Source organism: Castanea sativa, chromosome 10 (assembly GCF_040712315.1).
Source record: "Castanea sativa cultivar Marrone di Chiusa Pesio chromosome 10, ASM4071231v1".
Lineage (NCBI taxonomy): Eukaryota > Viridiplantae > Streptophyta > Magnoliopsida > Fagales > Fagaceae > Castanea > Castanea sativa.
Genome location: NC_134022.1, coordinates 27,712,125 through 27,856,303, shown reverse-complemented (window position 1 = coordinate 27,856,303; position 144,179 = coordinate 27,712,125). Strand labels below are relative to the sequence as shown.

The 144,179-nt window shown below is 35.2% G+C and overlaps 8 protein-coding genes, 2 long non-coding RNA genes and 2 pseudogenes across 11 annotated transcripts; 9 read left to right on the top strand and 3 right to left on the bottom strand.

Annotated features, from left to right (window-relative positions):
- Positions 1-2,578: 2,578 nt before the first annotated feature.
- LOC142612584 (uncharacterized) lies at positions 2,579-8,675 on the bottom strand. 2 transcript variants are annotated; one of them, XM_075784684.1, is made up of 4 exons: positions 8,547-8,675; positions 8,341-8,429; positions 6,166-6,942; positions 2,579-4,745 (listed from the first exon to the last, which is right to left on the bottom strand). In XM_075784684.1, exons 2-4 carry the CDS (start codon positions 8,344-8,346, stop codon positions 2,877-2,879), a joined length of 2,652 nt encoding a protein of 883 aa, XP_075640799.1. In that variant the 5' UTR covers positions 8,347-8,429; positions 8,547-8,675; the 3' UTR covers positions 2,579-2,876. The 2 variants fall into 2 exon arrangements, with proteins under 2 accessions (XP_075640799.1, XP_075640800.1); XM_075784685.1 differs by having other exon boundaries at positions 8,341-8,432; positions 8,547-8,635.
- Positions 8,676-19,328: 10,653 nt separating this feature from the next.
- On the top strand, positions 19,329-20,143 carry LOC142614213 (nuclear transcription factor Y subunit B-4-like). Its single transcript, XM_075786778.1, has one exon. The coding sequence runs from the start codon at positions 19,350-19,352 to the stop codon at positions 19,878-19,880; it is 531 nt and encodes a 176-aa protein (XP_075642893.1). The 5' UTR covers positions 19,329-19,349; the 3' UTR covers positions 19,881-20,143.
- Positions 20,144-28,875: 8,732 nt separating this feature from the next.
- On the top strand, positions 28,876-29,763 carry LOC142612338 (uncharacterized). The gene has a single exon (XM_075784441.1). It carries the CDS (start codon positions 28,876-28,878, stop codon positions 29,761-29,763), a length of 888 nt encoding a protein of 295 aa, XP_075640556.1.
- Positions 29,764-31,192: 1,429 nt separating this feature from the next.
- On the top strand, positions 31,193-32,281 carry LOC142612337 (uncharacterized). The gene is made up of 3 exons (XM_075784440.1): positions 31,193-31,695; positions 31,738-31,808; positions 31,860-32,281. Exons 1-3 carry the CDS (start codon positions 31,193-31,195, stop codon positions 32,279-32,281), a joined length of 996 nt encoding a protein of 331 aa, XP_075640555.1.
- Positions 32,282-34,054: 1,773 nt separating this feature from the next.
- Positions 34,055-34,955, top strand: LOC142612336 (uncharacterized). Its single transcript, XM_075784439.1, has 2 exons — positions 34,055-34,684; positions 34,788-34,955. The coding sequence occupies exons 1-2, from the start codon at positions 34,055-34,057 to the stop codon at positions 34,953-34,955; spliced, it is 798 nt and encodes a 265-aa protein (XP_075640554.1).
- Positions 34,956-45,885: 10,930 nt separating this feature from the next.
- LOC142612697 (uncharacterized) lies at positions 45,886-52,028 on the top strand. Its single transcript, XM_075784839.1, has 8 exons — positions 45,886-46,038; positions 46,276-46,373; positions 47,018-47,085; positions 49,831-49,946; positions 50,746-50,852; positions 51,181-51,230; positions 51,344-51,426; positions 51,546-52,028. Exons 2-8 carry the CDS (start codon positions 46,316-46,318, stop codon positions 51,658-51,660), a joined length of 597 nt encoding a protein of 198 aa, XP_075640954.1. The 5' UTR covers positions 45,886-46,038; positions 46,276-46,315; the 3' UTR covers positions 51,661-52,028.
- A 765-nt stretch (positions 52,029-52,793) lies between these two features.
- Positions 52,794-99,039, bottom strand: LOC142612335 (potassium transporter 5-like; annotated as a pseudogene).
- LOC142611710 (uncharacterized) lies at positions 61,538-64,312 on the top strand. Its single transcript, XM_075783822.1, has 5 exons — positions 61,538-61,988; positions 62,074-62,158; positions 62,698-62,953; positions 63,271-63,357; positions 64,257-64,312. The coding sequence occupies exons 1-2, from the start codon at positions 61,643-61,645 to the stop codon at positions 62,121-62,123; spliced, it is 396 nt and encodes a 131-aa protein (XP_075639937.1). The 5' UTR covers positions 61,538-61,642; the 3' UTR covers positions 62,124-62,158; positions 62,698-62,953; positions 63,271-63,357; positions 64,257-64,312.
- Positions 64,670-68,731, top strand: LOC142614208 (FRIGIDA-like protein 3). Its single transcript, XM_075786772.1, has 4 exons — positions 64,670-64,784; positions 66,099-66,268; positions 67,023-67,195; positions 67,912-68,731. Exons 2-4 carry the CDS (start codon positions 66,157-66,159, stop codon positions 68,047-68,049), a joined length of 423 nt encoding a protein of 140 aa, XP_075642887.1. The 5' UTR covers positions 64,670-64,784; positions 66,099-66,156; the 3' UTR covers positions 68,050-68,731.
- On the top strand, positions 71,498-72,354 carry LOC142612575 (uncharacterized). The gene is made up of 3 exons (XR_012840151.1): positions 71,498-71,570; positions 71,927-72,085; positions 72,276-72,354. It is a non-coding gene; the product is annotated as an uncharacterized LOC142612575 (long non-coding RNA).
- A 2,329-nt stretch (positions 99,040-101,368) lies between the features above and the next one.
- LOC142612334 (potassium transporter 5-like) lies at positions 101,369-123,189 on the bottom strand (annotated as a pseudogene).
- Positions 118,639-119,612, top strand: LOC142614179 (uncharacterized). Its single transcript, XR_012840370.1, has 3 exons — positions 118,639-118,766; positions 118,874-118,945; positions 119,095-119,612. It is a non-coding gene; the product is annotated as an uncharacterized LOC142614179 (long non-coding RNA).
- Positions 123,190-144,179: the final 20,990 nt, after the last annotated feature.

The following is a 144,179-nucleotide window of genomic DNA, read 5'->3' as shown; positions in this document are numbered from 1 at the left end:
CAAGGAATGTATATAACCAACATTGTACTAATAGGTTGGATGTCTTTATTTTTTTTTATTAATTATTTAAAGTGATGCAAAATGTCATTTTTCTAAGATTTATATGAGAAATAATTGATTTGAAATATGGTATTTTTGCTCAAATTTAGTTGCTTTTACAACGATTGAAATGAAGTCTAACAAAAGAAAAAAAAAAAAAACACAATCAAGAATGCAAAATAATAATTGAAGGATATTTGCATTTTCATTTAATCAAAATAAGATTTGCATTCTTGAATCATTTATTTTGTTTTATTAATTATTTTAAGTGATGCATTAATTATTTAAGTATAGTGAAATTTTGATGTCATTTTTCTAATATTTATATGAGAAATAATTTATTTGAAATATGTTATTTTTGCTCAAATTTAGTTGCTTTTGCAACAATTGAAACGAAGTCCAACAAAATAATTTTTTTTAATAAAACACAATCAAGAATGCAAAATAATAATTGAATGATATTTGCATTTTTATTTTATTAAAATAATATTTGCATTCTTGAATAGGTAAAAAACATGTGCATCTATATTAGTCTTTTTATCATGCAATTTCAAATTTGTAACACATATACTATGACCAAATCATTACACCACTTTGTCATTTTATTTTAATATTACAATTTTTTATAAGGAAAATTATTGAAATATTTTTTATGATACATTGATAGTTGGGGTGGGGTAATTTTTGGTAGAAACATCAGAAGTACCAATCAATTAAGTTACAAATCACTTAGCAACAAAAATGATTAAAATATTAGAAAAAATTAATAATAAGTGACACCGCACATTATGCAAGAACTCAGCTAGTATACCATTAAAATACAGAAAGATCACAGCAATAACTTGTTATAGCACCTAGGGGCTAAGGCTGAGTACTCATTCTGTTATAAACACTATAGCTTCTATCTTGTGATTCTTAGGATTTAATGGCCGCACTAATGAATAAATTTACATGCTACTGAAATAATGAACAAATTTATATGTTAGATTTTCAAAATCACTAATACAAGCATTCAATTTTTTTTCTTTCAAAGAAGCTTAAAAATGGAGGTATCAATTGTGACTGAAGTTGTCTCAATTGATGGAAGAAATGATTCTGTGAGTCGTTTAAAGAATTCAAAGTAGAGTGCATAAAGGAATTATTAAAGAACGGAAAAAATGCAATTACTCACTGAATTGGTTATAAAAGATTTTATTTTATTCAGCGTTACTAGTGGTAGCTCCATAATTTTCTTTTAGGGGGTCAGTAGCAGTAAAGTTAAGAATTTGTCATGAGAGCGAGTAAAAAATAAAATGATTAATTTTTTTTTTCTGTATGTACAACTTTCCTAATATATACAATAATCTAAAATAGTATTTTAAATACAATTTAGTATATAATACAATTATATTGCATAATAGTTTTAAAAAGTTATTAAAGATCGATAAAACAATAACCATTAAATGCATAAACAAATATAATTAAATAACTACGCATACCTTTCTTTTTATTAAATTAATAATAAATTATTATATTTATATGTAATATCAATTAAATAAAAATATATATGGTAAAGAAGAATAGTAACAGTAACACACCTAGGAGTGGGATTGAAAGTAAATATGAAATTAAGAAGAAAAAAATAGTGACTAATATAAGTTTTTGCATTTGAAGTGTATGACTGTTTAAACATATATGTGGTCACTCTTTCGAAATTAGAGTAAGTACTAAAAGACTTTTTAGACTTGAAAATCTATAGAGTAATTATCAAACTAATTGATCTTTCAAAATTAGAGTAAGTACTAAAAGACTTCTTAGACTTGAAAATCTATAGAGTATTTATCAAACTAATTGATCAAATAGAGAGAAAAGCTAAGAAAACATAAACTGAGAAAGAGAGATAGAGAGAATGAGGAAAGAATCACAAAGATAGATGCAGATATGTTGCTTGTAACAATGATTTTTTTTTTTTCCGGTCTAAATAGTCTAAACCCATCCTCACCCCACCTCGTGGTGCAGGGCTAAAATCTTGCCTCATCCCTGCTCCATCACCTTTGTGGGGCGGGAAAAACCCACGCAGAGCAAAGCTGGGAGGGGCAGGTTAAGCGGGGTGGAGCAAAATTGCCATCCCTAATTATTATTAATATTATTCCAAATAAAAATTGCTTCTTATATAGAATTTATAAAAAATAATCATATAAATTCATTTAATATAAATAATTGATGCACAATTATAGATAATTAATATATGCATTTTGTTAAAATCTCTCTCTCTCTCTCCATTGCTTGTTTTCCACGTGGGTGACTTGCCACCCAGCAACCCTAGTTCCCTAGTGGAGACAATATCTCTTGCTCAAAATGAGGAGGGATTTTATCCCTCAAGTTCCAAGCCATCCATCTTTTACTTTCCCCACTATAGATATGTGCTTCAACTCTCATTGGAATATATAGATTGAAACAAAGAAACATTGCGAATAAGAAAGTAAAAAGAGATATGTATTTAGTGTTAGAAATAATATGATGCGGTGGATGACCACTAGAGAGAATAGGTAATTCAGATATATAATTTGACTTTAATATTTCTTTCTCTGGTCCTTTTATTTCCTTTATTTTACAACACATTTACTCTATTGGCTAATTCAATGAACTCATACTTATAAAGAGAATTTTAAGGCATGCTTCGCATGACAGAATCTCATGCTCTCCTACGTGAGGTCACTGCTATATATATATATATATATTGATTTGAAACAACAAAGATCTTCAAACTAGTGACAAACATTAGAAGAGACCAACATTTTAAAGCTGAGAGGGGTTCTGTAACCTCTTAGAAACAAGCCAGCCCCTTTCTTTGTGCGTTAAACCTGAAAATCATCAATCACATTGACTTTACTACTGCACACCTCAACCATATTCTCCTCTATCCTGGTCTCTAGAATGCCATTACCAGCACTATCATCCAAAGTTGAACTAAGAGCAGTCCTGCCACGGACTTGTCGGGAAGGCCTTGACATTGAGTTATTTTGTGAAGCTTCCCCACGCTTTCTCTTCTTCTTTGTATCGAAGAAACCATATTCAAGAGCTTCCCATGCTTTTGTGGTCAATGCTCGGCTCCTCATACTCTGCCTCTGGCTGTTCATGGTAGGCTGTTGTTCCGTACTAGTCCCATCATCAGATATGTTTGATGGCTCAGGCTGCTGACTTGTTTTCAATAGAGACGTACTCTGCCTCTGGCTGTTCATGGTAGGCTGTTGTTCCGTACTAGTCCCATCATCAGATATGTTTGATGGCTCAGGCTGCTGACTTGTTTTCAATAGAGACGCTGACTTATTTGCACTTGAGTTGTCAATATTTTGCACCATGTCCATGGTGAAGGGTTCTTGAGTTCCTATATCTGGTGAAACATGAGGAAAGTTCAAGTCAATTAATGTCCGAGGTTGAGGATTTCCTGGAGACTCTTCTCTACCTAAGAAATTCTCAGTGACGCTCACTGCATTGCTCCCTTCTGGACTGCTTTTGGCCAGAGAACTGTCGGATGATAAATTTTGTGGACCCATTAGAAAAGCCATCTCAGGAAATGCACAAGGCAAAGTTGACTGGCAATGGGACTGATCGTCATTTTGTATCCTTTCTGCAGAGATATTTTCAATGCTATGGTTTGATTCTCCATAGTTATAAACATTAAAGTCCTGCTGTTTCTGGGCGGGGGCTAAATTTTCTGAACAGCTAGAATTAATCTTCTGGCTGAAGTGATAATTCATAGACTTCCCCTGGTGATTCTCATTAAACAGAATTGTGTTTGAACTTTCATGATTTTGCATTACTGCAATGGTCGGATCACGGGTATCAAGCACACTAGCACGATCTGATGAGTCAACAGATGTTTCCCTCTCAATCATATCTGCTGCCGGGTTTGAGGTATTAATTTCTTCTGCTTCATTCTCTGACTCTTCTGATGTATCTTGTTCAGTTTCACTGGAAGGACTCGAGGCGGGAGATAAACTATTAGTTTGAACAGGTAAACTTCTCAGCTCTCTAACGTTAGGCTGTTCTATTCCATGAATCATACTGGTATCCACAATAGTAAACTTCAAGAGATCTCGATTGCAGTTTGAATTTCGTGGCTGGAGGTAACAATGGCACTGTTTATTTGACAAACCATCAAAATCCTGTTTTCCAGTTGGTTCCCATTTGTCTTCGTTGTGCCCACTGCTTTCAGCTACTTCAATTTCAACCTCAAGAAGCCCAGGGTCTGATGCCACTTTGTACAATACATCACTAACAGAATCAAAGTAGTGATTACCTTTCACAAGTCTTCTTCTGGAAAACTTCTTAACGCCGGGAATAAGAAACACCAAAGAAGGCTTCAAACCACAAACACCAAGATCATCAGGCTGCTCAGAGTGCCATCCTTTTGCTAAAAGACGGGGCCAAACAGCTTCCCAAAAGAGATCACTGGATCGGGCTTTACTCAACCTGAAATCTCCTTTTAGAAACTTGATTATGTCTGAAGTTGAAAGAGAGGAGCAAGCTTTGCCAATTGGTATCTCAGGACGCGAAGAGAAAACACGATTGGTCTTTATTGGCTCCATAGCTTTGCCAGTGAGGTCCTGCTTCCCTTTGCCAATACCCACTGCTTCTATAAAAATCTTGATACCAACAGTATTCTTTAAAGTGAATATATATTCTTCAAATGAAATTTTTTCCTCTTCAAAAGTCCTAGAAACCTACAATGCAGTACAGTTTGTGCGAAATCAGGACATAACACATTTGTTGTTAGCAAATATGTAGTAAATTTAGCTGCAGAAGTTCAGTCACAGTAGCTACTACAGTGAGGTAACCCAGTGCAATTTCAGCAACTATTTTTAGTTAAAACATTAAAAGCAGCCCAATAGGTGACCACTGGACAATCATCAAAGCAAGAGAAACTAATGAATGTGAACCTAAGATTCTTTCATCTTGAAAATTTGGTTAATAATTGGCTTGAAATATTAGGAGTCAAACCACATCACTAAAATATAAAAATTCTTCAAGAAGTAATAAGAAAGACCATCGGGTAGACTTAAAGTGCACCCAAAAGATGAAGGGGCCTATAAATCAGATGACAAAGATAAGGAGCTCCAATAAAATTACACCCTCCTATTGAGGCAAATTTGTAGGAGCTAATGAATCCTATCCCCAGTTGAACCAAGGGCATGCAGTCTCCAAAACCTAAGCAATCTTTATGTATAACTCTCTTCCTTGTGCCATTTCTGTTTCCACATTGACAGCACCAACCATTTGGATTCAGAAATCGAAATTTCAGTTCACAATTGTCTCCTTTGAAGGCATATCTTCACCTACGTCTAGTCTACAAGGACATCATTTGCCTTCCTATCGCCCTAGTAAAGAGTTACACCAATGCTCTAACTGGTTCATTATAGGTTTCTGAATATTACTAGACCGTCAACACTACCTCCTAAACACAAATGAATCACCTACAAGAGATACTTACAAAATGTCTTGACATTGTTCAGAAACTAACAATAGATTCTTTAAGGGGGGAAACACTTTAATTTTGGACAATAATATTTTAGATAGAAACAGGAAGGCAACTCAGGCAGATAAGGAGCAACAGAATCAAGGATTTTTTTTTAATTTTTTTTTTTTAATTATCTTAAAAGAAAGAAATAAAGAAAAAAAGTTTAGTGTGGACCTGTTTCTTTTGTTACATAACGAATAAAATGGTTGGAAAAGCATTTGAAATTGAATTAAGTACTCCCAAGTATCTTGCTAGTCCAAGTAAAAACCGTAAAGAATTTCAAGCTTGTGACAAGGACCATCTGACCTCTAGGAATTAGAAAGTTATACCACTCACATTCAAAGAATTATTTAAACTAAAGAATAGATAAGAAATTTAAGTCACTCAAGAAACTTAAAATGGGGTCGATGCCAGGAGCATAAACAGAATTCCAAAACCATATATCTAAAGAACAGTGGGTATGTCCATAAAACTATATGACACGGGTTGGTCAACAAAATTAATATATGCAACCCTTTTATAAGATCAATCTCAGATCATTGATACAAATACTAATTTCTATAAGAGCATTGTGAACCAGCAATTGAACATATGATAAGTTGTGTACAATAATGTTAGAAAGATACCTCCAGCAATTTATTTTGACATTCCTCTGACACATGGGAGAACATTCGTGATAATAGTTCCTGTTGCCTCCAACCTGTAAATATCTTTTGCCCACATATATATCGTTTACTTCTTAACTTTTGGCATTCGGACCACCTGTGATATCTATCAGACCTATAAAACTTTCCATAATAGAAAGACAATATATCTTCCATCTTTTTACTCTCAACAAATCTCTTAACAAGGATAAGATTCTTCCCAAAGATATATAGACTGAGGAGAAAACTGTCACATTCAATATCCCTCCAAGATTCACCAAAAGAGCCAGGAAGAGGACACAAACCTCTCTCTTCCTGATCCATGCAATCACTTTTAACTGTTGTTTGAAGAACTGAAAGTTTTTCCACAAATTTATCGTTGCCCAAAACTGTAGCCAGAGATTCCATGTCCAGTTTTGAATCTTCATTGTTTGAAGTAATCTGGATATTTTTTCTGTTTTCACATTCTGCAGTTCTATTGAAGTTTTCAAATTGACAATTTTCCCACATAAGTGGAATGGGTAGTCCTAATGGAAAAGACATTTGCAGACTCGCCACAACTTCTGAATCAGCCAGTTCATTTATAAGTTGCAACCGATCACACTCTGCAATTAGTGAGGGGATCTCTGCCTGATACTGTTCTCCAATGCGAGGAGGCTCAAGTGGCTCTCCAAAAATATCACCTACAGGTGATAACTCTGTCGTAGCAGATTTGTCTTCAATGCCTTCCAAACTAGTGTCCTTCTGAATACATAGCATCTGCAAGAAATGCAGGAAAAATTGAATTGAGAAAATCACAACGTACATGAATCACATACTTTTAAGTATAGTTCTGTGTCAGACGAAATTTTAATTCGGTAAAAAAAAAAAAGCCAATATCTTAGATCCTAATATTTCATTATTCGATTGAAATGTAAGAAACCATGTTTGAGCACTTTGAAAATGATAACTTCAAATTAAATAAGATGGAAATACACTAATTTTATTCCAAGCATGTTTTGTGTTCTAACCTTTAGCAGTGGGCAGTTACAGATGCCTTGGTCAGAACAATAAATTACTCAAATGCCAACCATGTAAAGATAAATTCCATTTCTCAAAACCATATATATATATATATATATATATATAATGTCCACCATATGCCTATTTATTTATTAAAACTTATATATGATACCCTGTTAAGGAAGAACACACAAAAGCACTTTCTAACCTCGTCTGCTTTAAAAGTCTATAACTGAAAAAGAAGAGCTAGTTCATCTATCCTGATGATAACTACATTTTCAAAAATGATACATGATGAATTACTGCTCTGGTACAATAAAATTGATACTGGGAGCTTTGGCCCAACAATTTGGTTGCTATACATTGCATTTGCTCCTCATGAATCTATGAGGACAGGACCAAACCCTCTAACTAGTGGTAGCAAACTCTTGAAATGCTATAAACCAAGTTATATACTCCTCAAACAAAATATTTACTAATTCAAACTTCAAAATAATTGAACAAGATTAATATACTGCCATTTGTCCGACAATAGCTTGTCCAGATTAAAAATAATCGATTCCCAACATCTACAAGAAATCCCAGTATAATAGAACACAATATCAACAAGAAAAATTCCAGTATAATTCTTAATCTATAACAGATGGAATACCCCAGCTAAATCTCATATGTAATGTAGATATTTTTACATAACACCAATACAGAAATAACGATTATATATTCTTCATAAAAAAAAATATTGCAATTAAATTATCAACAGAAATAACCATATCTATATCCATTTCGAAACCCAGCATCAACACTTCACCCATATTCAATAATCAAAATAACACTATTAATAATACAAGAATACAAGATTAAAGAAACCTAACTACTCCTATATATATATATAATATAATTATCTATACCACCATCACATTATATATCAACCAAATTAACTGACAGTATTGAAGTAAAAATAAAACCAACCAAACATCGAGTTCTCATTGTTTAGTAATAATTCTCAAATAATCCCATCAAAATCAACATAATAAACACTGCCCAAGTGTCCAAGTACTAAGATAAATACATGAAATACATTGGATAAAAGCATAAGCAAAAGCATGCAAGAAATGATTGGGAAAGAAAGAAAGCATGTGTGACAGTAGTGATAACCTCCATGGAAGAACTTGAACGTTGAAACCCACGTGCAAAAATGGAACTTGGGTAAATGGGTCTTTCTTATTGACCTCGATTGTCAACTTCTACTTTGTAAAAAAAAAAAAAAATTAAAAAAAAAGTAATGAAAACATTAAAAACAAATAAAACAAAGAAAAATATAGATATAGAGAGAGAAAGAGAGTTCTTTTAAAAAATTTTACCTGGTGTCAGAGAGTAGAGAGAGCTTTCATAGGTACGAGAAGTTGAATTGTGAATGACTTGCCAAGAAGAAAGACAGAGAGGAATAAAAATAAAAAGGAAAAATGAGTTTAAATAAGAAAGAAAGAAAAAAAATAAAAAAGCAGAGAGACAAAAAGAGAGAAAAGAAAAGAGATTAACTACGCTTCTTTCTTATTCGGTTTGATTAATGACTGTGAGAGTGAGACCACACGCGTTCGTAGGTGGGTGTTCATGGATTCTCAATTTTACCAAATTGCCCATGTTGCTCTCATGTTCTCTACGTGTTTTCTTTCTCTGTTGTACGACTTTTTTGGAATTTTGGTTTTATTTTTTATAATATCAATAAGCTGTTGGTTGCAAAACTTGGAGTTGATGTGGGTTTCAATTATTAAAAAATTAATAAATAAAGATCACTGTGATCAAATAAGTTAACTTAGTTTTGATGTATATAAGAATAAAAAAAAGAATTTGGGCACCAAAAAAATTAATGAAATGTTTTGGTATGGTGATAATAAAAAATAATTATTACAGAACGGATGTGAAATTCAAATTTATCAATAAAAATAATGGAGTTAAAAATTATATACTATGAGCAATTCTAAATACATTTTTTTTTTCACAAAAATCTTTTATTAGTGTAAAAAATGAAAATAATCCTAAATTTTTTTTTTTTTTTTAGAATCAAAAAATAATCCTAAACTTTAAGTACAATAAATGTAGTTTAGTTTTGCATCCCAAAACTTCAAAACAATCATTTTATTGGAGCTCAACAACATCATAACACCCAATTTTTTTTTTTTCATAATAGTTAAAATGAAGGAGAGAGAAGATTTGAACAGTAGTTCTCTTTAAGCAATTAATGGACAACCCCGTATTCTAAAGTCATTTTTTTTTAAACTTCAGTTCCGAAACATTAGTTTCTTAAAAAAAAAAAAAAAGTTCCGAAACAGTAAATAGTCAAAGTGTGATGCCAAACAGGCAAACATAGAGTTTTTGTATATTGGGGAAAAAAAAATTTAACACAATGTGACATAAACACAATCATTTGAATAGGAAAATGCTAAATAATGTAAAACACACAGCTGTTGATATCTCATAAGTCATAAGTCATAACTACATGCTCACAGTCACAAATAGTGCTGAGTCAGTTTTTTATTTTGGAAGTCAGATATTTTTTTTAAACCCCCGAAATAGCCAAATTCGTACAATTAATTATTTTGGTGGACATTTCATCACATATCTTGTTCTGATTTTAACAAAAGAATATGGAAGTGTAGAATTTTTAGTGTGTACTGCTAACGTATATATAATATAAGTGGTACAATCAAATTATAACATGTAACAATAATAATTTTTTATTTATGAAATAGTAATAATTTGTTGAGAAAATGATGCAATAATAAGTTGTACAATGAAATTGCAACACATAGCTGTAGCAATAATATTGAATTTTGTTTGGTTAAAAAGTAGAAACCGAGGAGCGACTTTCTTGTTACGTAAGGTATCATTTTGTTTCGTTTCAAGTCATTCTTTTGGGAAAATGGACTGAAATTCTCGTCCAACATGTCCTTTTGTACTCATGTTGGCATGTTACTTAACATTTTTTTAAAAATGTTTATTCTCATGATCCAATAATAATAGTTAAAGATTTTTTTTTTCTTTTACTTAATAACAATTTTATTGAGGATAAACATCGGACAAGGAGTAACTTACCCATTTGTATCAAAGAGATCAACGTCAAAGAGTTCAAAAAGAGATAGAGTTGATGAATTGGGATCTCCAAAGTCTAACAAAAAGAAATCCAACGAGCCAAATTATGGGTTAAATAATTGTTAGCGTTGGGACAAAAAAAAGCAATTAAAAAAAATTACAAATAATGCTTTTAATATTTGATCCAACAAAGTCAAGACTTATATCATGGTCATTTTGGAGGTTTCATGAGCTAATTTCCTGATTTAAATGATTGGTGGAAGGGATGATTTTTCATTTTGGTGGTTTTATAGTTATTCAGTTATATTGGAGGTTTTGAATGTATTTTCGCATTTTGAAAGTGTTGGTACTTGGTAGTATTTTGGTTATTTTGTAGTTTCATGAGCATTTCGGTAATTTCTTAATATTTAGGGGTATTTTACTATTTTATCACTTTAGAGGTTTAAGAGTATTTTAGTCATTTTAAAAGTTTTTGGAAATATTTTTGTTATTTTATAGATTTCAAAGGTATTTAGATTGTTTTGAAGGTTTTAACGGCATTTGGAGATTTTTGAGGGTGTTTTGATGATTTTGGGAAAGCTTGACTTTGGATTATAAGTTGACTTTTTATTTATTCTTATTTTATATACTATTTGTAGGCCTCATATTACTTCTTTTCTCAACTTTGTTTTAAATAATATAACTTTTAATTTTTTTTTATAGAAATGAGCTAGCTTTTAACTTTTTGTTTCATATTATGCAAATAAGCTACTAGAAATAAGCAATTTTCAAACTAACGGTGTGTTTGAGACTAACTTCCATGGTAAATAAATGTTAAATGGAGCATTTAGTCATTTTGGAGGTTTTAATAGTATTTTGGTAAATTTCAGAAATTTTAAAAATATTTTTATTATTTTGGAGTAAGATAAGAGGGTTATGTTCTATTGAGCCTAAAAACGGTTTATGCTCTTTTTAAGGTGTAAAACATTTTCAGCCCAAAAGACTTTTACTTATCAGCAGCAAATGATTTTGGTTTGACTAATCCAAATACCCAAAAATAAGAAAAATATTTTACGTCAAAATAAATATAACGTTAAAAAGCAAAAGATGGAACCTAGTCCTTTATTGACTACCCCTTTCTTTTTCATGTTTTTTCTTCTTCCATTTACATCCTTTCTTAAGATTTAAGACTAATAAAAGTGAAAATGGTAAACAATGGTTTAACTGGATTGGAGCAGTACAATACCTATAATATCCACTTTGGTCATTGACCTATCTGGAATCTGGATCATGGGGTCCCCTGTCTAGCGTGAGTTTTCCAAAGCCATCCCAATGTGGTTGCTAATGCTAGCAGACCCTGGATGGTACATCTCCCGTATCTATATATCTAATCTACCGTAATTGTATATTTTTATTTATTTATTTTTATACAAGATTGAATTTATACTTTAATTTAATCTAATAGTATATGTGTGTGAAATTCTTTCTTAGAGATTTGAATCCCGACCCTTGCCCCTCACTTCCTACAAACATTTATACTTGTAGAGTGACCACCACATTAAGGGTGCGCATTGATAATTGTATATTCTTAAATGTATCTATATACATAGAGAGAGAGGAAGAGATCTGTATTTATGAGTAGCTGAATGCCACGTATCATTTATTTTCACATCTTCCAAATTTTAATGCAGAAGAAGAACAAAGGATATTATTTTATGTTTTCTCCGGAATCCTTAGATGGATATTCAGGATCCTTAAAAAAAAAAAACCATTAGGATATGCTTTCTGTTATATGATCTATTAATTTATGTGATTTTTTTTTGGTTAATGATTACATAGACTAGGTCAGGTAATTTTTTAATTGGTGACGCTATTAAAAAGTACATTTGGAATTACAAAATAATTTTTTCTATAAAAAAAAAAGAAAGAAAAAGAATTACTATATAAGACTTTTATAGAGTAATTTGGAGGAAATTCCCTTAAATAAGTTAAAAAAATATAAATTACGAAAACCTAACCTAGTTACATGCAATTTTTTTGGTGACAATATTTTTACTTTCGTTGAGAAATTATATCACATATACTTGGAAAAAATGATTAATTATGAGTAGCCAACAAATGCATCATGCTTTTTCATTAGTAGAAAATAAAACAGAGAAGTTGTCCTACTTGGTATACCAAAAGAGGCCTAGAAGTGTATCAATTTACAATTTTGGCATATAAAAACCTTATAGCTTTTTAAAATTTTTTTATAGGATGTTGGGGGGGATATTTAGTGGCACATACACCTGGTAAGGGTGTATGTGCCATTAATTAACACAGTAATGATTTTAGTTCTACATAAAATTTATGGGTAAATTCGGTTAAAAAAATTATGGGTAAATACTAAATAGTATTCATAAATTCATGGAAAAAAGGGGGAAAATTTATAAAATGACTTAAAATAAAAAAATTAGTAAAATCTTTAAAGTGACATCCAGCCTTTCTCTCGTGAACCAATGGAGAATATAAGAGGCCCCCATCCCAATCCATTTGAGGAGGGCTATAAATAAGGCCCAGGGAAAGTATTGGATACTTTAGAAAGGACTTAGCCCAACATAGCCAAGGGCCTCCATAAAAGTTTTCTCTCAGTTCAGTAGGATAATAATGGTCCGAAAGGCACAAAGCATCTCTTTTTCATGACTGGCAAGAGATCAAAAAGGCTTATCTTACGCAAGTCCATGATATTGTGATATATTTCTAACGTCATAATCCTTCACGTCTTTACGAGTTCTTCTAGGCCTAGCTAATATGACAGAAATTGCAGTTTAGCTTTGTTGCTTATAGTTTCCAAGTCAAGCTCCTGGCTGCTGAGGATATGGTTTAGTGTCCACTGCACATAACATATATGCTGCCTTCATCAAGAAACGGAATGTTATGGGGCTCATTGTTTGAACTGACAGAAAGTTCTATGAAATCCAGAAAGTCATTGTTGAGCTGGATGATTTCTGGCCAAGCAACAAAACAAGGGCTTTGAGGGAGGAGGTGTTATATTAATACTCTCAGAGTATAATGACACGGTATTTTCTCTTCTCACATAAATGATGAATCTTATTATAAGCCCATCAATATTCATATGTGAGAGGAGGGAGTTTTATATTGCTTTACTCCGAGAGAATTGAACACTTTTTCATAATATCAAAATACTTGGAAGAAATTAAAGATATATTAGAAGACTGATCACTCTTTAAAATGTTATCTGTATTAAATCACGTTAATAATTTAATCACATATATTGTCCCATTGAAAAACCATTGGTTCTCAATAATCACATTGGTCATCAAATGAGTTGTGGAACATATTTTTTGGGGTATATTAAAAATTAAATTCATAATTTTTAATTCTACAGGGATTAGCATATATGCAAACCATATTCATCGTGTAATTTGGAGTTTTCTAGTGGAGGTTAAGGTTATTTAACTATAAAGTGTTTATGTTGGTCGAAAGCACTCCTAAAATGACTAATTTTGAATTCTCTTACTTCTAGTTTTGCTAATTTATTTTTAATAATGTATTTTCTAATTTATAAAGCTAGTAATGGGTCTTTTTAGCTATGTTTAAATATTTGACCAAATCTTTGGTTTTATTAATAATTTGTTTTGAAAATGAAAGTTGTTAGTACCGATGTTTGATTGTTTTGTTTTGTTTTTGTTTTTGTTTTTTTTGAATTGGTTATATTTTAAGTTCTAGCTAGGTCATGTATGGATGTTTCTCAAAAAAAGAAAAAGAAAAAAGAAAAAAGAGTTAGGTCATGTATGGATTTGGAGAAGAGTGATATTTTGAATGAGAATCTACCTTTGGCTTATTGGGAAGAAAGATTTATTATTGTTTAACTCTTGTATCATCTCTTGTATCTTTCGATGAATTCTAACAAGTGACAAGTTTATTGTTTGTAGAAAAAAAATGACAATGTAAATTAAGGAGATATAAATAAGTTGTTAGTTCTGATGTTTGATTGTTTTGTTTTGTGTGTTTTTTTTTTTTTTTTTGAATTGGTTATATTTTAAGTTCTAGCTAGGTCATGTATGGATGTTTCTCCAAAAAAGAAAAAGAAAAAAGAAAAAAGAGTTAGGTCATGTATGGATTTGGAGAAGAGTGATATTTTGAATGAGAATCTACCTTTGGCTTATTGGGAAGAAAGATTTATTATTGTTTAACTCTTGTATCATCTCTTGTATCTTTTGATGAATTCTGACAAGTGACAAGTTTATTATTTGTAGAAAAAAATGTAAATTAAGGAGATATAAATAATGTTATAGACCCTACATGATCTGACTATAGCGATATGTACCTACTCATTAAGAAATCAATACTTGAAAGGTCTCCACGATGAATGAAACGCATCAAACACTTTCTTATATTAAATCCTCACTTGGAGACTCCCATATATATACATTATCTCCCCCAAAATATGCATCATCCAGTAATATTTGTTCAGATGGAAATGTGGCATAACAAATAACAAAAAGGATGTACTCAAAAAGTAGGCAAATTGGTATAGAAATATAAAAGTAAGCAAATTTACTTTTGTTATGCTAAATAGGGGTTAAAAAACACTGAAAAAAGTGAAACATAAGATAGTATATGTTGATTTTAATTATTTACTTGTTAGCTTTTAAGGATTGGTAAAAAATAAACCACTTTACCAAAGTCCTAGATCATAAGATTAGAATAGATCAGCTGAGATGCCCACTAGAGCAAGAAATAGTGGGATGGAGAGGGAATCTTGACAAAAGTAGGAAGGTGAGCTCCGAAAGAGAAAAGAAACAGAATGTAAAATGTTCTTAAGGATTTTTTTTTTTTTCAAATTTCTTTCAGTGACTAAGTGCCCACATCCAATTGGTAATTGACAATTTTTTTTATTACCATAGTTGTGTTGGAGAGAATCCGAAAATTAAGTCAACCCCAGATGGTAACTTTGGCAGAATCACATTATCTCTAATTGTTCCAATCACAAAGGCACAACACATTATTAGTCACCATTTATAAGAATGACCTATCTTTCTTTTGAAAGGGCTAAACAGTCTTATATGATTGATACCACAGGTAGACTTTGCCGGTTAATGCACCATTTTCAGCTCATATATATATATATATATATATAGCATAAATCTAAAGGCTAAAATAGGAAATATGAGCTTAAAGCATCTCAAATTAGATTTTTTAAATCAACAAAGTTCTCTATAAACCTTCTTTAAGTAGACAAAAGCTTTAAAAGGGAGGTTATGAGATCTATATTTATGTCTTTTTAATTGTTTTTTCTCTACTTTTGTTCATCATCTACTTGATGAACAAACTTTCCATTTAATTACTAAACATTGGACCACATCTATCATGTTCTTTAAACAATGGTTCCATGCTAAGAAGTACGGTAAGATGTAGAAGATTGGCTAATGCAGCTTTTGGTGACTAGCAATAATCTTGGAACATATATCAAGATGTGGTTTAATATAAAATTGGAGATGGGATATATTCCATTTTTTTGGGGGTGAAGTTGGGAATATGTAAAGGTGTCTATATGAAATTTCAGGAATATTATTTCACTATCTTTTCTGATTTTCTCACTATTCATTATTTTTTTTTATGGATTATTTGCCTTGGAGTTTGTTTGATAGTTTGCTATATCAACAGAGTTAGGTAACCAAAAAAAAGTGCATCAAAAGTTCAGTTTTCATTTGTGCAACTGTGCAAGTATATGCAAGTTTTGTCTATATCGTGAGGAGGAAAGACAGTCTCTTATTTCATTTCTGTTTATTTATTGGTTTTTAAATTCACTTTCCCTTCTTTGCATAAATAATAATTGTAAGTGCACAATTACACCTGGTCCCAAGAACAGTTATGGGCTCAGGCCCAATGAGCCTTAAACAATATGAATTTGTAGAGTGTGGGCTTGAAACCCAGGTTAGAAGTGTGTAGGGATTAAATGACAAACTAAAGATTGCAAATATTTGGAAACAACAAGGAATATTGTTGATAGGCCTCCTCGGATGTAAGCCGAGAGCTGTTCTTATATTATATCTTTCTCTTAGCCTTTTTTCTTTTTAGGTTACAAAAAGTCCGTCCCCCTTTCTCTTTCAGGTTCCCCCTTAAATACTCCTCTTTTTAATACTTTGTACACGTGTTGCCCCAACTCCTCCCTTAGCCTAGATATTTCTTTTCTTAGTGCCTTTGAACAGTAACTAGAAGTTTCCCTTCCACTGTTCAGGTGTCACTTCCCCATAAATGCGGCCAGGGTGGTAGGTGCAGGGTTTTTAATGTGGAGGCAGCAGCCTTTATCTTTGACATTTCTTCAACACCGGTGCTTCTGGAGCGTTCTAGGGTTCACCCCTCTTAACCATTGGCCTTAACCGTGTCATCCCCTAATCTTTACCATGAAATCCCGAGTTCTTCGATGTTCATCCGAGGGTAAGCTCACCCTCGGCTGGATCCTCGGATCCTCGGCGTATGGGCCGACCCATAGTACTAACAGATTCTAAACCCAGGAGCAGGTCGGCCTTCCTTAACACGGCCCAAAAGGCCCACATTCCCATCAGGATCTTTTTACCCCCCACAATAATAATATAAATTGTCTAATTTAGCATCTTAATTGTCGGTTTTTATCTTCACTTCATCAAATTATTGAGTTTTCTCATGCCTTTGATACTAATTTTGGCAACTTTACATCTGTCTTTGGCTAATAATTAAGCTATGCTCCTATCCTTAGGTCAATTGATATAAATGAAAGCAAGTGCATAGGTTAAGATAAACTAGGTTAGCGATTATCAAAAAGAAAAAAGAAAAAAGAAAAAAGAAAAAAGAAAAAGATAAACTAGGTTAGCTAATTAGCCTAATTTAAACCATCACAAATGACTTTTCCTTTTAACAAGTGTTCTTGTTGTTTGCTGCACATGCTTTGCCGTTCAAAGGCCGCAATCAAATCATAGCTTAGGTGACATCCATCAACATATATAAGTACTAAATTACACTAATGTATTTCATGTTTCTTGCTTTGGATTTGTCTAGAGTAATTAAATAAATTCATAAAATAAAAATAAAATTAACGTTGTCGATCTCCTTTTAAACCCTTGATAATTTTTTAAGTGACCAATCAAACTTCTTTATTAGAATGGTAACAAATAATTCACCTATTTCTTTTTATTTCTATCATAGTTCCTTTTACGAATCTTCCTTTTACGAGATTATGATAATTTGACTTAAACTTATGAGCATCTAATAATTACGGTTGGTGTACATAAACAAAACAACAATTTCAATAGATAAATTAAAGTATTAAACCTTCAAATAGATGCTTTAATTTAGTGCCCTACCTTAAAACAAATCACAAAGTCACATCCATAGTATAGAGTGTGGGGGATGATGTAACAAGCATAATGATCAAGATTATGACCCCTAAACAAATTTGAACCAGATAAGAAAGTTTGCCCTATTCACATTGCCACATGTCACCACTGTGTAACATGTAAATCACGCTCTAAGTTCAATTGGTTCTTAATGGGCATTATATAAAACTAAGTCCACAGTTCAAAGACCCGACCAAGACAATTACAAATATTGACAAGAAGTTAAAATGAGTTGTTGTTGTATACTATAGAGTGACATATAATCTCATGTTATACTCTAAGTAGTAGGTAATCCAACATGGGTCTTTAAATTATAGTTAATCACCTCTTTTTAGGTCCTAGTTGGTTGCATTTGGATTGTAACCACAACATGTGCATATATATCATCCACAAATTCAAATTGAATACCATTATTTTAAACATACTTATTTGAAACTTATTGGGAACATTGAAGAGATTTAGGACCAAAATTTGGGTGGGGAAAGGGGGTAGGGGACCAGTTAATCTATAATTGATGAGTTTGAGTCTCTTTTCTTAATGACCTTATAATGTAGATTGCTCCCAAGACCCATACGTATACACATACATCAAGTATAAGTGTGGAGAATTGCAATTAGATTATTTTTTGTTTAGTTACTTATGAACAATACCTTCATTAATTTTTATTTTATTTTATATTTTTACTTAGAACTATCTTACTAGTTACTTCAAAGAATTTGGGTTGGTATTATTTCATAGGGTTGCTTGTGGGAAGTGGGATTTTACTTCTTATTGCAACCATTGTCCATAATCTAAGTATAATGCATGTGCACCTATGCTTCATGGCATTAAACAATGTGAATTCCCATGACCCAAAATTTCTAATCTATCAATGACGTGAGATAGATACACACATGGGTTAATCTCACGTTTGATCAAAATGTATATTTCTCTTTACTTTGATGAATGTGTCCAATCAAATGTGATTTGCATCTTTGAGAGTTATAGTATTTTTTGAATAGTCATTGAGAAATGATCTAAGAATTGATCAAGAAAACTTATTTTCATTAGTTTATAATGTTTATTTGACTTTGATAAAAAAAGAAATAAGCTAGCAAAGTGTCCAATCAAATGTGATTTGCATCTTTGAGAATTTCAGTACTTTCAGAACACTCTCGAGAAACGATCTAAGAGTTGGTTCAAAATGCTTATTTTTATTAGTTTATTTGACTTAAAAAAAGAAGAAGAAAAAGCTAGCAAAAAGTACAATTGTACTAGATTTTTTTCCCCTTAAAAAAAAATAACAATTATTCAAATAAATAGAATAGAATAGTAATCAAACAAGCTCTAAAAGTTAAATCTCAAAACACTTCATATATATTAAAAAGTTGCAGCCCTCAAATTAATCCATCATAAATAAATTTCTAATTATAGGGGCGGTAAGATTTAGTTTAGAATACCAAATAACCTTGTAAATATTTTGTTTAAGCTCAAATTATTGAGATGCCCTTAGAGTAATCTCTCTTCATAATAAGTTGTAAAATATTTTATTTAGTTTAGAGAACCAAATAATTAAACTTATTCACTTGGAGAGTACCTTTCTCATGAGGTCCACCTTTACCATCTACATATATGGTGCACATACACATAGACTTTCACAGGTGCCTCTATATAACAAGCAGAGTGAGGGAATTACGTGTCTGCGTTTGACAGGATCAAAGTCCCATCTTTATAGAGATGGTTGATAACATGGGCAATAATTCAGAGAGGGAAGGGTTTAAGTACCATTTTGCTAGTGCTAGTACTTCCTCAGGTGAAGATGGTGTCCTTAAAGAGCAAGATCGGCTGCTGCCTATAGCTAATGTAGGGCGGATCATGAAGCAAATCCTGCCTTCTAATGCAAAAATCTCCAAAGAAGCCAAAGAAACCATGCAAGAATGTGTGTCTGAGTTCATAAGCTTTGTTACTGGAGAAGCTTCAGACAAGTGTCATAAGGAGAAGCGCAAGACTGTGAATGGGGATGATATTTGTTGGGCTTTGGCAACTCTAGGTTTTGATGACTATGCTGAGCCTTTGAGAAGGTATTTGCAAAGGTATAGAGAGTTGGAAGGAGAGAGAGCTCAGCAAAGTAAGGGAAGCAACAATGAAGAAAAGAATGAAACATCAGACTATGGAGTTGAAACACCAAGGAAAGCAGCGGATCCAACTACTCCCTTGAAGTTCAATGTGATTGATAGGAGTAATAGCTCTTTGTCGAGGCGATTTTGAAATATATGAAGCATGGTAATAATTTCTAGTCTTGTATTAATTAAGATTTTGATGGTGATGATGTTGTATACATGATCATATAGTTGGAGGGGAGGGTTTGAGAGGGTTGGTTTTAGGTTTTTTAATTTCTTTTTCTTTTTTTCCACTTGTGTGCGGTACTAAATCTTAGATCTTGTCTTTAATTCACCACTTTAACTTAAGAATTATGTGAATAAAGCTAATCCTCATATCTTTTTTTTTTTTCTAGAAATAATGAGTTTTGATGCTGGAAATGTTATAAGAAAATACATATGTCAACAATATATTTATCAGTTTGTAATCTGGGAATATATGTAGGATTTAGGGTTTGTTGGATTGCTTACTTGAAATTGTTGATTTGTTTCATATGATTTTGTTCTTAATAAAAACTTAAGAAGAAGCTTTATGATGAATGGTACAATTTGAGAGGAGTGTTGTTCATGATTAATGCATGGAGAAGTGTTAGGCCATTTTCCCCAAATAACAACAACTGGAACATTGAAAGACTTATTGGATTAAATTTCAGTTGTAATTGATTCAAGTAGATTATTAAGGTCTTTGGCACTTTTGTTTGTAAAATCATCATTGATATGATTCTCTTTTCAATTTTGAAGTTTATAAATGCTCTAGTTGCATCTTTCTAGTATAATTTAGATATGATATGATTCCAGAATAGTAGTAACCAAAGCCTTAATGTCAAAATTTTGGGATTAGTTATGGATTCTAAACAAATTAGTCAGATTTTAAACAAACTAGTTAGGATTGGTTATGATTCCATGAGTGATTAAATGTTTGGGGTGCCACTAACCATTTATCTTAGAATAGTAATTAATATTTTATTGTTTTCTCATTTCATTCTTTTTTTTTTCCTTTTCTTTTGGTTGATCATGCAGTCTAATTGATGATACTTAATAATATGGAATACAATTTCCGATCTTTGCAATTTTAGTCTGATTTACTTGTCTTGAACTATAATACTAATCATTGAATGAATTGGAAATTATACTCAGTTTTAGACCAAAAGTAGAACTAAGGACCTAACCTATAGCTTCTGTCATCTAGACCAAGTTATCAACAACAAAGATGCTAACTAATGCAGAGAAGTTTAGTCATCATCCTAGCTTAATTAAGTGAATCAACATCCAATACTCCTATAGTTAAGAAATGCTAATTCCAGGTTTACCCCAAAGGATGTATTTACCAAAAGCTAGGGTTTACTTTGAACACCCCAAATCTAAGGATCTCTGTCAATTTTTCGTTAATAATCCCATGATGGATAGGCCGTACCGAAGTTTTTCCACATATTCCCAATAGTGTGGAGGTATTAAATTAATGTCAAGCTCTGTTGAAAGTTTTAAACATGGGTTTTTTGTCATATAGAGGACAAGGAAGAGAGAATGTAAGGTAAAACTAATTTTAGGCTTTCTAGCTAGGGTTTTTGTCCTATTAAACTCTACTACTTTATCTTTGTCATCATGACTGCAAAAGATGAGAGAAGGATAGAAATTTTTATACAGGAAAGTAACAATGAACAAAAAAGAAAGATGCCATTGAACAAGTTATACTTTAATGCTGTACTTCGTAGTAATAAAAATGTTAGAATTCCTTGGATCTTTTATAATAACAAGGATCTAAGATTTGTACTGGCCAGTGCCTTGGAATTCCACAGTAGGAATGTTATTATTGGTGAATGATTAAACATAATAAACAAGTTAAACCGCACTTCATGCTATTGAACCAAACAACATTTAATGTGATAGAGAGCACATGGTAGTGATGAGTTCTCCATGTGACATCTAGCAGGTAGGCGTGACTAGAAAATGTTCCAATGCACCTGATCGGACACGTGCTGGATCCAGAGTTGATGCATTGCATCAAACACTCTCTTATATTAAATCCTCACTTGGAGACTCCCATATACATACATTATCTCCCCCAAAATATGCATCATCTAATAATATTTGTTCAGATGGAAATTTGGCATAAAAAATAACAAAAAGGATGTACTAAAAAAGTAGGCAAATTGGTATAGAAATATAAAAGTAAGCAAATTTACTTCTGTTATGCTAAATTAGGGTTAAAAACACTGAAAAAAGTGAAACATATAATAGTATAGGTTGATTTTAATTATGTACTTCTTAGCTTTTAAGAATTGGTAAAAAATAAACCACTTTACCAAAGTCCTAGATCATAAGATTAGAATAGACCAGCTAAAATGCCCACTAGAGCAAGAAATAATGGGATGGAGAGGGAATCTTGACAAAAGTAGGAAGGTGAGCTCCAAAAGAGAAAAGAAACAGAATGTAAAATGTTCTTAAGGATTTTTTTTTTCTAGTTTCTTTCAGTGACTAAGTGTCCACATCCAATTGGTAATTGACAAATTTTTTTATTACCATAGTTGTGTTGGAGAGAATCCAAAAATTAAGTCAACCCTAGATGGTAACTTTGCCAGAATCACATTATCTCTAATTGTAACAGTCACAATGGCACATCACATTATTAGTCACCATTTATAAGAATGACCTATCTTTATTTTGAAAGGGCTAAACAGCCCTATATGATTGATACCATAGGTAGACTTTGCTGGTTAATGCATCATTATTAAAATTGTGACTAAGAAAAAGGAAAAAATAAAAACCATTTTCAGCTTTTATATATATATATATATATATATATATATATATATATATATATATATATATATATATATATATATAGCGTAACTCTAAAGGCTGAAACAGATAATATGAGCTTAAAGCATCTCAAATTAGATTTTTTAAATCAACAAAGTTCTCTATAAACCTGCTTTAAGTAGACAAAAGCTTTAAAAGGGAGGTTATGAGATCCATATTTATGTCTTTTTAATTGTTTTTCTCTACTTTTGTTCATCATCTGCTTGATGAACAAACTTTCCATTTATTTATTGAACATTGGACCACATATATCATGTTCTTTAAATAGTGGTCCCATGCTAAGAAGTACGGTAAAATGTAGAAGATTGGCTAATGCAAAAAAAGATTGGCTAATGCAACTTTTGGTGACTAGCAATAATCTTGGAACATATATCAAGATGTGGTTTAATATAAAATTGGAGATGGGATATATTCCATTTTTTTGGGGGTGAAGTTGGGAATATGTAAAGGCGTCTATATGAAATTTTAGGAATATTAGTTCACTATCTTTTCTGATTTTCTCACTATTCATTATTTTTTATTATGGATTATTTGCCTAGGAGTTTGTTTGATAGTTTGCTATATCAACAAAGTTAGGTAACCAAAAAAAAGTGCATCAAAAGTTCAATTTTCATTTGTGCAACTGTGCAAGTATATGCAAGTTTTGTCTATATTGTGAGAAGGAAAGACAGCCTCTTATTTCATTTCTATTTATTTATTGGTTTTTAAATTCACTTTCCCTTCTCTGCATAAATAATAATAAAATAAATTGTCTAATTTAGCGTCTTAATTGTCGGTTTTTATCTTCACTTCATCAAATTATTGAGTTTTCTCATGCCTTTGATACTAATTTTGGCAACTTTACATCTGTCTTTGGCTAATAATTAAGCTATGCTCCTATCCTTAGGGAAATTGATATAAATGAAAGCAAGTGCATAGGTTAAGATAAACTAGGTTAGCGATTATCCAAAAAAGAAAAAAAGAAAAAAAAAAAGGAAAACTAGGTTAGCTAATTAGCCTAATTTAAACCATCTCAGATGACTTTTCCTTTCAACAAGTGTTCTTGTTGTTTACTGCACATGCTTTGCCATTCAAAGGCCATGTCGCAATCAAATCATAGCTTAGGTGACGTCCATCAACATATATAAGTACTAAATTATGACCGTCCATCATCCCAAAATTCGTGGTCACCACGTTGGCCAATACACAGGCAATGCATATCATAAGTAGTGGCCTTATTAGTTAATAGTTTATACATCACACTTCATACAGTGTTAGTTTATCTTTTGATTTTGGATATCAAATCCAACTTGGAGTCTATGAGACAGTGCAACGAAACACCCCTTTGCAAAAATTCAAGCACTTGTAAATATCTTATCAAGAAAAGTACATCATCTTGGGCCTTGATATTACAAAGTGAGGAAATTTGCCAACTTAAATCTTAACACAATATTCATAATTAAATACATCAAGAAAAGCACATACAAGTTACAACTATACTAAATTGAATTTGTGTTTGTAAAACAATGATTTATTGATAACTGTATTTTTTTTCTTTTCAAAAGGTGTGCATTACAAAAGGTGTCAGTTACAAGTTACAACTTAGAGTTACATATTTCTTATTCTTTAACATATGCCCTTACGACATTAATTAACAATTTTTTTTAAAAGGCTTTTGTGAATGAATGTTCTAGGGAAGGTGCATTTATATTCTATTAACTTATTCTTAATATCATATGTTCAAGTCAAAATATATATGAGTATTAAAAAAATCACATATATACAACCACAATAAATTTGTATGTGCAAACTAATGAATATATTCTGGACAAGTGTATTGAAGTTTGCCCAAAAGATCCTTTTTAAAAATATATAAAAATATAATTTAGTGAGATATTAAATCTATATTAACTTTAGTCTTTGAAGCACTTGTTAAAAAGGTTTTTTAGTTTTTGGGTTCCAATGGTTAGCTCAGTGGTATCAGCACCTTACTTAGTGTTTGTTGTCTGTTTGAACCCCCAATTCACCCTATTTACCTAACAAAAATAAAAAGAATAACATAGCTTTTTTCGATTCCTAGGTTACATCTTGAAAGAAGTCAATATACTTTTTTTACAAGTCAGGGACCCCAAGAAACAAGAGAAAAGTTAATAGTCAATACACTTCATTTATTCGGTCATGTTGACTCACAGAGTAGGTTTCTCCTTAGTTATTTCCTGATCCTCCATGGTGGTTACTTTATTCATTGCCTACACACAAATGATCCATTAATTGGACAACATTTTTCTACTAGCCAGACAGGGAAAAGAATTTTAGACCCTTTGAATGATGCTCAGCATTTTCTAGTTCCTAGTTAGATAACATGGTAGTGTTCAAATTCGGCCGTAATTGAAGTCTTAGTGGGTAATTAAATTTGGATTCACACATGCAAGCACCCAATGAATTTGGGATGAAATTGATGTTGCATAATTTGGCTGAATTTTGGAGATTTCTGAAGAAAAGTTTTGGAACTTTTGAGTGCTTGAAGTCGTATAATAATTCCTAGTTGACCAAAGGCCAATCCAAACATTGGCCATTACAAAGCTTCTGCAATCTGTATCATAGATAGCCACTTGAACATGTTAATAGAAAAAGTTTTAACTAATACCATGTATAATTTGAGAAATGAGAAACCGGTACATATTTTAGAAATGTATGGTTTTAAAAAAGTATAAACTAATACCATGTGTAGGGGTATTGGGCCCAGTAATTTATGAAGGACGGCCCAACGAGGTCTTTTGGGCTAGAAACCCAAATCCAAAAACATCAAAATGATCGTGGAGTATTTAAGTGTTCCATACCGTCCGAGGAGTAGATTTGTTCTCGGAATGTTAAGCCGAGGATACACAGTATACGTGGAGAACAGTAGAAAGAGCGGTGGAATGTCTAAAGTAAAGCTGCTACCACCGCTCATATATTAAAGACTCTGTAATTGATACGCTGACAGTATAGATGGAAGGATGGGACCTGAGCATAGAGCTTGGAACTTGGTCCCAAATCCCAGCGGGCTTTAGGGAAGAATGGATGGGACAAGTATCCAAAAATCAGGTTTGCAACCATAAAGTGGAAGATGATGAAGAGAAGAGGAGGAGTATAAATAGGAGGGAAGGCATACGAAGCAAGGGGAGGCTTTTTGAGAAAGAAAAAGTGTATGATAATCAATATTTGTATCCAAACTTGAGAAATACTATTAGAAACTATCCTCGGAAACAGTCCGAGGAGGAATTCTCAGTCTTACTCTTTGCAAACGATTCTTTGTTTTTGTTCCATTGGGCCCAAAGCCCGTTCTTTTTGTAATTGTCTAAGCCATCCTTGAAATCTAAATTACAAACCCATCCTCTACAAATTCATTGTGAAGAAAGGCCTTTCAAGCCCATTTTCCTCCCAGTCGTGGTTTGGGAATTTGAATTGTGTCCTTACACCATGTATAATTTGAACCTCTCAGAAAAAGTTTAATTTAAATCATATAATTTTAATTTATTTTAATTGTACCCGTGTATATGCATGGGACTACATACTAGTACAATTGAAAGAGTAAGATCATACTTCATAATGTACACTTAAAGGAAAAAAAAAAAAAAAATCCTAATGTACTTTTATTACCAGCAAGGCAGCAACAAAAATGTTTATAAATCACATTACAGCATTTGATCACTCTTAATTTTTACAAGAGATTGTGTTATTAGGTACTAATAAGCATTTACTAATTTTATGGATGTAGCTTAAAGAGTACTTTTTTTTTTTGAGGGGGAAGCTCAAAGAGTACTAGAGCACCAATTTTGCATGTATTTGGTAGAATTGATAGAAAAAAAGAATACAAAAAAAAAAAGAATATAAATTTCTTTTATTTAATTGAAAAGAAAAATTGAAGAATAACAAACGTAATTTATTTAAATTTGCTAATTGATATGTTTTATTACATAAGACATCGTCATCTTTCCTCAGTTTTATAAAAGAAATCATTAACGCATCTCTTAACTAAATTAGTAAAGATGAAACATTATAAAGTGAATACATTATTTATTTATTATATTAGTTTCTATTTTTATATCCATTCATTTCGTACAAGAAAAAAAAAAAAAAAGAGTTGCTAGATTAACAACACGCTGGCGATCTCAATTCCTACTACACAACTTATCCAATTTTCTCTATGAAACAAGAGCAATGCTTATGATTTAATTTTTTTTGGCTAATATATATATATCACAAAGTTTCAAGTTCATCCCAAAATATTTTATTACCAAGTTGGTATCGCTTTTGTTTAATTAAACGGGTCAATACATGGTCCCAATTGGCATAACATAGGGACTTTGTTAAAAATTTCATTCCTCAAATTCTAAGAGGTTGGCTTAATAGGTAATTCTCTCTCTCTCTCTCTCTCTCTCTCGTTATTACGAGATATCCCTCCCTTAGGTTTCCTAAGGATTTGCTTTTTCATTTATTTTCTTAATTCGGCTATCATGGTAGAAGACGTTATGAGTATATTGGAGAACATGAAGTTGACTTCGGAGGAAGAAAAGATTATTAAGACTCCGGACGAAGGACGCAAAGAAGGGATGGAGAGTTGTGCACTTAGTCTGATTGGGAAGTTTCTTACTTGTCGCCCTTTCAATAGGAAGGCAGCCATAAGTACGCTGAAAAGGGCATGGGGTTTGGAGGAAGGTGTCCAGATAATTGAGGTGGGAACAAATCTATTTCAACTCAAATTTCAATCTGAATTTGAGATGAATCTTGTGTTTAAGGGTGGGCCGTGGTCTTTTGATAACCAGGTTTTGATGTTAATTCGATGGAACGCAGGGATGACGGCAGACAATGTTAAGTTTGATTCGGTTTCTCTTTGGGTGCAAATCTGGGGCACTCCGTTTGATTTGGTGTCACCTACAATTGTAGAGATAGTGGGAAGTAGATTGGGCTCGGTGGTTGAGGTTGAGAAAAAAATAGAAACTTGAGGGACAGAGTTACTTTATGAGGGTCAAAGTTGCTATTCCAATAGCAAAGCCGATCTGAAGAGGTGCTTTTTTGGCTGGTTCAGATGGTACGAGTCACTGGGTTACTTTTAAATACGAGCAACTTCCCTTGTTTTGCCATTATTGCGGTTTACTGGGACATGATTTAAAGCATTGTGCTTCATACTTTGCTCTAACCAAGAATGAGGCGGAGGTAGTTTGTCAATATGGGGACTGGTTGAAGGCTACGGGTGGCCGGAATTGATCACCTCCTCTCAGGAATTATGATAGGGAAGAGGTAGTAGCGGAGGTTAAATGGAGGGAGGATCAGACTAGTCAGGTTAGTCATAGAGCAGAGGCGGTGGACGGCGGAGCAATTGATCAGAACCCTAGGGAGCAGGATGAGAGGCGTAAGGGAGGAAACTATGAAAACCAGGGAACGTATTTGGAAGGGAAACACGTGGCAACCGAAATTAATGGGATTGAGGAGACCGATAAGGAAGGAGTGGGATTTGGTGTATCTGATACTATAAACACGGCGCCAAATTCAAATGTAGAGGATAGTGTTGAAGTGGAAGACCTTATGCACGTGGTGATCACGGATTCAGGATTTGGGCCTCGAAGCCTAAAATAAAAGGCAACTTGGACTAGGCTTAGACGCATGGAAATTGGGCCTGTGGAATTTATTAAAGAGGGGGCCAAGGCTGCCTTGGGGAAAAGAGTTACAAGCAGAGAGGGGAGCAACACGGCTGGAGATGAGTAACATGCAGTGGTGAAACGGGTTAAAAGCAGTACTGATACTAATTCAGAGGAAATGGCGGGGGTGCCTATGCACCCTTGCCGAGCACAATGAAGCTTTTAAGTTGGAATTGCTAAGGGCTTGTGAACTCTTGGACGGTTCGAAGCCTTCACAAGTTAGTGAGGGATCAAGCTCCCATAATCTGCTTCTTAATGGAGACAAGACTGGATAAAGAAGGTTTTGAAAAACATGGTAGAGAGTTGCCTTTTTTGAATAAGTTCATTATAAAGAAGCCTTATTTTGGGGGAGGCTTAGCATTGATATGGAAATCCGAGGTTCAACTAGATGTTATTAATTTTACAGAGAATCATATATTGGCAAAGGTGGTCTAGGAGGATGGGTTTACTTGGTTTCTCACAAGTTTCTATGGGTGGCTGGAAGCAAGTGAAAAAAAGAAATCCTGGGCGCTATTATCACATATTTCTTCATTTGTGGATGGGCCATGGTGTTGTGTAGGAGATTTCAATGCAATTCTTCATCAGTCAGAAAAGCAAAGCAGACATCCACCTCAGTACAAATAGATGGAAGAGTTTCAAGAAGCATTGGAGTCTTGTAATTTATTTGATTTGGGCTTTCAAGGGTATAAATTTACGTGGAACAATAAAAGACCTGGTGCAGCAAATACTAGAGAACGAATGGATCGAGCCGTTGCAAACCGTGAGTGGAAGGACAAATTTTCTGCTAGCACTTTAAGCCACGGGTTCAACCATGCTTCTGATCATGTCCCGATCTTTCTTCAGACCAAAACAGACCGTGATTTCAGGGGAGGAGGGCCACGCGGATTCAGATTTGAAGAATCTTGGCTGATGTGGGATGAGTGCGAAGAAGTGGTCATAGACTCTTGGGTCAATTCAGGTGGAGATGTAGTTGGTTTATGTGCAACAGTGGACAAGATTAAGAGTTGTGGGGTGGAATTGTTGACCTGGGGTTCATCTAAAACAACTCCTAATACGGATGAGATAAAACACTTAACTAAAAAGATTGAAAGAATGAATGAAGAAGAGTTAACGGAGGAGAGCAGAGAGGAAGTCCTGGCAGCAAGCAAAAAAATTGATGATCTTCTCTTTAAGCAGGAAATATTTTGGGCACAAAGGTCTCGAGTATCCTGGTTAAAGCATGGAGATAGGAATACAAAGTTTTTCCACTTAAAAGCTTCCCAAAGGCACAAACAGAATTTCATTCATGGCATTAAAAATCAACATGGTAATTGGGTGGAGGACATTAGAGATGTGGCGGAGGTGGCTGTTAATTATTTTGAGACTATATTTCATTTAGGCACATGTGAAAGGATGGAGGAATGTCTCAACACTGTTCCTCAAAGGATGACTACAGATATAAGGGAAGAGTTGTCCAGACCGTATAGTGTGGAGGAAGTAAAAGCAGCATTATTTCAAATGGGAACTACTTAAAGTCCGGGACCCAATGGTATGAATGCTTTTTTTTATCAAAAGTTTTGGCATATTGTTGGTAATGATGTTAGTTCTATTGTGTTGGAATTTCTGAATTTTGGCATTATGCTACCTGAGATAAATTATACTCATCTTGTTCTTATCCCAAAAATTAAGTCTCTGGAGAAGATGGCAGATTTTAGACCCATTAGTTTGTGCAATGCTATTTACAAAATAATTTCAAAAGTGTTAGCCAATAAACTGAAGATTATATTACCTCAGTTGATCTCGGTTCGTATTAATGGTAAAGCATATGGAAATATTGTCCCATCGAGAAGGCTTCGTCAAGCAGACCCTCTATCACCTTACTTGTTTCTTTTATGTGCAAAGGGGTTCACTTCTTTGCTATCCAAAGCTGAATATGAGGGGAGGCTTCATGGTGTCCAGATTTGCAGAATGGTGCCTAGTATTTCTAATTTGCTTTTTGCAGGCGATTCTTTGATTTTTTGCCAGGCAACTTAGGAAGAAGTGCAGGCGATTTTTGATACGTTGCAATTGTATGCTGAAGCTTCTGGTTAATGCATTAATTTTGAGAAGTCATCAGTATATTTTAGTGGTGATATGTCTGAGAGACAGAAGCAATGGATTAAACAAGCCTTGGGAGTAAAGGAAGTGGATAGGTTTGATTTTTATTTGGGTTTACCGACTTTGGTTGGTAGAGCCAAGTACCAAACATTTGCATATCTTAAGGAGCGGGTGTGGAAAAAACTTCAGGGTTGGAAGGGTAGGATGCTTTCTTGAGTAGGAAAAGAAGTTTTGATCAAAGCAGTGGCCCAATCAATTCCAACGTAGACTATGGGAGTGTTCTTGTTGCCAACAAAGCTTTGCAATGAAATTAGATGATTTCTGTGCACGATTTTGGTGGGGGCAGACTGGCGACAAATGGAAAATTCATTGGAAGAGTTGGAGTTTTTTGAAGAAATCTAAGAAGGTGGGTGGTATGGGATTTCGAGATCTCAGGAGCTTTAACTTAGCTATGTTGACCAAGCAAGGTTGGCGGATGTTATAAGACCAAAATTCACTTTCATCCGGGTGTTTCAAGGCCAAGTATTTTTCGAGATGTAGCTTTATGGAGGCCGCAGATTGTCCTAACAGCTCCTATGTTTGGAAGAGTGTGTTGGCTGCTCAACAAATATTGAAAAAGGGGTGCTACTGGAGGGTGGGAACGGGTTCTTCAATCCAAGTGATCGAAGATAAGTGGATACCGAATCATCCTGCTAATAAAATTTTGTTTCCTACTAAATATGATGAATGAGAATGGAGAGTCTCGGATTTGATTGATTAGAGAGTGCATCAATGGGATAGGGAAAGAATTTATATGATATTCAATCAGTTTGATGTGGAGGCAATCCTTAGAATTCCTTTGAGCATAAGGTAGGTGCAAGATAAGATGGTGTGGATGTATTGTCACAATGGAAAGTATGTAGTTAAATCAAGGTATCATGTTGCTCGCATGCTAGCTGAAGATACTAATGGAAGAGAAGAGAGCTTTGAACAAAGGACAGATCATCAAGTTTGGACTCAGCTTTGGCAGCTCCGGGTTCCTAGCAAAATTAAAATTTTTGGATGGCGGGCTTGCCTTAATATTTTGCCATCAAAGGTGAACTTAGTCCGAAGACAAATTCTGACAAAGGATAGATGTGGATTGTGTCAACGATGTCCAGAATCTGTGATCCATGCAATATGGGAATGCAGCGCTGCTAAAGATGTTTGGGCTGGGTCTACTGCTCGAATACAGAAGTGTGGTGGAGAGAAGGATGATTTTCTGCAACTGTTTCAGTTCATGATGATCAAATTGTCGATGGAGGAACTTAAGGCATTTCTAGTCCATTGCTGGCTTGTTTGGGACTGTCGGAATTCTTTGTTACATGGAGGAATAATGCAACATCCAGGGTAACTAAATCAGAGAGCCACACAATTTTTGAGTGAGTATAGAGATGCTCAAAGTTCACTTGCAGCAGGTTCGGTCTCACCTGTACTTATGCAGAATTGGAAGCCTCCATTGGGTTAGTTGTACAAGCTGAATTTTGATGCGACTACATTTGCAAACGGATCAGGGGTAGGAGCAGTGATTTGCGATGCAGCTGGGGATGTAATGACAACTTTATCGGCAAGGGGGGCAGCAACGGTTGACAGTGAGGAGGCGGAGGCTTTGGCATGCCAAAAAGCAATGGAGTTTGCTATAGATGCGGGGTTCTTGGAATTGATTGTTGAAAGGGATAATGCGATGGTAATGAGTGCGATTTCCTCCACGTCTCCAAATTGGTCTTGCTTGGGTTTGATTTATGATGATATTGGCTGCCTAGCAGCAGGACTTCGCTATGTGGCTTTTAGTTGTATTAGGCGTAGTGCCAATTCTGTGGCCCATTCTTTAGCACGTTATGCCAATGTCTTAGATGAGGAAGTTGTGTGGTTGGAAGATTCGCCACCACTAGCCCGTGATACTTTGTATTTTGATTCTTCTTTTTTAAATGAATGAAGTTTGATTGGGCTTTCCAAAAATAGAGATTGGCTTAGTAGTTCTTAATACTTCATGAGATCCTGAATTTGAAGTTTTTTGCCAGTATCTTGAGGCCACCCATATGAGATTCCTTCTTATAATAATTAGATATGTGTGGAATGAGGGGATTGCATACACCTGAGAGAATAATAAAAAACTCAAACAGATCTAGACACCTTTGTTTGTCATAAAAAAAAAAAAAAACTCCATTCCTCTTTTATTATAGACCTCCAAATTACTTTAAGAGCCTTATAATTTATTTAAAACTTTTTAATATTTTTAATGAAGATATTTAGAGTTCAAATTTCTCTTTCTCCAATTGTTGAATAAAAAAAAATAAAGACCTCTAAAGTACGCCATATTCACATATAGTTTACCTGGAAAGATTATAATCTGATCAATTTTTGGCTAAAAAGGGGCATTAGGAGCATCTATTTTGCTTTGCAACAGCTAATTTCCATTTTATGGTATATATTTTTTCAAAAGGTAAATCTAAAATGATATCATAATATTTGAAATCAATTATTATTTCTAATACAATAGATTGTAATTGTATATCTTTGATGCCTAAGTTTCCTTCTGATGCTAGGTAAGTGTTGGGGGTAGAACCTTGGTGCAAGACCATAAAGAGGGCATAAAGGCAATTAGCTTTCTAATGCAAGGCTTAGATAATACTTTTCTTTGAAATAAATTTAGATTATTTACTAGTCTTTAGTGTGTTCTTTTTGTTGTGAAATAAAATTATATTTTACATTAAACCTTGAAGGTATATTACTACGAATTATTATCTTATTGTTAGGCAATTTTAAGATTGCGATATTGAAATAACAATCATATTAGGTGAGAATATTGAAACACAATTATTAGCCTCTTTATTTAGGTTAACTAGACTAGGGAGTTCATTTGAGATAGCACTTATTTAGATACTCATGTAAATATAACATAAATTGTGATAGGCCCAATAAATATCAGTCCAGACGAGCCCATCAAGTACCATCGTCCATCCCACCTCAGCATGGACAATGGTACAAGCGCCATAAAGAGGAGCATTCAATGCCTTGAACGGTTACCAATCAGCCTAGAAGACCGTTGGAGACCCATTAAAGCCCATATTGAAGGAGCCTAGAGGCCTTACAAAAGAAGCAATTATACCACCATGAATAGGGTACAACGGCTAGAAAGAATAAGAATATATATAAGACACATCTCAGAGCCAAAGAAGGTACATACATACACACTCGCTGAAACACTTTATTCGCTCTAGTTCTTATAAGCCCTATCTATCATTTCTAGTCTCTGACTTTACCTTCAGAGACTCCGTGGCTGGCACCATACCGGTGGCCACTTAGAGAGGATTCCATTCTTATTCTTGCAGGTATAGAGACGAAGTCCGTGCTGACCTATCTGGACGAACCTACTTAACTGATGATCTTAGCATCATCAATTTGGTTCCATTTGTGGGAACGACAATTTCGCACTTAGGTTCGAGAGCTTAGTTCCATTCAACTTTAGAGTCCAAATGGAGTCTAACACGCCGCAAGATTCTGCAGCATTAGCCTTGCAAATCCAAACACTCATAGTCAGTATGGCAGAGCTCACGAGACAGAACTAGGAGATGAGGTTGCAGCTTTAGTAAGGAGACAACCGTTCGAGGACCAACAGGAATGACGAGGGAGAAGAGGGAACGACCACCGGCAATGAATTACTCCTGAGAGAGAGAACTCATACCTCCTCAAGGAAATGATAAAGGAAATGGACGAGTTGAGAAGTGCAATAAGGGAAAAAACGGATTGGAGCCTGGAGAGGATGGTCAGGAGGATGGACTCGCCCTTTACAATAGTGAACCTGGAGTGCCCAATGCCTTCAAAGTTTTGTCTCTCACAGCTCGAGCAGTTTGATGGTATGAAATACCCTTTAGACCACCTTAACATCTTCAAGACAACTCTCAAAGGAGAAGCACGAGAGTGGTTCACTAAGCTACCAATGTCATCCATTGACAACTTCAAGCAATTGGGTAATTCCTTTTTACGCCATTTTGTCGGTGGACAGCGCCTGAAAAGGCCGGTAGACCACCTGCTCACCATTAGGCAAAGGGAGAAGGAGACCTTGAGATCATATGTGAAGTGTTTTACCAAAGAAACCTTAGAGGTAGATGAAGCAGACGATAAAGTGCATCTGACGACCTTCAAAGCCAGATTAAAGTCTAGAGAGTTCGTGGTTGCACTTGCAAAGAGCCCGTCTCGGACAATGGCAGAAATGCTATTGAAAGCGCAGAAGTATATAAACGTCGAAGATGCCCTGGCAGCGATAAGGGATGAAGAGAAGCATAGGGAAAGGGAAAAAAAGGGAGAGGACCAAAGAGGACGAAAAAGAGAACGGGGGGTATCGTCAAGGCACTAACGGGAACAAGCGAAAAGACGATAAAACCCCTCAGACGATAAAATTTACCCTTTTAATTATGCCCGTTGACAAAATCTTGACGTAGATTAAGGACGAACATTACCTTAAATGGCCAAAGTCGTTGCACTCATCCCTTAATGTGTGTGATAAGAAGAAGTATTGCCGTTTCCACAAGGATCACGACCATTACACAGAAGATTGCAGAGACTTGAAGGAGCAGATAGAAGAGCTTATTCGGAGAGGGAAGCTGTAGAAGTTTGTGAAGAAGAGGGACTCTAGTAGATCCAAGAATGATAATAAGGATAGACACGAAGCTGTTCCGAGGGACGAAAACAACTCGTTCAACCGTCCACAAAGCGTAATAGAAGAAATAAAGACGATCATAGGAGGACCATCCACAGGTGGGTTTTTCAGATTCCTCAAGAAGGCGCAACAGAAGCAGATAAATAGCATCCATAGGATACCACCCCTGAAACAAAGAAGGATGGACAAGGACATCCTATTCTCAAAAGAAGATGCTAGAGGGGTAAAACAACTGCATGATGACCCCTTAGTCATAATGCTCATGATAGAGAGGTTTAATACCAGGAGGATCCTCATAGACAACAGTAGCTTTGTGGACATCATCTACCTCTCTACTTTCCAATAGCTAAAGGTAGATCCCGAAAGATTGCGACCTTTTGAGTCCCCCCCTCATTAGCTTTAGTGGAGATAGATTGTATCCCAAAGGCATAGTGACACTGACGGTCACAGTGGGATCTTACCCCTGACAGTTGACTCGTTAGCTCGACTTCCTGGTGGTAGACTGTCATTCCTCGTACAATGTGATAATTGGAAGGCCCACACTTAACTCCTGGAAGGCAGCCACGTCCACCTATTGCTTAAAGGTAAAGTTCCCAACAGAGAATGGCGTGGGCAAAGTCAAGGGAGGTTAAGTGCTGGCTAGGGAATGCTACCAAGCAGTGTTAACTACAAAAGAGAACCATATATGGATGATTGAAGAGAAAGGTGAAGAAAAAGTGGAAGCCCTGGAAACCGTGGAGTTGGTAGACGGGGAACCAGCAAAGACTACAAGGATAGGGACTACTTTGAGCGAAGAGATGAAGAAGAAATTAGTCCAATTCCTTAAGGGTAATTTGAGGTCATCTAACACCAACTGAATGTAAATCCAGAGAAGAATCCTGTCCAATAGAGGCAACGAGTCTTTGCTCCTGAATGAAACAAGGTCATCATGGATGAGGTAAACAAATTGCTAGCAGTAGACTTCATTCGTGAGGTCTATTTACCAGACTGGCTAGCTAACGTCATCCTGGTAAAGAAGACTAATGGGAAGTGGAGGATGTGCGTAAACTTCACAGATCTGAACAAGGCTTGCTCGAAAGACGGCTTGCCCGAAAGATAGCTTCCCCCTGCCAAGAATAGATCAGCTGGTGAATTCCACGATTGGATACAAGCTCCTTACATTCATGGAATGTGTTCTCGGGATACAACCAGATCAAGATGTCAAAAGAAGACCAGGATAAAACTGCCTTCATCACAAGCTAAAGGCTCCACTGCTACAAGGTAATGCCCTTCAGAATAAAAAATGCAAGAGTAACTTACCAGAGATTAGTGAACAAGATGTTCAGTAAGTAAATTGGGAGAAACATGGAGGTATACTTTGATGACATGCTCATCAAGAGCAAGGAAGAATCTGCACACTTGGATGACCTCGAGGAGACATTCACTATCCTCAGACAATATCAGATGAAGTTGAACCCCAGCAAGTGCACCTTTGGGGTGGTGTTGGGGAAGTTTCTGGGGTTCATGGTGTCTCAGAAGGGGATAGAAGCAAACCCATAAAAGATGCGAGCCATATTAGAGATGGCATTCCCAAAGACGGTGAAGGAAGTCCAAAAACTAACAGGAAGGATAGTAGCACTCAATAGGTTCGTCTCTAGGGCGACAGACAAATGCCTGCCTTTCTTCAAAACTCTGAAGCAAGCATTCACCTGGACGGAGGAATGTGAGAAGGCTTTCTAGGATCTTAAACACTACTTGAGCAATCCACCTCTCTTGAGCCCGTCCAAAGAAGGGGAAGACCTATACTTATATTTAGCAGTATTGGCTACAGCTGTGAGTGCAACCTTGATTCGGGAAGAGAATGGAACACAACTCCCGGTTTACTATGCCAGTCAAGCCTTCCAAGGAGTTGAAGCAAAATACCCACGGATCGAGAAGATTGCATTCGCCTTGATTATAGCCTTATGAAAGATGCGCCCCTATTTCCAGGCGAATCCTATCTTGGTGATGAGAGATTAACCCATGAAGAAGTCAATGAGCAAGCCTGAAGCCACAGGAAGAATGGTTCAATGGGCAATCAAATTTAGCTAGTTTGACATTGAATACCACCCTAGAAAAGCTATCAAGGCATAAGCACTAGCAAACTTTATAGCCGAATTCATGATCCTTGACGAAGACGGGGCACTAGACGAAGGGGAGAGATGGACAATCCAGGCTGACGGGTTATCAGCCCGAAAAAGGGGTAGAGTAGGGGTCATTATCATTACCTAAGAAGGAGATACGCTCAAATACAGAGTTTAGCTTCAGTTCCCCGCCACCAACAACGAAGCAGAGTACGAGGCAATACTGATGGGCCTAAGGGTCGGAAAGGCATTGGGCGCTAAAAACTTGCTCCTCTAGAGTGATTTTAAGCTGGTTGTGGGACAGATAAAGGAAGAGTATGAGGCAAATGAGGAGAGAATGCAGAAATACCTGAGACTGACGAGGCATTTGGGCTGAGAATTTGATCGGGTAGAGTTCATACAGGTCCTTAGGAGTTAGAATATGGGGGCAGACGAGATAGTGAAGCAGACATCATCATAAGCAGGATCGATAAGCACAGATTTAAAAATGGAAATTCAAAGGCGTCCAAGCATTGAAGAGATCCACACCTTCGCAATTCAAAGCGAAAGCGGCTAGATGACCCCAATTCTATCTTTCCTTCAAGATGGACGAATTTTTCAGGACGTCGAGGAGGCTAGGAAAGTCCAAAAGAGAGCAGCCAGGTTCACTATCTTGAACGATGCCCTATACAAAAGAGGCTTCTCCATGTCTTACCTGAAGTGTGTCGATGAATGTGAGGCTAAGTACATCCTGGAGGAGATCCACGAAGGGATATGTGGAGACCACGCAGGCCCAAGATCACTAGTAAGTAAGACCATTAGAACGGGTAACTTTTGGCCTACTATGCGGAAGGACGCTAGAGAGTTCGTTAAACGATGCGACAAATGCTAGAGGTTTGGAAATGTTCAACGTATCCCAGCAGAAAAGTTGACACCCATAACCTCCCCGTGGTCATTTGCCCTGTGGGGAATTGACATCGTGGGTTCGCTATCCTAAGGTAAGAGACAGGTAAAATTATTACTAGTGACAAAATGGGTTGAAGCAGAAGCACTACCAACCATCACGGAGGCAAAGATCCAGAACTTCATGTGGAAGAATATAATCTACAGATTCGGGATACTATGGATAATCATATTAGATAACGGACGACAATTCGACAGCCAAGACTTTAGAGACTTTTGCTTAGGATTAGGGACCAAGAACCAGTTCTCATCTCCAGGACACCTCTAAGCCAACGGACAGACAAAAGTGACGAACTGAACGTTGCTGAAGATCATCAAAGCTCGGCTGGAACAAGCAAATGGTGCATGGCTAGAGGAATTTCTTGTGTCTTGTGGGCTTACAAAACTACGACAAGAACCCCGACAGGAGAAACTCCCTTTAGGCTCACCTATGGCACCGAGGCAGTAATTCTAGTATAAGTAAAGGTCGCCAACATGAGAAGTGAAGTTTTCAGTAAAAACAGCAACGACGATCAGTTGAGAGTCAACTTGGACTACCTCGACAAAGTGAGAGACGGAGCATCCCAGAAGATGACAAAATACCGGCAGAAGATGATCGAATATTACAACAAAAGAGTGAAGCTCAGAAAACTTGATATAGGAGACCTCATCCTGCACAAAGTCACACCAACCACTAAGTATCCAACCCAAGGGAAGCTTGGCCAACCTGGGAAGGGCCCTACAAGATGATACTACTCATGACAAGGTAGCTACCACCTAGAGACGGTGGATGGGAAGAAACTGCCCCGCCCATGGAACATTGAGTATTTGAAGAATTATCATCAATAAATGCAAAAGACAATTGTATCCATGTTTGAAATAAAATAATAAAAGCACTATTCAGCCAATATTCCAGCTCATTGTACGCAAGCCTAGAACACAAAGGCTAAGTGATAAGATTCCGCTAGGTGGATGTAAATCACTGACGAAGCCAAAGTGACAAGATTCCTTAGTTGGATGCAAGTCGCCTAAAACAAGCTTAGTGATAAGATTCCGCTAGACATCTATAAATCACTGACGAAGCCAAAGTGACAAAATTCCTTAGTTGGATGTAAGTCACCTAAAAAATGCTAAGTGATAAGATTCCGCTAGACGGATGTAAATCACTGACGAAGCCAAAGTGACAAAATTCCTTAGTTGGATGTAAGTCAATTAAAAAAGGCTAAGTGATAAGATTTTGCTAGACTGAAGTAAATCACCGACGAAGCCAAAGAGAATTCTGCTAGACAGCTGTAAGTCACTAACGAAGCCTAAGTGAACTCCACAGCAGGATGTAAATCATCTAAAAAGTGACTAAGTACCCATAGACGGGGGTAAGCGGACAAAGACTCTAGTAAAAGCACCAGTCACATACATCAAACATAACAAGAAAAGAACCATCAAAGGTATGAAAATGAGCAATATTATAAACTTATCTTGTCCATAAATAGAAATTAAAAGCCCCAAAAAACATGGAGAAAAAGCATTGTCTTGGAATTAGAAGCCCAAAAACACACTGGGCACCAAAAAAAAAAGAAGCATATATATATATATATATATGTGCACTGGACAGGTTCATGTAGCAGCCTCGTCACCACCGATAAGATTGGACTCTGGAGCATTCCCTTCAGGAGCAACAGCAACAGACTTTTAGCCTCTTTCGCCTCCATCTCCTTGTCTACCTCCTTCAGGTCTAGACTTCCCAAGTCCACACCAGTAGGGTGCTTGATGAGATATCGTCGAATGAGCTCAAGGCCCTTGTAGTACCAACTGCAGAGCATAGTGTTGTACTCATCAGTCTGTTGAAAGGTTGTAACGGCCTTGGCAGTAATGGTCTTAACCTTCTCTTTTGCAGCTTGGAGTTATTCATCCTTCTCCAAGGTCAGCTGCCTCTTAGCCCTCAGGTCATCAGCCAAAACCTTAGCTTTTTCCTTGGCAGTGTTGGCCTCGTCCATGGAAGCAATGAGATCCTTCCTCAGCTTCGAATTCTTCACCTCCAGAGCCTCCACCTTGGACCCTACTGATGTGGCCTTCGCCTCTTGACTCAGGTACTCCAATGTAATGTGGATGGTTTCTCCCAGCACCTGAAAAGGAGATCACACAAAGCATCTAACTTTCAGATCCATGCAAAAGAGGAAAAGAGAGGAAAAATAAGTGATACAAGTACTTGACCTGGGCAAGCTTGTGAATGAGACGACTCAAGATCTTGTTGGAAGGCACATTAGTAAAGGCCTTGAACTCCTCAGCAGTAAAGGCATCCTGCACCCTCGTCAGCGCCAGGTTGGCGTTGTCCCAGATGCTTGACGAGCGCGAGTCGGCTTTTTTTTTGTTGCCCTTATCCATCACTTGCTGCTTCTTTGGGCGAGGATTGATCTCTTCCACTGAGGTGGCAGGAGACGCAACCCTTGTAGCCCTAGGGACAGAAGCAACAGGTGAGACGGGAGTCCCCTTCTCCACGACACGCACCACCCTCTTCCCGAGGTTGGAAAGGGGCTCGTTCTTCTTGGCCCTCATCTTGGCATACATCCCCTGATTGAACTTCATCATTATCTTTGTGAAAGAGAAACACTTGTAAAAAAAAGAGGGGAAAGAAAAAACCAAGTCAGTGACAAACCAAATAAGCACTTACTCTTCTTCTCTTCAATTTTAATGGAGCATAGGATGAAGGAGGAAGGCTCTGGACTGAGGCAATGAAGAGCTAAGGTTCTCGGGTCAACCAGGTCATCGAAGTCTTCAATAGTTCTGGCGTATTCAGTAGCTGCTTCGACACGCCTCTTGTACCTGCTCTTGAGCTTTGGACACTTTTTAATTGCATAACAAACAGAAAGATTAGCCACAAAAAATATAATAGAAAGAAAAAGGATTTGTAGAAGGACGACGCATCTACACTCGGGGATCTCTAATGACGAAGTAACCTAAGAACGTCACCCCAGAACTCATCGGAAAGAGTCTCCCATTCATCCCCAGACACAAAAAAAGAACCTCGATTTCCAATATCGAAAGGACAATGGTAGATCTGTAATGATCCTAGCCTTCCTGACCTAGGGCTCAAGTTCATAGTACCCATTCTCATTTGACACCTTTAGACGGTACAAATATGTGAACTTGTCCACCCTAATCATGTCCCCTTTAGAGACATCCATCCATATCTCCATACAACTGATCACAATCCTCCATGAATTTGCCATAAGTTGCCTAGGAGCGATATTGAAATGATTTAGAAGCTCTATAATAAAGGGGTGGACGAGAAATCTAAGACCACACAGGAAGGTAGCTTCATAGAAACACACTTCCCTAGACGAAAAATGACAGGTCCCGTTCCTCTCCATGAGGAAGACGAACCCGAACCCGAACAGGGAATTGGAACCTATCCCTAAACCTGGAGAGAGTGTCAGCGTCCAGACCACACACCTCCTCGAGGGCATGAAAAGCCTAACCTCTCTTAGGTCAGAAGCTGCGGTATCCTCCTCCACCTTAACGGGGTCGTCACTAGACGACAACCTAGTTTCTAGCTCACTAGACCTCACTTCTGACATAGCTTTGCGTTCACCCACTATTCCCTTAAACTAATCCACTGACTCACGAAGCAGAGGGAGCATTTCAGCCAATGCTAGGCCTAAGCCATTACCCCCAAACACAAAACCCTTAATTGAAGAGCCAAAAGAATGAGAAGAGCCTAGAGAAGCCCCTAAGCGTGCAAAGAAAAACGAAAGGGAAGGACAGAGTCCTGTAACCTCAAAGCTATCTACCATGGAACCCAAAAGAAGGAAAAAAGGGGAAAAACTCCAAATTCCAAAACAAGAAAAGGAAAATACCAGCGATCTTTTGCTAATAAAGTTCGCTACAAAAGATAAAATCATGAGTGTTGGGAAATTTAGACCCTAGTTGATAGAGTTAACAAGTTTTAAACCCAAGTTGTTAATTAGATTTATTATGCATAAAACTTGTTAAAACAAACAAACATCAATATAATGTCAAAACTAAGTGCAGCGGAAAAATAAATAAGATAAGATATGATGACCCAGGAAAACCAATAAAACCAATCAGTTTCACAGTAAAAAACCTGGGGGGAAATCTTCCCGAAAAGCAATCCACTATAGTAAAGAGAAGTTTAAGATCTAGTACAAAACCTTTATCCCTAGAGTCTACAATCCCCGTAGATGAATTTATAGCAGAAACCTTCTACTGCTTCAGAACCTCTGAACTCTTCAATATATGAACGCCACCCTTTGATGCATGGATCCCGGTACGTGACTAACCAATTGCGTGGATCCCAATACGCGACTTCAATCACCAACTAGAGAGAAGAAGATGTTGGTTGCAAAGTTCTTCACTTCATTAACAATGAAGATCAAGAAGCATTTGGTTACAAAACCCTAAGGCGCAAAGACGCAGTAGTTTCCTTTAGAGAGAATAAGGCTTCAGTCACCTTTTGCATATGTTCTCCTTGTATTCTCTTATGTGACGGCCTCTAAAATAAGCCTTATATATGTCTAGGGTTGTGAGAAAAGAAACCCTATACAAATACAAAAGCTTGGCCGAAAAATTAGATCTGAAAATTCTGATTTCCGTAATCTCGATAGATACCTCGATAGATAGCATCTGTCGAGCCTCATTAAATCTCGATAGATAGCTATCTGTCGAGCAGGTGTCCGTAGGTGTCCAGCTTTAGTAAATACCTTTTCTTCACTTGTTTCTTGGTCCAATCTTCATGGCTTTAATACTAGACTTGAACAACATGTTCTTTGTAGAATTAAACACATCCTAGATTTACCCAAATACAAGTAAAGTGCGTTTTGTTAAAAGATTTGCCAACTACATAAAATATGTCCTTAACAATGAGGAAAGAAATCGTACCTTAAATAGAACAATCCTAGAAAGGAGAAATGTGACAGGAAGCTCGGAGAAGAGAAACACAGAGCAACAATGGCGCAAATAGGAGAAAGTAAGGATGAAAGTGCAAAAGAAGACAAGTTTAATAAAGTTGGGCATGAAAAATTGAAAATTGGCGGGAAACCCAAAAGACACATGAGTGAAGCATTGAATTCCATTAGTCAGAATGTGCCATGTGGCCACGACACGTACGACGCCGACACTACGCATTAAATGCGACTAAAACGGAATCCCAAGGGTCACGTTTGAACAAAAAACCTTCAATCTTCCTATGATCGTCATTACACGTAAGGACGACCACAGGACTGGGGGCAGCTGATAGGCCCAATAAATATCAGTCTAGACGAGTCCATCAAGTACCATCGTCCATCCCACCTTAGCATAGACGATGGTAGAAGTGCCATAAAGAGGAGCATTCAATGCCTTAGATGGTTACCAATTGGCCAAGAAGACCGTTGGAGACCTATCAAAGCCCACATTGAATGAGCCTAGAGGCGTTACAAAAGAAGCAATTATACCACCATGAATAGGGTGGAATGACTATATATATATAAGACACATCTCAGAGCCACAGAAGGTACATACATGCACACTCACTGAAACACTTTATTCGCTCTAGTTCTTATAAGCCCTATCTATCATTTCCAGTCTCTAACTCTACCTTTGGAGACTTTGTGTCCGGGCACCACACTAGTGGCCACTTAGAGAGGATTCCATTCTTACTCTTATAGGTATAGATACGAAGTTCGTGTTGACCTATTTGGACGAATCTATTTAACTGACGATCTCAGCATTATCAAATTGGATTAGTAATTGGGTTGGTATTTGTTTAGTTGGATCGAACTAAACATAGATCCTAAGCTATTTAGTATGTTCTAACAATGGTTTTAAAAATTAGACCGAACCAGTCAATCAAATTGGTTCAATAAAAAACGAGCACCATTTGGTTTGATAAAACCCAAAATCGAGGTCGAGTTGATAGTTAAACTAGAATAGTCAAAGACCTGAAAAGAAAAGTGATTCTTGATTTTATGGTTCAATTGGAGTTACACCGATGATTGAATCAATGATGTCATAAATAATTAATTAATCATTTTTAAATTATAAAAATATAGATATAATAAGTTTATTACTAATAATATGTAGGTAAAAAATATACAAAAATTTTATCTGAATTTTCACATCTTATATTTTAAAAAATAAAAATAGAAAATGTAAACGTATTAACATTACAAAATCGTCCTAAAAACCAGGGGTGGAACCACCCTTGGACTTGCCCTCCCTAATTTAAAAAAAAAAAAAATTATTATATGTATGTACCAATTTTAGCAATTGTTTTTCTATAAAATTACATTCTCTTTTACTTTAACAATATCATTGATTTTTTCAAGAGTAATGCTATACTCACAAATTTTTTTATAACATTTTTACAAACTAATTTGGTGGCAAATTATTATTGGTTTGCATATAAGCACACCACTCACATCATTTTTTTACTTACTAATACCCACTTATCACATTAGTAATTTATAAAAAACTTGTAACTCTAGCATTTTCTTCATTTTAGTGACCATAACAAAAAATTATAGATCTAAAATCTAAAACAAATAACTTAACAACAAAAATTACCTGCCTGGCCTTCGAGTTCGGATTCTTAAAAAAAAAAAAAATTACTAGTAAAACTAAAAACAAAATTAAGCTCAATTAACTAGAATTTTTCCAAAAAAAATAATCCTTCCTTTTAAAAAATTCTAAACAAAAATAATTTTGTTTTTACCCACAAAAAAAAAAAAACTCAACAGCTAAGTAGCAATATCAGATGTTGAAATCGCCGCACACAGTCAACAGTAAAACTGCATTCCTTAACTCAAAGTTCTGACTCGGCCCCTACTAAAAACATAATAATTAGAGACACTTTTCATTTAGAATTAATTATTTTTTCTCAAAATGGACCATCACATATGTTTAATTGTAATCATAACAAGAATAAAGCTATATATATATATATATATGAATTCATGTTAAAGAAAAATTAAGTGATTTTAATTAATTCACTTAATTAACTAAAACTACAAATTTTTTTCTTATCATAATTATCATTAGAAAAAAAAGAAGCTAATTATCATAATTAATTCACACATTAAAAAATTATTTTATATATATATATATATATATATATATATATATATATATATATATATATATGAATTCATGTTAAAGAAAAATTAAGTGATTTTAATTAATTCACTTAATTAACTAAAACTACAAATTTTTTTCTTATCATAATTATCATTAGAAAAAAAAGAAGCTAAGTATCATAATTAATTCACACATTAAAAAATTATTTTGCAATCTTACTTTTTAATTTTCAACTATATCTAAATGGAGCCATAATTTCTGTGTTGGCCAAACGTACGTACAAGTAGAAAACTCCTTTAAAAAAAAAAAAAAAAAGAAGAAATAAAAGTAAAGACTTAAATGAATATCAAAAGTATGTGGCTCTTACTGACTCTTAAAAAAAGAAAAAAGAAAAGAAAAAAAAAAAGAGGGTGTGTGGCTTTCAGGGTTTGTAAAATACATAGCTTTGGTTGTTTTGTTTGTAAATCTCTCTCTCTCTCTGAAGAAGAAGCTTGTTTCAAGAAATTCAAGCAATACCGTGTGTATTGTGTTTGTGGAGTAGTCTCTCTAATCAGAACAAAAATTAGTTTTTTCTGCAATTCTAGATATCAATGATTTAACAAAACCGGTTCAATCATTCCGGTTCCTGATTTTTCCGGTTGGAATCAATGGTAAACCTGCTTTTTTCATAAATTTCGGTTTTGTTGAATAACCGAATCAGATTGGCGCCGGTTGCCGGTTCAACCATAATTTAAAAAAAAAAAAAAATCATAATAAAATTCAAGGGCTTTTCAACCGATCCGATCCGACCCACCCATTTCTATTCTTTCTGCCCTCCTTTTCTCAGCTCAGCCGAACCAATTGAGGTCTAAATTATAATACCCAGATCGACTCGGACTCGGATCCAAATTTCAACACCTCCGCAATCAGTTTCTGTTACCACCAGAGACAACCTCAGAGGTACTGTTTCGTTCCTTAACACTTTGGTCGTGTTTCTTTCTTTCGTTCGTTCTGTCTCTGATGAATTCATTTATTCCTTTTAATATTACATCCTTGCCCTTCAATTTGGTGTTCTATGATAATCCTAATTGCGCCTTTTTTTTTTTTTTTTTCCAAATTTAAAATTTATGTCACTACTTTGATATATTATATGATTACTGGAATCTTCATTATTATTTCATTGATTTCCTTATTCAGAGTTGGGGGCAGCGTTTTTTTTTTTTTTTCAAGTGTGATTATGTTGGCATCTAAAGTTTCAAGAGCTGGAATTTTGATGCTCAGAGGACTCTCAAGAGGTATGACTACTTTTGGTGTGCCCAATTTCATTACAGGATAATAAACCTTCATGTCTGTATAGCTCTATATATATGAAACCAATGAGTTTTGTTTCAATTTCAAATGACAAATCCGTTTTCATAAAAACCCATTTTGTATTTATGTTTTTTTAATTTTTTGTTTGTTTTGCTTTCTTGTAATAAGTGTCTGTATGGATGCAATGCAGCTTTTTGCTGAAAGCTTATTTGTCAAAAGTTGGTTAAAGTATGGTTGGATGTAGAAAAAGTGAGGTTTTAAAAAATGTATTGAAGGAAGGACGCTAAAAATTTAAAAGAAAAAGCCGTTGGCAAACACAGTCGATATGTTTCAGAATCAAAAATTCAAATGACATCTTTATAAGTACTGGCTGGAGGATGAGGTTATAGGTTTTAGACCCATTGGGTGTGTGAAACTTAAAAAAGGTCATAGGAAGTGCACAGAGCTTTCATTTTTGTGGGGTCTAGGAGAGGTGATTGGTAGGTCGTCTTATAACTTACTAATTAAAAAAAGAAGTCACAATTCAATATACCATGAATAACTTGAGATTATAACTTATAAGTGGTTTTAACTCGATGCATGACATAGATGCGTTCTATCATTAATTCCGAATGATTTTTTTTTTCAGGGAAATTGACACCCATAACTAGAGCAGGATATATACAAAGGCCCTACAGCCAATATTTGCAACCGTTGGTATGTATCATCATTCTTGTTGCAAAGAATGAGTTTTCTACTTTTAGTTTTTGCATTATCTGTTGCTTTTTAGGTAATATTGTTTTTATGCTTTCCATTTGCTCGAGTGATCATAAAGTGGCAGTAGAATCATTTTACCAAAGTGCTTGGAGAATGATAATATATAAATTCACTGAACTAAATGGATATTAATTAACCAAGGACTTTGCTTGTAGATGTGAGTGGTATTCACTTCTCTTGTAATTAGCCAAGCTCTCATTGTTCACATTTTGATTAATCTTGGATGCTTACTCTAAATGATGGGCCATGGAGTTTGAAACAAAGGTACTTGAAGTCCTTGATACCTTGATAGGCCATCATAACAAATGCTAGTCATAGAATATTCTAGGATCTATCTTGATTAGCAGAAGCGAGTTGTGGCTCCACATAATGACTTAGTTGGAGGACACAATGGTGTGATCAATGATTCTTATACCCATTAGAATTTGAATCATCAAGTCAGAAGGGCAAGCAAGAGTGTAGTTGATCATCTGCTCCTTCCTTTTTCTACCTATATCAGATATTGTTGTTTTTTTCTCATACAATATGGAAGGCTGGTGGCTGTTATGGATTTTTTTTTAATGAGCTTATTATTCCTCATGCCCTTTGCTTTTCATCTAATTGTAACTTAGGCCTACAGGTCTGCAGTTGTACTTGTATGTAAAAAGACTTGGATCTGCTCGCATAGCTAGGTTACAATGCCATGGCTTTGTCCTGTGGAAGATTTAAGTCTCTATCTTTGTGTTTGGATCACCTTGATTGTAGAAATCTTTCTCCTCTGGTTTTATGTTTTAGGCTCCATTTGTTTCACCTGAAAATATATTCTAACTGAAAAATATTTTCTGGAAAATGCTCTGGGAACATATTTTCTACTACTTCCCCACATTATCTCTACTCCCAAACAGATATAATATAATAAACAAATATCAACCCCCCCAAAAAAATCCAAAATACTAACAGCAGCAAGTGAGAAATAGTTGGAAGAGCAAGTTGCCTGAGTTTTGACTGGGACTTTTATCCTAGCTGGAATAATCAAAATGATCAAACGATGAGGAAATTTGGCTGCAAATTATGCTTTTTACACAATAAAGGAGAGTGCCTTCAGGATTCATTTCAGATTGCGTTGTGCCTTAACCCTTTCTTGGTGGAGTGAACGGAAAGGTTGACTTCCAAGAAATCAAACAAAAGGGAAGAGTTTGCTTGGCAGAGTTAAGCCCCTCTTCTTTGCCCTGTATTGAATACTAGGGAGGATGGCTCACCTGAATAAGCCTTCCCTCTCCCCCCAAGTAGATGTCTAACAAGGAAGAGATATACATGGCAACTAGTTGAGAACCCAGTTTTACTTAATAATGAAATAATAATGATGAACAGAACTGAGATATTAAGAATGTTTCACAAACAATTAACAAATTCACTGTACAGAAACAATTCATTTAAAAAAAAAAAGCCTAAAACAATCATAGACCTTAAAAAAAAAAAAAATCCAATGAAGCATTGTGGTTGATTTCATCTAGAAATCATTCTTGTTAAGGAACCATTATCTTCCTGACTCATCAAGAACAAACATGAATTCTTCGTTGGTAAAGGAGACTCAACCACCTTTTCCACCTAAGCTGAATAGTAGTGTTTTTCTTGTTGATCCAGAAGTCAGGCAAGGAATGCAGGTTCAAGTCAAAGTCACAGTGGCTTTGGTGGGAGCTGCTGCCTCCTGAGAAAGTGACATTTCTGCTGGTGATGATGGTGTTGGTGTTGTTGTTACTGTTGGGTAGGTTTCATTGGTGGTGGTGGTGGGTTTGGTGGAGGATTTATGATGGCTGGCTTTGTGGCCACCAATGGCTTGGTAGGAAGGGAAGGCTTTGTTGTATACAGATCGGTAAGAACAACCAGTTGGAATGAGATCGACGGAAGCAAGGTGGTTGGGTGAGATTGGCGGCCACAAAGTGGTTGCGGCAAGATCGGTGGCAGCAAGAAAGGGTGCTTGGGCGGGGCGTGGAGGTTGGGGCTGATGAGTTTTGTGTGAGGCGTAAAATGTTTTGCCTAGAGATAGAGGCATAAATCATTTTACGCCAAAATGCCCCAAATTATTTAGGTTGATGGTTGACCAGCATTTTAAGTCACACCAAACACCTGAAATTTAGGAAAATATTTACCAGAAAATATTTTTAGGTGAAACAAACGCAGCCTTAGATATCATTTTTAACGTGATAGTCTCTTTCCCTTTTTTGGCCAGGAAACTAGATCAATCCTAGAGTTTTCTTTGTAAAGGATTGAAAGTCTTGTCTGTGAATCATAGTTTCAAATTTAAGATTTGGCTGAGTGAATAATCTAGTGTCTGAATTACTCTGGAAAAGTAGTGACAAAACTATGAATCCAGTTAAATGACAAGATTTAGCAATCCTCTGCAGTAAATTTTTGGTAAAGATTCAGGGTTGAAATTACACAATAGCATTCCATGTTCAAAAGAGAAGTGTAAACTGCATAATAAAATTGCATGGAAATGTTTAGAATGGGAATAAATTGGAAATTGTAAGCAATATATGAGAATAATGCATAAATCTATAATTGTGCATGTTATACATGGGTTGAGATGGTTGTTGAAAAAATTGTGTAATTATGAGGTTCTTTACAATTTAGATGTGATTTTTTTTTTTAAAACTTGTTATTCTTATTGAAACTAGCATGATTTTTCCTTGTTTTTCAAAACAGTTTGAACGACAGACAGAAACCAAGGTGTTCCAGGGTTCCATATTTCTGAAGCATCATAATTTTTCTACCACTACTACTGCCAATGCATCAGAGGAAGGGAGTGAAAAGGAAGAAACGTAAGTTCCTTTTGTTTAAAATGGATTGTAAGGATGTGGAATATATAATTGTCACTTGTATTATACACCCCTGCTGATTAATTTAGCACCATATGACCCTGAAAGAGTGAAGATGATATAGATCTACAAACCCAGTTTATGCAAAGTAGCAGCATCAATTATTCCAAAGAAAAGCTTTTTTTTTTTTTTTTTTTTTTTTTTTTTTTTTTTCATGTAGCACTACTCTGGGCAAGCTATGGCATGTGTTGGATGCAATTGTATATGTGAAGATTTATTAAATTAATACTTTGGCTTTGCAGCCAACATAGGTAATTCTAGTTGTAGCATGGGTACTGTGCTGGAGTTTCTCACATGATTTGGCTTGTTTGCATAGCTCTTGATGTTTCTAGAATTATTCTTGTGGCCTACTACTTATGGACTTGTTCCAACGCAGCTTATCTGGTTGACTATTGTTGAGGGTAAGGTTATTATGATAGGATAGAAAAATACCCCGTAAAGGAGAAAAGGTAGCTCCACTTATGCAGGGAGAGGAGGGAATTAGATAAGCAACAGTCCTAGTAGCATATATGATGTCCCCTGTTCTTGTGTTGGGTGTCTTTATATTAAGAGCAAAGTATATGTTTATGTGCATGTTATGCTGTCAACCATTAGGAGGATGAGTATTCTAATGGATAGTGTACACTATTGGTGTCTATAAATATAATGTCTTCAGCATCCTATGAGACATTGTTGCTCTGTCCTCAACCTTTCCCCCACTTCAGGTTTACATTTCTTCTTACTTGGATGCTTTAATTTGCAGGATATCTGTCACATTTGTTGACAAGGATGGAGAGGAGCAGCACATTAAGGTCCCAATTGGAATGTCAATGTTGGAAGCTGCTCATGAAAATGATATAGAGCTTGAAGGCAAGGATTCTGATACTTATTTAGTCCAGTGTTTTGCATCATTACATTTGTCTAATTTGTTTTCATAGGTTTTAATGAAAGTAATTTCTTATAACTTGGGCATCTTTAGAACAGTTGCTGAACTTTGAAGGACATGCTGACAGTAATAGTTATTGAGTACTTACCAGATATACCTTGTTTAAACTATAACATGGGATTTCCCCCTGGGCTGAAGTTTTTACTTTCAGTAGCACAAGATTGATGGATGAATAATTTCCATGTCAATGAGTTTGTATTTCTTCGTTCATTGTTTCAAAATTTAATGCTCTGTTTTTTAATGTCATTTCAGGAGCATGTGAAGGCTCACTTGCCTGTTCAACATGTCATGTGATTGTGATGGTATGTTTTGGCTATATGTTTTAAACAATCATCCTTTTGGACTTTAATCTGTGTTAGGTCAAACATTATATTAAGCTCAAATTTGAGGGGCTAACTAATGAATTTTATGGTAGGACATGGAGTATTACAATAAGTTAGAAGACCCTGCTGATGAGGAAAACGATATGTTGGATCTGGCCTTTGGGCTTACAGAAACGTTGGTTCCGTTTGCATGAACTTGCTATGATAATTTTTCTTTACCTTCAATGTAGATTTTTTTTTTTCCTATTCCATTTTGGGGCAGTTAGATCTAATTTCATGTTTGGGATTTTGCAGATCTCGCTTGGGTTGTCAAGTGATTGCAAAACCTGAACTTGATGGAATTCGCTTAGCTATTCCCGCCGCCACCCGAAACTTTGCAGTTGATGGGTATGTACCAAAACCACACTAGAGATATACAAGGGCACAGGAGAGTTTTTGCTGATAGTAAAGGAAACAATCATCCCAATTTTGTAGCTCCTCAATTATATTTGGTCAATGAGAATTGATCAGACTTTTTGTCAGTGTTTTTCTATTGTTTATTGTTTATAATGGTGCTGAGTTAACCTGAATGACAATAAGTCTATAGATGACATGCTCATTATGGTGCCAAGTTAACCTGCACGACAAGAATTTACAGGTAAATGATGTCAGAGAAAATGGCTGCTTTTTGTAATGGCTTAGAGATTAATTTATGTTTTATTCTTTGCTTTTCCAGGATAATTTCCTTCTTTTAAGGCCAAAATATATACATCTATGTCATTCATATTTTGTATCAAACTTTCATTTATATTTCTTTTTACCAAATTTGACCACTTTATCTTTTGTTGATTAGTCGATTCCCATTATAAGCAGGAGTTGCAACTACTAAAGCCTTTAATTTAAGATAAAATACCAATTCGCTCGTTGCGACCATGATGGCGACCAGGAGGCTGTTAGAATCTTCCATGTCTGAGTCACATATCCACAACATTTTGAAAATCCCTGGTGTTTTGATGATTGGACTCCTCTTGCTTGGTTTCTACTGTCTTATTTCAATGAAGAGTGTTTATAAATAAGCACTAATCCACGGAAGATTGTCACTTTTATAAGTTTTGAGCCGAAAGTAAACGGTCGTCCAAAAGAGCAAATGAAATCCAAGCCCTTAACAATGATCATTTTTTACGAGTAAGTTGTATACCCACTTAATGGGTTTAGACTTTTGAATTTAAACCCCCCACTTCTGTCCTATTTTTATGATTGAATTCTAATTCTGCTAATAAAGGAGATTAATGAATGCCACTGGGCTATAAGGCTCATAGCAGAAGCAACTATAATTAACCTGAGCTAAAACTCATTTTGGACATCGAACATCTAGTTGAAATGCCAACAAAACATAGAGAGCTCAAAGGAAGTCTACGAGTTGAAATACCAATAAAAGAGTTATCACACAAAAACATGATCAATGAAACTGATACGTTGAAAGATTTTACATGTATTAGCAACAAACCCTGCCATATGTTCCATTTTCCACACATACCATGATCTTTCTCTTATTTAATTTTTCTACAAATTGAAATACTTTTTTATTTGTCTATCTTTCCTGCAAATTATTCTTTCATAAGTCATACCCACTTTCAGCATACGCTCGTGAGGAATATCAACCACTTCCTTACTATCTCTTAGATTTCTCTTCAACAAGTTGCAAGCATAATTTATTATAATTCTCTTTACCATACTGGCTCCTTCACCAGCAACCACTTCAGTCTCACCCATCAAGTGGACAACACCAGCATGCCATGCCTTGTCTACAGCCTCAATCTCTTTCTCTACAACCTCTTGTCCTTCATCTTCTTCAAATTCCCTCACATCCCCAATTCCACTCTTTTCCTTTTCCAACCAATCATCCAGTACATCTCCTTCCTTTTCAGCATTACTCAGCGTTCTTTGGGACAACCTAAAGTCATCACTAATAAACTCTTTCAATCTTTCTATCAAAACCTTCTCAAAGGGCTCCGACTCATTTTGCACATCTCTATATCCATACCTCACTACACAGCAAAACACATTAAGCTCTCTAGGCTCTACTTGACGAAAAAGAAAACGCTTTTGCTATCACTATTCAGAAACCAATAGAAATTTGCCAAGTGTCATTGAAATAGAGGCATGAAACGCATTAGCATGCGTACGCGATGACACAAGCAGCCTTGCACGTGTAAGTAATGACACAAGCAATCCAGCACGTGTAAGCGATGACATAAGCAGACCAATCAGGCTGTGACATGTGTCATCAATCAGACTCCACCACGTGTCGCTCACCCACCCCCAAACTCTTATAAATAGAAGCCTTCCTAAGACATTTGGACAGACAGAAAAAGATATCGTGAGTTCAAGAAATCTAAGAAGCTCTGCCGGAATCAAACCCCGAAGCCTCCAGGAACTTCAAAAACTTCAACCTCGAATACAAACAACATTCGAAGCAAAATCATCCAAACTACTTGTCTAGATCTCAAAGGTCACTAGAATCAAGCTCGAAAGTCTCCAGAAACCTCAACAAACCACAAATCAGCGAAGCTCTAAGGATTCTAGCCTCTAAAGCCCTGAAGAACTTCCACCACAAACCTTCAGAAAAGAAGAACGTACGAAGAACACAAAGAACACGAAGAAAAAAGAATTTCTAACAAGCTCATAGCCAGAGATTCATTGTAATTCCGTTTCAAAGATTTTCGATCCATTCCTTGGCCAAATTGAAGGATATCTTGTGTTCGAATCAAAATTATATTACCACGATTCCAATTAACAAATCTTTCAAGAAGATCGAATCAGAGGATCACTCTTTTGTAATTACAGAGAATTGTACCACATATTCATCAATACAAATTCGCATTTGTGAAACTATTTTACTTGTTTGATTTATTTTGAACTAAGAATTTAGTCGTCTACAATTGGAACCTTGTTTATAGGTAGTGATCTGATGGAGACAAAAATGAGGATTGAGTGAACCGTGGGTTTTCTATATAGTGCTTGAAGATTGGTGGGATGGCTTGAACAAGCTCTGAGTAGAACAAGGCAAGCCCAGGTATTCGATAAAAGCTTGTGTTTGCAACTATTTCCTTTAACTTCTCTGGAGAAATTTTGTTCTCAAGCTCATAATAATACTTTTTTCGGGACACATTGTTCCAAACATACATTACACTCATTAGTACTGCTGCCAAGCCTATGCGAAAATATCCTCCTTGGACAAATTTGTATAGGACTGAACTCAAAAATATAAGCTCAGTAGTGCCAATGATAAGAATGTAGGAAATTATGTGAAGTATGCGGGTTTTCCATATCATGATCATGACTAGAACTAGGAAGCACGATGTGAGGGTCATTACAAAAACCACCGCCAGCCCTGCATGCAAAGGATCAACAATTCATTAGGTGGAATTTATATGTTTTAGGCTCTACTTGATTCTTAGGAAAGATAAGACCAAGGAAAAGGAAAAGCTAGTAATACTTAAACTTGGCCAAAAAATATTGTTTGTTCTTGGAAATTTGGTTCAAGTTCAACTGAATCCCTCAAATTAAACGAAGTATCAATTTCATCCCTAAAGTTTCTCATTACTAACAAAATGAACGGCTTGGAATACATTTAGCAATAAATAGAAGGAATGACAAGATCGCAAGATAGACTCTTTTAAAGTTTTTAGAGAAAAAATTTCAACATTTAAATTTGAGGGATGAAATTACTGAATATAGATCAAAATTTACAGACAAAAAGTACATTTGACCTTAAAAGTTTATTTCCGATATTGAGCATATTCAAATAATTAGTGACAATCAATATTGAGAATTTATAGCTTAGATTAAAAACATGCTTAAAGAATATGTGAAATTGTGGATTACCATATGCATTGCCAATGTTAGTTGTGGTCTTGAAACCCAAGGTGAGGCTTACACAAGCCAACATTAGAAGGTAATTGGCTTCAGATACATAAACTTGTCCTTCATACTTAGTCGATGTATGAATTACCTTCACTCGAGGAAAACACCCTAGTGAGAGGGATTGTTGGATTATAGAGAAAGTCCCAGATATTATAGCATGACTTGCTATGATTCCTGCATATGTGGCCGCCACAAACATGGGCCAATATATAGGTTCTGCATCATATGTACATGTATCACTTAACAAATCAACTATATCTGAGGCCAAAAAACACACACACAGAAGAAACAATATGACAATGGATATGTATCATTTACTTGGTAGAGAATTGTAAAAGGTTTGAGAGACAAGGTCACTGTTCTTTCGAAGAAAGGAGGCTTGCCCAATATATGCCAATATGACAGCCGGATCGGTTAAACTGCACATACTTATTTGAATGGATCGAATTGTGAAGTGACCAAGATCAGCGAATAAAGCCTCAGTTCCTGCATATTTTTCACATAGCTATTATGTTAACAAACTTCCCTTTTTGTCAAAAATATATATGTATTATTGGGTTCAAAGTGATAGTTTAGTGATAATGGCATTTTTTTGTGATATCTCATGTATGTGGTTTGGACCCTATTTTCCCCTTTTCCACTATTTTATTTATATATAATTTTTTTTAAAAGAGTGTATTCCATACATTTAATTTATTAGACTTGTTTCTTACATAAATATGGGTCTCGTGTATGGAATATAATTCTTTTGTACCACTTTTTGAGTTCTACTTTATGTTTTACCAATCACAGCTTGCATTTGTTTATTTATTTTTTTTTCATTTTAAACGTTAGCTATTCTTTAAAAAAAAAGTTAAACAAATACATGGTAAGTTGTGATTGGTGAAACATAGAGGGGAAGTCAAAAAGTGGTAAAGAAGATTTGTATTCCTTCTGTATGGTACCTATATCTATATGTAGAGTTCAGTTTTTTAGTTTTATTTGAAAAGAACATATAATTCATCCGGTACATTGAGTAATTTACCGAACCATTGTCTCACTATCTACCTAGTAGTTTAATTTAAAATTTAGGGTTGGATTATTTCTCATTAAAAAAAAACTAGGGTTGGTCACTCTAGATGATATTAATCTTAGTAGAGTTGGTTGGCATAAGGTGTCAAGTCCGGCCCATTTATGTACATATTTGGGCCTCTCCACCTAATAGCTTACATTTTAATAGGGCCAAATCGGCCCAATACCATCATTTTTAAAAAAAATTAGGCAAAAAACACTGTTCCAGAAGTAATTGGGGAAATACCACTTTTTCCAGTACTCGAGTTTGGTGAACTCGAGTACTAGATTTTACACTTCCACCGTGGCATGCCAGTATGAAATTTCTATTTAAAAAAATTCACCTAATACTCGAGTTTGGAGAACTCGAGTACTGTATAATCTGGTACCCGAGTCCACTAAACTCGGTTACCAATCTGGATTGTCTGCCAGCTTGTGATGGGATAATCCAGATTGATACTCGAGCTTCATCTACTCGAGTACCTTGAAAAGTACTCGAGTTCTTGAAACTCGAGTACCAATCTGGATTTGCAATTTTGTACCAATCTGGATTGTCCGCCAACATGTGATGGGAATCCAGAATTATACTCGAGTTTCATCTACTCGAGTACCTTGAATGGTACCCGAGTTCTTGAAACTCGAGTACTAATCTGGATTGCAATTTTGTGTATATGCCCATTATACTCGAGTTTCATGTACTCGGGTACCGTTCAAAGTACTCGAGTATTGCTCACTAAAACCGGTCATTTCTAATCTCTCATCTCTCATTTCTCACTCACTTGTACACTCTCACTCTCACTCTCCAAACCCCAAACCCAGTTCATCGCCGGCAAACTCGAACTCCCAAACCCGTTTCATCACCGGCGCCGCCGTACAAACCCCAAACCCCTTTCATCGCCGGCAACCTCGGACTCCCAAACCCGTTTCATCACCGGCGCCGCCGTACAAACCCCAAACCCCTTTCATCGCCGGCAACCTCGGACTCCCAAACCCGTTTCATCGCCGGTGCCGCCGTACAAACCCCAAACCCATTTCATCGTCGGCGACCTCGCACTCAAAGGTTAGCAATTTTGGTAATTTTTTTTGTTCTTTCCATGAGTTTTTAAGTAATTGTGGTAATTTTGATTATTAATTGTGTTATTTTTTATAATTGTATTGGATCAAAATTTTTGTTCATTGTTGTGTAAAATGCAGAGGAAACAATGAAAATTGTTGTGAAAGTTTAACAAGAAATGAAATATTGTTGGCTAGTTTTTTGTTTTGTTTATATGTCTTTTGAAAACATTGTGAAACGAAAATGAGAGTAGAGAAGGGTGCATGTTGCATTGTTGTAATTAAAAGGAGTCAAGAAATTGAAGTGAAGCTAATTCTATTAAACTATGATAAGTGTGTCATAACATAAATAAATAAATAAATAAAGGGTAGCTTTGTAGATCTCAATTATTTGATCTTTTTTGATTTGGGTGTGTCTCTTTATTCCTTGTTATGAAGTTTTAGAGGGGAATTACTGTGTTGTTTATGTTACGTGGTTCTTTTTATTTTAGTTTTATTCTGAAACTGTTTGATTCATTCTGTTGTTGACATGTAGGAATTTTTTTTATTGCAATGAGCTGTGTTGTGTTACGTTTATTGGGAAATTCAAATTGTCATTGCTTGATAGTCTAGAATAATCCAAAATGCAATTTGTTTTGGATGAATGTTGCTAATAGGAAGTGATGATATATATATATATATATATATATATATATATATATATATATATATATATAGGAGGATGCGAGTTTGTATTTGTTGGCTCATGAATGGATTTGACATTCTTTTCCTCTTTTTGATTTCGTAGTTGTGGAAATATTCCCTATAGAATTATAGTAGTTTGTGACTGTGCTATGTTGAATCATGGATATTGTGAATTTAAAAAACACGAATTGAAAGAACTCACTTATTAGAAAGAACTTATTAGTTTTAAAAATAGAAAGAACACATGAATTGAAAGGCTTAGATTAGAGCCCTTTAAAGAAAATCAATCAAGTGCTTAGGAGATTTTTTGAGGGAAAAAAAAGGGAACTTCCTTCGATGCCCTTTTAAAGTTCTAAATTTTTTTTTTTTTTTTTTTTTTTTTTTTTTTTTTTTTTTCGGGGTGGTCAAAAAATCTCTCCATGGTCGTTGATGTTTGAGTTTAAGGATTTTTAACATTGTTTGTACTCTCTTCTGTAGTATCATTCAGCCCAAAGATTGAAAGGACCATTTAATTTAAGCTTTAAGATCCTTGTCTACAGTAGAGGTAAATCTTCCTTTCTTTGTGTGTGTGTGTGTGTTTTTCTCATTTTTTATATCATATTTTTTGCTTTTTAATTTTACACGTTTAATTATTTTTGTTCTGATCTTCAATTAATTATAGCTTAGGAACATACTAAGAGTAGAAATTAGAATAGAGAAGGGTTTTTCCTCTTAAGTGTGTATGTACTATGTAGCACCACCCTAGAGACCTATGTACGCAGCCTTGGTCATGTGTACACATTGCAGAAACCTTAGAAATCTTTATCTTCTATTTTTATTTATTTAATGCATGTTTGGTTGATGTTAGCCTAAGCTAAAAACTTAGAAATAGGAAACTCACCCCTTATGTATGCTTGAATCGTGCTTGTGTTTATTTTGATCTATGTTTTCTTAAAGCAATTTGCATGTTTAGGACATATCCCACTTAGAAAAACCCTTCCTAGAATATGGAAAGAAGGTCTGTAGTGGAGGCCAATCCATTGAATTGAGCATACTTGAGTGCCTAACACTTTCTGAAGAATTTATCCTAACTTTGGACCATAGTTTGGTAATGTAATTCTGCATAAGGGTCGAGAGCGGTTCCTACACCTAAACTAGATGAAGGGTCTGTTTATGTAATGCATGTTTTTGGTCATAATAATTATTGGTCATTATTATATATATATATATATATATATATATATATATATATATATATATATATATATATATATATATATATATAGCCTATTGTTTATATTTTGCAATTAATCAAAAAATTGGTATATTCATTGATATACAAATTCCAATACTAACTTTAAAATACAACTAAATATTAAATATAACTTAAAACTAAACAAGGGGATGAAGAAAGAGAACATGTATATATAGGTACTGACTTTAGCAATTTGGTTCAATAAAATTACACTTGAGCCACCCTCAACAATAGCATTTCCCCTCTTAAAGGCCATCAAAAAATTATTGATATAAAAACAAATAAAAAAATTAGTGAGATGCTATCAATGAGATGCTATCATTTTGATTTAGCTTATGAGTATTTGATGAATATGCTAATGGGCCATTAATCACCTTTAATTTATGCCAGGTATGGACCCACATCGAGCAGGACCCTCTATAGGGACTGTCTTGACGAGGCAACCTATGCATCGTTCAAGTTTGCTTTGGGATGCTTCTTTGGCAGGCGAGGTATGCACTTGTGTCCAAAATCGTAATCAATATATGTAGTAGAAAGATTTTGGGCATTATGTTTGAAGTGTAATTATTACGTGGTTAGTGAATGCTATTATTAATACTAAGCTGCTTTGTTTGCAGGAAGTGCCAGGTGTTCTGACTTGTCGTCACCGAGATAAAGGTCTGTTTGATGGTGGGTTAGATCCACGGATTGCCACTTATATCACAGATGCGGGGTTAGATAGGCTACTTCGGGTCCCACATATGGACCTTGACCATGCACTGATCACGACCTTAGTGGAGAGATGGCGGCTAGATACGCACTCATTCCACTTGCCCCACGGTGAGATGACCATCACGCTACAAGACATAGAGGTCATCATGGGGGAACCTGTACATGGCTTGCCGGTGGTAGGATTTACCTATATGGACAACTGGCGTGACTTTTGCATGGATTTTCTAGGTACCCCCCCCACCGGACAGACCAGTTGGTACAAAAAAGAACACTGCAGTGTTGGAAGGGCTGAGGATAAAAGCCAAATGGCTGGAGGAGTAGTTTCGCAACCCTCTTCTCGTTGACGCCACTGAGGTGCGTGTGCAATAGTATGCTCGGTATTACATACTCCAAATGTTGGGTAGTATACTGTTTATGGACAAGTCTGGCGAACGGCTCTCAATCATGTATCTACAATTTTTCAATCCAATCAGCAATGGAAAGAATTATAGTTGGGGTAGTGCAACACTAAGTTGGCTATATAGACACCTCTGTAAGGCATCAGAGAAGACAGCCAAGCAAATTGGTGGTGCACTGCTATTAGTGCAATTGTGGGCGTGGGCGAGGTTTCCACAAATATGTCCTGTGATGAGGTATCCACACCAGGCACTGCCCCCAGGTCCACTTGCTGTCAGGTATGTAGGATCTTCAACTTAGTTATCGTTTTACATTTCCGCATTAATTTTTTTCCGCATGGGAATTATGTAAGTAACTAATATGAAGGTTATGTCTGTGTTGTTTGGTAGATGGAAAGGGGCTAAGATAACAACTGACCATCCAATGCATGTCCTACGCGCCTATCGTGTGTCGCTTGCTTCGCTCCGGCCAAATCAGGTATCGTGCCTTACAAGTGGGAACCAACCACTTTATGGTTGTTTGTAAGATATCGTTACAGATATATTTTTAATATGGTTGTTTGCATTTGTTGGATCATTGTAGATTATTTGGGAGCCATATAGAGATTATTTGGGTTCCCTGCCCGCATATTGTACGGCAGGCCAACACATATGGAGGTCCATCGTGCCGCTCATACATTTTTGGGTGGTTGAAGGCCATCACCCTGAACGTGTTCTTCGACAGTTTGGGATGAAGCAAGGCATACCGGACAATGTCGATACTTCAATTGAACTTCACAAGATAACACTCCAAGGCAAGCACGAAAAAAATTGGGTTCAAGAATATGCCACTCATATTGCTAGATGGGCTGCGCATGCCACAATTGCTGAAGCACCGCCCTTTCATGGGGTAATGAGCTACAATGACGAGTATATGGTGTGGTATCGTCCCATCACTGTTTGGCATATTACAAAAGAGACCTCATACTGGACACTTTGGTAAGTTTACAAAGATTGTTCTATTATAAATGTACCTCGCTTTGCATACTTTAGTTCCAAATCCTAACACTACTCTTGTATACTTGTGACAGGTTGAATCACAGTTGAGGATTATGGCGAAGTTCTAACCAGGGTCTGAGATCTACACCGACTGTATGAATGCCTTGCAATCTGTTGAAGAGATCAGTCGATTGACCTTGGACGGTGCACGCACTGTGGGCAATGCAAGTGAACCGGCTGTAGGGCGTGGTTGGCAAGCAGGTGGACGTCGAGGGCATGGAGGTCGTCAATCTAGTCAGCACCATGCATCTAGTCGGCGTCCCACAACTGCGAGCCGTCACACATTGGGTGGGCGTCACACACCCGTGCATGACCACACGATGGAGGAGGCAAGTCAGACATCAGATGAGATGTGTTTGGACACTGGTTATGACATGGGCTCCATGGCACATGATGATGCGGGTCCATCCCATACGTTTTCCCCGACATGTCGGTCCCCATCCATGGTTCGCGATGATACCTGCCCACCCACATCCTCTCCCCCACCGACTACCGGCACTATCCCCGCAGATGTATGTGGTAGAGTTGAGATGAGATTCATGCCCACCCCTGGTGCCATCCAGACAGAGATACCCACCCCCCCACCTGAGGCTTCACATAGTGAGGATCGGCCGCGAAGGCCGCAACGGACACGGACACATCCTCCTCACTGTGGGACTGGACATGGTACTCCCCCTCTTATACCGATTACATATGCATCTCTTTATAGTTAAATGATTTGAATATGAGTATTTGCTTGTGTTCTTTTCAGGCAAGGTGAGACCAGTCAAGGAACCAGTGAGGAGAAGAAAACGGGGATGATTTTCGATGGTCAATCGCATTGGTGGAACCAAAGGGTGAGACCAGTCAAAGGTCTTAGAATCCAACCTTGAATATTGTTGTTTATGATCTGCTTGAATCTTCTATTTCAAATAATCAGATACTCGAGTTTGACTTTGCCTTATATGATTGTATGTTTTGTCTAATATATAAGAATATAGCTGTATGTGCAGTCAACTAATTTTTTAACAAAAAGACTTGCTATACACTTTTCCCAGCAATGACATCAATCATTAGAATTGAAATGAATGCATTTCCAAAATTAATAGTGATAATTTAGTTCAATGAATCCCAACCCCCTTGGCAGAAACTTTAGAAATGATTCAATTGTACCGAGGACCTGTTTGGTTTCAAGTTAAAGATTCTGTGATTGCTGTCATAGTTAAGGTTGTTTTTTGGGTCTTGAAGGTTTCAACTTTAATATTAGTTATTAAGTTCTTATTATTTCTGAGTTTGGAATTTTATGGTTTGCTTGGTTATATATCTAATTTGCATTCTTTCACTTCTCAATTTCACTGTTCAAAATTACTGCTTCACAATTCAATGTATTCTGCAGAAATCTAAATCTTCAATGGCAGCAATACTGGCTTCTCACAACTGTTATTTCTGCAATATGGAGTCAATAAACCAAGGAAGAACACTACACAACCTTGTGGGAACTTGTCACAACCCAAACTCCATCGGACAATTGGTTCTTATGAGTCACAGAAATGCAACCATATTCTTCGGCACACTTCTGTTCATGCAACCATGATAGGAAAGTGTTGTGTCTGACAAGAATTCCCTCTCGTTCAAAGTGTTCAAGTTAATTGGTATGATCCACGTCATTGTGTCTGTCCCAGCATCAAGGCTTGAGTCCTTTTTTGGTTCAGTAGAGTTACTAGCTTAGCACTAAAGCATTTTTTTTTCCACCCTACAGAATATCTGTACATCTAAAATGTCAGTAAACCGCATGTAATGCATACAACTAATATTTGGACTATAGAAGAGGTTCAGGCATATTTAAGTTGTTATCAGCAGTTCTTCCTTAATCCTGTGCTATTACTTATATGGTTTAATTAGTTAAAATTGAACTGTAATTGTGACCTACACTTTGAGTCATTCTTTTAATTGCCATTCATCATTTCAGAGCTACAAGGAATTAACAGGAACTGCATGGAGCCTCACTTATTTTGTCAGCTTCTACTTAATAACTGTGTTACTGCTTTTAAATTTGGTAAGTTTTATTTACTATTGCTCCTTTTTTTTTTCCAACAATGTTGCCTATATGTTTTTTAAAATTAATAATTTACACAAGCACTTAGTGTGGTCTGAACCCACTATATGCCTTGAAGGTGCCATATGAGCTAAAGCTTATTGGCCCTTTCTCCATGTGTGGCAGAAGCAAAATGCCTGCCATTTGATTGTTTTGCAATTTATGAGACAGAGCAACTTTGTTTCTTGAATAAGATGCTGAAGAAATAGATTTTCAGTAATTGACTAAAATTTAACATAGAGAGTGACAGTAATTACCTTTATGTATGAAGCATTCATGCATAGTAACTTCACAAGGGTCAGCCCATAACAAAGAACAGTTTTGGTTTGGCTAAGTTAGGGGCCTCGATTCCATCCCAAAAATTTTACTTGTAACTCCAAACAGGGTTGTTGAGAATGACTTACTTTTAACATTTTAAAGTGATGGTATCGGGAATTTGGAATATGAGAAGCCTTTGCTGCTGTGGTATTGTTGTCTTAATTTTAAATTTATTTGTTTAGTAAATGAAGAAGCTCTACTTGGAAAAAATGCCTCTTTGCTTGATGTGGGTAATTTTGAGAGAAAGAAACAGTTACACATTTTAATGATATTGAGCTCTCAGTTATCAATATGATATCATTATTTTTTAGGTAGTTGTAGTTTGAAATGGGCTCGAAAGTATGGTGCTTTAGAAGCATGTTCTAATGTAGAGTTTATTTATTCTACTTATTTTAGGTTGTAATTTTTGTGAATTGTATTGCTTTAGGTTTGCTTTATAATTTCGTGTTGACATTATGTGTTCCTCTTTTCAACACAAGTGTGTATTAGTTACCCAAACAAATGAAGACTAAATTTAGAGTTTGTTTTTCATGTAATTTCAGATTGTAGCTTTTGTATTGGAGGCATTCTTTGTTGAAATGGATCTCGAGTCATCGGACAATTTTCAAGAATAGGATAAGGTTGGTAGTTTCCCTACACTTATCATTTCAATATAAAATCAAAGCTATGCAGCCAGGTCCATCTCCTGAAAATGCAAGCATGATGCACAAAATTTCTCTCAAAGCAAAAGAGAAAAATCTTGTGTCTTGTTTTGTGTCACCCACATGGGACACAAAACATTGTGGTCTTCCCACTAAACCCAAACAAAACCTCACACGTAATACTCACCATGCCCTAGTCTCTAGATGTACCAACCTTAAATTGGCGACTTTGTACATTCATTACCAACTTCAAAGTTCAAACACACAACTAGCATTTCTCTTTACATTAGCAAAACCAAAAGCCCAAACCCCATAACTTATTACAAATAAAAACCCTCCCATAACTCCTCTTCAATTTTCATGGCTTCCACCTCTTCATTCTCTCTCACCCCATGCTTTTTCCGCGCCACTGATTTCAGCGTTTTATGCGTAAGCTTCCCCTCCCTACTCATTATTTTGCTGCATTACTCTATGTTTGGTTACCGAGAAAATGCCCGAAAATTTTGTATGAGGAAACTAAGAGGACTGAGGAATAGTAGCCAGAATTTGATTTGATTGCTTCGTCTTTTATTCATTTACTTTTATTGCTATTTATATGGATAGGCAGAGGGTTATAGGTTTTTGTTCCATATTTATAATTGATTTGATTGTTGACTGTACTATTTTAGAACCTATTTTGTGTCTTACTCTCTGTTTGAGTTTTATGCGTCGGCTGAAACTTAAATACAGCTATTTGGGTGCAGTGCATTAGTTTACGAATTGAATTTAAATGCGTGGTTGCATTGACCATTGAAGCACAAAAAGTGTTATCTTTTCTAAGAAAAAATAAATCTAATGCAGTTATGTGTTTAAATTTAATTGGGAGCCTAATATGTTGCACCTAAGTCTTACTCTTATGCGTTTTGATTATGATGATTTCTTATTGTTTTTCTTTGATTAGAAGGCAGTTTGGTTGCTGAGAAATTGTGGGAAAGCAGATAATTTTTTGACATTTTCGAGAATAGGGGTGTACACTAAAACATCATTCATGTTCGGTTGGTTCTCTTAAAACTTGTTTGTGCAGCATTACTTTGTGTCTGGTTCACTAAAAAAATGTAGAAAAGAAAATGGATATTATTTCTTTCCATTTTTTGTACTGAGGTTGTCTTGGTTTGGGAATTTGAATATGAGGAAATGAAGAGGTCTAAGATATAGCAGTCAGACTTTGATTTTTATTTGTATTTTTCTTTTTAGGTGGATGAATGGAGGGTTAGGGTTTCATGCTTTATGATTTTGATTGTTATTTTACTTTAATGGAAGAATGGATGTTCTCTTTGGTTGTTGAGAATGTGTGGGAAAGCAAATCCATAAACACTTTTGAATTTTTTTTAGGGGGGGGGGTGTTACACTATAAAATCCATGCTCAGTTGGAGACGAATGCATTATTTTGTTTATTGAAGTTGCATTTTTTATATATTAGAAATTCTTTGTAATCACTATTCTGGGTGATTGTTCCCTTTGGTTGTAGAGAAAATGTTGACAAAGAAAACAACAAAAATGTTTGGAGGTTTTATTATTTTGGTTCTGGAAATGGAGAAAACTTTAAATGTAAAATTATTTAGAATTAGTTTTTGAAAAATAAAAAAATAGAGAAGAAAAGGTTGGTATTATTATTAATTTTTTGGCATTACTCTATGTTGTTTTCTTTCATTTTCAGGAAGGTCTTTTTTGTTTTGATTCTAATTCTGATTGGTGGTTGCTCAGGATTTAACTGCAAGGAACTTCTTGCCAAGCTTTGGCTTCAAAAAGACTACAAATTTGTATGGAAAACCAGTTATTAGTTGGGAGGTCATTTAAATTGAATTGCTTGGTAGACAGAGAAATGGATGTCAGCACATCTGCCTTGGTTGATGGTGTTACAGAGTGCTTAAATGGTATGTGTGGTTGTCATATTGCGGCTATCAAGATATATGATTTTGTTAATTCTATCCAAATTTATGGTTTTTCATCATATTTGTGGTTAATTTGTTTTGTTGGTTGCAGAAATGGAGGTCAAGGTAATTTGTTTTGTTGTTTTGTTGGTTGCAGAAATGGATGAAACCCTTTTCTTAAGCCTGACAAATATGACTTTGTTAAATGAAATTTACTGACCTTAAATCTAGTCTCCTTAACTGCCCAAAGAACTAAAAATCTTTTGGTTTCCTTATGTTTTTATTAGCCTATGCTTTTTGTGTGTGTTTCCATGTACCGATCTGTACTCTGTTGTTTATCAAACATTGTTCTGATACCAAAAAAAAAAAAAACAATAAAGGAACTAGTTATTTAAGGTCTAGGACTTAGAACCTTTGGCATTTTCCTTCATTGATGTCATATCATCTTATACGGTCTAAATGTCCATATAAGCCATGCTTTTTGGGACGACCGCCATGTCTTAAATAGCATCATGTTCTGAATGCTATTTTCTTTTTTTTTAATTTGAACTAATTGGAAGTTGTATCGTTAATATGCTCATTCTTCCATGATACAACTTCCAATTTCCTGGCCTCTGCTTGGCCAATGTAGTTAGGCTCTGACACGTTGGATGAACCAAAATATAGGTTGATAAGGTCAATTGCTTTAACTTTGTCAACCAATTCTGTATCAATTTTATTTATTTTTTGTTAATTGTGTTTTTCCTGGGTTCTATAGGTGTAATTGAGGTTTTGGTAATTAGTGGAAGGCAAATTGATGCTGTTAACTTGGGTTTTGCATTTGAACTAACTGGGCAGTTCTCTCCTGTGCCTTTACTGAAATCTTACTTAAAGGAGGCTAGAAAAGCATCTTCACCTGTAAAATCTGGAAACACATCTCCTACAGCCCAGGTATTTTCATCACTCTACACTATATTAAACAAATTTATTTTGAAACTTCCGTTTTGATAATTCTAACTAGTGAGCCGACTCACTGATATGGATTCTGGTGCTAGCTCCTGCAGAACGATTATTAGGTATATTATTGAGCTTGTCAGTTGCAACTGAATAAAAGATGTATAGCTGACTTTTGCATTATATTATAATTGGGTAGAAATAGTTGTATGGTATAAACTTGTTTAAGATTATGATAGACACACTGATGCACTAGCACATTTAAGCATGTTTGAGGTGCTATCTGAACGAGATTGGTCTTGCTGGTTGGATTGGCTTTACAATACTTTCATGTGATTCAAGTGGTTGGATCAGTTGATTACTAGATGTGTTCTTAAACATCAAATCTTATTCTGGCTTCCTCACTTCTCAAAGACAAGCACCCTACATGTTTTGGATCCCCATCACCACCTATTTAATCTGATTGTGTGCTGCCTTTTAACTTCAATAGCATTTTTTATTTCAGGCTCTATCTGGGTGATTTGGTGGTGAATTAGTGACCAACACCTTGAATGGGTTTTAAATTCTGTGTGACAAGTTTAGTTATTTTATGTTTGAATGTTTTCACAACTTGATTTCACTTCATTCATTGTTGGCTTGTGTTGCATAATTGTTGACCTGGTCGCAGTCACGTATGCTTGCTATTTTAATGTAATTTCTTGTTTGATGAATAGGCAGCAATGAATATTGAGGGAAAAGTTGGATGGGAGGAAATTGTGGATTCCCACTTGGAAGCGAAATTTGATGTGCAAGAACTCAACGAAGTGGCAACTCTTGCATACAAATGCATCAACCGTGCCCCAAGAAAATGACCTTCAATGAGGGATGTTGTGCAGGTGCTTTCGAGGATCGTTAAGTTGAGACACAATAGGAAACATCACAAAAATTCTCTATCTGCCACAGCAGATGAAGTCTCCATCGATGTTGACCAACTAGAAACCAGGTCTCCAATCTCTGAACACCGGAGAGAGGAATCTATGGATAGCACAGTTGACACCTATGAACTATAGATGATGGTTTGTCCATTTGTTAATTTGTTTTGTTCCTTGGTTTCTTGGTTTTGCTTTTTGCTGTATATCCAGTCTAAAAAGAGTTCAAAGGCTAGCAGATCTGTTGTAGTTCTGATTTACTCTCGAGTGACTTAGGATTCAGATCAGTGTTTCATGAATTTTGTGCAACATAGTTGATAGTTGTCTTTTTCCCTAGGAAGCATAGACACCACATTTGGAGTGCCATACCGGTGTCTTACCAGTGTTGTATATTCTTGTGTCATGTTATAATTTTTCAGAAATTGCTTGTATTGCCATGTCCTGTAAGTACCCATGTCTGTCTGTGCTTCCTAGCTTTTGCCCCCTCCACCCCTCTCTCTCTCTCTCTCTCTCTCTCTCTCTCTCTCTCTCTCTCTCTATGTATGTTCGCTAATATGACACGACACATCTTTATGTTTGTAAATTCATACTTCAGAAATGAAAATGAAGGAAATAGCTTCTTGCCTCTTTTATTTTGGAGTGGTATTGGCTCTTTGTCAACCCAATCATTATCATGCTTATCTCTAGTATTACCCCCTCCTAAGGTTTCACTGTGATAACTGATAACCTCTTTAAAGAACATACCTTTTTAAGATAGGATGTTTTTATCTTTAGTTTTCTCTCTAAATAAATTACTTTTTTTTTTTTGGGTGCCAAATCTCTAAATAAATTACTTGTGGGAGAGATGACTCATTCTCATCATTCACCAGTACCACCATGGCACCACCGGTCCATTCATTATAGAGTAGATGGTTGTTTTTCTCAGTCAAACCTTACGGCATATTTTGTGCGAAAGAACATACTTAGAATTGGATGATTGATTCGGTGTTCCTAGCATACGTACTTGAGCGCTATATACGAGAAGACCCCGCGTATAAGATAAAGAACTTACGTCACGTTGCTTTGGCAGACTTAAAACACGAAGTATCTCACTACAAGGTATTCTTTAACTTGCATTCTTTTTTCAATACATGGAAGTATAAGCATGATTGTAATTCCCAAAACCCATGAATACCTGATGTTATGAAAAATGAAATTGAATTGAAACAAAAAAGGAATAAAGAGAAAGAAATATTATCTTCATCTTATAGCCTTACAAGTCTTGATTTGTTTTCTTCAACTATAATTATTTGACTTGTATTCATTTCTAACATAATCATTATGGTTCAAATACAAGGTTTGGGATGCCAAACAAAAGGCCGTTGCAGCTATATACGGGGATTTTAAGGAGTCTTATGCAGAGTTGCCGCGTTTTTTGGCAGGACTTAAGGATGCAAGTCCGGGTACAAAGTATAAGTTAAACGTGGACGAGAATTATGAACCGGGAACCTGTACATTCAAGTCCGTATTTTGGGCGTTTCGTCCATGTATTATTGGGTTCAAGAACTGTAGGCCTGTGATTAGCATTGATGCAACTCATCTCTATGGAAAATATAAAGGGAAATTGATGATTGCAATGGCGACAGATGCTAATAATAAGATTTATCCACTAGCCTTTGCCATTGTCGAGAGTGAGAGCACAGAGACTTGGGGTTGGTTCTTGGCTTGTATAAGAAGGTATGTTACTGACCGGAGACACTTGTGTGTCATATCTGACAGACACCCTGGGATACAAGCTATCTTCAGAGACACTAATCGAGACTTTTTGCAGCCTCCCACGACAGAACATCGTTACTGCCTTCGTCATCTATGCAGTAACGTCAACACTAGATGGAACAATGAAATTTTAAAGAATCTAGTATGGAGGGCAGCAAGTGCAACCCAGGAGCGAAAGTTCAATGCCACCTTTGATTTAATTGAGAATGTGAACCGGGATGCGCACCAATATCTGAAGGATGTGCCCAAAGAGAAATGGGCTCTAACTTTTGATGAGGGTTACCGTTATGGGGCGATGACTACAAACGTCTCCGAGTGCTTCAATGGTATTCTAAAGGGTGCTCGTAGCCTGCCCATTACAGCAATGGTGAAATACACATGGTTTAAACTGAATGCTTATTTCAATGATCGTCGCAAAAAGAGCATAGAGCAGTTGAATTCAGGAAAAAAATGGTGTAAATATGCCTTGGATGTCTTCATGAGAAATAAGGAGAAGGCGGAGCATCACAGGGTGACGAGATTGAGTGCGCAACAACAATCATATCAAGTAGATACACCACATAATTCAGGGACTGCTGGACATGGGGATCACACACATGGAGTTAATTTGTTGCAAAGAACTTGCACATGTCAGAAATGGAAATTGTATAAGATACCATGTTCACATGTCATTGCAGTTTGTATTAGGTATCGACATGATGCAGAGCAGTACATTGACCAATGCTATAGCGTGGACGCACTGTTTCGGAGCTATGCTCCCGTTTGCCCTGTCTTTAAAGATAGATTATCATGGCCAGATCCTAAAGAAACTCGAAGGGTCCTCCCTAACCCCCAATTGATTCAAGAGAAAGGTCGCCCTGTCTCAACACGAATCAGGAATGAGATGGACGAGGGCGGGAAACGGCCTAGAACCACACCATGGAAGGAGGGGGGGAGGAAGGTGCAATGCGGGTTGTATGACCAAGAGGGGCATAACCGAAGAACATGCCCTAAGCGGAACGAGGCCTCGGCGAGTGGTGGTCTCGCAGACTAGGTATGCTAAGTTTGAACTGTGGCATCCTTCTAATTCTTGAACATGCAGAGTACAAACATTTTTTAACTACTCGATGTGTACATGCATCTTTTCTTCAATGTAAAATTCCCCACGAAATATTTTCTAGGTTTGTGTTGTTTTTACTATAAATCACAATTTTTTTTTTTGGTGTTTTTGGGGGCATAAGGGTTGTGATTGATACTGGGTTTTTGCTAAATCTATATTTGAAATCATCAAAAAGAAGATTTGGGTTTTGAGATTTAATATGGGTTTTACTTTAGGGTTAGAAAAGGAAAGATCTTTTGGTACTTTGCTTTGCTATTGTATGAAAAAAAACTCTCTGTAACTTGTTTGTTGGAGTTGTTAACAATGGATTAGGGATTTGGGATTTCGGATTTCGGATTTTATATGAACTTTTTCTTTAAAGTTTTATGGTTGTTCGAGTGGGGGTTGAGGCATTGAGAAATTTTTTTGTGAGATGATAATAAGTATTGTGGCAACTTGTTTTAGGTGTGGAATTTTGTCTTATTGGTAGAGTGCTTGATGGGTGGGGGGCTAATAGGCCTTAGTTTTGAGATTGTGGAAAGCTTTTGAATGTGATTTGATATTGAATGAAATTGGCTAGAGGATTAGAATGACTGCTTGCTTAACCTTATGAGTTGAGAGGCCTTGGAAGGTAATAAAATATTGTTCAATTTTCAAGTATTAGAGTTTCAATAAGTAGCCATTATTCTTTAGCCTTTTTATAAAAGGTGGATAATTTGTGTTCTGAATCCATCTTTATGCACGGTCTTGTTTGGTTGGGAGTGGCCTTTTTTTTTATTGGTAAGTTTCACACACACCCAGTGGGTCTTGAGCCCACAACCGCATCTTCCATCATAATGGGAGGAGCTATAGCTTATTGGTTGGGAGTGACCTTGATTCCTGAATTCTGATTTTGTATGATGTTCAGCTCACTTTCTTCTAACTTTATTTATATGTCAATTTTTTAATTTGACTTAGTTTTCAATCCCCCTTATACCTGTTGTGCAGAACACACCACTTGAGAAGTTGGACAAGAAACATTTTGCCAAAGGTTCACGTGTTTTTCAACAAAATGGGACTACTGCAGCTCTACAACAAGACGAGAATTCAAAAGAAATTGCCCTAATGGAAGCCAAAATGCAATAATTGTGTGACTTACTGGATGAGGTTAGCCTATGTTCCATCCTCATCTAATCTTACCTTATGTTTGTACCCATTGTGCGTAATTGAATTACTCTTTTATGTTTGGGGGCATTTAGATACATGCATACAAAATTTCTTATATATATTTTAACTATAATGTATAGTTCTAACAACTACATGTGTGATTTTTTTTTTCTTTTATGATCTTCCATAGACAATTGCACGAACAAGAGACAATATTGTGAAGAAGCAGGCTTTGACATATGAGGAAATTGAAGCAGAACATGAGGAGGTGAGTAATTAGACCTTTATTTCAGTCTTTCCAATCATTTAAGGTAGAAGTTCAAATCCTGATTTTGAAAAGACTTTGTTAAAACCTTTAATGTGTCTGTTCTGTGGCGTCTTGTGTCTATAATGCAACACATTTAATTTACAGGGGCTCAAGTGGTCTTGCAGGTCCATATGGAGCAGTTGATAGAAAACTGTATGTGGGCAACTTGCACTTTAACATGACTGAAAGCCAACTTAGAGCGGTACTGCAATCGCATACTTAATTTGGTTTATCATTGGCATTTTTCTTTTAATTGAAGTGATAATTATAAATTTTCATCTATGCAATTTTTGAAATCATTCCGTTACTCAGATTTTTGAGCCATTTGGTCCTGTGGAGCTTGTTCAACTGCCCCTTGATCTTGAGACAGGACACTGCAAGGGTTTTGGATTTGTTCAAGTCAGTACAAATTCTAGTTTTGTAAAAGATTGATTTTAATTGATAAGGTGGTATACGAGTAGTTGTTTAATCTTCATGCTTTTGCAATTTGCCAAACTTGAAGATGCAAAGGCAGCCCAATCTTTGAATGGAAAAGTGGAAATTGCTGGTCGAACTATCAAGGTAGGTTTCTCTTTATGAAGCTTTAACTTGGATGTTACAAGTGTCGATATTGCTGTTATTTATCTGTGTTTGTACTTTTGTGGCCATCATTACTTATTTTTGCAGTTTTGTGTGAATATCTTTTGACTAATCCTGTGCCTGTATATATAGGTTTCATCAGTAACAGAGCATGTTGGAACACAAGATACTGGAGCAAAATCAGCAGACTTTGATGATGATGATGGGGGTGGTTTGGTGAGTTAAATTTTGATATCATATATAGGGAGTTTAGCTTTAGCATAAAGATGGGTGATCTATGTGGTTTAGTTTATTAGATTATGTTGATACTCATTTACCATAGGTAGAGTGCTGCATAATGCAATTACGAGTATGGTTAATTTAAGATTATTTTCAATCTAGTTAGGCTGTTAGCAGGCTTGTCTCTTGGCAACACTTTTGTGCATAGCCATAGTGATTGATTTTTTTTATAAGAGCAGTATAGTTGAAGAATGCAGTATAGTCTGTTCTGTGGCGTCTTGTGTCTATAATGCAACACATTTAATTTACGGCAAGGGTTAAGCATCCAGTATGGTGTGATTAGTTTGGGAGCTGCTGATGGGGTAACCTATCCATGCTGTATACAATATTAATTTTGTTTCAAGCTTTGAACCACCCCCACCCCAAGGTGGTTCTGCTCTCATCATGTGTATACCCTTAACTGCAGCTTTGTCTCTTAAATAAAACTTCCTGTATATCTATCAAGATATTGAAATGAGTCCACAACTTGGGTCTAACAAAAACTTGAGGTGGGCATGAAATTCCTTAAAAGCAACATGAAGACTTGAGGTACTTAAAAGCCACATCTTATCCTTGCCTAATGTTTTTGCAGACATGATTCTGAAAATCATTGTGCCACTTTTCATTATTTTTTAATGTTTTTTTTAACATCTTGTGGTACTTGTTAAGTAAAGACATGCTCAATTCAACACTGATTTGAGTCTTACTTTTTCAGGAGGCGGTCGGGGAACGGTTGTGATTAGTAGTCGGAACATAAACGGAAGTGATCATTCTTGTCGTGTATTGCCATTAAGCTTGAAAGGGGAAAATAGTTGGGATGCTGAGAATTAGAGTTGAATGGCTAAAGTGGAGCTCAACATTTTGAGTGTTGTGTAATTATGTTATTATATCGATAAAGCCGTACGAAATACAAAATTCCCATTTTTCAATTTAAGAAGCTTGTTTAAAGTTTATTTATTTACTTTTATGAGGATGCTGAGATGTTAGACGCTAAGGAACAAAGTCATAGTTATATCACATTCTGTGGCTTTATCTGGGTAATTTGGCAGGAATATTGCATATATTTTGCTAGTTTGTTATGTTGATTGGCAACAATGAATGGGCTCATTCCTTTTGTAATGTAATTGCCGTGAAATTTCTCTCTTTTGTTTGGACATGGCATTCAAATGCCTGCACTTGTTGAGAAGTTTAAAATCTAGTTTTTTCATTTGTGATAGATATCAAATCGGTTGTTCATAGTTACATTCCTCATCGGTGCCAAAAGCAGAAAATGTCAGGTGCAAATAATGAGAATATAAAGGAGCAGGAGCTTACTGAGAATACTATAAAAAATCAAGTTGATACTGACAGTTCTGTGAAACTCGAGTATTAATCGGCATGACTCAACAAATTCAGGCAAATCCAGATTGGTACTCGAGTTTCAAGAACTCGGGTACTTTTCAAGGTACTCGAGTATATGAAGCTCGAGTATTAATCTGGATTATCCCATCACAAGCTGGCAGACAATCCAAATTGGTAACCGAGTTTAGTGGACTCGGGTACCAGATTATACAGTACTCGAGTTCGCCAAACTCGAGTACTAGGTGAATTTTTTAAAATAGAAATTCCATGCTGGCATGCCACGGTGGAAGTGTAAAATCTAGTACTCGAGTTCACCAAACTCGAGTACTGGAAAAAGTGGTATTTCCCCAATTACTTCCGAAACAGTGTTTTTTGCCTATTTTTTTTTTAAAATGATGGTATTGGGCCGATTTGGCCTTTTAATAGCTTACATTTTCAAGCTAGATGCTATAGCATACGCAATAAATAAATTTTATTCCTACCTGTTATGGCAAAGACAACGCGACCAAGGGAAATCCAAGCTTCTTTTTTGTTCCTTTGAAAGTACCCTATGATGTACTTTGGATTAAAAGCTTTAAGAACGGTTGGATCAAACTTGAAAAAATTGTACATGCCAGCAATGGATATAAACCAAGTGCAAATTATCGGAGCAAAAGTATAACCCACTTTGTCAGTTCCAAATCTTTGAACCATGAACAACATGATCAAGATAACTACTGATATCCAAACAGTCATGTCTGTATTCATAAAAAAAAGAAGTTATTAGTGCCTCTTAACATGCAATTTTGCAAATTATTTCTATTTTAAAGAAACAATATAATAATTATTGATTAACAAAATACAACATATATTTTTTTTTAAATCGATTGGTGTCTTGGTCTGATGATAAAGAGTTATTTTCATGAGTAGACGTCATATGTTGAAACTTAAAAAAAAAAAGCAAAGTACAACATATGGTTGGCAAATGAGTACATAGTGGGACAATAATAGTAACCTTAACACTTACTAGCATTTGACATAGATTGATTTAGGCTGTTTTAAACTTCATGTGATACACATGGATTCTCACAACTTATTTTTGTAGTTATTTCTCAACAAATCTCGATATGTATATTGTTTGACATTGACAAATTAAATCAATTTCTAGTTTCAACTCTGTTGTTGAGTTCACGGTATTAGGTTCAAGCCGAAACTATATTGCTTGCACATTGAACAACCTCTGTTTGTTTTAGAGACTATATAGAAGTCGCTCCGTACAATTACTACCATAGAGTAAGGGCATTCCCAATTATTGAGCTACAACCACAAACTATTTTTACAACATTTTTTTTTTTGAAAAAATATTTTACAATATTTTTATAAATTGTTGTTGTGGCTAACTTCTTACTGGTTATTATTTGGGCTCATTAATAATATCACTTTTTTATTTACCAATAATCACTCACTATATTAGCAATTTGTAAAATTTTTTGTAAAAATATATGAATTTCTAGCATTTTCCAATTTCTATTAGTCAAAATACAATTAATTAAATCATACTTTTGTTTTTGTGTTTTTTTTTAATATTTATTTTGGTAATATAGTATCCTAATTATAAGAAGCATCATATGTTAGATTGATATTTCATATTTCCTTCTCTTTGCTAATATAAAAGAAATTTGATGTGCTACAAGAAGGAATGAGTACTTTGTGTTACTTTAGATGAGGCTACCTGGAGTCCATCCACAGCTGATAAAACTGCCACCACAAATGTTGGAGGAAATAAACTTTGTAATTTCATAACAAGTCATATAAATAAGAGAGTGAAAAGAAAAAAACCCATAGTATAATCCCATGCAAGTTGCAACATAAATTAAGGCACCAAGGACCAGAGGGGTCAATACATACAATTAGAGGGAAAAAATTAATATGAAAGATTGAGAAAATGGTAAAACATTTTTTTATTTGATCACAGCTAGTGGAACTTCAATGAACTCGGAAAAAAAAAGGGTGAACCTTTTTTTGATGGATGAAGACTGGACTTATATTCTTGGACAAAGTTTAGCTATAAAATAAACTGTAGTCTAAGACTACAAACTTACTTAATAAAATAAAAATTAGTACATATTTTGAAAATATAACCATTGAATTGCATGCTCTTTATGCGCATAATATACATGTCAAATTTTGTGTCAATAAGATATTGTTTACTATATGATCTATAAGTTTATTATTTATGCATAATTTTAAATTACAAAAACTTGCAATTCAAACAATTTATTGATGATATAATTATTGATCTTTAATTTTATAGAAATTTTGTAAGCATGAAGGACATAAGAAGAAGATGTAATCTAGTGGTGGATTTGTCAAGATTCACTTCCAATAAAAAAAAATATTGAATAAGGTTGTAGTTTAAAGTTACAATTAATTTTGTAACTAAACTTTGTTATTCATGCAAAAATAGACTTATATAGTATAGAAAATGTCTATGATTTTTTTTTCCTTTTTTTGTTGGAATTTAAGGATTTGTTCTTTAGATTTGGTTTGTGAAAATGAATTAGATTAAAGTCTAGTTAATGCACTATGAGAAAATGATAGAATATGTTAATTGGAAAAGACGAATTATCCAAAGAGGATCGCTTAACCTTAACAAGAGCACGAAAAATTGAGTGTTTTTTTTATCACAACGTTTTTTGGTGGCAATATGGTAGATTTATAAGTAAGTGAAATTCAAAAGGGGGCATACATGAGTAAGCTTAATCACTTGCAATTGCATGGGTAGAATATGTGTGTTTATATATATTGCAAGGCCACAAATTGAACCAGGACCCAATAATGTGGAAGGAACCGGCCCAAGAAGCCCAAAAATAATAAAATGTAAAGAGAGTGGGTTATGAATCTAGGTTTAAGGATATTGGATAACATAAAGGTTGGGCTCAATTGCTACACTCATGTCTCATAAAACTTTTACAGACAAATGCCGAGGACAATTTTGTTTACTGTTCAGTGTTCATTACAATGTAAGATGGTTTCTCGTCCTCTCTCTCTTTCTGTCCTCCATCCCCCTTTTATATCATCCTTCTCCTCCTTTTCCTTCTTCCACGTGTGGATCAAAGTCTTCATTTAGATACTTGTCCCATCACCCTTTCCCCTGAAGTCTTTGGCGGGAGATGGAAGATTGAATCATGACGTTCAGGCATCACCTCCTCATTAATGCGGCCAGAGAAGTAGTTGCAGAGCCTTCAATGCGGTGGTAGCAGCTTTATCTTAGATATTTCGCATCTTCCCTTCTTATCTTTTACCCTTACTTCTTTCACCTTTATGCTCTGGATTTTCAAGAGTAACACCCCTGAACTACCAGATCACCCTTTCCCACCTCGGCTGCAGGTAGCCGAGAACATTTCCATCCATGACTACTGGTAGCCGAGAACATTCCCATCCTCGGACATCATACTTTGGAATGTCTTATCCAACTATGACTTCTTCCTCTTCCCATATTGTCTTATAGTTGGGCATTCCTTATCCTCGGGCCAATTAACACTTTTGAGTTGGGCTTTTAGCTTTACGAGTACCTTTGGGCTGGCCCAACATAGATTACGGACCCATTGGCCCTACAATAGCCCCTCGGGATCCTTATTTCTACTTTCCTAGGAGGAATGAGGATCTCGACACAGATTCCTAGTAACCCCTATTTGCCATGCACTTCCATTGCTGGGATGACGTCTTTTGAACTTCTCATGACATGCTTCTGGCATTTCAATATGCGAGACATGTCCTAATTAATATTATGAAGGCTGCTTGTTCCCTACGTTTGACCACGCGATGCCTATCCAACGGTTAAGGCTTGCATAGGGACACAGGCAGGAAACTTCCCGCCTTTATAACCTCACTGATATAAACATTATCAATTCAATCCCTCCTAACCATTACTGAGTTCGTACAACGAATTTACCCATCATTGCACTCCACACGCGTCCTCATATTACCCGAGAACCAGGCGGAGGTGACTCTATCACTCAAAAGTAAGTTCTCTCAGATTCCCTTTTTCGTTATCTTTCTTTTTCCACTTCTGTTACTCTGCATTTCTTTATCCTCGGCTATCTTTGCTTTCTTAACCCTTGCACCCTTTCCACACCCAACTCCTAGAAAATGGGTAGATTTGCATCTTTAGTGGATAGTGCTGAGAAAATAGAACAATTTAAGGTAACTTATAGAATTCCACAAAGTGTGTCTGTCAAATACTGTAAGGCAGGAGAATGGCACGCCAAGAGAAAAACCGGAGAGGTGGTGATCCCCATGATAGCTTTCATGGAAGGAGAAATGAAAATCCCAATGGGGACGGTTACTAGGGATTACTTGAGAGCGGTTAGGTTAGCTCCTACACAATGCGCCCCTAATATGTTTAGGATTTTAGGTTCTGTAGATGCCCTAAATGAAAAGATGGGCTTAGGACTCGCCCACCACGATGTAAATTGGGTTTATAACCTCCACCACTTAATGGGGCTAGGGTATTACCTGAAATCTAGGTGGCCAGAGGTTAGGTTAATCCAATGCCTTCCTCACTTCAATAAGGGTCTGAATAAAGATTTCTTAATAATATCTGGGGATTGGCACGACGGTGTCCCCTGTCCGACAAAGGAGGGGAAACCAGGTGAGCCTCAGAAACTTATTTGCAATGATACTTTGTAGTATCAAGTTTTTTATTTTTTATTTTTTTTATTATTATTAATGAAAAGAGCGAATTATTTATTCCATAAGCTTGAACTGCATTTACTACAAATATGTCATTCTACTTAACATCTATGTATCATAATAGAACAATAGACTATTCTTCTCATGCTAATTAATCAAAAGATAGAAATAGGCATAAACCATTCAATGAATACAACATGGACGATTAACCAAGGTCATTATACTCGCAAATGCTTTAAGTGATGCTCACGATTTTCCGTTCACTTCTGATTTAGGAATTTTCAAACTTGATAGACAAACGGACCCACTCATGTTCCAGTCCGTAAAAAGGAACTAAATTGTGCATGGAATAGGTACAACCAAGATTTATCCACAGTTTAATCAAGCATCAATGTGCAACAAATAAAGGAATAGGGAGCACTGAGTTCCCCAAATATAAATGATGTAAGGAGCAAGAACAACCTAACTTCTGCAATCCATACATGACGAAGTATTAGTTTCAACAAGGTATGTGATTTGAGGATACATGCATAATCAAGTTTTACCTTAACACTAAAGCCGATATGTTTATTTCTCCAAGATAAATGATCCGATGACTAGGCGTAACTAAGGTTCTGTTTAGCATTTATAAAGATATCAATTTCCACTAAGTATGTGGTCCGAGGAGCTAAACATGACCAAGTTTCTGTTTGATACATAGAAAAATGAATTTAAATGTTAATTTTCCCAAAGTTGGTGATCCAAGGACCAGGCCTAGCTAAGGTTCTGTTTAATATCTATAAAGATATCAATTTCTACCAGGTATGTGGTCCGAGGATCCAAACACGACCAAGTTTCTGTTTGATACTTGGAAAAATGAATTAAAATGTTAATTTTCCCAAAGTAGATGATCCGAGGACCAGACGTAACTAAGGTTCTGTTTAACATCAATACAGATTTCAATTTCCACAAGGTATGTGGTTTGAGGATCCAAACATGACCAAGTTTCTGTTTGATACTTGGAAAAATGAATTAAAAATCAGTGTAAGACAAGATTAACGGAACAAAAGTGGCAGAAGTGCATTTCATTAATAGTAGTACCTTCGCAGGTTACTTACATTCCAGGGATCCCGTAAAATATTTTCATCCAGATCTACAAGATAATATGCCCCTATACCAGCTACTAAAGTAATACGATAGGGTCCTTCCTAGTTAGGACCCAGTTTTCCCCATGCTGGGTTTTTGGCAGTTCCCAAGACTTTCCTTAACACTAAATCTCCAGGGGAAAGTGGCCTTGGCTTCATGCGAGAATCGTACCCCTGTTTGAGTTTTTGTTGATAATAAGCCAACTGGACCATAGCAGTCTCTCGTCGTTCTTCAACTAGGTCTAGGCTTTTTTCTAGTAAACTGTCATTGTTACTGGGAGTAAAAGAGCTCGTTATCATCGTCAGAAACCCAGTTTCCAAAAGGATCACAGCCTCGGCTCCATAAGTCATAGAGAATGGTGTCTCTCCAGTGGATCTTCGAGGCGTAGTTCGATATGTCCACAAAATGTGCGGCAATTCTTCCACCCACCTACCCTTGGCATTATCTAGCCTTTTCTTGAGTCCATTGACTATAACTTTGTTAACTGCTTCAGCTTGCCCATTTCCCTAGGGATAAGCTGGTGTAGAATACCTGTTAATGATGCCCAGATCACAACAATACCTTCGAAAAGCTTTACTGTCAAATTGCAAACCATTATCTGAGATGAGAGTGTGAGGAATTCCAAACTGAGTGACGATATTCTTCCAAACAAACCTCTTCGCGTCGACATCCCTAATGTTAGATAATGGCTCTACTTCCACCCACTTAGTGAAATAATCCGTTTCGACAAGCAACCACCTCCTATTCCCTGATGCCTTTGGGAAAGGTCCCACAATGTCCAAGCCCCACTGTGCAAAAGGCCAAGGACTTGTCAGAGGATTAAGAACACCTCTTGGCTGATGAATGTTAGGAGCGAACCTCTGACACTGGTCACACTTCCTTGCATAATCATGAGTTTCTCGCTGCATATTAGGCCACCAATACCCCTGTGTAAGGGCTCTGTGAGCTAAAGACTGTCCCCCTGTGTGACTTCCACAAATCCCTTCGTGCAACTCTTCCAACAGCAATCCCGTTGCATCAGGATGTATGCACAATAAGTATGGCCCTGAAAAAGAACGTTTGTATAGTTTTTGATCCTCAGACAGCCAAAACCGAGGTGCTTTCCTAAGCACTTTATCTGCCTCAGCTTTCTCTTTTGGCAATACATCATCCTTCAGAAAGGACACTATAGGGTCCATCCAGCTAGGTCCTATTCTGACTTGATGAACTTGGACATGATTACCACTGCTTCTGGTTGGCTTACATAAATCTTCAATGAGAATAACCCGGGGCAAACCTTGCGCCGAGGATGTGGTGAGGGTGGCTAAAGAATCTGCATGAGTGTTTCCATTTCTGGATACATGTGACAAAATAAAAGATTCGAATTTGGATTGTAAATACCTAACTTGGGTTAGGTATTCTTGCATTCTTGTATCTCTAGCTTCCAATTTTCCTTCCACTTGGCCTACAACTAATTGTGAATCCGAGAACATTTGTACTGCCTTTCCACCCATCTTCTGAACCATATCCATTCCTACCACCAAAGTTTCATACTCGGCCTCATTATTAGTAGCTGAGAACTCCAGTCTTAGTGATTTTTCCAGGGTCAGTCCTTTAGGGGTCACCACTACTAGCCCCACACTAGATCCTCTTTGATTTGCTGCCCCATCAACATAAACTTTCCACACCAAAGGCTCCTTGAACGCGATCATGTCAACTGATTTTTCATCCATGCCCCATCTCTTAATATTTTCTTCTATGGAAGGCTCAGCAAATTCTGCGATCAAATTCGCGAGCACTTGACCCTTCACTGAGGCGCGAGACATATATTTGACATCAAAAGCCCCTAAGATGGTACCCCATTTAGTGATTCTACTTGTGTAATCAGCACTTCGAAGTACAGATTTAAGAAGAAGTTGAGTTAGGACCACCACCGTATGAGATTGAAAATAATAGGGGAGTTTACGTGTAGCATGCACCACAGCTAGGATTGCTTTTTCCAACGGTAGGTAACACACCTCAGCCTCATGTAAAGATTTTCTCACGTAATACACTGGTTTTTGGACTTTATCATCAACTCGTATCAAAACCAGGCTAACGGCATGATCAGCTACAGCAATGTATGTGAACGGAACCTCATCAATCTCTGGCCTAGACATAATGGGTGGGCACGAAAGGTATTCCTTAAGTTGTTGAAACGCGACCGCACACTCCTCGGTCCATTCAAATCCTTTCCACTTATTCAACAATTGGAAGAAAGGTCTGCACCTGTCTACGGATCGTGAAATGAAACGGTTGAGGGCAGCAGTCATCCTTGTCAGTCTTTACACTTCCTTTGGATTTCGAGGTGGTTATAGGCTATTGATTGCTTTAACCTGAGCGGGATTGACTTCAATTCCCCTATGAGTTACCATATAACCCAAGAAGTTACCAGATCCCACTCCAAAAGAACACTTAGAAGCATTAAGATGTAACCTGTACTTTCTTAACGTTTGAAAAGTATCATCCAAGTCTGATATGTGTGCAGAAATTGTTTTACTCTTTACCACCATGTCATCCACGTATACTTCAATTGTCTTTCCCAATTGGGGTTCAAACATCCTGGTCATCATCCTCTGATAGGTAGCCCTTGCATTCTTCAGACCAAAAGGCATCACCTTATAATGATAATTCCCTGTAGGAGTGACAAAGGCTGGTTTCTCCTGATCACCTAACGCCAAGGGTATTTGGTGATAACCTTGAAAAGCATCCAAAAAACTCATCCGAGGATGCCCAACAGTAGCATCTACCAGTTGATCTATGTGAGGTATTGGGAATGAATCTTTAGGGCAAGCCTTATTTAGATCCGTGAAATCCACGCACACCCTCCACTTTCCATTCTTCTTTTTCATAACCATTGTATGTGCCAACCACTTAGGGTAGAACACTTCTTTAATAGCACCCACTTGCTTTAGTTTAAGTACCTTTTCCTTAACAGCCTCAGCATGTTCTTTAGATGAGCGCCGAGGTGGTTGCTTTCTCGGCACCACAGTTGGATTAACATTCAAATGATGACAAATGAAATTCGGATCAACCCTTGGGGCTTCATAAGAATTCCATGCGAATACATCCATGTTCTTTCTCAAAAACCCGACCAGCTCCTCTTTTTCCTGAGGTGGCAATTGAATTCCCACTTGGAAGAACTTTTCAACATCAGCGTCAATAAGAACCTTCTCCAACGCCTCACATGCAGGCTCCTTGACCTCGGCCACCTTTGGTGTGGCTGATGACATTAATTGCTATGAGTTTTCCCTCGCTGAGGCTGACGACTCTTGCTCGGTTTGATGTATAACTGCAACTGTTATACATTGTTTAGTTGCAAATTGGTTCCCAAAAATTTCTTCGATCTGTTCTCCAAACGGAAACTTCACATTGACGTGCAGAGTTGAGGAAACAGCACCTAGGGCATGCAACCAAGGCCTTGCCACAGTAGCAGTGTAGGGAGAATAAGCGTCTACTACAATGAAATCTACGTTTACAACTACTGGACCTGACTGCACGGGTAACTGAATCTGCCCTTTTGGAATAACAGCTTTCCCCAGCTTATCAATGGCGAATCGTAAGCTGTAAGGTCCTCAAGCTTCAATTTAAGCCCCTTAAATAAGTTAGGATACATAATGTCAGCCCCGCTTCCCTGGTCAACCATTACTATTTTCACATCATAGCCCCTTATCCTCAGCGTAATTACTAGTGCATCGTCATGTGGTTGAATAGTTCCAACTTTATCTTCTTCAGAGAAACCTAAAATAGGTGGAGGATTTCCCCTAACCCTCTTTGGCTCGGAGTTATTCTCCTTAGCAAGGAGTTGTGATACTGACAACACCCTGGTAGGGCAAGAAATAGTCCTACCTGGAGTGGCGAAAATAACATTTATTGTACCCAGAGGAGGCCGTAAAGTATTACTGCCTTGACTTACCGAGCCAGCATGATTTCCCTACCCATTGGGTGGATTCATAAACTGTTCAATTTTCCCTCTTTAACCAACTGATCCAAATAACTCCACAGGGTCCTACAATTCTCAGTGGTATGACCTTTTTCTTGGTGATAGTAACAGTGAAGATTCTGATTACGTTTCATAGGGTCCCCTGCCATCTTATTGGGCCACTTAAAGTATGGTTCATGAAGAATTTTCTCCAACACTTGTTGAACAGGTTCATGAGACACCGTATTCACTGTCTGAGAATGGGCTGAACCAGATTGCCCGTTAAACTCCCTCCGAGACCACTTATTATTATACCTTTCCGACCTGAAATCCCTCCTCTCCTGAGGGATAACGTTCGCCTTTCCTTTACTCTGCTGTTGATTTTCTTCAACCCTCTTGTACTCATCAATACGATCCATGAGCCGGCGTACACTTTTTACCGGCCTCTTGGTCAACGATTTCCTTAAATCGTGTTCAGTTGGAAGACCAACTTTGAAAGTGTTGATTGCCACTTCATCAAAATCACCATCGATCTCATTGAACATTTCCCAGTATCTATCCGAGTATGTTTTCAGGGTCTCCCCTTCCCTCATGGCCATGGAAAATAACGAATCCAAAGGCCGAGGAACTCTATTGCAGGTAATGAAACGAGACCCAAATGCCATGGTGAGTTCCATGTAGGAATCAATAGAATTTGCCCTCAGGCCATTAAACCACCTCATGGAAACATGTCCCAAACTAGAGGGAAAAACCTTGCACATCAAAGTTTCATTCTTATAGTGGACCCCCATTCGTTGATTAAAATGGCTCACATGCTCTACAGGGTCTGTTTGGCCATTATAAATGGTGAAGTTTAGCTGGGTGAAGCAGTGAGGAAGTTTTCCTTTCTTTACCCTACGTGTGAAAGGTGATTTGGAAAGTTGATGCAGCGCCTTTCCCATAGCATCGTTCCCCAAGCCCTTGGAAGAAGACTTCTTTTTCGTCCAACCACGAAGATTCCCCATCTCATATGAAAAAGATTCACTAGGAGGAGTCCTGGACCTGGGCCTATAACTGCTACCTTGAGAGTCATCCCCATCAGAAGAAGGGTCAGAAAAAGAGGGTGTCTGTTCCCTTCTTGCACGACGCAACTTCCTCTTCATATGGTCAATCTCCCTCTGCATGGCTTTAGCATCGTCTTCATGGAGTATTCTACTCCCACCTCGCGAACGATTCCTGGCGGTATGCCCTGTATACACACTGCCCTCTTTGTCTCTTTCCCGCTCAAGATGTTGAAAGTGGTCTTCATGTTGGGACCCCAAAGACTCTGCATGGTGTGGACCTGAATCTGTCATCACGCTACCTCTCCTAAAACACAAGATTCCCACAGACAGTGCCAGTTTTAAGGCCACAAATTGAATCAGGACCCAATAATGTGGAGGGAACCGGCCTAAGAAGCCCAAAAATAATAAAATGTAAAGAGAGTGGGTTATGAATCTAGGTTTAAGGATATTGGATAACATAAAGGTTGGGCTCAATTTCTACACTCATGTCTCATAAAACTTTTACAGACAAATGCCAAGGACAATTTTGTATTACTGTTCAGTGTTCATTACAATGTAAGTTGGTTTCTCGTCCTCTCTCTCTTTCTGTCCTTCATCCCCCTTTTATATCATCCTTCTCCTCCTTTTCCTTCTTCCACGTGTGGTTCAAAGTCTTCATTTAGATACTTGTCCCATCACCCTTTCCCCTGAAGTCTTTGGCGGTAGATGGAAGATTGAATCATGACGTTCAGGCATCACCTCCTCATTAATGCGGCCAGAGAAGTAGTTGCAGAGCCTTCAATGCGGTGGTAGCAGCTTTATCCTAGATATTTTGCATCTTCCCTTCTTATCTTTTACCCTTACTTCTTTCACCTTTATGCTCTGGATTTTCAAGAGTAACACCCCTGAACTACCAGATCACCCATTCCCACCTCGGCTGCAGGTAGCCGAGAACATTTCCATCCTTGACTACTGGTAGCCGAGAACATTCCCATCCTCGGACATCATACTTTGGAATGTCTTATCCAACCATGACTTCTTCCTCTTCCCATATTGTCTTATAGTAGGGCATTCCTTATCCTCGGGTTAATTAACACTTTCGAGTTGGGCTTTTAGCTTTACGAGTACCCTTGGGCCGGCCCAACATAGAGTACGGACCCATTGACCCTACATATATATATGTGTGTGTGTGTGTGTGTGTGTTTTACATATATATATATATATATATATATATATATATATATATATATATATATATATAATTGTTATAAATGGGAGAGGGGAATTTGAATCTTGATTTTCCTTATAAATATGACTAAGTAATACTACTGAATTACAAGACTTTTTTTTTTATTTTTTTTTACATATTATGCTATATATGAGTAATATAAATTATATAATGGAGTCTTCCAATTGAGAATTATGTTAGCTAAGATATTGTGGCTGATTTAGTAAGGGATCAGATAAATTTCTCAATATTGGTTTTGCAATGTTTTTATTTTTCTAGGTTAAGCCATAGACAGTTCCCTATTCTAATTTTGAAGGCAATGTAGAGTAAATATTAAGGGCAAAATTTAGGTGCTATTTCTTAAGTTTTTTTCCTTAAAGTTTTGCCATATGGCTTTTTTCTTATAAGATGAAAGTGTATTTCTTAGTTAAGTAGCTATATGACTAAATTTTGAGAGGAGAACCTAAGAAACAACATATAAGGTACTATATATAACTTTTGTCCAAATACTAATCAATGGAGAAAGGTCATTTTGTGTCGTGCACTGAGTGTGTGCCAGGTATTAATATTTTAATTTGTTAAAGGTAATTTTATGAAGTTTAGTTAATGGCCATTGAATGTATGCATTCATAAACTTAGTTGCTATCTGGTTTATTTGTATTCTAGTGTATATATAATGCATGCGTATAATAGATTCTACAAAACATGTTTTCAAAATTAACTTCCCACATTCATGGGATATGTTGTCAGAGCATTCTCATTAGGTGTGCCAAATGCCAAATATTTGGCATTTGGCACACCAAACACCAAAAAACACCTCACAACAGGTGTTTCAAATGTGCCAAATATTTGGCATTTGTGTCCGTACCGTTCCAAATTTGGAACGGTATGGACACAAATGCCAAACCAAAATAATGATTTTTTATTCGACTTTTCTCTCTCCTCTCACTTCTTTATTTGATTTTTTCTCTCTCTTCTCATTTTTTGTCTCTCTCCCAACCCGTGTTCTTTCTCTGCCTCTTTCCTCTCCAGATCAGATTCCCAGCTCCTCCCTCAACCTCAAACGTCTTTCTCTCTCTTTGCACCTCAAATCAAACCCAAATAAACTTCTTTCTTCTCTCTTTATCGAGTGGCAGAGCTATGGATTGGGTCGTGATTGGTTGAGACAGTAGATGGGCCAGTTGGGTTGGGGTTTTTGGCGGGTTGTTGGTTGACTTTTGGGTTTAGGTGGTGGAGTTGGTTGTAATTTTGGTATTGGGTGGTTCCGATGGGTTTGGATTTTTGTTGGTTTTGGAGGTGGGTTGTGGTGCCGATAGGTTCGACCAAACCCAAATCAGAACCATATTGTCGTCTGAAGCTGTGTCGTCCTCCTCTGCTGTTGCCGCCGATCTCGCCACCTCGTTCTCCATAACTCGTCGCCGACCTCGATGCGTAGTCCCTCATGCCACGCTGATCTCGTTGCCTTGTTCTCCACAACTCGCCGCCGACCTCTTTCAATCAAGTTGTGGGTGTGAGATTTGGGATGGTGTTGTGGATTTGAGATTTGGGATGGTGCCGATGGGTTTGAGATTTGTGGTTGTGGGCAGTGGTGTGGTGTTGTGGATTTGGAGGCAATTTTAGTTAAATATTATTTTAATGTGTGGATATGTAGATATATTATTTTAATGTTTAGAATCAAAGAATAGAAGATGTGATAAATGGTGAATTGTAAAGTGGTGTGTTAAAATAATAAAGTAGGCATTTGGTGTGTCAAAATGACATTTTTTATAAAAGACCTGATGAGAATGCTCTCATCCGTTTCATTAAAAAAATACGGTATATATCAAAAGAAAAACTTTTCTATTAAATTATATACTCCTATATTTTTGTTGCATTCTATTTTATTAGTGCATCTTAAAGTTCAAAAGTTATGAAAAGGATAATAAGATGAAAAATAAAGAGCAAATGTTTTAACTTATTACATTCCAAAAGTGTTAAAAGCACTCAAATTCTGTTTGTAATAATCTATTATTGTTTTTCATAAAATGAGTATATTCAATATTGTAATAAAATTTGGAAATAATATAGTGTGTATAATAATAGTGTTATATGTACTACATGTTTTACTACATCGATCTTACAAACTAATGTGTTACCAATTAGCAAGAAGCAATTCAAAATTCAGTTTAGAGGTGTTTGGAACTCACAAATCACATTTATTACCATGTTAGTTTGTAAACTTCATGTAGTAAAACTTATAGTACCCTTAGCATTTTCCTTTAGTATTACTGTCCATATTGATATATAAAAATAATTACAGAAAAAAATTAACTTAAGCGAAATTATTGTCCGTATTGATATGCTTTGCAGACACAATTTGGGTGTAGTTTCATATATTTGCCGGTTTATATATATATACATTTTTTTTTGAGAAGCATATATATATATATATATATGTATGTATGTATCTATGAAAATTAATGATGCTGCATACGAAAATTTATATATATATATATATATATATATGTATGTATGTATCTATGAAAATTAATGATGCTGCATACGAAAATTTATGAAACACAACATGTATGGCTCAACGAGAGAATCACACACACTAATGTAGAAATAAATAAGTGGAAACTGAATGTGTAAAAACCTGACATAGAAGGAGTGAGAACACCGTCCCCTATTAGCATGGAAGTTCCAAGCATTGTGGCCAATAATAGTAGATGCTTGGCAAACTTGCTGTTTTCTAACTTAGATTTGAGCCACAATGCCCTCTGTGTTCGGCGGTTTGGCAACTCAGACTTCTCATTTGGCAGGTCACAGCCCTCAGCCTGCTGATTCTGGATCAAACTCACCTTAGCATTCCGGCACAAGAGAGAGTATATGGCAAATGGGCCTCCTGAAATTGATTTTCGTTATGTAATCAAGGGCTCTAAATATGCAATAATCTTTTTTGTCAACTTTTTATGAAGAAAAAGAAGTAGAATCTTTTTCTCAAAAAAAGAAGAAGAATCTTTTTTGCCAACTTAAATCTTACAAGTATAAAAAAAGAGGGTTATTATTATTTTTTTTTTATGGATTAAAAATAGAGTTATTATCTCTATGGAAAATATAAAGTAAAAAAAAAAAAAGTACTTGCTTATAGGCATAAATATAAATACGATCAAGATCAATATAAATGTACTGATGTACATAATGTAATTCTTTGGTAATGTTTTATTTTTTATTTTTTTTGAGAAACAATTCTTTGGTCATGTTACGTTTAATATAATTCATCCTTAATTTTATTCCATTTAATAACTATCACCTATCTATTATATTCATATCTTCATTTAAAAAAGGACAAAGTTTAGCTACAAAATTGGTTGTAACTTTAAGCAATAACCTTATTCAATATTATTAACATTACTACATATTTTGAAAATCTAATTATTGGATTGCATGTTCTTTATACTTTTAATACACATGTCAAATTTTGTGTGGATTGGATATTATTTACTAAGTGATCTATAAGATTATATTTTATGCATAATTTTAAATTACAAAAACTTGCAATTTAAACAATTTATTGATGACATTTAGTTTCTAGAAATTTTGTAAGGATGGAGGATATAAGAAAAAAAATGTAATCCAATTATGGATTTGTCAAAATTTACCTTAAATAAAAAAATATTGAGTAAGGTTGTAGACTAACCAATTTTGTAGCTAAATTTTGTCTTTTAAAGAAAAGAGGCAACATTATGAGGGTCTTATAACGAGGTTTTCCATATGTTCTGTCTTTAGATGAAATGTCTTAGTTCTTTAATGCATAAAAAACATACATATTATTAAACTTTCAAAAAAATCATTAGGCAATTCAACTGATAAAATCAATTAGAAATCTGTTCAAAACATTTGTTATGTGTGATTGAAACCATATAGTCTTTGTTTGGGGAGATAATACATTGGGTTGATTCCACAAGAGGCCTTAATTTAATCTATTGAGTGTTGAGACTTTAATTAATTCAAAAGCTTAAGTTTATAGGTTTGATTATAATTATATATCATATTAATTCCTCAAAATTTCCCCCTTTTATGTGAAACTTTCATTCACACGTGAAATTTTACTCCATAATTCTTTGGATAAAATATATAAAACAAAAACCCTTTGAGGAATGAGGATTACAAGAACATGGAGGAGAGAGAGAGAGAGAGAGAGAGAGAGAGAGAGAGAGAGAGAGAGAGAGAGAGAGAGAGAAAATTGTTGACTTCTTGTTACTCCATAAGTCTCCCTTCAAATCACATGCTAAAAGTATATTTAAAGTGATCCTAGAAGGAAGATAAACAATTAAATCAATGACTTTAGAGTTTGGTAGGACTAAAACTTTCTGAAAAATCGGGCTGAACAAATTCAGGAGATGAAAAAAAAGAGATATATCTTACCAGAAAAATAGAGTTAGTCAATTATTTTTGATGAATTATATGTTACATTTTGTATATTTGAACCTATTGTGACCATAAGAAATAAGAACATAGAATTTCTACTGTTGGTAGAATCTTAATTAATTACCTTCGCCATTATCGTTGGCCCTTAAGACAATGAACATGTACTTGATCACAGGGAATAAGGTGATAGCGTAGAAGATCAAGGATAGTGCAGCACTACAAAAAAAGAGGGCTTTAGCCACGCTTCAAAAACGCAGCTATAGACCCTAAAATGCGGCTATAGGATATAGCTGCGTTTTCTATGGCTGCGTTTTCAAACACAGCTTTTACTATGTGACAATAGCCCCTGCAGGAACCTATGGCCGTGTTTTGGTAAACGCAGCTCCAGGTACCCCTATAGCTGCGTTTTTCCACCCCTTATAGGATGAGACTTATAGCTGCGTTTTATAAAAAACGCGGCTATAGACCCGCTTTGGGTTGCGTTTAAAACGCCAAGATGCTTGAATACACTAAGATGCCTGAATACACGTACACTGGGGATGTGCCAATGTCTCCATACACTATTCCAATACTTTGGAATGCTAGATGCAAGATCCTTGACCAATCAACGGCTTAACAAGAAGATTTTCATGTCAAATATCATGAAAAATATTGTCTTCGTTAATTTCCATGCAAGAAAAATGTTGCTAGGGCAAAACCATATACATATACACACACTAGCATTATACCTGTTCTATACACGGTTTAATCAAAATTTATATGTAAATAATTTTTTTATTAATTTACTTAAAAAAAAAAAGACAAAACATAGGTACAATACCTTAGGTGCTGTTACTTAGGTTCTCATCCTAAATTTCAATCATATGACTATTTAAATAAAAAATACACTTCTATTCATGAGAAAAAAAATCCATATAGCAGAATTTTAAGAGTGGAATCTAAGGAAAAACACCTAAGTATTGTACCTAAGTTTTGCCCATAAAAATAAATGAATATTTTACTTTTAAGTTACATAATGAATGCATGTTCTGTGAAACTAAGGTATTATATGCATATATATATATATTTATATATAATTGAATGGAAAATGGTAGAAGTACCTAAAAAAAATATTTAAAATGATTTTCAATAATACATTGAACTTTAAGGCTCAATTAATCACATACATTTAAATGAAAAACCCTTGAATTTAATAGTTAAAAATTATCCAAAACAATAATTGAAATCATGTTTAAGTGAAACCTCAATTCAATAATTAAGAACAATCTAAATTATTAAACATTTAAAAATTTGAAGTAGAGAGAGACTCACATGAGAATTTAATTTTTGTCCTTGAAAGCATGGAAGAAGGCATTAGAACTTGAGTGAGTTTCACCCTACCAAGTTTAAGTTTAAATATTGTGCGTTGCATGCTACATGTGTGTGTATATGCATGAAAAATAATCTGGATTTAATATTTATTATAGAAAAGAGGTGGTGTAGTCTTACCGCTATCTAACTAATTCTTGTTATAATTTTTTTCGTGTAGCGTGTGTATATGCATGAAAAATGATTTGAATTTAATATTTATTGTAGAAAAGAGGTGGTGTAGTCTTACTCCTGTTTAGCTAATTCTTGTTATATTCCATTTGTTTTGCAGGGAGGGAGAAAACCCTTCTTTTATAAATTAAAAAAAAAAGTCAGTGTTAACATATATTAGCTAAGATATTAATCTTTGGAAGTGGTATCTCATACAGATTAGTATTTCAATTTTGGGTTTTGGTAGTTAAAAGTTAGCGCATAGTAGTTAATAATTAGAAAATTACTTTGAATTTTTTAAAACCAATCCCTTAAAAAGTTTTAGTATAGTTTATGTAAGGTCACAATTTGCACCTAAGCCCAATAATAGAGAGGGTATAGGCCCAAAGAGCCAAATATAATAAATTTGTAGAGAGTAGGTTCTAAATCTAGTTGTTTGTGGGCTTTAGTTAACAACGGTAATAGCTCCAGATCATAAAACAATTGTGATTGACAAGTTTATATGATGAAAAACCAACCTCGGACTCAAGCCGAGGAGCTAGATCTTATACTTCTTTCTTCTTTAAAGGAAGATTACAAAAATATTCAGTCTACAGTGTTTTCTCTCCCTTTTCTCTCCAATCCCCTTTTCTAGAATGTCTCTTGCCATTTTTATATCATCTTTCTTCCTCTCTACATTCTTCATGTATGGATCAAATTACTGGTTTGTATACTTGTCCCATCAGTCCCTCCCTAAAGTCTTTGGTAATAGCTGTAAGGCTGAACTTTGATGCTTAGATATCACTTTCCCAATAATGCGGCCAGAGGTTTAGGTGTAGAGCATTTAATACAGTGGTAGCAGCTTTATCTTGGATATTTCATAGCCCTTCTTCCTCTCCTGTACATCCACCATGCATACCCTTAGTTACAGGATCTCTTAGAACATCGCTTTTGGACGTCGGGCAACACTTTCCTACCTTGGCTTTATTTAGCCGAGGACGGACTCCTCCTCGGACCAACTTCTGAGATGAACTTGATCAGCCTTTGCCTCTTGGGTCAATATTCCCCCATCCTCGGACTATTTAATGTCTTCGAATTAGGCTTTTGGCCTAATATATACTCGTGGGCCCATTGACCCTACAGTTTAAATCACGTTAATAAATTATCTCTCTATTCAAATTTTTTTTAAATCATGTTAATAAAAAGTTACTAATAAAACTATTATTAGTAAACATTTATTAGGCTTATCTATTTAGCTTTGTTGCCAAATTATATAAAGTCTTTTATTTATTTATTTTTTCCCCAAAGAATATAACACAACCAAAAACCTATAAACAACAATTTACATTCAATATAAAGAATATAAATCAAAATTATTCATAATTTAAAATTAATAAATTAACACAAATTATAAATTAAGATATAAATTTAGTAAAAGAACAAAGAATAAACTTGTTTGTTTTCTCTATCACTTTGAGAAATGAAAGTATGAGTATGTAACTAAAACCTGAACCAATTATTATAAAAAAGAGAATAAATGAGTACAAAAGTTTAATATTATGAATTGGGTTAAAACGTATGTGAGAAGTTTTTATTAATTTTTTTAAGTTAAAGAAAAATAGCTTAAACAAAATGAAAAAATAATAATGAAGAAATAATGCAGTCATTGGATTTAGGCATTCATATATTGAAATAAACTTCATTTCAAAAAGGATATATATATATATATATATATATATATATATATATATATATATATATATATATATATATATATATATATATATGTAAGTGCACAATTGCACCTGGACCCAAAGAAGATTATGGGCTCAGGCCCAATGAGCCTTAAACAATAAAATTTGTAGAGTGTGGGCTTGAAACCTAGGTTAGAAGTACTGGGAGCTTGATAACAGGCTTTTATAAACAAACACAAGTAAATAACGAACGATAATGACAAATGGATCTCATCGGACTCGAGCCAAGGACTACTTTTTTATTATTTCTCTTTCTTCTTTCAAGATTACAATTTCTTAATTTCTTAATTTCTTTCTTTGTTTTCCGATCCCCCTTTTCTTTGGCCTTTACCCCCCTTTTATACTTCCTTCCCTGATACTTTTTGAACAGTGACTAGAAGTTTCCACCTCACTGTTCAGGGGTCACTTCCCCATTAATGCGGCCAGGGAGGTAGGTGTAGAGTCTTTAATGCGGAGGTCGCAGCCTTTACTCTTGATATTTTCTTTAATACTGGTGCATCTAGAAGATTCAGGATGTCCCTTTTTAACCACTAGTCTTTCCAGAGTTGTGCCTTAACCTTTATAATGAAATCTTGAATTCTCTTGGATCTGTCCGAGGTAAAACTCTCCCTTGGCTGTATCCTCGGACCCTCGGCGTATGGGCCAACTCATAGAGTTTAAACCTGGAGCAAGTCGACCCTCCATGTTACAGCCCAAAGGCCCATATGCCCACCTGGGTCCTTTTACTCCCCACAATATATATATATATATATATATATATATATATATATATATATATATATATATATATATATATATATATATATTAATATATAGGTAGAGTTTCATTTGATATAGAATTTAAATCCTATTGAAATTAAGATTTCTAATCAATTTGTTTATTGCTATCTCATAAATCCCATAAAAAGTGGATTAAAAAAAAAGGTCATATGAATAGAAAGAAAAAAGAAAACATTTTTTTTATGGAAAAAAGGAAACATTTCTTTTATAAAAAAAAAAAACCAAACGTTTTATTTAGAAAAAAAACATTTATTATATATAGATACTTTTTTTTTTTTTTTTTAAAAGAAAGAGAAGGTGTTTACTTTAAACTCAAATATTTATAACTTTATTTACAATTTTTTTTTAAACTTTATCCAAAAAATATTTTCGGTAAATCGGTATGAACAATAATTATCTAAAATTTTTTTTTGCTATTGAATACGTTGTTTTTTTTACGGGTATTATATTGTTTTTTTTACATGAAGTAATATAATTTAAATTAAAAAAAAAAGAATAGACGAAGGTTGTTGTTGTTGTTGTTTTTTTTTTTTTTTTTACGTGTTGTTTTTTTATACTTAGTAATATAATTTTTTTTAAAATGATTAGATGAAGAGTTTGAATTGTAATCAAATTAACTGCTTCTCCCCGGAAGGATTTGGGCATCTTCTTGTTGTTAGCATGACACATGCCATCTCTTGTACAACCCTATTCTTCCGTTCCACTATTCCATTCTGTTGTGGTGTCTTGGGAGAAGAGAACTCTTAATGAGTGCCTTGATCATTGTAGAAGGTAGCCAGCTTTGTGTTCTCAAATTCTCTTCCATGATTACTTCTGATTCTGGCTATCACAGTACCTTTCTCAACTTGCAATTTTTTGCACAAATGTATCATCTTTTCAGGAGTCTTAGCTTTGTCTTTCAAAAGCACAACCCAAGTATATCTAGTGAAATCATCCACAACAACTAGAATATACCTCTTTTCACCTAAATTCTGAACTCTAGCAGGACCCATGAGATCAATGTGTAACAACTCTAGAGGTCTTAAAGTTTGAACATTAGTTACAGACGGATGTTTGGACTTCACTTGTTTACCCATCTGACATGGTCCACAAATGCACTTTTCTATCTTCTCAAACTTAGGCAAACCAATAACTGCATCACATTTGAAAATCCTCTCTAATTGCTTGTGACTTGCATGTCCCAACCGTTGATGCCATAAGTCAACTTGATTGATCTTTGTACTAAAACACTTGTTGCTTATACTTGGTGTTATACCTTAACAATTGTCAGCTATCCTCACACCAATACACATATAGTCTATTGTCACAAATTTGACTGATGCTGAGTAAGTTAGCTTTCAATCCATCAACATACCAGACATCTTCAAAAACTGGCAACCTAGGAATGTCCATAGTACTAATGCCTCTGATCACAGATTTGCTTCTATCTCTAAACGTGACTGTCCCAATCTTTCATTCAAAGAGTGTCTTGAATAAAGCTTTATTTCCTGTCATGTGCTTGGAAAAACGACTATCCAAATACCAAAGACAAGAATCTCGTGCCTTTAAGGCGGTTAAAGCAGTATAACACAAATAATTATCATCACATGTAATTATGCCAAGATGCTCAAGGAAAGATTAAACAAAAGCAACAAGAGACAAAAACAACAAGTAGACAAGTTGACATATTAACAAAAAGATCTTCCAAAAATCTATGTCAACAGGGGTTAAGGATCAACTCTTAGATCAAAGGATCTAAACACAAGAGATAACCCACTCTAATACCATTTGTACGTTTTTAGACCCCTTAAAACACAACCAGATTAACCTAGTTATTTACCCAAGTGATTAACTTAGGTAAATTATGTAGATCTAGGTTAACACATATAAATCATATCATTGAAAAGTGTGAAAAATAAAGAACACAACAATATGATAACCTAGGGAAACCAAACTGGTAAAAAACCTAGGGAGGATTTAACCTAACTATCCTCAAGGTAAACTGAATCCACTATGAAAGAATTGAAGTTTACACAATAGTGACTTAGACCACTAACATCCTATTACTACCTCGAGTAAGAAACTTACTACCATGACCACGTGACAGCTCCGAGTCCACAGACTACTTCCTTCTTGGATTCCCAGCAAGCACAAGCACTCCCACTTGTATATCTTTAAGCTCTTGAATCTGCAACTGAATTGATCACCAAGCTCTTGACATCAATCTAGATCTTGATAACCCTAAGTGTATGTAAAGGCAAATACCTCTAGATCTCACAAAAGATTCACACACACAACATAAAGAGCAACCTTAAAACGTGGCTAGGGTTTTCCCTTTTATACCTAGGGCAAAACATAAAACACTACACGTAAAACGGGCTTGAGTCGAGTTGGAAAATTCTGCAGAAAAACAATTTACACGAGTTTCGATCGATCGAGTCTAATTTTCGATCGATCGAGCCAGGTAGATTTACATAGTAAATCCTGTAGAACACTCGATTCCAACTTTACATCTTAAACATACTTTGAGCAAGTCTAAAACGAGACTAAACGTTTTGATCATGGTTTGCCAACATTACAAATTGAAGTTCTAATACATTTAAACCGAAAGTCTTAGAACCCAACAATATATATAGTGTGTGTGTGTACTAGTGTTTGGCTCCAAATTAAAAAAGCTAGCTTATTTTATTACTCAACTTATTTTTGTTATTATTCATGAGCTCTACTGCATTTTTTTGGTACTACTTATGGGTTCTACTGTACTATTTTAACTGACTTTTACCTTTATCTACAATACATTCAGCAAAAAATTTTCAATTTCAACAAAATAAGCGGATCTCAAACAGATCCTATGAAAATTACCGAAGACATTATTATTTATGATATTGTCTTCGTTAAAGAAGCAAAATTTTAATATATATAGTGTTAAACTTGGATCGAACATTGGTCAATTGTAGGGTCAATTATTCAGCAAAAAGAAAAGACCAGTTGGGTCAATTGAAAAATAAAAATATATAGTCTTACATATAAAGATTAAAAGATAATTAACTATGAAAATTCTAGTGAAATGGGTAAATTGCATTTTGGTTCCCTTAAATAGGGGTTTGTACTGTTTTAATCCCTTCGAATTCAGTTATTTCAATTTAAAAAAGGCAACAGTTTTGTCTATAGACCTAACTTGCATTAATTTCTTGCTTGAATTTTTGATTCCTCATCATGAATCTTAGTCACTTAACTATGAGATGCTTCTCCTTAGCGCGATAATCACTCTACAAATATAAGTGCTTGTGGGGTGTGTGGAAGTAAAGACTGAGGTTGAAGTCTTCAAAAAGAAAGTTCACACGCATATATACTTAAATTATGCTAGAATATAATTTCTATCGTGTATATAAAAAAAAAAAACTATGAGGTGCTTCAACTTTCCATTAATAAAACATATACAATAAATGACCAAAAAGTACAAAATTGTTGTATTTTAAAATTTTGAGGTTTCAGTGGGTTTCAGTTAGCTCAACTGGTAAAGTCTTTGATGGTTGTATAAGAAATCTGTGGTTCAATTCCCGCCTACACTAAAAACTGATTGGTGTTTTGGTCTGATGATAAAGAGCTATTATCAGGAGCGGACGCTATAGGTTTGAAACTCTCTCTCTCAAAAAAAAAAAAAAATTTTGAGGTTTCAAGATCAATTCATTTTTGTTGACAAAGTATCAAGATGATAAATCAATTATCCCCTTATATATAAAATATTTAAATTTAAATTTTTTAAAAATTTAAAATTATGCATAAATTAATTACACCATAATAAAGAGTTAAAAAGCCAATATTAACTTGAACATTAAACTTTTAAGATCAATTAACTTTGTGGGGTAAAAAATGTGGGTGAGTTGCTAATATAGCCGATCTTAGAGTCATGGCCGTGAGGACGACTAGGAAAGTCGCTAGATTCGATGTCGAAGGAGTCATGTACACTCAACTTTTGGAATGACAGTTTCTCCTCGTTGAGCTTCTGAGAATCTTCCTTCTTTACTTCAGTGCTGTCTTCTACCATATGATCAGACATTTCTGCAATAATCCACAAGAAATCACGTATACGAGCTAAGAGAGAAAGAGAGGTGCATGTGGATGTGTGGGTTCACAATATGTGATGAGGATATTTATAAGCAAATAAGATGAAGGACCCACAAAATTGCAGCTCTGGAGCAATTTCCATTGTTATATTTCAAATAAATATATTATTGTAATGGGTTGACAAATTTTTTTCAATATATTGCTGAAAAAGTGGTAGAATTCTTTGTATATTTAAAGGATGCATTTATTCACTCTGTTGCATTAACATTTTTATTTGAGAGTACTCCAAAGACAAACCCGAAAGGAGTAAAAGAAGTAGTCGTTACTAATCTTTTTGGAGTGAAGACTGAAGAAGTCTAATATTTTTGGAGTGAAGAAGTCTATGGAGTAAGATCCATCGGCTTTGATTTTTTTTTTTTTTTTTTTTTTGTTTCTTTTATTTTGGAATAAATAGATTTGTATAGTAGCAAATTTATGTTTATCTTATTTTTGTATACGTAGATCTGTATAGTAGTGAAAGATTGATGAAATATAAGTTAGGTCTCATATTTGTTATTCGAATATTAACAACAGTAACAATATTAATCAATATTTTATCAACAATAATAATAATAATAATAATAATAATAATAATAATAATAATAATAATAATAATAATAATCCTACAAAAATATTGACACAATTATTCAAATTTTCCTTTTCTATTATAGTTCAATGTTTCCGTACGTGCGTAAGCACGGATTATAAGTAGTTGAATTAAATGTATTTTTTTTAAAATGTTTTTAGTATACATGTTAAATTTTGTTCAAAATTGGATGTTAATTACTATTCATCCATAACTTATTTTTTATGCATTATTTAAGACAACAAAAACTTAAAATTTAAACATTTGATTGATGAAATAACTATTTATATATCTTTGATCTTTTTTAAATTTTGCAAGCGGAGATGATATAATTAATAAGAAAATGCAATTTAATAGTAAATTTGTCAGAATTCATATCTAATTTGTCGGGTTCTAAGACTTTATGTTTAAATGTATTAGAATTTCAATTTGTAATGTTGGCAAACCATGATCAAAACGTTTATCCTAGTTTTAGTCTTGCTCAAAGTATGTTTAAGTGTAAAGTTGGAATCGAGTGTACTGCAGGGTTTACTGTGTAAATTTTCTTGGCTCGATTGATCGAAAATTAGACTTGATCGATCGAAACTCGTGCAGATTGTTTTTCTGCAGAATTTTCCAAGTCAGCCCAAGCCCGTTTTACGTGTAGGGTTTTATGTTTTGTCTTAAGTATAAAAGGGAAAACTTTAGCCACGTTTTTAGGTTGCTCTTTATGCTATGTGTGTGAATTTCTTGTGAGATCTAGAGGTGTTTGCCTTCACATACACTTAGGGTTATCAAGGTCTAGATTGATGTCAAGAGCTTGGTGATCAATTCAGTTGCAGATTCAAGAGTTTAAAGATATACAAGCAGGAGTGCGTGTGCTTGCTGGGAATCTAAGAAAGAAGTAGTCCGTGGACTCGGAGCTGTCATGTGGTCGTAGTAGTAAGTTTCCTACTCGAGGTAGCAATAGGATGTTAGTGGTCTAAGTCGCTATTGTATAAACTTCAATTTTTTCATAGTGGATTTGTTTTATCTTGAGGATAACTAGGTTAAATCCTCCCCAAGTTTTTACCGGTTTGGTTTTTCTGGGTTATCATATTCGTTGTGTTATTTATTTTCCGTACTTATCAATGATATGATTTATATGTGTTAACCTAGATCTGCATAATTTACCTAAGTTAATCACTTGACTAAATAATTAGGTTAATCTGGTTGTGTTTTAAGGGGTTTAAAAACTGTACACAATTAAAAGATAGAGAAAGAGTTTGAAGAATTATATATCTCCAAAGTAGTTAGGAGAAAAAAATTTGTCCTTATAATAGTGAATATCAAGAATATATTATCTTATCATATAATTACACATATAAATACATTCCTCTCTCAATTTTTGAATTGTAGTGATATTAAATTTATGTTGTTCTAACTTGTAAGAACAGGCTTGAGCTTTCAACAAGAAACTTTTACCTTTTTTTGTTTTGTTTTTGTTTTGAGAAGAAGAAACTTTTACATATAAGCACAAAATGTACGAGTATTTAGTTTGTAGGTTATTATGAGCAAAAGGTTTTATCCTAAAAGAAGATTAATGAGGTTCTGGTTGACAACAATTTGTACTATATAAATATAGCGATATTTGCGCATGTGACATGCACACTCGCCTTCACATTGTTCTTTAAATCCCGAAAGTTATGCCCACAATGTTGACACCTTAATTTCACCTTCAACAAAGCTCGTAAGTCATGCCTACTTTCATCATACGCTTGTGAGGAATATCAAATATTTTGTCACTCCCTCCCAAATTTTTCTTTTAAGAAATTGTAAGCATAATCTATCATAATTCTCTTGCTTGTATTGGATTCTTTATTAGCAATCACTTCAGTCTCACCAATTAAGTGAACTATACCTGCATGACATGCTTTGTCCACTACCTCCATCTCTCTCTCCACTGCCTCTTTTTGCTTATCTTCTTCAACTTCCCTCACATCCTCATTTTCATTCTTTTTGTTTACCAACCCATCATCAAGTATTTCACCATGATTCTCACCAATATTCTGAAACAACCAAAAATCATCTCTAATGAACTTCTTCAATCTTTCTATCAAAATCTTCTCAAATGGCTCTTTCTCATTATGCACATATGCACATCAGTGTATTCCAATCTCACAACACAACGAAAGATATTATGTTCCTTAGGCTCTACTCGATGAAATTGGAAACGCTCTTCCAGCTGAACCTTGCTGGCAATGATTTGATGGTGATGAAAACAAGGACTGAATGCAATGCTGGTACATTTTCCACAGTGTTTGAAGATTGGAGGAATGCCTTGAACAAATTCTGAGTAGACCATGGCTAGCCCAGGAATTCGACAAAAGCTGTTGTCAGCAACTATTTCCTTTAACTTCTCCATAGAAATTTTATGCTCAAGCTCATAATAGTTTTTTTTTTTTGGAACACATTGTTCCAAACATACATTAAGGTCATTAGGATTGCAGCAAAGGCCAGGGGAAGATATCCTCCTTGGTCAAATTTGTAGAAGACTGAACTTAAAAAGATAAGCTCCACGCTGCCAATGGTAAGAACGTAGGAAATAACAAGAAGTACGTGGGGTTTCCATATCAAGATCATTACTAGAACTAGAAAAAATGATGTGAGGACCATTACAAAAACCACTGCTAACCCTGTAGACAATAACAACTCATTATTAGTTGCAATATATATCTTTTATTTTTTAAAAAAATGCTAAAATTACTATTAATTTTATTACAAAAATTTTCAAACTAATGTGACAATGAACATAATTGGTGTGAGTTTAACATCTTTTATATATACTCTGTTTGAATCTTAGAAAATGTCAAAGGGTAAGTAATGAGTTGGAAAAACTCAATAACGCTTTATGGTAGTTATTATTATTATTTTGAATAGGGTTTTTAACAGATTTTATTTTATTTTATTTTTATAATGGTTGACATGAATTGTTGTAACTAGAGTAACAAAGCTTTTAGTCCACCATTGACATCATTTTATTATGTACCAATCACAATGGGAAATTTTAATAATTCTAAAAAAAAATTGTGAAAAATGTTATGTTCCTAGCTAGATTTAAAATTTCCCCATTTTTGACCATTTTGACATTCAATGCCATTGTGGATGCATAGCTTAGATTAAAGAAAGGCTAAAAGAATATGTAGATATATGGGGATTACAAAAGGCGTTGCCAATGTTAGTTGTGGTCCTAAAACCCAAAGTGATAGCTACACAAGCCAGCATAAGAAGGTAATTGGCTTCAGTCACATAAACTTGTCCTTCATACTTAGCTGATGTATGAACTACTTTCACCCGCGAGGAAAACACCCTAATGAGAGAGATTGTTGGAGTATAGAGAAAGTCCCAGTAATTATGGATTGGCTTGCTATGATAGATGCTAATACAGCCACCACAAACATAGGCCAAAATAGAGATTCTGCATCATATTTTAAGAACCATGTGAACAAGTATTGAAGGCCAAGAGAGAGAGAGAGAGAGAGAGAGAGAGAGAGAGAGAGAGAGAGAGAGAGAGAGAGAATGCGAATGGACATGTATGGTTTACCTGGTATAGACTTGTAAAAGGTATTAGCAATAAGATCACTGTGCTTTCGGAGGAAGGAGGCTTGTCCTATGCATGCCAAAAGGAGAGCCGGATAGGTCACAAAGCACATGCTAATTTGAATGGATAGAGCTGTGAAGTGACCCAAATCAGCAAATAAAGCCTCAGTTCCTGCATATTTTGACAAGTAACATTACACACCACCAAGGGAAATCCAAGCATCTTTTTTGTTCCTTTGAAAATAATCTATGGCGTACTTTGGGTTTAGGGTTTTAATAACAGTTGGATCAAATTTAATAAAATTGTAGAGGCCAATGCCAGTAATGAAGGCAAACCATATGCAAAGTATTGGAGCAAAACTATGCCCCACTTTATCAGTTCCAAATCTTTGAACCATGAATAGGATGATCAAGATAACTACTGATATCCAAACAATCATCTCTGTATACAACACAAAATTACTAGCTATTAATAAACTGTTGCTCATGAAATAGTAATCAGAAGGGCAGTTTGTATTAATGTGCAGCGGCTCATTATTTGCCAAAATTACTGCCTGCCTAAGTGGAATCTAAAATCATCTTTATTTTTGGCTTCTATATGGCTCTCTCTCTCTCTCTCTCTTCCAACATATCCGACAGTCAAGGATCAGAGAACAGAGAATAGGAAGAAAGGCAAGAAGGATAGAACAACACAAGGATAGCTGAAGCTCCAAGAGGATTAGATCAGTAGCTAAACTCACTACAAAAAACGGGGTCTATAGCCGCGTTTCAAAAACGCGGCTATAGACACCGAAAACGCGGCTATAGACCTGAAGCCGCGTTTTCTATGGCCGCGTTTACAACCCCGGCCTAAGCGACGCAGCAACAGACCCTGCGGGTCTATAGCCACGTTTTTAAAAACGCGGCTACAGACCAGACCTGAAGCCGCGTTTTTGAACCACGGCTATAGGCTTCAAGTCTATAGCCGCGTTTTTAAAAAACGCGGCTACAGACCAGACCTGAGCTGCGTTTAAACCGCGGCTATAGGTCTTTTTAAAAACAAAAAAAAAATTTACTGGGGTTTTTTTTCCCCAAAAAATTCATAAATTCAGCTTTTTGTTTTTAACAAAAATAATTTTCTGGGTTTTTTTTTCCCCGAAAAATTCAAAATTCAAACAAAAAGAATTTTTAAATTAAACACAAACCCAAAAAATTCAAAATCAAACACAAACCCAAAAAGTTTAAAATCAAACACACCCAGAAAATTCAAAATCAAACACAATATACTAATAGTACAAATGCAACGTGCTCCAAATTTAAACAAAACCAACCCAAATTTAACACTAAATCCATTCAAAGAACACAAAAGCTCAATAACACAAACCTATTTAAACATAAGCACAATATCAGCAACACAATAGTAAAAATAACTTCTAGAAAAAGTATAATACCCATAAAAAAATTAGAGAATTTTTACCTCAAATAGTAGAGATGAGTGAGCCTTTAGCTTTTCTTATGAAGTTTTCTAGTGACCCTTGCTTGAAAAATGAAGTATTTGGTGGTGTGGAGTGTACCGGTGAGAGGAGTGTGCGTTGTGTTGAAAGAAAAAAAGAAGGAACGAGAGAAAAAAAGAAGGAAAGAGAGAAAAAAAGAATAGAAGAAGCAGCAGCAAAGAAACAAAGAAAAAAAAAAGAGCTATGTTGGAGTGAAGAAGGGAAAAAAAAAAAGAGAAAGAAAGGAGTTTGGCGTGACTTGCAGAGAAGAAAGAAAGAAAGAACCCAGGAAAGCAGACAATGACCAAAGAAAGAAAAGATAAGAGTGGGGGTAGGTGGGAAAGTGGGTTCTGGGCTTTTTTATTGGTGTTACCTATAGCCGCGTTTTTGAAAACGCGGCTATAGCCCCTCCCTTATACTAAAAAAATTTATTCGGATGCACAGGTCATCCTTATAAAAAAATATATATATTATTTGACTGGACCTATAGCCGCGTTTTCAGAAACGCGGCTATAGCCCCTCCCTTATAAAAAAATAATAATTTATTCGGATGCACAGGTAATCTTTTTAAAATATATATTATTTAACTGGACCTATAGCCGCGTTTTTGAAAACGCGGCTATAGCCCCCCCTTATGTAAAAAAAAAAAAAGAAATTTATTTGGATATACAAGTTATCTTTTTAAAATATATATATTATTTCACTGGACCTATAGCTGCGTTTTTGTGAAACGCGACTATAACCCTCCCTTATAAAAAAAAAAAAATTGTTCTACTGTACATAGCACCCTATTAAAAAAAATTTTTGTCTGGACCTATAGCCGCGTTTTGATAAACGCGGCTATAGTCCGGGCATAAAACGCAGCTCAAGGCACTAGAAACGCGGCTTTAGACCTAACCTATGGCCGCGTTTAACAAAACGCAGCTATAGGTTGGGTCTGAAGCCACATTTCTAGGAAACGGGGCTATAGGTTTGGTCTATAGCCGCGTTTCTTTTAAATGCGGCTATAGGTCAGATATAGCCGCTTTTTTTTATAAATGCGGCTAAAAAACGCGGCTATAGCGCGCGTTTTTTGTAGTGACTACAAGTAGTTTAGGTGTTAATTATATTCAGTTGTATCATACGTGTTGTAACTAATCCTTGCATGTGTAGTAACTGCTTCCCTTATAATTTGGTATAATCAGTTATGCTTTGTTTTGGGGGTTTTGGTTCCTAGCTTAGATGTAATTGTATAAAGCTCTAATTTTGTACAGATTTATTCATTGTATCAATTAGAGAAAGTTCTTCATCTTTTCTCTCTCAATTTCTCTCTCTCCGTGTTCACACTTCTTCTCCTTCCTTCGTCTTACTTTCTTACATGGTATCAAAGCTCGAGCTTTCATCAATGGCGTCAAATACTCAGACTGATTCATCTTCCTCTTCTTAGCGAGAACTGTCTCTAATGGAAGATCCAAGAAGTCTATTTTTCTTGCATCATGGTGAAACACCAGGTGCAATTCTGGTTACTCAACCATTAACTAAGGATAACTACCTTACTTGGGCCAAAGCAATGAGAATGACTTTGGATGTCAAAAGCAAGCTTGGCTTTGTTGATGGTTCTATCAATGCTTCAATAGCAATCACACCACTCGAGAAGCAAGCTTGGTCTAAGTGCAATTCAATGATCTCTTCTTGGATCTTGAATTCAGTTTCTCCTTACCTCACTGCTAGTGTGATCTACAAAGACACAGCATTTGAGGTGTGGAATACTCTTAAGAAACGATTTTCTAAAGCCAATGGATCAAGAATCTCTCAGCTTCAGAAGCAAATCTCAACTATGATGCAAGGTGCTGCTAAAGTAACAAGTCTTTTCACTGATCTTCAAGCTGCTTAGGATCAGTTATTGAATTTCAAGCCTTTATCATGTTGTTCATGTGGTAAGTGCACCTGTGGTGTGAATGATAAAATCACAGCCTTTCAACATCAAGATTCTCTCACGCAATTCCTCAATGGCTTGAATAATTCTTACTCTCAAGTCAGAACACAAATCCTCATGATGGAGCCTAGTCCTTCCATTGATAAGGCATTTTCCTTAGTGATTCAATAGGAAAGGCAAATGTGTTTGGGTTTTATTGTTTCTCCTTCATTTGAATAAACTGCTCTTGCAGTCAAGAATAAAGGGTTCAACCAAGGAAATTCATTTCTAGGCAACAATAGCAAGAATGTCAAAGGAAACAATGCTAAAGGGAAGCCTATGTGTAGTCATTGTGGGAAGGTTGGTCATGTTATGGAGAAATGCTACAAACTAATAGGTTTCCACCTGGTTACAAGTAGAAAGGTAGAGTGGCTATGGCCAATCAAGTCTTGGTTGAAGGTGATCAAGGCAATTATGATGTTCAACAGGTTAATTCTTTTCTTTTCACTTCAGAGCAGTATCAGCAACTAATTTCAATGCTTAGCTCTCATGCTTCCACATCTGGTGGTTCTAATGATGCCTTACACTCAGCCAATTCTGCCCTTTTAGGTAATGTGTGTAATTCTTGGTTAGATTCTGTTTCCTTAAACTTGCATCATTCAGTTTTTGCTGTTAATCTTGCCAATAAAATTGCTTATGGTAATGATGTTTGGGTTCTTGACACTGGGGCTATAGACCATATAGTCCATTCTTTATCTTTGTTTACACATATCACTAGTTCCATTTCAACAGTTGTTCAATTGCCTAATGGTGAAAAGGTCGTTGTTACACATATAGGTACAATCCAAGTTACTTCAACTTTGATTCTTGAAAATGTACTATGTGTTCCCTCTTTCACTTTCAATCTGATATCAGTTAGCTAATTAACCAAAACTCTATCATGTTGTCTTATTTTTCTCTCCAATTTATGTTTCATACAGAACCTCACTTGTTGGAGAATGATTGGAGTGGGTGAATTGCATGACAATTTGTACTTGCTGCACTTTACATCATCTTGCAAGCCTATTTTAGAAGCTTCTTCAATTCTTTAGTCTATTTTCAATCTTTTGTTAATTCTGTGTCAGATTCTGTGTCAAATCCTCGTGTTACTAAGCCATATCTTTGGCATATGAGGTTAGGCCATGTATCTGATAATAAGCTTCATGCTTTACACAGTTATCTTCTTGATGTACATACTTTTCATAGTAATAAAAATTGTGTTCTTTGTCCAATAGCAAAACAGAAACGACTTCCTTTTCCTTCTTTTAATCATGTTTCAGATAATGCTTTTGATTTGATCCATTGTGATTTTTAGGTACCATTTGCTAGGTTCACTCATGATGGTTTCAAATACTTCCTTACCATTGTGGATGATGCCACAAGATCCACTTGGGTTTACCTTATGAAATCAAAATTTGACACTAGAGCTTTGCTGATTTTATTTTATACCATGATTAACACACAATTTCATAGCATCATTAAGATCATTAGAACTGGCAATGCTCCTAAATTCTTCTTAAAGGATTTTTATGCTAAACATGGCATTATTCACCAATATTCATGTGTTGCCACTCCACAACAAAACTCAGTTGTGGAGAAGAAACACCAGCACATTTTAAGCATTGCAAGAGCATTGAAGTTTCAATCTAATGTTCCTATTTCTTATTGGAGTGACTGTGTGTTAACTGATGTCCACATAATTAATAGCTTTCCTTCTAAGATCTTAAACCACAAAACTCCATTTGAAAAACTCTATGGCAAACCTCCTTCTTATGCTCATTTGAAAGTCTTTGGTTGCCTTTGTTTTGCACCCACTTTGTCTCATAACAGGTCTAAATTTGAACCAAGATCCCTCTTCTTGTGTTTTTTCTTGGTTTCCCCTTTGGTGTTAAAGGTTACAAGTTACTTGATTTAACTACCAAAATATTTTTGTCTCTAGGGATGTCCATTTCCTTGAAACTGTGTTTCCTTTTATTTCACATTCTCATTCTTTCTCACCTCCCACTAGCATACCATTACCTCATCTTTTCCCTTCAGTGGCTCAACCACCTGCTTCTTTGCTTGATTTTCCTACTTCAAACCCTCATTTTGCTTCCCTTCCTCAAGTTCACAATCCTGTTAGTACTTCTAATCTTGACATTCCTTCTAGTCCTAATATTCCTTTAGCTGATTCTTCCAATTCTGTGTTACCTGTTGAGGATTCTGCAACCCTCAATCCATCTCCATCTATCCCATCTGCTCCTCCTTCCAATATTATACCACCTGCTCCTTTGAGGAAGTCTTCTAGGGTGTCTAAACCACCTCCATACTTGCAGGATTATAAGTGCAGCTCCATTGTTTGTGATAAACTTGCTTCTTCTCTTCCTGCCAACAAGTCAAGTATACACTATCCCTTATCCACTTACCTTGATTCCTCTAAATTGTCTCCCAATTATGCCCATTTTTGTTCTCTCATTTTTGCCATTTGTGAGCCTACATCTTACCATGAGGCAGTACAAGATCCTAACTGGCAGGATGCTATGGCATCTGAAATTGCTGCTTTGGAAGCAAATCAAAGTTGGATTATTACTCCATTACCTTCTCATAAAAGGGCTATTGTTGTAAATGGGTTTATAGGGTTAAATATAATGCTGATGGCTCCTTGGATAGATACAAGGCTAGGCTTGTTGCCAAGGGTTTCACTCAATAGGTAGGCTTAGATTTCACTGACACTTTTTCTCTTGTTGCAAAACTGACTACTGTCAAGACTTTGCTTGCTATTTCTGCTGTGAGAGTTTGACATTTGGTTCAACTTGATGTGAACAATGCATTTCTTAATGGTGACCTCCATGAAGAGGTGTATGTGCAATTGCCTCAAGGCTTTCACAACAAGGGGGAGAACCTAGTTTGCAAACTTAAAAAATCTTTGTATGGCCTCAAGCATCAAGACAGTGGTACTCCAAGTTTTCCACAACCATTTTGAAGTATGGATTCAAGCAGTCAAAATCTGATTACTCTTTGTTCACTAAGAAGTTTAACTAGACTTTTATAGCATTGCTAGTTTATGTTGATGACATTCTTATTGCAAGTAATGATGTTCAAGCAGTTGAAAACCTCAAGAGTTCTTTGAATCATGAATTTAAGTTGAAAGATTTTGGTAATTTGAAATATTTTCTTGGTCTTGAGGTGGCTAGATCAAAAAAGGGGATTTCATTGTGCCAAAGAAAGTATGCATTAGGGGTTCTTAAAGATGCTGGTATGACAGGTTGTAAGCCTAGCAAAGTGCTAACAGAATAGAACTTGAAATTAAGCAAGTATCACAGAGATTTATTGCCTGATCTTGGTGTTTATAGAAGGCTAGTTGGAAGGTTGCTATATTTGACTATAACATGACTAGACATTACATATCTAGTCCACAAACTAAGTCAATTCATGGCCAAGCCTAGAAAACCACATCTTGATGCAGCCTACAAAAAATTGCAGTACATTAAAGGGTGTCCTAGTCAAGGCATTCTCCTATCATCAAAATCAGACTTGCATTTGAAAGCTTACACAGATTCAGATTGGGCATCTTGTGTAGACACTAGAAGATCCACTACAGGGTTTTGTGTGTTCTAAGGAGATTCATTGGTCTCATGGAAGTCTAAGAAACAATCTATAGTTTCTATATCCTTAGCTAAAGTTGAGTATAGAGCAATGGCTTTAATCGTTTATGAGATGACTTGGTTGCTAGCTCTATTGAAAGATTTAGAAGTTCATCACCCACAACTTGGTTTGCTTTTCTGTGACAATCAGGCAATAATTTATAATGGTGAGAATCCTGTCTTTCATGAAAGGAAAAAGCATATTGAAGTGGATTGTCATTTGGTTAGAGATAAGGTACAAGAAAAGGTGATACAATTGTTCTTTACTTCTACACATACACAGCTAGCAGACTTGTTTACCAAAGCACTTAGTAGTCAACAGTTGAGGTCCTTACTTTCCAAGATGAGTATATTGACTATACACATCACTGAATCTCATCTTGAGGGGGAGTATCAAACAGCCAAGGATCAGAGAACAGAGAATAGGAAGAAAGGCAAGAAGGATAAAACGACACAAGGATAGCTGAAGCTCCAAGATGATTAGATTAGTAGCTAAACTACAAGTAGTTTAGGTGTTAATTATATTTAGTTGTATCACATGTGTTGTAACTAATCTTTGCACATGTAGTTACTGCTTCCCTTATAATTTGGTATAATCAGTTATGCTCTGTTTTGGGGGTTTTGGTTCCTAGCTTAGATGTAATTGTATAAAGCTCTAATTATGTATAGATTCATTCATTGTATCAATTAGAGAAAGTTCTTCATCTTTTCTCTGTGTGTGTGTGTGTGTTCACACTACTTCTCCTTCCTTCGTCTTACTTTCTTACACAACTGGTTTAAAACATTTTCAATATGGAATCGTAATTATAAGTTGTTTCATTCACTTATTTTTTTCTTTTTATTTTTTTGCTAGTATAAAAGAATTATGATGTGCCGCATGGTCACAAGAGAGTACCTTCTGTTATTGCTGGTGTGGCTACCTGGATTCTGTTAAATTACCAATTGTCCCAAAAGTTTAAGCTATTAGGATATAATAAATTTAATCATTTAATCACATATTTTTAACACTTCCCCTCACGTGTGGGTCGAAACTACCTTTTAATAGGTGAGACCCAACACGTGAGAATTTAAATGGGAGGTAGAGTAGAAGAGATAATGATCAAATTCAGGATCTCATGCTCTGATACAATGTTAAATTATCGACTGTCCCAAAAGCTTAAGCTATTGAGATATGGTAAATTTAATCATTTAATCATATATTTCTAATAGATTCCATCAACAACCGATGAAACTGCCATCACAAACATTAGAAAAGAGAACTAAGAGAGGATTAATTTGTAGTTTGAAAACAAAAGTTAGATAGGTAAAAATCCATTGCAAGTTGCAACAAACTCTATGGAACCGAGAATGGCAGTAATAATGGACACACTCATAGACTATTAATAGATACATGTATCTGGCCAACGAAAAGAAAATCTGAATGGACGAAAGAGAAATTGGTATTGTGTTAACTATTTGATCAAAACCTGCTAAACATACAAGAACGTAAGAATCAAGGAGGCCTTTTTTAAAATTTTTTATTTTATTTTATATATTTATATTTTATTTTTATGTATGAAAAGGGGAGGTATGAATCACGTTATAAAATGACTTGATTTGTTTCTTTTACACATTATAAAACTTGGATAAAAACTTGTATGGTTTTATGGTAAAAGATGAAGTTTTTTTTTTTTTATTTTATTTTATTCTCTTTGTAAGAGGAAGAAAGATGAAGATGAAGTTAATTATTGATTGAAAAATATAGTCATATGATGTGACAATTGGTGCATGCAAGATTTTTTTTTTTTGTTAATAATTTGATAGTTAAGGAAAGAAAATTTAAATTTTGGATATTTATGTTAAAAATACAAAGATATCAATTGAATTACAAGCCTTTTAGAGCATCTACATTAGTATGTGCAAAATTTTTTCCATTTTGCACATCTAAAACCTACTTTTTCTATTTTACACACCTATTTTTACAAAACACCCACATCAGTTTGTCTATTATACACAGTTATTCAAATAAAATATTCATTTCTTTAACACTGTGAATAGTAACTGTGAGAGTGAGGTGAGAAAGGAAATGAGAAAAAGAGAGTGAGAAGAGAGAAAAAAAGAATAAAAAAATTATTTACATAGTGAATAGTAATCGTGTATATATGCACGGTTACTGTTCATTTACAAGACCATTATGTATATTTAGACATTTTTATTTTGGGTTAAAATGTGCAAAATTGAGCACTTTTTGTATTTTAAAAGACTATCCACAAGCTGGTGTGGTTGCTCTAGCGCATATAAGACTTTCTTTATGACACTATTATATGAAAAAAATACAGAGTTCTTAGCTTCCTAAACAAACTAGGAAAAAAAAAAAAAAGGAAGAACAATAAATTTTTTATGCAAGCGTTTAAAAGAGAAAACAAAGAAGTGGGTGGGGGGATGTAGTTTTGATGGTCAGATACGTCTTGTCATGTATCGCTAATCGGTTGCTACAGTTTTAGCTGGCGATCTCTTGTAATTTGTTTTGTATCAAAATTAATTTTTTTTAATTTTATAATTTAAAAAAAGGCAATACGTCTAAGCCGTTTTCGGCTCAAAAGTGGTGGTAAACTTCAATGTAAACTTGTAAGAGCATCCACAGCAGTGGAGCTAAAAATTTAGCTTTTTAGCTCCACAAAAAAGTTACTTTATCTATTTTACCTACTCACTTTGCAAAACATGCTGCAGCAGTGGATCTATTTTAGCTTTCAACACAATAAAATAATATAAACATCACAATAAAATAATATATCTACTACAATAAAATAATATATCAAATACAATAAAATAATATATTCACTACAATAAACAACAATTACAACCACCCACAACTGCAACCACAACCGCTGCCACTACCGCTGCTGCCACCGCAATTGCTACCACCGCCACTACCATTGCCGCCGCTGCCACTGCCACAACAATCTTTATTTTTTCTTCTTCTTCTATTCATTCTCAAGAATTATATTTTTTTTAAAAAAAATGTTACATCCACAATATTTTTTGCAATACTTTCACGAGAATCATAACAAAATCTTATATGAAAAATTGTTACTAATTCTAATTTGATCCCGCCACTGAAATTATATTTTTATTCACCAATATTAGCTAATTACTTAAAATTTATTGTGAAAATATTGTGAAAATATTTTTAAATTGTCATTTCTTATTCTTTTCCTTTCTTTCATCCATACTTTTTTTTTTTTTTTCCTCTTGCATTTTGTCCACCACACACGTAGCCATAGGATTCTATCCACACTTTTTTTTTTTTTTTTTTCTTTACTTTCCCCTTTCTCCAATACCTCCCTCAATCTTTCTTTCTGCCTGCAGCTCTCTCGTTTTCTCCTCTCTCTTCTTTTTTTTTTTTTTTTTTTTTTTTTCATTTTCTACTTGATTCCATAAATTCTCTAGCTCTTTTTGTGGTTTGGGTTCGGGTGTTTGGGTCCGTGGAATGGGTCTAGGTCCGTGTAGATCGGTAGTGGTGGTGGGTTTGCTCATCAATGGTTTTTTTTTTTTTTTTTCCTTCTATTTTTGAGATGGGTTTGGTGATTGGTGGTAGTAGGTTGATGGTGTTGGTTTTGGTTTTGGTTGTGTTGATGGTGGTGTGGATTTAATGGGTTTTGGGGTTATTTTGGTTGTTGATGGTGGTGGTTCATGGTGGATTTATGGGTTTTTGTGTGTTGGAGGTGGTGGAGGTGTGTGTATGGTGTTGGAGAGGTTGCTGATTTTTTTTTTTTTTTTGATTGTTGGGGTGTGTGTGGTGGTGAGATGGTGGAAGAGACAGTGTCGGCATGGGTCTGAGGCGGAAGAGATGTGGGCCTGAGGCGAATGGGTCTGATCGGCGTCTGGTGAGCATTGAGATGGAGGACTGGGCGGAGGCAGCTTGGGGCTTGGGTCAGTGATGTTGAGGCCGGCGGCTTGGGGCTTGGGGCTTTGGCGGTGACGTTGAGGGCGGCAGGGGTGTGGGTTGGAGACTTTGAGACATAGAGGTGGGAGGGACTGAGAGAGAGAGAGAGAGAGAGAGAGAGAGAGAGAGAGAGAGAGAGAGGCACCATTTTTATTATTTTACTCCGGCCGGGAATAAAATATTGTTTTTTTGTTTAGCTCTTATGAACAGTGCACATCTATCCATAGATGTGCACTGTAGCAATTAGCTAAAAAAAAAAAAGCTTTAGCTCCACTGCTGGAGCATGCTTTTTGATGTTAGAGGAGTAAAAAAATACCAATATAGCTATTTAGCTCCACTGATGTGGATGCTCTAAAGTAGCTAAACAACCAAAAGTTGAAAAACAAATTATATCTAAGTAATTGCATTTTTATACTCAACCAAAATTATATGCAAAACTCTTTTTCACATGTAAGTAGAATCCACAAAAATAGATTATACATATCTAAGATATATATTATACACATGTTCTATAAGATAATTTTAGAAATACCACATGCATCACTTAATCACAAGCACTAATGTACACTACAACAAACTTGAGTTTTTTCAACATATTTTTATCTACGGTCACTATAAAATGTTAATAAAAACCTTCAACTTCTACAGTTATACATAACTGTTGAATAAAGTAAAGAAATTCACATATTTATTTCCACAGTTGGTGTAACTGTTGAAACATGTGTTAAAAAAAAATTCACAATTGACATAACTGTTGAAATAAGTGTTAAAAAAATAAATATATAGGGAGAAGTTATATCAACATCAGATAAATGTGAAAAAAAAAAAATTAAATATTTTATCAACAGTTAAAAAAGGTTGAAGATAAAAACATGTAACTTCTATAGATTCTACATTGTTTTTTACAATTAATTTTTTTTAGGTCCAAATGCAAAACTGACCCTCTAAGTTTCAGCTTTTGTCATTTTAGACCTCTATGTTTTAATTTTGTCATTTAAGTCCTTTAAGTTTCAAATTTTGTCAATTCAGTCCTTCGTTACCCTTCAGTTAAGAACTGCTGTTAATTAAACTAAAACGACGTCGTTTTGGTTTTTTTTATTTTTTATTTTTTTAATTTCTTAATTTTACTAAAATACTTTAATTAAAAAAAAAAAAAAAAAAAAAATCTAAAGGGAACGACGATGTTCCCCTGCCTAAAATCAAAAACATCACTAATACCCTATCCGACTATCCCTAACAATACGACTAGCTAAGAAATTTTGGGAAAGAGAGAGAGACTGCGAGATTTAGACTGAGAGAGAAGAGCATGGGGATGGATGATTTGGTGGAAGAGATAAAGTTGCTCGATATAGAGGTGTTGAAAATCGGGGCTAGGAAGGATAGTGCGGCGGGTTCTACTAGCGTTGTCCTTTTCGATCTCTGGACGAAATCTATGGGGGACGTGGAAGCTCTGTGAATGGCGGAGGCGAATGCGGAGGCGGAGGACGCCATGGAGTCATCTTCAGCTCCTTTGTCGTCTTGATCGTCATCGTCGTGGTCATATATATATATATATATATATATATGTATGTATTAGTGATGTTTTTGGTTTTCAAATAGATCTATAAAATTAATTAAATGGTTTTGGTTTAATATCGGTGATGTTTAATATCAGTAATTATGCAGTTTTGGTTTAATTATCGGTGATGGTTTTGGTTTAATTATGCAGTTTTGGTTTTGGTTTTTGGGATATCATTCAATGATTACTCTCCATGTGAGAAAGTATCAGTTATATTGGTGATGTTTTCGGTTTTCAGTGATGTTTTTGGTTTTCAGAGGCAGGGGAATGACATCATTCTCATTAGATTCTTTTTTTTTTAAAATTAAAGTATTTTAGTAAAATTAAGAAGTTAAAAAAAACACCAAAACGACGTCGTTTTGGTTTAGTTAACAATAGCACTAAACTGACGGGTAATGGAGGACTGAATTGACAAAATTTGAAACTTAGAGGACTAAAATGACAAAACTGAAACTTAGAGCACCGAAATGAAAAAAAGTTGAAACTTAGAGGTTCAGTTTTGCATTTAGCCTTTTTTTTTTTTTTATTATCCTTCTCGCGCGCTCTCTCTCTCTCTCTCTCTCTCTCTCTCTCTCTCTCTCTCTCTCTCTCTCTCTCTATTGATTTCCTCATCAAGATCATCACCATCGAATTGAATTCACCAAGCTGGTACTACTACATTCAGATATTCACACTATTCCCTATCCAAACCCTTTGATTAGGTATTTTTTCTATTTCTCTCAATTTCGTAGTTTTAAAAGCTTATTTTTGATCAGTTTGTTTTTGCTTGGACTCGAATTTTTTCCATACTTTGTTATTCACTTTGAGTATTTTGAACTTTTGTGGTTTTTGTTCATGAATTTGAAATGCTATGTCCATAATCAGGTTTTGATTTTATAGTTTAGAAAGTTCTTATTAGAGAGCAATGCAGATACTATATATATAATGTTCAGTTCATTTTGTTTTGAAATTTGGTGTGTTATGTTGTCAGAATATAGGAAATTGAAGTTGTATTGTGAAGTGAAGTAGTGTTTTAGGATTGGATATGGATTCTATGAATCTGATATGGATTATCTGTATTAGGAGATAAAAATTGTGTCATTTTGTTTGTGATATCCGTAAGTATGTAATTGAAAAACTTCATGGCTTTATTTGTGTTAGAATCATAGTTAAATGATTAAATTCATCATTTTTTAGAAGGCTAACTTTTGAACCCTATCTCTAGTTTACCTCCCATTTAATAGTTAAAGGGGAGTCTAGGCTCGCATATGAGGAAAAGTGTCAAAATTTTGATTAAAGCATAAAATTCACCATTTTATAAAAGCTCAAGCTTTTTGGAGAATCGATAATTTATTATTATGTACTTGCATTGCATTTGAAGGAAAATCAGCTGCAAATAGCACTGCTAGTATGACAAATTGCTCTTAGTGCTGGTGATGCAGTGGAACCTCGAGTTGGCGGTGCTGGTCTGAAATTGTAGGATATGACAGAATATCAGATGTGTCTTTCTCGTAAGATTGAGGCTTGTTTAAAAGCTAAATGTGAAAAGTTAGCTGATGCCTTTCTAATGGATGACATTGGTAGGTTATATTAGTGTCTCCCTCTCTCTCTTTCCCTCCCCCACATAAGTCCAAAATTTTACATGCATATCCTCATGACATGCATGTCTCTGATCTATTTATTGGTGATAAGTAGTGTTTATATATCCATATGAAAAATCAGATGTGATCTGTGAATTAAACTGTTGACGGAGGACTTTCCATTATAGTCTATACAAGGACACTGGCTGTATTAATAGCTTGAAGCACAATATCAATTGTGGGTATATTTACTTTTGTGGTGATTACGTGCATCTCATTACCCTGCCTGTGTTGATGCAAACTCGTAATCTGGGCATCAAACTTAAAGTTCACGGCTTCCAGAAAGGTTTGTGCGACTCTCATACAATTCTTTACAGCATTCTCTTCTAACTAAAGAGATTTTTTCTGCTAACCATTTTTAGGGTGGGTTTGGATAGGGAGGCTGCATCTACGTTTCACGTTTCTGACTTTTTTTTTTTTTCCTTGACTCACAGAATTCAACAGCAGACATGATACACTGTTCACCCCTGTGCGTAAACAGTAACCGCACAGTGGTGTACTGTTCATGTACTTTTCAACTTTTTTTAATTAAAAATAGGACCCGCAGCACTATTTACATATTTAAAAATTATTTTGCTACAGTGTTTTCAGTTTTCAGTTTTCAGCTGTATCTAAACGGACCCTTAGTGTATTGTTTTACATGTAATTTGTACATTCTATACATACTTTTACCCTTGTTATGTAGTTGTAGTTTTTTACACAAGTCTGAACTGAAAGTCATGTCACTGGTTATAGTAGGAAACAATTAATTTTAGTTCTATTGGTAAAAAAATTTCTGTTAGGGGATGGCTTTTACATACTTTTAAATGTAATATGTACTTTCTGTACATACTTTACCCTTGTTTATGTAGTTGTAGTTGTTTACACGAGTCTGAATTGAAGGTCATGTCACTGGTTAATGTAGGAAACAATTAATTTTAGCTCTATCGGTAAAAAAAATTTCTATTAGGGGATGGCTTCTACTCTCTGGAAAATGTAATGTGGCCTGAATATATGTGAGGTCCCCAACTTGAAATTTGGATTCTTTAATGGACAAGACAGTGACAGAAGCTTTGTAGCTAAAATTGGCTTTTAAAGATATTATTGGGTCACTTTTACCTCTGTGTGTGTGTTTTTTTGGGGGGGGGGGGGGAGGTGTTGGTAGCTCTCAAATTTGTTTGACAAGAAAGCAACTTTGACAAACAAAAAATATATATATAGTCAGAGAGACAAATGGTTTGGAACTTGAAAGACAGAGAATACCTAGAAAAAAGAGCTGATGAAACATTATAGTCCTTAGTTTACTACACTATCTTACTTTCACTATTATCAGGGTAAAGTTGATAATTGAGGAGATTGAAAGGGAAGAAGCAGCTTTGCGAGAGGATCTCTATGCCACAGATAGAAAATGTGCTGAATACTATAATGTATGTGAATGAGAGATTTATATAATGTTGACTTTTTTCATGCACCTTTTTTACTAGGAAAACTTGTCTATGATAATTTTGACCCCTTTTCTCTAGGCCCTAACTAGGTCTTAGAGCAGATACTTGGAGTTCTTATTAAGCTTGTTAAAGATTTGAAGTTACAACATCAACATAAATATGTAAGTACTTCAAATTTGTTAATATCTTCAATGGTTAGGTTTTGTTGGTATCTCTCACTATTAGTGTATTCTGTTTTTGTTTATGAAAGATTCTCTTTTCCTTATTGGATTGACCTTTAACTTACAGTATTTTCAAATTTTTTTTAGAGGATGATCTGCAAAAAACATGGCTTTGCAAAAGGTGTGAGACCATGAGCACAAAATTGAGGTCTGTTGTGCCAGTTGCTTAAATTTCAAATCTGTTTTGTGCCATTAGTGTTGCTTTACAACTAAGATGATGTGGTTCTGATCCCTTGTATTGTCATTCTCAATGCAACTCTTTTGATGATAAATGATACGTATGCTGACAATCTTTTTGACAATCGCTTATGAAACAAGAGATAAATTATTTTTTCCTACTTGTTTTTATATTTCATATAACATTGTGATTCATATGAACATACAATATGATTGCCTAGCAGAGCTTTTTGGATCAAAGTGTTGCTTGACAACTAAGATGGTGTAATTCAGATCCCTTGTACTGGCATTCTTAATGCAACTCTTTTAATGCTAGACAATATGCATGCTGACTTGCTTTTGATGATCACTTATGAAACAAGAGATGGATTTTTTTTTAAGAACAAGAGTTGGAGTTACTACTTTTGACTCCTTCAAAAATCAAAATTTCAATATGTATGCAGCAGTTTTATGGACAATTAATGACTTTTCAACATATAGGAATCTTTCCGGTTGGAATACAATGGGTGCTTTGGCTTGTCCTTCTTGTCATAATGAAACACATTCTTCTTATTTGAAAAATGGAGGAAAGTTTTGTTTAAAAACTAATTGGTTCATTGTTTTTGTTTCTTTGTACTGGACAATTTCTGGGAGATGGGTGATACAGGTCCTTGTGGACCTTGCACCAAAATACATTATGATAGAATTCGTAATCGAGATGCTGCATCATTGGTTAACAATGATGATCCTACGTGCCTTGAGATTTGGAGCCTTGTCTTTATTCAGGTATAACTTTTGCCACCATGTCTTGTGGATTTCCATTTAGCATTCCTGATATAATTTGTGTACTTCTTCTTCAAAAGACTCCTTACTGTATTTATGTATATTATTATTCTACTTCTTCTATGTGGCCTAAGAATGAATTTGATTTATTATTTACTCTTGTTTGATTTTGATTTTTTTGGCAGTTTAATAGGGAAAGTGATGGTTCTTTAAAACCCCTGCCTGCTAAGCATGTTGATACGGGCATGGGTTTTGAAAGGTTGACTTCTATATTTTTAATTTAAATTACTGATAAAAAAAACATTTCAGCTCTAATTATCCATTGTATTTGTACAGTTTTTTTATTGTGTTAAAAGAGTAGTTGATTGGTTGTTGTAAATTTAATTAGGAATTGCACAATTGTGTTTACATTATATTTTGAATTAGGTTATTAAATTTTGATCAATGTAAAGAGCACATTCAAATTTATTTATTTATTTATTTATTTTAAAGAAAATACTTATTTCAACGTTTACAAATTGTTGAAGTTTATCTCAAGATACCCTTTATCAATGGTTGAGTACATGTAGAAAAAAGTAATAAGCATCTTTATGTGTTTATGTTTCAATGGCTTTTAATAATACTTCGATGTTTATTAACCGTTGATAAAAGTGTAACATATTTTTCGACGGTTGCATAGGCTGTAGAAAAAAAATTTCGACATAATTTTTAATGGTAGTTCTCGATAGTTACTTTAACTATCGAAAATAGTATTTTCAACGGTTTTTAGTACTTTTTCAACGGTTTCAACCATTAAAAATAACCAAATTTCTTGTAGTGGTAGATTGTATAAACGATTAATGGAAAATGAATGTGCATACCTGAGATTGAAGGAGTGAGGACACCATCCCCTATAAGCATGGAAGTCCCAAGCATTGTGGCGAACAATAAGCAATGCTTGGCAAACTTGCTCTTCTCTAGCTTAGACTTGAGCCACAATGCTCTCTGTACATGACAGTTTGGCAACTTGATCTGGTAATTTGACACCTCATAATCCTCAGTCTGTTGGTTTGGGATGAAACTCACCTTAGCATACCGGCATAAGAGAGAGTACAAGGCAAATGTCCCTCCTGTAATTGAAATGTTTAACACAAACTTAAGTGTGTTTGAAAGTTTGAAAGGAGAGGAGAGTAAAGGGCATTTGATCGGGGAAGGAGAAGTGAGGGAAGTAGTTACCCTTTCCCCTTAATTATTTAGATGTAATAAAAATTAAGTAAGAAGAAGCAGTAAATATATATCACTCTTATTTATTTGGATGATGTAAATATTTATAGGAGGAGAAGAGGGGTGAGGAGAATTGTCTTATAAAGTTAGGACCATGCTCTACAAATTTTTAATAAATTGATATAGATTAAGGTAAAGTACAGTTAACATCCATGAGATTAATACCAATTTGATCCAAGACTTTTCAAAACTGACCAATTTGGTCCCTAAACCCAATTTGAATCCTAAATTGTTACTCATTTTTCTCTTCTATCTGTTGGTTATTAAAAATGAATTACGTCAGTTTTGAGAAGTTTTAAACTTGATTGACATTAGTTCAAACCTCAGAGGTGATTAGGACAAGGAAGTTAATACCATACCGGAGGCTGTACTGTATGGTATTGATTAATACTGGTGTACCATTTCAGGTTTACCGCTATTTTATATATTACACACACACACACACACACAAAATCTCTAGAACCATGTTTACAAGATTATTCACTATTCTTCTGCCCCAAGAAGCATAGGAATTACAACACAAAAGAACAACTTTGCCGAGGCAATTCATCATTAAAGAAAAGTTATAGATGCATGACAAGTATAAATTGGTCTCATTTTTCTTTAATGGAATTAAATAAACATAATGCTGAAATTGCATTTCATAATGAACCTGTAAAATTGTCTCTCCAAGGAAAAAAACAACCCCCTTATAACAAATGAAAGTAAATCAAAATTAATTAAAAAAAACACAAAAATAAATTCCAAAGTATAGAAACTAAAAAAAAAAGCAACAAAACTGAAAAAGAAAATAAATAAATTCTATGTTTTGCATCAAGAAATTCTGAAGAATGACATGATGGAACAATTGCAAAATACTAGTATAAAAATTCCAATTTCTAAAACCTTATGCAAAACTTATATCATACAATGGCAACGATTTTCAAAATTAGGGTTAGAATTAGGTTTAGCACAATTACTAAATTACCCTTGAAAATTTGTCAAAATTACAAAAAAAAAGTGGCTTGGAGTGTTTCGGTTCGATACGGCTGGTACGCGTCCAGTACAGCCGGTATATTTTTCGGTACAAAACAAAGGGGTACCTGTATTAGTGCACTGGTCGATATGGTATTTACCGGTCGGTACAGTATGGTATTTACTGGCTGATACGGTACGGTATCTGCTTCATTGGATTAGGGACTAAATTGGTCAATTTTAAAAATTTTTGAACTTAATTGATTTTGATAGTAGTTCAAATCTCAGGAGTGTTAACTGTATTTTACTCATTTATCATTATAGTTTTGACCTTTGATACGAAAAGAACCATTTTTAGAGTAGGATCATACCTTCACTCTTATCATTTGCCTTCAAGACAATCAACACGTACTTGATGAGAGAAAGTAAGGTGAGGGTATATAGGATCAAAGAAAGCACTCCCAGGATATCGTCATTGTGCTTTATACCATTAGGGAAGGTGCTCGAAAAGACATATAGAGGTGATGTACCAATGTCCCCATACACCACTCCTATACTTTGGAGTGCTAGGTGGAAGATCATTGACCACTCTACAGCCTAAACTAACGGGAGTAAATGTAAAATGTCAAATACTCCTCCTTACTAGTTACCATGCATGCAAGAAGAAAGTTTCCAATTATGCAAAAACAGTTTAAACATATTTAGCAATGACTAATGTACTGATACTAGCTACTATACACTGCTACTTTTAATCATTACAATCTTGAAAACTATAGTTTTATAGTTCAATTGATACTTCTTGGTATTTTTAATTGAGACATACATCTCCAGCTCCAGGGTTCAAATCTTTCTTCTTTTATTGTATCTAATGAATTAGCAAACCTTGGAGTCATGGCTATGATGAGGTTAGGAAAGTTGTGGGACTCGATGTCCAAATACTTTTGCCATGAAACTTTGCTCTCTCTATCCTCTTAAGAAACCTCCTCATTTCTTACTTCAGTAATGGCTTCTACTAAATTTTCAGACATGTCTATGACAATCTTATAAATATTACCGAGTGAGAGAGAGAATTAAGAGGGGTATGTCTGGTTAAGAGAGTTGGTACTTAAAATCTTAAAAGTGAGGATAAATGAACTTGGCAAAGTCAAGAATGATAGCTTGTAATTGTAACATTGATATACACTTCAAGACAAACTCAAATTAAGTTATAGAGAGATTACTATACACACACATACGTATAAACACAATCACAAGCAAGCAATTAGGACAGGCCCCATTTGCAATACGAGTAAAAAATGTAGTTTCTTTTTTCGATAGATTATAACAAAACCAGTCTACTACTCCATCCTTTAATGTACCTCAATTATTGAGATTTTTTTTCTTTGAAACTAATTATTGAGAGTTAATAAAAAAAAAACTCATTAAAAAAAAAGAAAAGATAAAATTATTAATTTTTAGAAGACAGAAATGAGAAAGCTATCACCTAGGGTAGCTAGCTGAATGTGGAGGAAGGCCATAACTTTGAACTTTAAAATACCTTGGAACTGTCCTTAATAATCAATTTGTAAGTTTAAGTAGTCAAATATACTGAAATTAACTAAAAACAAATTTAAGAGGGATGAAGTGGGAGGCCATAACCATCCGTACGTCGTACATATTTTTATAAACTTCAGACTTGCTTAATTCCCCTCCTATTCTATTCTTTTTTTCCCCTTTGTTTCTCCCTCATATGAATCTCTCTGATATGTATTACTATAAAAAAGTGTGAGTATTAGAAAATTTTTCAGAAGATCTATAATTATGGGTAAAACTAAAGTATACTATCTTAGATGCAGTACGTTAAATTCATAATTATATTCAAATACACAATTGAATAAAATTTAATTTCTATCAGAAATGATAATAATGTTTATATTTTATTGGTCAATACAACTAGGTTTTTTTTTTTTTTTTGAAAGGATACAACAAGGTATTCGAATTCAATTGAGAAACCTAATATATTACACCTACGTTACTATATCTAAATTCAGCCCAATAATAATATTCAAAGCATACCCAAATACACAAAATGGAATAGAATATATCTCAATTTTAAGTATTTTTCATTTAATTCATTTTAGAGTTAAGACTTTAATTTTTACAATCTAATAATGTACATGGGTTTTAAAATTTTAAATAGATAAAATTATTATTTTAAATTTTAAATATCATAAAAATAAAATAATATTACAAGAGAGCATTATTTATACTAATATAAAGTATTTCTTGAGAGTAGTATATTCCCCATTCACATATACAGATATTCTTAAGCAAATATATAAGAGTAGATCAAGGTCCTATCAATGGCGTGTACGCATTACCTAGTGGATAACAAGTAGGTGTTGTTTTTTGTTTTTTCGGCTAGGGAAAACCAAAGTAGGTTTTCTCTAGCAGAAAAAAGAGAACAAGGGATAAATAATTAATAAAGACGTGTAAGCACACAAGTAATTATCTTGAGTTTATAGATATCACCTTTAGACTTTTGACTTGAATATAGTAATTTTGACTTGAAATTCAATTTAGTTACTAGACATTCAATTTAAAGAATTAACCTCCAGGGCATGCATCAAGATTGTAAAAAAATCGAAGCTTTTGTTACTTGTTAGAATTCTCGGTTAAAGTCTAATAATTTTAATCACGTGGTGTATACTGTTAGGTTATTCAGATTTAGACCCTCGTTGAATATTATGCATCGAGTTAATTGAGATTAGTATCTAACTGATTCAATTATATGACCACAATAGCAATATTAATCACCACAGGTTAGCAAAACCATAACATAAATAATTAAAACAATGAAATCAAGAAACATGATCTAATGACAAAGTGGAAAACTCATTTAAGACTATCGAAGATAAAAATCACAACGAGAGAAACCTTCTCCAAACAAGCAATCCACTATAATTAGGAGAATATTTTATATTTTAAGTTCAACGTCTACCTAGACTTTTCAAACACAATGGATGAATTTATTATAGCAATCTTCCGTAGTTTCAGATCCTCTAAACTCTTAAACTACATGGACACACCAACAATGATTGATGCATTCACGCTTCATAACCAAAATCTTCAACTAACTCCAACACTACAACAAAATGTACTTTCAGTGATGAAAAAATTCGTCATTAAAAGTCCAGTTTTCGTCAATAAGAACCTTTAGCGACGAAATCTACTAATTAGCGACGAAACTCATTTTGTCGCTGAAACCCCATCACTAAAAGTACTGGAGAAGAAAAATTTCGTCGCTAAAAGTCCTGGCGACGAAAAATTTCGTCACTAAAAGTCCAATTTGTTTTATAAAAAAAACATTTTGTGACGAAAACGTTTCTTCGCTAAATGTTTTTCTCGCTAAAAATATTATTCAGTGACAAAAATATTTCGTCACTAAAACCATTTCAGTTTATTAAATCATATTTAGTGATGGACAATTTCGTCACTAAAACTATTTTCGGGTACATATAGTGACAAAAAAGTTTGTCACTAGAACTATTTTTAAGAAAATCTAAGCATATATAGCGACAAAAATTTTCGTCACTAGAACCATTTCTTACAAAATTCTGCAACATTTAGCGATGAAATATTTTGTCACTAAAACAATTTTTTGTTGCTATATTTGTGACGAAAAAATTTGTTGCTAAAACTTATTTTCTGTTTTTATTTTTTTTTCATGGCTTTGATATTAACCTGTAACCTATCATTACATTATTAAAACCTCACATTTGATTAACACATTTATTTCAACAACACATTTATAAAAAATTGATCCATACATTCCACAAGTAAAAAATAAAACAAGTATCCAATTCAAACTCCTTCCATACAATAATTGTTTGCAACACATACAATAACTCAAGATGTTTTATAACAATACAAAAAGTGTAGCATAATATAATTAGAACCAATGGAAGATGTCCTCATATGTTTTCAAGTAATGCAAAAAGTAAATCCCCTAAAGCCACCAATATGAAATCTGCACAAATATAAAAACAATACTACACTATAATCGTAAAGTAAAAACATTAACTATGTTATAAGAAACATTTCTAACAATGCATTAAGAGTAGCCACACCAATGAATTAAAATCACAACTCCTAATGTATAAGTTGTAGAAAGCAAATATAAATTTTCAAGTGTAATATAATACAATCAGTTTCACATAATACATCAAAAAAAGTAGTCGCACCATGTAGTGCGGGTTAATTGCTAAAACAAAGTACTAACCAATAGGTGTTTTAATTTGAAGATGAACCACCCCCATAGGTAAGAGCGTCATCATAACTCTTGCTCCTAAAAAAGTTAAGAATATTCTTTTGGACCTCTTCTTGCTTAGCTCGCTCCTCTTTGTCCCTAGCTCTTGCCTTTTTGAGCTCAGTTATCTCATTTTCTAACCAATGGATATACTCCACCGAGAAACTAGATGAGGCGGTAGTTACTAGAGAAGAGGAATGTCTCATGCCAAGTCCTTTTACAATACCGGACTTCTTAAAAACCAAGTTTGAGATCTCCTCTTGTGTAAGGGGAATTGCATTAAGATCTTGACAATGATCCTCTTGCACTTTGAGAATAGTTTCCTATCATTTGAAAGAGAAAAAAAAAAAATCACAACATTAATACTACATATGTCATAGCTTTACAAACATGATAGGGATGGAATGATACACATAAATATGTCGCTTCATCCTCATGGTGTATCCACCTATTTGTATTTGGATTGAAATGAACATCTTTGTAGATTTTTTCCAATTTAGGAACTTGACCGCCATTATTATTTTTTTGATTAATTAACATTTGAGTGTTAGACAACATGTAAAATACTAAGGTTTAAGAAAATGAAAAAACACGCACCTCCTCATCAACCCTTACAGCAAGTGCCTTTGCCCCACATCTATGTTTGCCTGAAATTTTGTTTTTATTTTCAGAGTTCTTTCTTGATTTTTCCTAATAAAGAACATTCAAGATATTTATTAGATCTTGAATAAAACAATATAAATTTACTTCATCTAAGAATTAATCTAATAATTTGACAACATAATATAGTAAACATTGGATAATAATATGTTGACACCCTATTTTGCAACTCACATTTAACCTCACCTGGAGGGTAAAAGGGTAATTTTGCCTTGGAAATATGCATCTTGATTCTAGTCATTAGATCCTTAATCTCATTTCACCAAAATGATCTTGATATTGTAACGATCAAATCGACTGGTCATAAGCCCTAATCAGACCACCAGATTGAAAGTTATCATTAAATCAAGTTTTAATGACTGAGATGCACTATCAAAAATTGAGTCCGACCATATGTGATTATGAACAATTTATTTCAATTGGTTATATGTATAATCAATTTGAGATCAATGATGTGTCATAATTTGATTGGTTAGGACTACATTTTATGGTAGGGTTGCACACACCTAATTAACTAGATAATTAAACATTAATTATTCAATGAGTAATTTTTTCAATTATCTTTTAATTAGAGTAAATTTGGAATCAATTAAGTCTGAAATGGGAGTGATTGGAGCCATTTAATGTTAATTGGGAGCTAATTTGGGACCTATTAAAGTTAATTGTGCTGAAACCATTTTTTAACAAATGACCTCTTCTCACCATTTCATCTATATCTCTCAGAATATTTTGAATCTATGAATGAAGTTAATTTTCCCAGAAAATAGACATCTGGGGCTTTAATTTGAGCACAAGAATGAGATAATTCCGATCGGAATTGAGTCGGATATGATTTTTTGAAATTGGCTCTACAGGCTGTTACAGCAACTACGGGAAAACCGAATTTTGGCTTGCTCCTCACTCCTACCAATTTCTACATTTAATACTCCAAATTTCCCCCAAGGCTAAAATGAGGTCTAGGTTCATGATTCTTTGTCAACCCTCATTAATGGCCTTCCATTCATATTTCCTCCACCACTACTATATAAACCCCCCCTCTCCTTCATTCCAAGACAACAAACCCCCCCCCCCCCCCCTCTTTTCTCCTCTCTTGAGTTCTAGGAAGTTGAGTAGTCTTGTCATATCTTGGTCTTCTTGAGACTCAAGGTATTGAGTGAGACTCACTCTTCCTCTTCTAACTCTTCTTTTCCTCCACCCTTAGGGCCTCCCTCAAGAGTCTCCTCATCCACCTTATGGATCTTACATGAAGGTATAATCTCTTTCCCTAACTTGTTTTTTTTTTTTTGTTTTCATGATAAGAATTTAGGATTAAAGCATGATAGTAATTATTTAAATTCTCTTGAATATGTTTGAATGTTCTTATGTGTTCTTCATATGTTCTTGTTGTTCATCACATGTTCATGCATAAGCACTAGTTTTGATCTTAAATCCACATCAAAAATATAAAAAACATGTTTGTTTCATAATTTTTTCAAATCCTTGAATCTAGGATATCACCATACACACACATTCACTAGAATTTATTTTTCAATCCAAATGTAATGCTTAATAAATTGAATTACAGTTCATCACATGCACACACATTAAATTCAACATGCAAATATATTGTCATATTGGATGATATGATATAAATGTTGGCCACCATAGTCTAGAAGACCGGTTTCACCGGGCAAGGTGGGTGCCTAACACCTTCCCACCTTGTAACATAGCCTCCGAACTTAGATCAAGGGTTAGTAGATCAAATGCTTATCCATGTAATTTTCAATTTTTAGATTGTAACTAGGAAACGAAGCCATGTACTTTATTTTAGATTGTATCTAGGACCAAAGCTATGTAATTTTTCTATGATCAATGTAAATTCAATTGAAAATTAATAAAATGAGGAATTTTTCAATTTTGGTTTTCTTATTTTTCCAATAATTAAATAAGTGGCGACTCCATTGTAAAACCCTTGATCTAAAGGGGAAAATATAACTAGTCGAACCTCCATTTTGAGAGGCAATAACACGACTCCACCCATTCACATGGGTTTGGCCCGACACTCTATAAAAAATGGGCCGGGGGCACAGTCCCTCACAGTGGCGACTCCACTGGGGATATTGAGGGCTAAGCTTCAATTAGGTTATGGTGGCTAACCATGTCATTGTTTGTTTATTACTTTTTGTATATAATATGTCTAATATCTCATTATATTGCATGTCATGCGTCATTTGCTTGAATGAAATTTATTTTATTTGTGTGCTAGCCCGGAAGCCTGGTAGTATTAGCCGTGGATTGTGGTCTTCTTGAGACTCACATACCCAGCGATGAACCTACTACCCACCACGACAAGGATCATCATGGTTATGCCATGGTGGTTCATAGGGACAAACTGTACCGTTCGGACCAACGTGGCACTCCTGACGTCACAAGTTGGGAGGTACGACGTCCTAGCTTGTGGGAACCTTTAACCTACCTTCTACCCATTTTGTAACGGCCTATAGAACCTACCTTTAGGTCGGTCCATGTAAATTGCATTGTATTATGCATGTGTTTGGCTGTTGTTTGAACTATGATGAGCCCAAGTCCAATGCTTAAGCCCATCATAATTGTTTGAAGCTTGTATGTTGTGAATGAATTCAAGCCCAAAAGCCTATGACTGAACTCTACTTGGTATGGAAACCCAAAATTGTTTGAATCATTCTAAGCCCACCACTTGAGCCCATCAAAGGTGTATACGCATGATCAACATCAAAGGCCAAAAGCTCACAAGATGCATGTCTTCCAAGTGTAAGGTTCAAGCCTTCCAAAAGATCATAATCAAGGTTCAAGCCTTCCAAGTGCAAACCCAAGTCATTTCAAGCAAATACCAAAATATCATAATCAAGGTTCAAGCATATCAAGCCTCAAGCATCCTAAATGGACCAAGAAGAAGCAAGCGGCCCAACTTTGCCTCACTCCATATTTGGTTTGCAACATCATGGTTAAGCTTAAAGTCTGTTTTTTATTCCATGTTTCTATGTTTCTTTGAATTCTAAAAATCCATGTAGCATTTGATGTACTTTTTTCATGTATACATTTAAAAAAAAAAAAAAAATTTCAAATAAGAAAGTGTTTGGACTAGGGGCATTGGGCCTTTGAGTCATTTTTTAAAAAAATCTTTGAACTAGAGCCATTGAACTTCCTAGTGACTTTTTCAAAAAGACCCAATTTTTTTTTTCTTTCAAGTTAAAAAAATAAATAAATAAAAGAAGTCTCCTTTTCAAAATGGTACATGAGGATCCATTGGACAAAACATTTTCTAAATCTTGATGTTTGAAGGCTTGAGCAATCAACTTGTACCAAGGAATGATTAATTTCATTTGGTCCATGTAAAGACTTTTGCTACTTGACTTAGAATATAAGAAGAAATGGTCTTAAAAGGAAATAAAAAAGAATCCATCCATCAGAAAATCCCAATAATCCATGCATTTGATCCAATTTTCAAAGATCTTTTGTTTCACAACATTAGAGCATTCATACTTTTTCTTTTAAGATGAATTTATTAAAAGAGCTTAAGTCATTGTGCCTACAAGCAAGCATGACAAGGGATAGGAGACCATCTTTGGTTAAACCAAATTATTTCCTAGAATGTTCATCATCCATTGCTAGCCCATTTGAGCCATCAAACATTTAGCCTCTGTTTCGCATGAACCCACTAAAATCTAAACTTAGGGTGGGAAAAATCAAAGTATGCATGCTTAAATCTCATGTTGAGGAGGAGTAGACCTTGTAACTTTGAAGCTAATTGATAAAGCTCTCTTAGAAGACATGAAAGACAAGAAGAGGATTCATTAAGCTAAAGATAAGAGATTATCCAAGAAAAATGAGGTTTCATTCAATCAAGGAAAGAGAAATGAAATTCTAGTGTGCATCAAGTTTGAAGAGCCTAAAATTCATCATGCCAAGAGGAATACAAGATTCATCTAAAAGAGGGTTCATCAAAAAAAGGAAAAGATTCATCAAGCACAAAAAGGTGCAAATGCTTCAAGGCAAGAAAGAAGTCTAGAGAGTGCATCAAAATGACTTAGGCTAAGAAAAACAAAAGATCCCCAAAGAGTTCATTCAATCAAGAGATGAAAGACAGGAAAAAAAAATCCCGCTAGGCTAAAAACCCAAAAGGACAGTCTAGGCAAAAGCTAAGGCCCAAAAAAAAAAAGAAAAAAAAAAAAAGAAAAGAAAGCTCGCTAGGTTGAAAACCCGAAAGGGCGGCCTAGGCAAAAATTAGGGCCAAAGAAAAGAAAAGAAAAAAATTGGAGAATCCTACAAAGTTGGAAACTTGAGGATGTAAACTAAAAATGGAAGAATTTTACAAGATGAAAGTCTAAAGGTATGATTCAAGAGTAATGAGCATAAAAACAAATGTTGATACAAGTGACCAATGAAGACAAATGAGAAGATGACAAAGAAGAAATGGAGAAACTCCTCTAATACTTGATTTTTGAGTAAGCATACTTGGGGGAAACATCATAGGGAATTTTGAGCCTTTTATATCTTTCATTTTATAACCCAAACCCAGCCTACATTACAACCCATGAGTAAAGATCTCCTTGAAGTCTTGCTAGTTGTAGGAACATCTTAACTCTAATATTATTTTCTCTTGAATTAAAAAGGAAAAATGCTTAAAATTGTCAAACCCCACTGGATGACATGTCCAAGGAGAAAAATTCTCAAATCCTCAAATGACTCAAAAGAACTTTCAAACTTGGAGCACTCTCCTTGTTTGCACCCAACAATGTGATTCCTAAATATTATCACATTTCATTTCTTGATTGCCTTTGGAGACTCAATCTGACGATGTTCAAAAGGAAGAAGCAAATTTGATTACAGGAGTTTAATGATCTTGACACTTCCTAATCTAAGAGATTTGTTTGATTCTTAAACACTTTGATTTGCCAAAATGGAAAGAAGAAGAAGAAGAAAGAAAGAGAAATCTCATTTTCAAAAAAAAAAAAAAAAAATCATTCTTTTTCAAAATCCAGTTCTTGAACTACGTCTTGACCTGATCCTCTATGAGAGAGGTATGTAGGCAGCCTTTTAGAGGCTTGGTCCCGATCACCCAAACAACCTTGGAGAACAGAGTCAAAACAATTGTTTGGGTGCATGCTAGGTTAAGCCCATTTGTTTGCATTAAGCATGTTTAAACTTGGAGCATTGATCTATGTATATTGTGTGAAAATATGTTCTTCTGGCATGGAAGTATGTTTTCATTTGAGTCATTAATCCATTTGTTTGCAAGCATGTCCACACTAAGGACATTGGCAAAAAAATGTTTTCACAATAATTGGTTTCTAACAAGCTAGAGAATGAAGCCTTTTTGCAGGAACCAAGGATGGTGGACCATGATCTTCTTTCATGTTCCCTAATGGTCACAACATCAAATGAATTCAGCTTCAATCTAAGCATGGAATATGCCCCAAACTAGGGGCGTTGGGTAAGTACTTCCAATTCATTTCAATGAATAAACCCATTGCTAATTGAAATTATTTTTTTGCAGGAACTAAGCAAGGACTTATCCAGCAATCCACATCAACTTCTAGCCAAAGTTCTTCTCATCATTCTTGCCTCATGAATAAATCTTCATCATTTCTAGTCCATCTTCATCTTCTTCACTTTTTGATCATAAAAAAATCTCCATTTTCAAAGGAAAAATCTCCACGAACAAATCTTCAAAAGGAAAAATCTCCACTTTTCAAAGGAAAAATCTCCATGAACAAATCTTCAAAAGGAAAAATCTCCCTGAACAAATATTCAAAAGGAAAAATCTCATTTTCAAAGGAAAAATCTCCATGAACAAATCTTCAAAAGAAAAATCTCCACTTTTCAAAGGAAAAATCTCCATAAACAAATCTTCTTAATTTTTATTTTCTCAAAAATTCAATAAAAAAAAAATCTCCAGAATAAATCTTCAAGGAAAAATCTCCACAAACAAACCTTCAAAAGGAAAAATCTCTAAAACCATATTCCAAAGGAAAAATCTCCATGAACAAATCTTCTTAAATTTTTTTTCTCAAAAATTCAATAAAAAAAAAATCTCCAAAAAAAATCTTCAAGGAAAAATCTCCACAAACAAATCTTCAAAAGGAAAAAATCTCCAAAACCATATTCCAAAGGAAGAATCTCCATGAAAAAAATCTTCTTAAATTTTTTCAAAAATTCAGTGGAAAAATCTCCACGAACAAATTTTCAAGGAAAAATCTCCATTTTTCAAAAAAAAAATCTCCAATGAACAAATCTTCATTAAACATTTCCAAATGCATTCCATCGGACCTCTAAGAAGCACGTCCAAGATTCAATTCCATCGGACCTCTGGGAAGCACATCCAAACTTCAATCCATCGGACCTCTGAGAAGCACGTCCAAAACTCAATTCCATCGGACCTCTGAGAAGCACGTCCAAAATTCAATTCCATCGGACTTATGGGAAGCACGTCCAAACTTCAAGCCATCAGACCTCTGGAAACACGTCCAAATTTCAAATCCACGGACCTCTGGGAAGCATGTCCAAAATTCAAGATCACGACTGAAATCCTCATTTTGTCGTGACCACTGGTAAGCATGTCTTCTACTAATTTTTTTTCCAAAAAAAAAAAAAAGGCTACATGTATGAACTACGATTAAATGTTGATTGCAAAGTTAGGTGTCTCTTTCATACATTGACATTCGCTTTTCTAGCTCTGCCAATGAGGGGCATTCTGTTGACACCCTATTTTGCAACCCGCATTTAACCTCACCTGGAGGGTAAAATGGTAATTTTGCCTTGGAAATATGCATCTTGATTCTAGTCATTAGATCCTTAATTCCATTTCACCAAAATGATCTTGATGTTGTAACGATCAAATTGACTGGTCATAAGCCCTAATCGGACCACTAGATTGAAAGTTATCATCAAATCAAGTTTTAATGACTGAGATGCACTATCAAAAATTGAGTCCGACCATATGTGATTATGAACAATTGATTTCAATTGGTTATATGTATAATCAATTTGAGATCAATGATGTGTCATAATTTGATTGGTTAGGACTACATTTTATGGTAGGGTTGCACACACCTAATTAACTAGATAATTAAACATTAATTATTCAATGAGTAATTTGTGCAATTATCTTTTAATTAGAGTAAATTTGGAATCAATTAAGTCTGAAATGGGAGTGATTGGAACAATTTAATGTTAATTGGGAGCTAATTTGGGACCTATTAAAGTTAATTGTGTTGAAACCATTTTTTAACAAATGACCTTTGCTCACCATTTCATCGATATCTCTCAGACTATTTTGAATCTGTGAATGAAGTTAATTTTTTTTAGAAATTAGACATCTGGGGCTTCAATTTGAGCACAAGAATGAGACAATCCTGATCAGAATTGAGTCAGATATGATTTTTAGAAGTTGGCTCTACAGGCTGTTACAGCAGCTACGGGAAAACCGAATTTTGGCTTGCTCCTCACTCCCACCAATTTCTACATTTAATGCTCTAAATGTCCCCCAAGGCTAAAATGAGGTCTAGGTTCATGATTCTTTGTCAACCCTCATTAATGGCATTCCATTCATATTTTCTCCCCCACTACTATATAAACCCCCCTCTCTTTCATTCCAAGATAACAAAACCCCCCATCTTTTCTCCTCTCTTGAGTTCTAGAAAGTTGAGTAGTCTTGTCATATCTTGGTCTTCTTGAGACTCAAGGTATTGAGTGAGACTCACTCTTCCTCTCCTAACTCTTCTTTTCCTCCACCCTTAGGGCCTCCCTCAAGAGTCTCCTCATCCACCTTATGGATCTTGCATGAAGGTATAATCTCTTTCCCTAACTTTTTTTTTTTCCATGATAAGAATTTAGGATTAAAGCATGATAGTAATTATTTAAATTCTCTTGAATATGTTTGAATGTTCTTATGTGTTCTTCATATGTTCTTGTTGTTCATCACATGTTCATGCATAAGAACTATTTTTAATCCTAAATCCACATCAAAAATATAAAAAACATGTTTGTTTCATAATTCTTTCAAATCCTTGAATCTAGGATATCACCATACACACACATTCACTAGAATTTATTTTTCAATCCAAATTTAATGCTTAATAAATTGAATTACAGTTCATCACATGCACACACATTAAATTCAACATGCAAATATATTGTCATATTGAATGATATGATATAAATGTTGGCCACCATAGTCTAGAAGACCGGTTTCACCGGGCAAGGTGGGTGCCTAACACCTTCCCCCCTTGTAACATAGCCTCCGAACTTAGATCAAGGGTTAGTAGATCAAATGCTTATCCATGTAATTTTCAAATTTTAGATTGTAACTAGGAAACGAAGCCATGTACTTTATCTTAGATTGTATCTAGGACCAAAGTCATGTAATTTTTCTATGATCAATGTAAATTCAATTGAAAATTAATAAAATGAGGAATTTTTCAATTTTGGTTTTCCTATTTTTCCAATAATTAAATAAGTGGCGACTCTATTGTAAAACTCTTGATCTAAAAGGGAAAATATAACTAGTCGAACCTTCATTTTGAGAGGCAATAGCACGACTCCACCTATTCACGTGGGTTTGGCCCGACACTCTATAAAAAACGGGCCGGGGGCGCAGTCTCTCACATAATAATATACGCATAAATAATTTACCAGTCAGTCCTTATTGGTCCATTTCCCATCAATGAGTTCAGTCCACTGCTCAATTGTGGCATTCTTTGACAGGTGGCTTCTTGCATAGTCAGCACCATGAGATTGTACAAGCTTTTTATAAGTCTGATGCAACTTGTTGGAGTTGCAACTCAATAATTTTCCACATTTTGTATTTAATGTTTTCGTTACCAAGTTGGAATCTCCTTGTAGCTCAAACCGATCCTGTAAAATGAAGTGCATATGCATTATAAAAATATTATTATATGAATTTAATATACTTAGTGGCAACATAGACGATTTAGATGTAATTATTGTAAATTTATAGCTATATTTTGAAGCACCACATCTCTAGTAGCAGCTTACGTTGTAACTGGACAAATTACTTTGCACTTGTACACCAATTTAATTGATAAGCTTGCACGCATTCTTCTCAATAGGAGCATCATACTCTGCAGCTATACGTATTGGCAGCTTACAACTTTTTTCAACAAGTGCCCGTACTGCTATACCATGTGTTGTTCCACAAGTATTTCTGCTAGTAGATCCTATTTAAACATTATCAATTTCAAAAAATTATACATTCCATGTACATTAAGTATAATCTCAATAGTAAGTATAGGGTGCATTTGTAATTATGTTCTATGTAATTACCAATTGTGCTAGTTAATGTGTCAGTAGCCTCCGCACTAAAAGAACTTTGAGTGGGAGGATTTGTTTTAGGAGGTGTTTCCATAGATTGGACCATTGGGATAGATGCCTCACCTCGCAAGCGTGTAAGTCGTCCTGGTGCCATCTGTAACTAACAAACATACACATAATGGAACAACAAAGTCATTACAAATAATAGAACAACAAAGTCATTATCTATTCTACCCTATGGAACATCTATAGTACCTTATGGATTAAAGAATTAGATGACTCATCATCATTGTCATCGTTACCAATAGGTGGTACATAATCATCATCTACCACAATACTAGCTCTACTTCTTTTTCCTTTTGCACAATTGGACTAAGCAGAATCCTTTAGAGAAGTTGAGATGTGCTTCAATCCCAAAGCATTAATTCTCTCTTGGTTTTGCCTCATTCTATCCAATCTTATCATCTCATACCTTGATATATTATGAGTGTATTTGGCCTTTTTGGGCATTTTTGAAACTATGTATTGACATGAAAGATAAGTACAATTGCTACTAACTTAACATCATAGTCTACACCATTATCCATATCAAGCAATTCACAAGTGCAAAATTTGAACACAATTGCTGCTAACTCAACACAACAAATGACCACATCAATATCCATATCAAGTTCAAGATAAGTGCAAAACATTTCAATAACAATTACTACTAACTTTACATATCATAGTCCACACTATTATCCATATCAAGCAATTCACAAGTGCTAAATTTGAACACAATTGCTACTAACTCAAAACAACAAATGATCACATCAATATCTATATCAAGTTTAAGATAAGTACAAAACATTTCAATAACAATTACTACTAACTTTACATATCATAGTCCACGGCATTATCCATATCAAGCAATTCACAAGTGCTAAATTTGAACACAATTGCTTCTAACTCAACACAAAAAATGATCACATAAATATCCATATCAAGTTTAACATAAGCACAAAACATCTCAATAACAATAGCTACTTAGACAAGCATAAAACTTTAAGACAAGCACACAACATTTAAGACAATTGTTATGAACTCTACATATCATAATCCATATCAAGATCAATATCGGTATGTCATTCTCTTCATTTTGATTAGCATCTCTTGAAGCTCCACCTTTAGGAACAACCTCAGTTTCAACATCACCCATACAATACTCAATAATATTGTCTTCAACATTGATATGGACAACATCAACAATTGCTTCTTGTTGGAATGCGTCACTATTTTCTGTATTATCATTGGATTCTCCACCCCCGACTTCCGGGACATCAAACACTCCCTTATGTTGGATGCATTGCACAATTTTTCAAGGGTCACGCAATTTGGTATCTTGAAGATAGAAAACTTGTTTCACTTGACTAGGAAGTATAAAAGGGTCATTTTGATACCGCCGACTTGTAACATCAATGCTCATGCAGTGCGTATCGGTTCTTATCGGTCTCCTTCAACCATTGGTACCAGAATTGTACCATTCACACCGGAACATAACAACTTTATGGCGAAACATATACTTTAATTCCCAAATTTTACACATATGACCATAGAAGTCGTGCATTTCTCCCTCATGGTCTCTTTCAGTACATACACCATTGTTTTGGGTTACACAACGATTGTCTAGGTCCCTTGTATGGAACTTTATACCATTGACCATACAAACTGTGTACTCCTTCACATGTGGCTTAGGACCATTTGCTAATGACCATAATTGTTTAGTAGTTTCTGATGGCTCGTTAACTTTCAATCTATTCATCTATAATGACATACAACAAGTGATATTAATTAGTAATAAGCAATGATGAAACTATTTAAATGTTTAAATTTATTAGTGTGTGATTAAATTTCAAATGTCTTACACGTTCTCTGAACCACTTGGGAAACTCTTGTCGTTGGATTTGAGTTATGGCTTCTCCAGTAGGATTAGGCAATGTGCTTTTGTGTTCTTTGTTATAAATAAGGTGATTTATTTTCAGCTAACATTGTAGATAATATTCAAAACTTGATCAAAAAATATATGCATATGAAATCACATACTTTAAATAAGGCTCTAGCTTAGGACTATTGTACAATAAGTACCAATGAGCAGTATCAAGCAATGCACAAGACAAGTTACTATTATTCTGCCTACCACCTGTAGGTCGGGCAGTCTATGAAAAAACTATCAGTCCTTTGCTAGATTCACCAAATCTTCATTTCTTTCTCTTCGATTATGCACAGTTTCGATCCCATCAATATACAAAGACCAATTGTTAATACATTCTTTAAAAATGTAAGCCTCTGCAATCGAACCTTTTGGTCAAGCTCGGTTGGAAACGTATCTTTTCTATTTTCCAAGGTACCTGCGAGGAAAAAATACGCACAGTATATGATTTTATACCACGTGGGAAAGATGCAATTGATGAATGCATCAAAGGATCTAATTACCTTTCTATTGGATACATCCACCGATATTGTACCGGGCCTCCTAGAATTGCTTCTCGAGGCAAGTGAACAGCAAGGTGGACCATAACATCAAAGAATACTGGAGAAAAGAACCTCTTGAGCTTGCATAGTATAAGAACTATATGTTCTTCTAGTTTCTCCAATTCACTCCACTTTAGGGTTCTTGAGCATAAGTCTTGGAAGAAGTTGCCCAACTCAAACCATACAATACTAATGTCTTTATCTACAAATCCTCGCAACCCAGTTAGAAGAATTCGTTGTAGTAGCACATGACAGTCGTGGCTTTTCAAACCAGATAATCTACCATTTTTTGCATTCACTAACCTTGATATGTTGGTTGCATAACCATCCAGATACTTGACTGGTTTCAAAAAGTCATAAAAACCATCCCTTTCATTGGGGCTTAATGAAAAGAAAGCCCGAGGCTTGTCATATGATCCATCAGGACGTTGTTTCAAATGCAACGTGTGCCTAAAGTTCATATTTTGCAAGTCTATCCGTGCCTTGTCAGTGTCCCTATTTTTCCCCTCAATGCCCAATAAAGTACTGTAAGTACTCTCACTAATGTTCTTTTCCACATGCATGACATCAATGTTGTGCTTAAGCTTTTTATTTTTCTAGTATGGAAGCTTGTACAAAATACTCACCTTTGACCAATTTGTCTCCCCAATGAGTTGTCTCTTCTTATTACTTGGATGCTTTCCTAAAATTATATTTGGCATTCTATCTAGTTGCTCTTGTATCTTTCCCACTAGTAACTCTAAATATCTTTTTCGTTTCTCCGATAAACCATTATGCTACTGCCTATGTCTCCAACGATGTTCCATAAGCAAATAAGCTCGATTGTCAATGAATCCAATTTTACTTTCCAAAGCTTCTAAATATGGTTCATCATTGCAAGTGTAACAAGAAGGATAACCCTTTGTCCTCCACCCAGACACGTTACCAAATTCAGGATAGTCATGTATTGTCCACAACAAAGTTGCACGCATTTGAAAATGCTTTTTACTATAAGTATCATAAGTTTCTACACCTTCCCACAACTCCTTCAACTCATCAACCAATGGTTTCAAATAAATATCAATCTCTTGATGGGGACCAGGAATAAGTAAGGATAACATAAAATATAGCTCCTTCATAACCAGCCAAGGTGGTAGGTTATAAGGGATAAGTATGACAAGCCACATACTATAGTTGTTGTTCATATTTCCAAAAGGGTTAAATCCATCTGTAGCTAGCCCTAAACTTACATTGCGAGGTTTGAGGGCAAAATCAGGATGTTACAAATCAAACTCCTTCCACTCCTCACTATTAGCCAGATGCCTTATTATCCCATCATCCACATGTTTGTCTATATACCATCTCATGTCCTTAGCTCTTTTGCCTGACATGTACAATCTCCTCAGTCTCGGTGTCAACTAGAAGTAACGCAATACCTTATGAGGAATCTTCTTACCTTGGGCACGTGTATCTTTGCACCTAGGCGCTTCACACACTAGACATTTATCAAGGTTTTCATTTTCCTTCCAAAATAGTGCACAATCATTTTTGCATGCATCTATATGCTCGTATGACATGCCCAAGTCATTTAATATATTCTTTGCTTCATAAGTTGACCGTGGAGCCAAGTTACCTTTCGGTAAAACCTTTGTTAGCAATTCTAGACAATCACGTTTTGTTATAGTGCCCAAGTCACATTTTGTTGTAGTGCAAGAACTTCTTGAAGATTTAAACTATGCAGTAGTAGCACTATGATATTGTCATTAACCCATTTTGACCTTACTAGAATTTTCAAAATCCCTCGGTAAAATTCAAGACAATCAAAACCCTATTTTAAATTAATTCATCTAATCACAGATTTTTTCAAGAATTAATTTGTGTCAATTATAAGAAAACTGAGAGCTAGGAAAAAGAGAAATTGATCACAAGCTAGAGAGAATATTAGGATTGAAGAAAACTTTCTATTGCATTTATTAACCAAACTGAATGTACATTAGGTTTTATATGCCAGAACTAGCACAAGAATGAAATAACTAACTTCTAACTAACTCCACACTATACGGATCCAACACCAATAGCCAATCATTACATTACACATGTTTATACATAGCTTCTAATTGAACTAAGCCTAAACTACAGGTCATATCTGCTGCAACAGTCATTTAACAAGCTTATGCATAAGTCTTCCAATGCTCTGTTCTAATACTTTGCCTCTCTACCTGAGCTTATGTCTTCAAACATTCTTCAACTCAATTAGCTTGGACTGCTTGCATTTGATCTCTCCTTTTGCTTCTTATCTGTACAGTCAACTGAACTTTGACATTCCCCCTCAAGATGAGAAGCTGAAGTGTGGATGTTCACAACATTCATCTTGCCTAATAAGTACTTCAATTGTTGACTATTAAGAGCTTTTGTAAGCAAGTCTGCTAATTGTGAATGAGTTGGAGTAAAGAATAGTCTAATTACATTGTCTTGCACTTTATCTCTTACTAAATGACAACCCACTTCTATGTGTTTGGTTCTTTCGTGAAACACTATTGTCACAAAATAGTAGTGCAGGTTGTGGATGATAGATCTCCAAATCCTTCAATAAAGCTAATAACCAAGTCATTTCACAAACTGTGACAGCCATAGCTTTATATTCTACTTCATCAGAATATCTAGACACTATGGACTGCTTCTTAGACTTCCAAGAGACTAGAGAATCACCAAAAAATATGCAATATCCCGTGGTTGACCTTCTAGTATCAATGCAAGATGCCCAATCAACATTTGTATAAGCCTTCAAATGAAAGTCTGATGAACTAGATAGAAAATTTCTTTGACCAGGACAACCCTTTATGTACTGTAGCACCTTATAAACAGCATCTAGATGAGGCTTCCTAGGTTTGGACATGAACTGACTTAGTTTATGAATAGGATATGCAATATCTGGTCTAGTGATAGTTAGATACAACAACCTGCCCACCAACCTTCTATACACTTCAAGATTAGATAGCAATTTACCTTGAAACTTAAATTCTGCTCCATTGGTACTTTGCTAGGCTTGTAAGCTAACATTCCTGCATCTTTCAAGATCTTTAAAGCATACTTTCATTGACACATAGTAATTTCTTTATCTGATCTAGCTATCTCAAGACCAAGAAAATACTTTAGACCTCCAAGATCTTTAAGTTTAAAGTGCTAATCTAAAGAAATATTAAGTTCTTCAACTGCTTGAACATGGTTGCTAGCTATGAGAATATCATAAACGTAAACCACCAAAGCTATGAAAGAATCATTGAAATTCTTTGTAAATAATGAGTAGTTAGCTTGGGATTGCTTAAAAACATGTTGCTTGATAACAGAAAAAAACTTTGCATTCCACTGCCTTGATGCCTGTTTAAGCCCATACAAAGACTTATATAATTTGCAAACAAGATTCCCCCCTTTGCAATGAAAGCCCTAAGGGAGTTGCATATACACTTCCTCATGAAGATCTCCATTTAAGAAGGCATTATTGACATCCAATTGGACCAAATGCCATCCTTTCACAGCATAAATGGCAAGAAGAGTCTTGATAGTAGTTAACTTGGCAACTGGTGAAAATATGTCAGTAAAATCCAAGCCCTCTTGTTGAGTAAACCCCTTAGCAACTAGTCTTGCTTTATATTGTTAGGAAATTTAGACCCCGGTTGATAGAATTAGCAAGTTTTAAACCTAAGTTGTTAATTAGATTTATTATGCATAAAACTTGTTAGAACAAAAAAAAAAACATCAATATCATGTCAAAACTAAGTGCAGAGGAAAAATAATAAGACAAGATATGATGACCCAGGAAAACTAATGAAACCAACCAATTTCACAGTAAAAAACGTGGGAGGAAACCTTCCCTAAAAGCAATTCACTATAGTAAAGAGAAGTTTCAGATCTAGCACAAAACCTTTGTCCCTAGACTCTACAATTCCCGTAGATGAACTCACAACAGAAACCTTCTACTGCTTCAGAACCTCTGAACTCTTCAATATATAAACGCCACCCTTTTATGCACGGATCCCAGTACATGACTCACTCCTTTACACGAATCCCAGTACGTGACTCACTCACCAACTTGAGAAAGAAGAATGTTGGCTACAAAGTTCTTCACTTCATCAACAATGAAGATCAAGAAGCACTTGGTTACAAAACCCTAAGGCGCAAAGACGCAGTAGCTTCTTTTTGAGAAAATAAGGCTTCGGTCACCTTTTTCAATTGTTCTCCTTGTATTCTCTTATGTGACGGCCTCTAAAATATGCCTTATATATGTATAGGGTTGTGAGAAAAGAAACCCTACACAGATACAAAATCCTGGCCCAAAAATCAAATCTGAAAATTCTGATTTCCGTAACCTTGATAGATAGCCTCAATAGATGGCATCTGTCGAGCCTCATTAAACCTCGATAGATAGCTATCTGTCGAGCAGGTGTCCAGCAGTTATCCACAAGTGTCCAGCAGGTGTCCAGCTTTAGTAAACACCTTTTCTTCACTTGTTTCTTGGTTCAATCTTCATGGCTTTAATACTAGACTTGAACAACAAGTTCTTTGAAGTATTAAACACATCCTAGATCAATCCAAATACAAGTAAAGTGCGTTTTGTCAAAGGATTAGCCAATTACATAAAATATGTCCTTAACATATATCTCTCCACAGAACCATCTGCCTTGTATTTCACCCTATAAACCCATTTACACCCACTTTCCTTTTTTTTTTTTTAAGTCAAAGGAGTAAGAGTCCAAGTGTGATTAGAAACCAAGGTGATAAGCCAAAAACGTATTGACCCCTTCTGATGAATTAAGTTGATTAATTAGACAAGTTTATTAATTAATCAAATTTACATGCAAACGCATGGTAGCACAAACAAATCACCAATAAACTAAAGTGCAGTGGAAAATAAATTGACACGGTGATTTTTTTACGAATGGGGAAAATCTCCAAGGCAAAAACCCCACCGGGTGATTTTAAGGTTACCACTCTCGAGAATCTACTATTATCACCACAAGCGGTTACAAGTAAAGGAATCCTAGTACCTTATACCAACTTACAGTTGAACCCTTACCCCAATACCCAATTGGACTTGTTCTGTAGTGACAATCTTTCCTTTTCAATGCACGGCTCCCAGTACGTGACTAACCAATTGCGCGGATCCCAGTACGCGACTTCAATCACCAACTTGAGAAAGATGTTAGCTGCAAAGTTCTTTAGTTCATCCTCACAATAAAGAACAAGAAGATGCTTGGTTACAAAACCCTATGGTGCAAAGACACAGCAGCT

Coding starts and splice junctions, on each gene's coding strand:
- LOC142612336 (XM_075784439.1), top strand. CDS start 34,055: ATGGACGAGTTGAGAAGTGCAATAAGGGAAAAAACGGATTGGAGCCTG. Junction 34,685..34,787: donor GACGAAAAAGAGAACGGGGG/GTATCGTCAAGG, acceptor ATCTTGACGTAG/ATTAAGGACGAACATTACCT.
- LOC142614213 (XM_075786778.1), top strand. CDS start 19,350: ATGGTTGATAACATGGGCAATAATTCAGAGAGGGAAGGGTTTAAGTAC.
- LOC142612697 (XM_075784839.1), top strand. CDS start 46,316: ATGTTGGCATCTAAAGTTTCAAGAGCTGGAATTTTGATGCTCAGAGGA. Junction 50,853..51,180: donor AAATGATATAGAGCTTGAAG/GCAAGGATTCTG, acceptor ATGTCATTTCAG/GAGCATGTGAAGGCTCACTT. Junction 51,231..51,343: donor CATGTCATGTGATTGTGATG/GTATGTTTTGGC, acceptor ATTTTATGGTAG/GACATGGAGTATTACAATAA.
- LOC142612337 (XM_075784440.1), top strand. CDS start 31,193: ATGGTGTGGATGTATTGTCACAATGGAAAGTATGTAGTTAAATCAAGG. Junction 31,696..31,737: donor GGAATAATGCAACATCCAGG/GTAACTAAATCA, acceptor GAGTGAGTATAG/AGATGCTCAAAGTTCACTTG. Junction 31,809..31,859: donor GAATTGGAAGCCTCCATTGG/GTTAGTTGTACA, acceptor CAAACGGATCAG/GGGTAGGAGCAGTGATTTGC.
- LOC142614208 (XM_075786772.1), top strand. CDS start 66,157: ATGGAAAACCAGTTATTAGTTGGGAGGTCATTTAAATTGAATTGCTTG. Junction 66,269..67,022: donor TGTTACAGAGTGCTTAAATG/GTATGTGTGGTT, acceptor TGGGTTCTATAG/GTGTAATTGAGGTTTTGGTA. Junction 67,196..67,911: donor ACACATCTCCTACAGCCCAG/GTATTTTCATCA, acceptor TTTGATGAATAG/GCAGCAATGAATATTGAGGG.
- LOC142611710 (XM_075783822.1), top strand. CDS start 61,643: ATGGAGGAGGCAAGTCAGACATCAGATGAGATGTGTTTGGACACTGGT. Junction 61,989..62,073: donor TCACTGTGGGACTGGACATG/GTACTCCCCCTC, acceptor TGTTCTTTTCAG/GCAAGGTGAGACCAGTCAAG.
- LOC142612584 (XM_075784684.1), bottom strand. Junction 4,746..6,165: donor GTCAAAATAAATTGCTGGAG/GTATCTTTCTAA, acceptor ACTGCATTGTAG/GTTTCTAGGACTTTTGAAGA.
- LOC142612338 (XM_075784441.1), top strand. CDS start 28,876: ATGGAAGAGTTTCAAGAAGCATTGGAGTCTTGTAATTTATTTGATTTG.